Source organism: Medicago truncatula, chromosome 2 (assembly GCF_003473485.1).
Source record: "Medicago truncatula cultivar Jemalong A17 chromosome 2, MtrunA17r5.0-ANR, whole genome shotgun sequence".
Taxonomy (NCBI): domain Eukaryota; kingdom Viridiplantae; phylum Streptophyta; class Magnoliopsida; order Fabales; family Fabaceae; genus Medicago; species Medicago truncatula.
In genome coordinates this window covers 51,421,581-51,561,109 of record NC_053043.1, presented here as the reverse complement: position 1 = coordinate 51,561,109, position 139,529 = coordinate 51,421,581, and the positions used below count along the sequence as shown (strand labels likewise).

Here is a 139,529-nt window from a genome sequence, read left to right as displayed (position 1 = left end):
GTCGATGTCCGACACAAGCACATGTGACAAGATTCAAAATGAATTCATTCTTTTTCAAAATTTTACCAATGTTAGTGTCGTAGCTAATAAATGACCACATCAACTCTAAAAATCAAAGACAAATTAAGCAAATGAAAGGACCAACTAAGGTCAATGGTCATATTAACAATTAAGCAAGTAGCACAACTTGAGGGGAAGAAGCCCCGGCTGCGGAATGTACAAATCAATACTTGCATGTGTGTGAGACTGAGTTTATATATGTATGTGTTTGTACTAATCAATATATGTTTGTTAGTGTATGTGAATTTGTACAAATGTATATATATGCATTTGACAATTCTTCTAGTTCTCATGTTCTAATCATAATGAATTTGAAATAATGACCATAGCCAGTTTTGCCCGTAATATTATATATGTATAGGAATAGGACAAGACCAGGACCAGAGCCAGGTCTCCTAGAGGTATTTTTTAATCTTCTCTTCCATTCTCTTTTCTATGCTTTTGGTTAATAAAAGTATCATGAAAGGAGTCTTATGGTCAACTAAGTACATCAAGGTAACATAACAAAACAATGCTGAATTAGTTTAACAGTATTGAGTTGAACGACTCTGGATTGAGGTGCTTTATACTTTCTACACCTACTTGTAGGAAAAATCTGTGTTATTATAATATTTTAGTTAGATATTCTAGACAAATCTGATCAGTTTGGTCTATGAAAATAGGCAAACAACAACAATTCTGAAGATGTTGGATCAAGTATAATGGAGTCTAAGGGGCGATAAAATTAAAAGAACTAAATGTGTTTTGAATAGTAAAATTGATTTGGTTACAAATAAGTTGAAGTTCTTGGACGGTATTTCTCTCAAGACTCAAACAAATAATATAACACAGGCTTTTTTTTTTCCCGGATACATAACATAAAAGTTAAACGTCTGGTTATTGAGAAGTCTTATAATTGATGAGATATGGTTTAAACATGTTTTTAATGGTTGACACTTGACGGTCGTCACCTTACAAGTCGTTTTTTTAGGATATCTCAAAACCTATCTAAGATCCATTTGCAAAATTACCACCAAAATCCTGCATATTCACTAAAATTGCATTTGACAGGAGATTAAATCAAGGTTAATACTCTCTATTCTGAAACTAAACATACAATCTATGTGACTATTATATTAGATATTTTGTTGCACTCTAGACAACCAATCAAGGATGGAACTTGAAATATTGAACTTGCTTCTTTCCTGGGAATCTCAAGATTACTTGAAAGTTTTTCATTGGGGGTTTTGTTAAATTTTGCTAAACACACTGTAAATGTTCTTAGGAAACTATTATACCTAATTTGTTATCGCGGAAGATTGATCTAGTTTTTTCGACAATCAACTTGTCTTATAAAAATTATGTATGTATGTATGTAGAGTTAGGATCTGCACGATTATAAAACTAAACATGACTTTGAAATTAACTTTTATTATAGGGTAGATCGGCTACCCGAAATATCTTAGGATTGCAAGATTATTGATATATAGTAGGATCATTTGATTTATATTTCATTATTTATGATACTTAGATTAATGAAGAATATAGTTATAAAGCTAAAATAACTCATATGGAAGAAGTTTTGTTGCTTTGTTTAGAAATTTTGGAAGAGCTTAGTTCAGAAATTTGAATTGACCTATCCAAGCTAGTTCTTTTCTTTGCTTGATGAAGAAGATATAAAAAACTGAGCGAGCCTGATTTGCAAAAACATAAACAATTGGACATGCTATTCCTTTCCTACTTAATGAATCAAAATGAGGAATATTCCTACTTTCTCTATGTTGTATTTACATATATAGAGATCCTATGCCATGTTTTAAAAATGATCCTTTATATATAGAACACTTGACTTGAACTAATTCTGGTGTAACATTTTTCCTGATATAGCAGCAGCAAGTGCTGCTCTGAAGTTAAGATCCTTGGTCAATGAAGTAGCCATCTGTTCCACCAAAATCTGTGGTACTTCCATTTTGGGATTATTTATCATCATATTCTTAGAAGGTGCAGAAGAAGGTGCTTTCTTTGTCCAATCAAGTGTAACTGTACTTGGTGCAGAAGAAGAAGGTGCTACTGGACTAATTTGGTTCCTACAACGATTGTTTGTTGGCTCGGTTTGCGAAGGATGAGGATGGTTATGCTCTCCTTCATATGTTGCAACCACAACTGATGGATCATCAACACTTCTTTGCACTTTCTTCTTCACTGTGCAGCTTGGAGCAAATGAGCATTTGAAGTATGCTCTTGGAGATGGATTATCCCTTGTCACCTTTTGTCCATATTTTCTCCACTGATATCCATCTTTCACAATCTGAAAATTAATTAACACAAAAAATGTCAAACAAAAATCACTTATATTGTTGGCTTTGCAAATTAATGAAGAGGAATGAATATTCTTACAAGGCTTGAATCAGATGATTCTGTCTTGAAATAAACTCTTGAAACTTTAGCCTTAATGCAAGTTTCTACTATTTGCCTTGGTTTCTTGCATGATTGATCTTCATCACTTGAACTGCTCTCAGAGTTGTTTCCAGTAACTCCTCCTCCCATTAGATTGTTACTGCTGCTTATTTCATCAGATTTTCTTTTCTCCTTATGATCAGGATTCTTTCTCATATATTCCATCAAATTGTTTCTCAATGTGTTGTAATTCTCACACATCTCTGTCAACATTCCTGTCAACTTCTTGTTTTCTGCACTCACTCGTTTCAGCTCCTCCACCAAGGCAACACTTGACTGAAATATCAATATTCATGCAACTTTAATTAGTAAAAAACAAAAACTTCATATATCTAGTATTCATAATGAACTGATTAATAAAGTAACCAAACTAACTTACCTCTTCTTTTGCAGAAGATATACTCATCATCCCTAATGAGAAAAAATTGTTTTCCACCTCATATTTCTTGAAACTTACAGGAGCAGCTTGTTGATGAACCCTAGTGCGTGGATTAATGTTGAGATCCAAGGAAGTGTTAATCCATGATGATGAAAAATCCATATGTCAAATAAATTCAAATTGAAAGTAAATAAGTATGACTTTCTTGTTGAAGATGAAGATGAAGATGAAGTCTTTGTGAAGTGAAGAGAGTGAGAGAAGTATGTATATATATATATACTCTTTAGTTAGAAGAGGCTGCATAGACTAGGTAGCAGGCAGTTGGGTGCTAAGAAGAACACAAGTTGAACTAGGAAGCTGTGTGGGAAAGAGACTTTGGAAAAAGACACATGGAAATTATGTTATATGTCTCTTTGCATATTATATTGTTTATTCATTATTGTGTAGTAGCAGTGTTTGACTAGTGTTCTAGACCAAAGACAGATAAGAGGAACGTGTCTATATATTATATGCTTTTATATATATATATATATATATATATATATATATATATATATATATATATATATATATTAGTTTTTCTAAGTTTCATGATCACTACTCAAGGTGTAAAAGATAAATTATTCCTTCAATGGGTTACTTCAACGATACGAAATAAACTAGAAACCTCTATAAGGGGTGACAATTTTTTTATAAGAGGCAAAGTTAGGAACTACAAAGAAAGTTTTATGGCCATTAAACCTATTCAACCAAAATTTAGCAAAAACATATGTAACTTTGTTGGTCTCACGATATGGATGTTGAAATTTGTGACTCATAAGTTAAACAAACAAACCAACCAAATATGAGAAACTACACGACAACAAATGTGTGTCCTCTACTACAAACTTTTAGCTCAATTGGTTCTTGTGAATCTCATCATTTGATAACATATTGACATCCTTAATGTGTACACTCATTTATATCATTCTAAAAAATTTAAGTAATCAAATATATGATATGTGTGACCACATTTTTTTAGTTATGTGATCAATATTTTTTTAGAATTTATTCGGTTAACTAAGTGGAAAAATAGTGGTCACGCACATTTTAGTTGCGTGGCCACATTTTTCAGCTTTTAAATGTGGTCACGCAACTGAAAAAATATGGTCATACAGACTATATATTTGATTAACTGAAATTTTTTAGAGTGGTACAAAGGAGTGTACATATTAAGGGTGTAAATCTATCTTTATTCATTTGATAATTATTCTCTTAAAACAATTAAGTAAGTGTTGTGATTAAGGAAAAAACGAAAAATGAAAGTCGCACTTGGGTTACGAAGAACTCGACCACACGGCCACGTAATCAGTAAGTGCAGCATCATTATGGATTTGAGAAAGTCTTAGTTGGTCATAAATACAACAAATAAAAAATATTTGAGCACACCCACATAGATAATAAAAATTAAACGATAAAAATAGAAAATAATGTGATTAATTTATTTCTCTTTTAATGTTTTCTAATTGTGTGTGCGCCCAAATATTTTTCATTTAGGGGTGTATCCATAGAAGAGTTGCTCTATGGATTTTGATCCACACCCATCAACATGTGCATTTCACACACTAAATTCAACATTTTCATTTTGTTTATGCAAAGGAAGGCCAACATTTTCATTTTTAAAACCTTAGTAGATGTTTAAAAATATTCGTCAATGTTCACTATTTATAAAAAAAAAAAAAAAAAAACAATACTAAATTCCTCAATATTCACTTTCAATACATAGCTACAATACTAAATTCAAATCGTCAAAAAAAAAATCTAAATTCCTACAGTAATACATCTTATTACTTTGTCATATTCCAACATGTCATATTAGAGCTATAATGACTAACACATTAAGGGGGTTTTTTTTTACAAAGGCATTAAGGGGTTAAAAAGTATAATATATTGTAATTTTTTTTAAGGGACGTTTTATTATGGGCGCAAAAATATGTCTACCAAAAGCACTATTGTTAGTAAAAAAGTAAATTTAATTATAAGACAAAATACATATGCATTTGATCTTAAGTTGTTCTCTCATGTCTGTTATGTAATCCCTGTGATTTTAGCTCAATTCGTAGGAATATTGTATATTATATACAGAAGTTGGGGTTCGAATTTCAAACACTACAGTTCTCCACAATTAAATTATGTGAACTCTAACCAATAAACTACTTGAAAAAAAAAAATATCCGTCTTTGAAATGGAATATACATGTTGGTGAATTCTTAGGACAACAATAGAATGGAATTCAAAGTCAAGCCGCCATGAAAATTCTGTCTGTACAAATACTGCTACTAGCTAGTTAACAACTGGCCAATTGCATTCCAAAGAAAAAACTAAACAAGTTTACAACAACTTTGTGGATTCAGCTATGTCGACGTGTCTATAATTTGAACATTATATATTTATATTAATATGTCTATATATAATATAAGAGATATTAAATTACTAATATTCAGATAATATTACATCTATCAATAGTCAATAACATTTTATTCTACATATATTTACATGAATTTAAAATGTTAAATTATTTCATATATGCTATTGAGATATGTTAAGATTAAGATTAAATTATTTAATACGTGTTAATATTGGTAGATCATTTCATATATATGAAAAAAAAATGTAGAGAATTTGACCCAACATTCAGTTTTGTAAAATGAGTATCAATTAATAAATTATTCAAGGATATAATTTTAATGAAGTGTTACACAAGTACAATTTTATCAACCATATTTATATATATTATATATATAATATGCCTACTTTTTTTTTTTGTTGCAATATAATATACCTACTTTGATCTCTAATATATGTTACAGGCCATATATATTATTTATTTGATGAAATTAAAAAATGTAAAAAAATTTATAATTGAGATTGTAAAAAGTATATGTGTGTGTGTATACACATGTATGTATGTGTGTGTGTCTATATATATATATATATATATATATATATATATATATATATATATATATATATATATATATATATATGTATAACCTAGTTCATCTTCCATGTTACCTTATTTTGATTTTTTTCAGTCGGACTTTTGGTTCGCTGAAGCGAATAAATTTTCCTAAAAATTGTTCTAACTCATGGATTAAACTTAAATATATCTTAGAATCTTGCTAACGAATGCTCCTAGAACATTGATTAAAGAATTCAAATAGAAATTTTATCTTAAAAATATAGAGTGTTACTTTTGATTAAATATTGATTACATCATTTTTGTATGAAAACTTTTTTGTTTTAAATGCTTAACCAATGCCTCTAGAGCATGGTTTATTATTCCATGTATCTTAAGGTTCTATCTTAAATGGCTTTATTTTCTTAAAAATTATCCATCTTATTTTAATTATCACTTTTATACTTGTCTTTTGTTTAAAAAAAAAAAATTCTATCGTTTTAAAATTTGGGAAATATAAACGAGTGGTTCCGAGACCTTCTTTAAGGACCATAAATAGTAAGTATTTATGAAAATGCATGTAATCAATGTCTTTAAAATAAAAATATTTTACTATTAAAAAAATTGCTCATTTTAAAATGCTTAAAGAGTATCTAAATATATTAGTTAACAAGACTCTTAAAATATTAATACACCGTTTATTTTATTTTTCACGAATATACTCTTTAAAATGCGATTGAGAGAGTAAATTATAAATAGATACTCTCTTTAGAAAAGAAAAAAGAGACCTACACACATTAGCATTATGGATGAAAAGTCAAAATAGATAATAGAAGAAAGTACATAAAATGAGACCCACAGGTTGACCATGACCAAAATAATCAAGCACTAACAATTGGCACCCACTATTAGCAAATTGGTCAATCCATTGAATTAAGAACTCGAACTTTCATACGCATGTTCACATTCATGAACTGCCTTATTTTTCCTCCCATGCATGTCCTTTTCCGATTAATTATATAATGGCACCTCTTTCTGGAAAATTATTATCACTCATTGAAATTCAAATATCGTGGTCTCACATCCCTGCACGTCTGAGAAATTTATCGCCTAAGTATTTTACTGTTATAGTGATGGATTACACGTTCAAATTTCAAAAAATAGCTATGTTTTTTTATATATAAAAAATTGAGTTCTCAATATCAAGATTGTTGAACTCAAATTTTTACATTAACCCATTTTGTTTATAACCGTATCTACTTGTAAACTCGACTCGTAAATCTTCACGAATTTATCTAATGTTAAAATTATCATATAAACGACGTACATCCTCATATAAAACTATAGATAAGATATATCCGTAATTCAAGATTTTAACTTGATTAATATAGCAAATCGCCATAAAATATCATGTTTATAACACCGATAGAAAGCGATCTATCAAACAAATTTTTAATATGTATTCATGTTTATATGAATACAATGTTTTTAAAATTAACTCTTTTTTTGTTTGTTTTAAATAAATTTAGTAATTTATTAAACTCTTGCTTTTTAGATGGTTTTGTCGGATTTTGTTAAGATTTGTTGGGGGTAAATTTATGTAGTTTGATATGAGTGTAAATTTAGACAACACTTTTTATAAGTTTGGGTTAAGTAGATGAGTTTTTCAATCACGTGTCTTACAAAATTTAAAAATAGTAAGTTTGTATTAGAATTTATGCATTTTATATTAAATATATAATTTTTTAATAAATAATTATTGTTTTTTTAATAAAAACTTATTACTTTTTGTTTCTTTAACATGTGTATTATTGTACATGTTAGACAAATCCTAAATAAATTTATTTAGCCTTAAGATTTTCTTTGTAGTCCTTTAATTTGCTTCTTGTTCTCGTGTTATGTTAGCTAATAAGATCTCCATCACCTCTTATGGGTTTTCTAGTTTTATTTTTTCTTGTTGATCATAATCATTTCTTTTTTTTTATTAAATAATTTAGTGGCTAAAATTTATTTTTTAAAATGAATAAATAAGATATTTATGATTTAAACTCTAACCCCATCATATAACAATGTATTGTCATTATCAACTAAATTATATTCACAAAAGACTGATTTTAACCCTTTCTATTAAAAACAAAAAATACAATACAATCGGAATGGTGTCACCTTTTAATATACTCCATCCGTTTCAAAATGAGTATTATTTTAGGTCTTTACACACATATTAATAAATGCAATAATTAAAAGAAAGAATGGTTATTTTATCAAATTATATTTATCAGCTATTGGTTAGTTTTAAAAGTAATACTTTAAAAGTAGTGTACACAGTATTAATTGATGGGTACAATTGAAAAGAAAAAGTTATTATTGCATTGGAAACTGAAAGTGACATTCATTTTAAAACAATTTCAACGCTCATTTTTTTTTCGTTAAAGCGACGCTCATTTTAAAACGGAGGGAATATTATTTTAGCCACTCTAAAAAAGTATTTTCATCGCTTTTCAATGTCAAAAAGAGTGAGTCACTTGCAAAGTTAGTGATGTCATGCGTGAGATAAGCATTGCTAACGCCATCTTTATTTATTTATGGGTTAATTAAGTATTTATTTAATATATGCAGTTTTCTTTTTAGTCGTATAAAAATAAATCACACTTTTTAGTTCCTACAAAATTTTCCGTTAGTGTTTTTAGTCCCTTTTAAATTAAAATTTGTTTAATTATGCTTAAAATTTTAAATTTTTTAATGATTTTTTACTTACTTGTTTAAAACATTATAAAAGGTTCTGCCACAATAAATTAGCTCAAAATTTTATTTTTAGGTCCAAATTTTCGTTAATCTTATCTTGAATTTTTGGCGTTTTAAAAAAATTATATTTAATTCATTTCATGTTAAAAATTTCTAATTTTTTATAAAAGAGATTATTATAATGTTCTTAACATGTCTGTTAAAAATAATTTAAAAATATAAAAGTTTAAGTATAATTAAACAAATTTCAATTTAATAGGGATCAACACATACTTTTAGTCCTTGTAAAATAAAAAATTTCTCAATTGTGCTTAAACTTTTAAATTTGTAACATATTTTTCACATACTTACTTAGAATATTATACGAAGTTCCTCCGCAAAAAAGTAACTTAAAATTTTATTATTAGGTCCAAATTTTCATTAATATAATCTTGAAAATTTGGCTTTTAGAAAAAAATCATATTTAATTCATTACATGTTAAAAGACTAAAAAAATTTATAAAAGAGTGTCCTATGATGTTATGAACATGTATGTAAAAAATCTTTCAAAAATTTAGAAGTTTAAGCATAATTAAACAAATTTTAATTTAGCAGGGACTAAAAACACTAACAGAAAATTTTGTAGGAACTAAAAAGTGTAATTTATTTTTATAAGGATTAAAAACAAAACTGCAAATATTTATAAGGACCAAAAACTTAATTAACGCTTTATTTATTTTAATAATACCTACGTCATATTTATTGATTGATGCCCCCTACATCCTATATATGCATATTTATCACGATTTTTGTAGGTTTATTTTTTAGTTTTTTTTCTTCATGTTTTTGAATATCTTCATGAGTGAATGTACAGGTTAATCTATCGAGTAAAGCAGTATTATAATAAATGATAAAAGATGAATGCTAGCAAGACACTTCTAACACACTTTTCAATACACTCTTTTTGATTGGTTAAAATTCACATGGATTCCATCAAATTATATGGGTCCCATATAGATTTAGTGGGTCCCATATGTATTTTAACCAATCAAAAGGAGTGTGTTGAAAAATGTGTGTTAGAAGATGTGTTGTTAACATTTCTCATGATAAAATAACAAATTAAGAAAGACATCCCTAAAGTTGGATTCAAACTTAGAATCTCATGTTGAATTAGAATTAGAAAATATTTTTTATCGTCTCATGCTGAATTAGATGTTCGACAAAGTTAAGTTGCAATCATGTTTGTGGTTAAAGGAAAGTTGATTGGTGGCAAAATCACTTAGCTTGCATGAGAATTATTTTGTAATTCTTGTTGTTGGTGTGTTTTTCATGTCGTTGTTTTTAGTAGTGGGTTTTGTGTATTAACTTTGTGTGCCTTACTTTAACACACCTTGTGCGGGGTAGGTCAGTTTTGGGGATTTAATATATAGCTTATTTTGACTTGTTCAAAAATTGAATGTGAATATTTTTTTCAATTAGATTTATCTTTCATTTGTCACTTCGAAGATTAATAATTTAAGTGTGGAAAAGTGAAAAATATGATGTTCAAACTTCGATCCTTGCAGTAATAATATTGTAGTAGCTATCAACCGAACTACACTTACGAGACAAAATAAGATTAACCATTTTGGTAAACTAAACTAGGGAATGCAAGGAATATGGTTTGAAATGTGGATATACGACCAAGTAAAAAATAATGTATTATATCAACAATTGGAAGGGGGAAACAATCTTGATACATGTACCGCCTTAGGTGGCAATATCACTCTTCTAACACCCTTATTTGACAATTTTAATATAAAATAAAATAAAATAAATGCCAGCTAAAAAACAAACAAAAAAAAGAGAACAGACACAACCTCCACAATAACAGACATAGGATCCACCGTTGTCATCGTCGTTCCTCAACCAGACACTGTCGCTAGCCCATTCTGTTTTTGAAGACAACGACGACGATGATCTCCTGTCCTCGCGTTCCAAATCTGACCTACCTCCGTCTTTGCCACTCTGTCTCAGCCGTTGTCTCCTACAACTTCTTCGACGTCATCCTCCTCTCATCTCGCCACCGCTGTCATCACCCCTCTCACCACTACCACAAACACAGATCTGACACACACACACACACACAGAGAAAGAGGGAGTTGTAAAAAACGATTGGATAGAGAGATGTTTGAGGAGGGAACAATAGGTACGGTAGTGAGGGAAGGTAGATGATGTGGTCAGTGGGCAGGGGCGGACCTGAGAAGGGTAGGGTGTGGCTATAGCCACACCAGCTCAGGCCCAATTTTTTTTTATATTATTAACTCAGCCCTTAACTCATTTTTATTACCACGCGTGTTTTCCTTTCCTTCATCTTTTCTTTGGCAAAACGCGATACAAAATCTCACAAACAACACACGACCAATCCACCACCACCACCAATGGGCCGTCTATCAGTTCTCTCCTATCTCAGCCGGTTAGCCCATCTCATCTCCTCTCTCAGTCGGCCGGTCCATGCCCATCTCCTCTCTTCTTCTCTTTTAGGTCAGTTTTGAAATTACTATACTGAAATTGATAGTAGTAGTGAGAGTAATTGAATCATGATATTGAAATTGAAATTGAATTAAGATAGTGAGAGTAGTAGTAGTGATAGTAGTACATAAATTGAAATTGATTTTAACTTTTAGAGTTTGGTTACTAAAATTGGTTTTATATTGTTTGAAGTTGAAATTGAATTAGGATGTATTGTTTTGTTTGTTGATTTTATATTGATAGTGTAGTAATTAGTAATCCTCAAAAGTGGTGATTTATTGCTGTCAATATACTTTCTATGAATTCCTCTTGCATTGTCCTTCTTATTGCATAAGTTGCGTTTGGCCCAGCTTTTTGGAGACTTATCATCTCTTTATAAGGAGAAGTAGGGCTAAACATAATTTAGAGTAAGCTCCTTAACTAAAAAGTTGCTTTTTTGTATAGAAGAAAATAAGAAAAAAGTACTTAAAAAAAAAAAGTTGATGAGAGTTACTTTTACAAAACACGCTCAACTTATTTTTAGAGTTCCCCCCTTCGAATCCCATTGTGGACACAATGTATGTTTTATTTTAATTTTTTTGGCGTTGTTTCTCCTATTGCTAACGTCATATGCTCTACAATTGCTTATGTATTTTTTTTTTTTAGGGGCCAATTGCTTATGACTTATGTATCATTTTTTGATTTTTTTTTACAACATATTTTGGTTAATTGCTATACTGGTTCTTTTTTTTTTATTATTGATAAATGATATACTGGTGCTATGACACTTGATTATGTTCTCTTTAAAAGAAAAAATATGAATTAAATTTAAAGGTTCATTATTTATATATTTAATCAAGAATTATTTATTCAGGCCTCTAAATTTTATTAAATATTAGTTTTAAAAGAATTTTTCTCTCATTATTAAATATTTTAACTGTTAAATCATAACAAGGCATTTTTTTCCAAAACAGAAAAAAAAATCATCAAAAAAGTTATCATTTATTGAATATCATAAAAAATTATTTAATATGATAATGGATGAATTTTTATAAATCTGATTCATTTTTTAAATATTTATAATAAAATATGAGCTTGTTAAAATAAATTGATTTTATTTGAAAATATTATCAAACACTTTAACATAAAAAAATTGAAATAAAAAACAATGTTTACCAAACAACTTTAACTTTATCTTTTAAGCTGTTATTTTTAACTTTAAGTTTAAAGTAGCTTATATGCCTAAAAAAGGCTGGCCAAACCCCTCGTTATTTTCTACTTATCTACCACTTCTAAGGAGAAGTAGGGCCAAACACAATTTTAATAAAGCTCTTTCTAAAATAAGTACCTTATTTATAAAGAAGAAAACTACATAGAAATGACTTTCAAAATAAGGTGTTGAAATGAACTTAAAAACAACTTTGACGACACTTTACATATCAGTTTCACCATTCCATACATACATGGGACATTTTTTTCTTTTCTTTTATTATTTATTGTATTATCTCAGTTCAAATTTTGCTGGTGCCCACGCTCCAAGCATTAAATATTTTAGTTTTAATTTTTTTTAAAATTAATATGGTCCAACAATAGACCATCATATTTTTTATTTTTTGTAAACTTTAATAAAATGTTATTTTTATTTTCAGTTTTTTATTATTATAAAATTTATGCTTTACTATAATTTTTTTTTTAAAAAAACAGCTATAAATTGTAAATGTCCATCTTAGGACAATTTTGTAGAGGTCTACCTATATTAGACAACCATAAAAAGTTTTATTAATTAAGTTGAAAAAAAGCAACATATACCAAACGAATTTAACTTTAACTTTAAAGTTTTAATTTTCAACTTTATTATCAAAGTAATTTTTAGACCTTAAAAAAGTAAAGCCAAACGCGATTGAAATTTTAATATTTCTTTATAGGTTATATATTTTTTATTCTCTATAGTACTATCTTTTTTTTTTGGTACAAATTCTCTCTATACATCTAAAGTTTTATTTTTAGACTTTCTATAAAATTTCATCAAATAATGATCCTGTTAGACTTTTTCGTTTTCATTTCTTGTCATTGCTTTTAGTTCCGTTTATCAGATGCTAGTATGACATTGATAAGTGGCCTTGATACTGACGTAGCAATGGCATTATTAAATCAATAAGTTATTACTTTATTTGTCAAAAAAAAAAAGTTATTACTTTAATTATATAAAAAATAATTTATAATAATAAAAACCCAAAACGTTCTTCACTCTTTCAATTCCTTCACCATCATCAACCTACTATCATCATTAAATGTTTCTTTGTTACTTGGTTAGCAATCCATGCTAGACCACCAACAACTTGTGACATGATGCTTAAAATGGGTAATCAATGCAATCAAGCTTTCATTTTGTGTAAAAAGAAAAATGAAATTTATTTTCATCTATTTTTTACTTGTGAATATGGTGATGTTAAATAGACATAAGCTATGCAATTGATGAATATGAAAATCAATACTAGTAATTGGTAGTCTATTTTGTAGTATGTTTAGTGTCATTGCAACAGAAACAATGAAATGCATCAAGCTCACATAATGGTGTTGAGTGTGGCCCTATATATGATTTGGAAGGGGAGGAATGATAGAACATCTCAAAATTGTTACCAGATTGTTCAGCCGCTCCATAGCCATATCAAAATAATTGTTTACATAAGAGGATTGCAATCTAGGAATGTGCAAAATTTAATGATTCGTTTGTGAGGCTAGTGACTTTTCGTGTTTGTATAGACTCGACTCTTGTATCTTTGTTTCGTATGTTCATGATTCCATGTAGTTCGTAATAATTGTTTTTGGTTAGTAAAAGTCATCTATTAAAATAAAAAAAAAAAACTCACAACCTTCATCATTTCCAAATTTATCACATTGAACTTCATTGTTTCCATCAATTACAAGTTTTATAATACGTGGTTGGACCTAACACAACCCACATAACTGACTTTTGAGGTGAATGTTGTCCCCACTTATAAACATTTGTTCATAACATCTTTCATTCAATATGGTATTCTTTAATACACACCATCTTGACCAACACTTTATGGCTTGATGCGTTGATATAAATGGTGGGTGACTCAATGACGAAAACATGATGGCAGGTGGCCTAACAGATCTTGAAGGAGACTCTAATACCATCTTAAAGATATAAATAATTTGCTATATTAAGGGCACTCTAACACTAGGTCTACATTCCAATTCTTCTTTCATTGATAAACTCGCTACATATACCGATGTTGATTGGGGTGTATGTCCTGACACCAGAAGATCTATGTTTAAATATTATGTCTATTTATGGGGATAATTTAATCTCTAGGTCTGCAAAATGATAACAAACCTTTTTATTGATTCAATGATGAAGTCGATTACCATGGTTCCCGTACAAAGGGACTTCTTAAGGGTCTCTGACCTTAAAAATTCAAAATTTCATTGCTTTTTTAATGGCAAAGATGAATATATAAATAAAAAAGAGGAAAAGAGATACAAAGAGATAAGACTCGAATCCAAGTCATAAGGAAGACAACAAAACATAACACAAGTTGTACTCAAGAGAAAATAAAATCGCCAAAAAGAAAATACAAACAAAGCATAAGTTGAAGGCAAAACACCCAAATACAATCAGTCACCAACTACAAGCAAGACATAAAATCATAAACACCTAAAATACATTGTCGCAGCTTGTTGAGCCCAGGTCAAGCCAGTGAGCCACCACCACCAAAAACACCAAGCTGAGAAGAACCTGACAACCTACAAAAGAAAGAAGGCTGGTCACTCCCCTACAGGATGGGTGACTAGGAAAATGGCCGATTAACAGAGATAGGCCGACCAAGAGGACATGATCTGCTTCCTACTTTTTTGACCCATTTTTTATTTGTTTTTAAATTTTTCATATTATCAAAAAAATCCAAAAAAAAATAGATAAGCTTTATTTGATTTTTAAAAATTTTTTCGTGTTATTTTTATATTTTTTTTATTAATTTGATAAGTTTTGTCATTTTTTTATTTTATTTTTTGCTTGTTTTTAAAAGCAAAATTTACAGTTGTTGAATTGAGAGGTTCTGATTGTTGCTTATATGTAAACATATTTCAGATTATATAATTCAAACCGTATTTTTGTTTGTTCGGATAATATAAAAGAACGGGAGCAAAATTAAAATTTTGAATGACGCGTGAAAAGCAAGTAGGGTGAGAAAAGAAATTAAGTTGACTCATTGTGTAGCAAATTTGTTATTGATCATAAAGACCAAGTTTGGATTAGGGATTTTCCCCTGTGCCAAACCCATGTATTTGCTATGGGAATAACCGATCACCTTGATGAATCCCTCTCTTGGAAGGTAAATAGTCAATTATGTGAGTGTTGATTGTAATAGATAATTTTGTAAAGTGGATGATAATTAAATAATAGGTAACCCTATTTTGAAAAGGAAAATGTTAAGTAGTACCTTCGGGACACTAGTTAAGGATCTTAAATGGCACTCCCTTCGGTTTTATTTTTAAGAAAAATTTAGGTCAACAAAAGTTAAAGTATTTGGTTAAAAAATTAGTCCAATACATTAACTTTTGTTGAATGAAATGTCTCCTGTAAATAGGACCGAATGGAGTAACTTTTAAAAATATAACTATTACTTTTCCCACCCTATCTACTTCTCACGTGTCCTATCAATTTTAAAAAAATGCCCATGAGATTTCATATTATAAAATCCGAAATATGCATATGTATAATCAACAATCAGAATCTCTCCCATTTCAGCAGTTTTAAATTTTATTTATAAAAAGAACCATAAAATAAAGTAAAAAATGATAAAAATCTGTCAAATAAAATCATAAGAACATAAAAATACCACACAAAAATCAAATAAAACTAATGCAAAAAATTTTCGAATTTTCCTGAGAATATGAAAAATATAAAAAAAATGAAAATTGGTTTAAACGATGAAATTTTGGATTTTGAGGGGTGAAGTCCAACAAGAAGTCCCTTCTAGGGGAGTCTTGATCCCTGATTTTATGGGAAAGTTTCAGAGCAATATGATCAAGTAGCCCGAAAACCGGATTTTTGACTAAGAACAACTAGCAATGACCTAAAACAGAAAGATGAGAGTTAGGAAGATTAATATGACCCTTAAACCGGTTATCCATGTTATAATTAGATCAGAATTTGTGCTGATACAGTTCAGATTATATAATTTGAACCCTCTGAAAAAGGGTGATCAGGGGGTGTTCAGATTCTATAATCCGAAAAAAGCAAAAAATGCGCCATATTTTTTTATATTTTCGGATTATAAAATCCGAATTGGAGAAAGAAAAAAAAATCACCCCATAACAAAGAAAAAACTTAGTTCGAATTCTAAAATCTGAAAATCACACGAACACTTTTAAAAAAATATAGCTTCTAAAATATATTGCCAACCGCAAAGACTTCCAAAATCTTAGGAGAAACTTCAATTATATGGAGTCAAAAGCTTTTTTAACATCAATCTTGAGTGTTAGCGAGCCTCCTATACTGTCAATTACTATGTTGGTAGACAAATAAGCAATACCCACACAATAGCTATGTGCACCTCTTACACAAATAAGCGTTGGACCAATAATAGTTAACCTGCCAGCAAAAACTTTGGAGACAAATTTGAAACAGAAATTTGCTAATGTAATTGGACAAAAATAAGTAGCCCAAAGGTAGAAATGTTAGAACCTCAAATTGAGGTTTTTGCTAGCAGAATTATGGAATGGAGTAGGACTGTGGGGAAGGAAGATATATGAGAGAATATTTTCTGGAACACACTTGGAACAACGGTAGAGACAGCTTTCAATGTAATTGAAGGGTCCTGGTAGGGAAAAAATTGGATGGTAATGGGAAGGGTGCAGGGGGTTTTGGTAAAGGAAGAGAGGAGAGTTTTGGTGAAGTAGGTGGGTCATCATTGGCTTGGGTGAAGATTGCTTGTTGCCATTAAATTCGTGTTCCTCCCTAGTAAGGAGTTGAGCCCCCTTTATGCTACATAAGTTTTAGAGAGATTTTCAGTTCCCATCAAAGAGCGAAATTGACATTTTTCTGTCGTCCTCCTTCAACGTGTTGGGATTTTTAGCGACCATGTTTAATATTTCCATGCGATGAAGATGTAGTATAGTCCTTAAAACTATGGTGGCCCCCACCGCAAAACACAAATACTCTGAATGGTGTGAACTTTTTATTTTTACATCAATGCAGTGAGTACTTATTGCAATGTAAAATTTAACTTCCTAATCCTTTGCATCGAAGTAGTGATGTTTGCTACTATTGTTGTTATTTAAGAGTATACTAAATTTGATGGTGCACCCTACGAACACTGCACATAATCCAGCCTGAATACTAGAAAACCTCCTCAAAATCCCGGATCTCCCTGTGCTCTTCGTACGGCCTCCAGCATACGTCATCAAACTGTATACGATCAAGCAGTGACCGATACGTGACCCCCTCTCCGTGACCCTTCTGATTCCACCTCGCCGCAACCAGATAGTTTTCCATGTAGTCGATGTTGGGATCAACACTGTAAAAGCCAAGAAAATGCGCCAAAAACCATGTCTGCACAAACCAAACAAATCACCTTTATAAATTATTACGCACGAAAAAATATAACAAAAAAATAAAAGTTAAGGTTCACATTTATAAGTTTCTTACAGTGATAACCTAAACCTAAACTTTCACATTCAACCACTTTATCAAATAAACACATTGAACCTTAACATTATCATGCACACTATCATTCACATTCAAACGTAAATAATCAAATGCATTATCATATACATTCAACCTAAACAAAACATAAACATTCATCTTCATTGAAAAATCAAAACCACATTCAACCTAATTTAATATACACTTTTTCGAATTACAATCAACATTATATCCATAATCTAAACTAACTAAATAATCAATAAAATTGTCATTGAGCCATTTTATCAAACACTTTGTGTGCAAAGTATCAAACATACTTAAAATGTGTTCTTTTGCCACCATTCAAAACCACATTATACTCTAACATCATTCAATCATCAATTAAAGCAACTACATTCAATTATAAACTACATGCAATCATCAAAAATTCAATTCCTACATCAACCCTAACCACATGAAAACTACCATTTTTAAAAAAAAAATCACCTACACAAACTAACATTATGATTAAAAATGAGTCAAGATACTTGCTTGTGATTAAATTGAGATGATGCATTTGATTTTGCTCAAAAATCGAAATTGGAGAAGTTGGTTCGCTTGTAATTATTCCTTTGTTATGAAGTCAGCATATAAGATGCCATTTTCACTTCTATTTAGTGATAAACCAAATCGTAAACAAGGATCTGATGCAAAGTTTGTAACGGCAGTACCTTCTCTTTTATTGCAGGAACCTTCTCAGCCGATGCAAAATGTGATTCTGTGAGTACTGATCCCAAAAGTAGCACAACTGAAAAGACATCAAATGAAGTCCTAAATAATAGAACTAGTCTGTCCTGCCTGAGATAAAAGCAGAGCAGAGAGCCCGTATGGAAGCAAATAGGTTGAAGGCACTAGAAAGGCGTGCAGCCCAAGCCAGCATACCACAGTCTTCCTAGCTTTGATATTCATTGTAAATGAAAATATTACCATTATCATTCTCTCTACTTGTTTAGTTTACTCTAAATTCCGTGATTTAATAGTTGACCTCTGGTGGTCTGGCAGATATGAGTATTTTATATGATACATTGCGATCTTGAAGATTGGGATGTTTCGAAAGTAAATTGGTTGGTGGTAGTTGATTAGCTTCATTTTCTGAGTTTAAATATGGCTAAATTGATCACTTGTTCGAGCACTTTTATCCCTATTTAGATGGCATGATAGTGAAAGTGTCAACCACTTGAAGTTGAATGAAAACTGAGGGAACTATAAGCCATACTACACCTACATTACACATTAAATAATAATACAAACAGTTGACCCTCCACTTAATGCATCAAAGAACTATAGATCGAGTCTGGTTCTTTAAGTGGTGTTGATTCTGGCAACGTTTTTTTAGATATTTTGTTTAATAATCCTCTAGAAGTGTTCCATGTTTTGGCACTGGAAAAGGACCATACTATACTATATTCCATCTTCATTTCCCATAATTTTCTACCTGAAGCAACCATAAAATGAGAAACAATTTTTTTTGAGAAGTTCACAAACTAATCATATCAATGTGGGCTTCCCCTGTAGGAAAGGGTTAAGTGATGGAGGAGGATGAGCACTTATAACTTCCTGGGCATGCGTGGACTCCACTTCCAAACGGCATATAAGTGTTTGGTTTGGTTTCGGCGCCACCTGCATTGCATTGCACCGGATATATTAAAACAAATCTATATACATGAATGAATGGTTTTTGTCATTGTTCATTCATCATCATTCATATGTTGTGTGGAGATTATATATATAATGTAAACATTTGATTGATAGATAGATATCTAATATAAAACATTTATCCAACATTCAGTTTTGTGGAAAATTATAATGACCACCTCCCTTGAGGTATGTCTAAATACAAGAAACACCCCCTCTATTTTACCAATAATCAATAACCTCCCCTTGTTGTTGCTTTCGTTTTCCCTATCAATATCAATAATATCCATACAAACACAAAACTAAAATTGTTTTCTTTCTTGTCTCTAGATTACTCATTCACTTTTGTTGTTGGGTTGCATCCTTGACCTGTATTCGCTCGCTCGCTGTATCAAGATGTGTTCCCTGTTGTTGCTCTTGCAATCTAGTTTTTATTATCGTCATCATTCTCTTAGTTCTTGATGTGTTCAATTATCATATCTCTTGTATTGCTCGATGGCTAGGGGAGGTGAGTGTAATTTACCCTATAATATACTCACTCTGATCTCAATTGTAAATAACTTTTCATTTTTTCGATTGATTAAATAAATGTTGTATGTTGTCTATGTTACAGGTCAGGTGGCGTTTAACCTGGCACAATTAACTTCTTTTCCACCATAGGAAAATTGCAATTTTACTGCCACGTGTCAGTTAACACAGGTTGCTTCTTTTTATTATTTTTTATCAAGTGTTACAAAAATGTAATATTTAATAGTTTTAATAATTTTAATAATACACCACTTATTTTTGTGAAAACAAATTTTCACCTCCCCCATCTTCTCAAATCAGTGGTGAGTTTTTTACCCTCATCTTCCATGACACCCCCCATTCAACATAATCACAACTCAGCTATCTTCTTTTCCTTCTCTCCAAAGTCCAACCAAAATAAGAGAATCAAAATCAGTTTCACAATAAAAGTGTTAATTCCATCTCCACCAAAATATCAATTGAAACCTAGAATAACCAAAATTCTGTAATTTCAACAAATCCATGCCGAATCTACAACTGCAAGAGTGAAATGTGTCTCTACCAAACCCATCTCAATTGAAATTCATGTGTGGCAAACCCCAATTTTCGCTTCAATCGAAACATATCCATGTCGTTGACGGTTCGGAGCACTTCTATCGTTTTCAGTTGCGGACGATGATGAGTGAAAGATGGCGGGAGGATGGAAAGCATCATGAAATTCTTTTTGTTTTTTGTGAAGCATCATGGAAGGGGTTGTTGATGGTGATGCTCAGGTGGAGGAAGAGGAGAGGCGGAGAAGGTGAGGAGAGTTGGTGTTTAATGAAGGGGTAAAATTGTAAAAGCAACAGTTAATATAAATAATTTAAGTATGATTTAATTACTTAATTTAATTCTTTTAAAGGGTAGTTAATAATTAGTTAAAGCAATTAGAAATTGACCTTTGAATTTACAGAACAGTAATATTTAAACAATGCAATTAATTTAATCTTAAAATTATAATTAACTAAATGGCAATAAACAATTGAAGTTGGGGTATCCTTTTTTTTCTTCATGTGAATTGCCAAAAAGTCACCAACAGGTATCCTATCTTAGATCTGAACCATTGAATTATAAAAATAATATATCTATGGCTGAAAAGCAACTTTCCTATCATGGGAAACTACTTTCCTTTCCCATTTTAAACCTCACCTACAGGTCATATATATTATTTATTCAATAAATTTAAAAAATGAAAAATTGTTTTTTTTTTTTTTGAAAAATTGTTGATAATCGAGATCGGAAAAAGTATATATATAATTTAGTTCATCTTCTATGTTACCTCATCTTGATTTTTTCATTTGATAACCTCTGTCTTTCTGGAAAAAGAGACTGACTAGTCAAGGATTGGTTCTTTGAAGTGAATAAATTTTTCCTGAAAATTGTTTTAACTCATGGATTAAACTTGGATATATTTAAAGGTTCTATCTTAAGTGACATTATTTTCTTAAGAATTGTCTGTCTTATTTTAATTATCACTTTTATATTTATCTTTTTTTTTTTTTTAAATAATTACTTGTAAGGCAACGATGGTTGTGTTGGCCCAAGTTGGGAGTAATTCAAGGACAATTTGTTCAATCTCATGGAGTGAATTTTTTATTGCAGATGGCATAAATGTGGACTGAATGAGTTTCTTGAGCATGGAGTGATAGTCACCTAGGTGATGAAAGAAAACAGCCTCTGGACCTATCATCTTCTCTCTGCTTGAAGGGTATGTTGGCTTGAACAAATGTGCATGTGTCACAAGCACAGTTTTTCTTGCCTCTAGGCTTGAAATCATCACACAGCGCAGATACGCCCGCAATGCATTCATCGTGACCATGGTAGAACTTGTAAGGTATTCCCTTGTGAACAACATTGTTCCACTGTATGGATATCGAGTACATAATCGTTGCGGTCATGGTAGAACTTATGAGGCATTCCCTTGTGAACCATCTTATTCCACCACAAGCACGTTAAGCCTCATCACAAGTATCTAACATTGGAACGAACACGCTCCTCGCACGCCAATAAACCCAAACAAGAGATTATCATCTCTAAGAAGCTCATATAAAAAGTGTCCTCGCTTGTACAAAGTAATCACTCTTTATCAAGAGCAACGACTTGGGGGCTACTGTTCTGAGCCGATCAAACCACTTAGGCCCAATACAAATTCAAGCCCAAATACCACATTTGGCAAAATACTCACAACACTGTGAGAGTTAACTTAAAATCAGAATTCTGGAGAATCGTGCCACGATTGTTGAAGCAAAATTCTGGAGCAATCACTAAAAAAATCGTGCCACGATTGGATCGAATCGTGCCACGATGGTGCGATTGAAGATAAAAATAAAACGTATTTTTATTGAAGATTTGTTTCAGTTTTTTAAGGGATTACTTTCACTATAAATATATACCTTGTATCAGAGCAAACTTTGAGATAGAGGGGGCTGAAACAAGGGTTTAGAAAAAGCAACAACAAAACTAGGGTTTGTATAGAGTTTGTCTCTTTGGAACAAACACTAGGTTTAGAGGGTTGATTCACCTTGGGATACACTATTAGGATTGAGTCTCTTGGTTACGGGAAGAGGCTGGGACTTTGGGTAGAATTAGGCGGGAGACTTATTCTTGTAACCCATTGATTTCTCTTTTGTAACGTTACTCATCATATAGTGGATCGGAGGGCTGCTCTCTCCCCCAGACTAGGTCAATTTGGACCAAACTGGGTCAACAAATTCTTTTGTGTTCTTCTCGCCGTTGTTTTCTACTTTTGGCTTGTATTTAATTGTTCCATACACTTTGTTTTGGTTGCTTGATTATCTCTTGCTCCACACATCAAGTTGTTATTGGTGTGATTTCTCATCGAATTCGCAAGGCATTCCCTTGTGAACCATCTTATTCCACCACAAGCACGTTAAGCCTCATCACAAGTATCTAACATTGGAACGAACACGCTCCTCGCACGCCAATAAACCCAAACAAGAGATTATCATCTCTAAGAAGCTCATATAAAAAGTGTCCTCGCTTGTACAAAGTAATAACTCTTTATCAAGAGCAACGACTTGGGGGGCTACTGTTCTGAGCCGATCAAACCACTTAGGCCCAATACAAATTCAAGCCCAAATAGCACATTTGGCAAAATACTCACAACACATCCCCCTCCCCGCGAGGGGGTGCTCGAAGCAATAAAGACCCGTTCAAATGAACCATAACGGTCACCATCAAGGTTCCCGAGAATCTCTCCCCGACGATTATACTTCCTACGAATTTTTAACTGTCGGGCACACGTGTGCCAGACAATGGCTCTGCATTCACCCAACTTTATATAAAGGGACTCTTGACAGTCCCCATGGTTAGAATCTATTATCTCTCTCTCTAAACCCCCATTCGGATTTTATACTAACTTAAGCGTCAGAGTGTGTGCAGGTACACCCCCTGTTAAAGATCATCTCTGAGGCAAACAACCACCGTACAAAACTACAATGGTAGTCACCTTCTGATCAGGTACGATCACACGCTTCTGGCGCAATTGAGATTCATTGCAATATTAGATTACCCAACATGCACATCTATTTCGATATAAGCTTTTGTACTTGCAGATAAAGTACAATAAGGATCCTAGGGTTAAGAATCGTCTATTAGGGTTTAGACTGAATATTCGATCTCTGAGAGTGTTCTCAAGGGTGGTATTTATAGCCTTCTATGGGCTTGGGTTTTGGTTGCTTAGTCTCCAAGTAATAGGGGTATTTAGGCCTTTTGGGCGGTTTCTAGAAGGTTCTAGAGGTTTAGAGAGGCGGCCTCTGCGCCTTGGGCCTTTGGGCTTTCTTCAAGGGCGCTGAGTCCTTTCTGAGGGTCTAAGAAGCCCTTTTGGAGGTCTTTTAGGTCCTTAGGAATATTATCACGGTCCAGCTTTGATAGCTGATATTTTGTTTGCTTAACTTTGCAAATAAAATTATATTTTGAACTTCTGGTTCACACTAATTTATACAAGGATCAAGATGTTATAATAGTAATTTATTTAAAACGATCCATTTGAACTTCTGGTTCGTATATTCATCTACTTATTCTCTCCCCCTAATATTGGAAAAACTAATTTATCAATTGATCTCTAGTTATTTATTCAAGATATTTTACAATAGACGGGGATTAATATCAATTATAGTTTCTCAATATTCTTTTACGACCCATCTAAGTGCATTATATTGAAGCAATTGAAACATTGACAACACGTCCAAAAATGCTTATATGGAAAATATTAGGTTTATAAACCAAAAATCAAAGTGTGAACTAGCGGATGACTTACACGTGGTAACTTGTTGGCTTGATGCGGATCGATGTCTCCAAAAGAAAGATTTCATATTCCCAAGTAGAAAATTGGAAGATATGATCACATAAGTATTGATCGTACTTTCAACATTAGATGTCACCATAATTGATGCATCAATTGAAATGGTAAAATATATACCTGGTCCACATGATCATTATGTGTGTATTAATTCACAAATATTCCCAAATGTGGGATTTATTTCCTCAAGTTATCAACTTTTTTTGGGAACGAGTAATGCATAAAAATTATTAGATTTGGAGAAAGCATCTGACTCTTCAGTAATACACAAAAGTTATTAGACTTAAAGAAACTTCTGGATCTTCAATACATATAAAAAAAAATCTACTTTTTTTTCTTCGCATCACAATGTATTCAAAATGACCCAACCTGTCTTGCAAAAAAACTTAATATGATTTTGTAAACTTCTGAATTACAATAACATGTGTTTCAATTGAACAAATATCAGGGCCGGCCCTAGGCATAGGCCACGAGTGCGACGGCCTAGGGCCCATGCCGGTAGGGGGCCCTAATTTTTTTTATTGGTGGGGGTGTATATAGTAAGAATTGGTTTTATGGGGGTTTATATAGTAAAATATTGGCAGCCCGAAAATTGACATGAAAAGCTGGGCTGCAGTCTGTTATTGTTTTGGCCTTTTTGATGCAATTTGCTATATATACCCCATAAGAAACAAAGCTTTCTATATACACCCTCCCAAAAAAATTGGCCCTTTGTTTCTAATAATGTGCCAAGAATTTTTTTATATTTTTTGGGGCCCTTTGTTCCTAATAATGTGTCTTACTAATATTAAAAATATATGTGATATTTATTATCCAGAAAATTGGGAGAATTTTCATAACAAAACAAATTATATTTTAGTTGAAAATAGAAATTAATCTTAATCTTTCCTTGAAAGTATTCAAAATAAATTAATTATATCAATATAGTAATATAAACTTGGTACTTATAGCCTATAAAAAGATGAATGATTTATTTGTAGTATAACAAATGAGTTATTGTATCTTAGATTACTCTAAAACATTTAACACTAATTTTGTTTATCAAGTATTATTGTTGTTGTGTGTTTAGCATTGGAGAATTTTGTATCCAAATGTCTAAAATTTAATTAATTACGTGTTGATATACTTTTATTTTTTTGATTTTACTATCATTAGATGTCAAAAATTCAGTGTCTACTATTTAGGTGCTAAAATTTCAGTCTACTTCGGAGAAGCTATTGTTCTCTAATCCTATAGTATTTTGTTTAGTTTTGGTTTCTATGAAGTATTTGATTTATTTGAAGATGTTGTCTAAAAAAGCTTTTATCTTATAGTGAAAAGCGAAGAAAAGAAAAATGTAGCGTTAGTAAAATCATAACAAGAAACTAAAAAAATTTATGATTTATTATGTAAGGGCCCATTTTTTCAAACTATGCCTAAGGCCCCTTAAACGCTAGGAACGGCCCTGACAAATATAAGTGTAGTATAATTCAAAAGAAAAGACATGTTCATTTCTTATACAAATATTCAACACCTCCTTCATTTCTTATTTCGATATGATATCCATTTAGAAGGATATCTTTAAAACATATTAAATTTTTATAAAACATAGAGTAATGTAATGCATTCTCAAAGTGTAATTATATTCTTCCATTTTACAATATATTGGCTCTTCTTGAGCATTTAATGATTTTTATACTGCTAGATGTAATAAAAAATTATTTCTTTGTATCTCATCTAAACATTTTTTTGGTAGTATTTTGTTTAAGAAATCTTTCATTTACAAAAATATTCAACGAAATATATCGCGTTGATAATGTGTTATGAAATAAACTAAATGACAAGATAAAAAATAGTGAAGATGATAAAAGATAGAGAAGATGAGAGCTTTCTCTTTAGAAGTGTATCATTACACTAAAATATGAGTCCTATTTATAGGACACAAATGAGTAAGTGAATGGTCAAAACTATTAAGGACCACTAACCATACATTCACTAACATGGGTTATAGGAAGGTGGAAGATGAGGGATGGACATCCATTAAGTTTGTTATTCGTAACAATATTTTCAATCAATTATCATTATTAGTATTTTATAGAAACCTATAATACCTATTAACTACTGATTATTATATTTATAGCAATAGAAATGACAATCAATTTTTTTATATATTTAATATAAAAAATATCAAATAAATGACATCCAAAAACTAACAAAACAGATCAACATAATGTTTGAAGTTCTGAGGGAACATACAATGGGTTGAATCATCACGTTTGACTAAAAGAAACCAACAAATGATACTGACACCATATCTTCACTCAAAACCTTAACATTAAGTATATTGGTCATCTCACTTACACGTTGTTTAATGTCTACTCTTGCATCAAATGTAGATATTTTATTCACACATGACACATTAATATCTCTTGCCTAAGTGTGAGACTCTCGGTATTTGAGATATGGTGAAATAGCTAACTAAGGTCAGAGACACGACATTTTAATAAAAAGAGAGTAAATTAAAAAAGAAGAAGATGAAAACAATAATTTGAATATGAGAGGAATGATGATGGGAATATAGTGAGTTGTTGGTAGTTTTATGGATTTGTTGAAGATTACTTGGTAATTATGCTACAAAAACATTAGACTCATTAAAAGATGCACTTCAATTTAAAATATTTAATAAGCATGTATTTTACAACTCAACATAACACTTCTACATTTATCCTTTGTGATACCCCAAAAAAAAAAACAAAAGTGAATGAATTTGTAATAATAAAGATTGAATTAAAAAATAGTGCATTGACCAAAACATTTAGCCAACGGACTCGCACTTCGAAAAAATCGTGAAAAGATTCAACCTCTAGGTCACATTTCCGGACTCGCACTTCGAAAAAAATTGCAATTTTGCACGATTCGGTCAAAAAATCAAAATAAATTGAGACTTAGTCTGATTGCTACGAAACTCTGCAGAAACCTCTATAAAATTACATAGAGGATGTGCAAAGTTCCGTAGCATTCCGAATAAGTCTTGATTTTTTTAATTTTTTTCGATCGAAACATGTAAAATCACAATTGATGAACCGAACTTAAGTGCAGGAGCCAACGGTAGTTAACTGCAGCTGAGGTCTAGCCAGCGATAGTTAACTGCAACTGGGAGCCTGTGGTAGTGAACTGTCCCTGAGGGTAAATTCGTAACTTTCATGTGTTATTAGGAAGTTATTGAAGTTAAAAAATCAATTTTCAAGATGTTAATAATAGGTTGTCGATAGGCCTACGCAACCAATTAGGAAGTTGCTATTAACATTTATATTTTTTTGTAATCCACCCCACTCTCATTTTTTAGTTTTTATTATATAAAAATGCCATGAAGATTAACCTTTTTAACATAAAATATTTTGGGGAAGTTAGATATCGTGGCTTACTAGGTCAATATAAACATAAACGTTCAAATAACACTTAAAAATATGCTTATGAATTATTTACAAATGAAATTCTCACATAAAAAATTGGAGTGAATTCTCATTATTATGAGATATGAGATATATGTACCCGAAATAAAAATCTATAAGCGTTTTTTCATTAGGTTGCAGTGACTTCTATATTTCATAAGAGAAATATTGCATTACTTTTACCTTGCTACTATGATATTCACCGATGTTAAATTTAGAGATGAGGCCTGAGGGAAATGTACACCAAAAGGTGTATAATATTATGTTTTATATTTGCTCTAACTTATTCTTACAAAAGATGAATCGGGCTTAGTGCGTAAATATAAATGGTGGGTAACTCTAATCAATAAACGCATACTATATTACATTTTATTTTGAGGGCCAACTCATATATACAAAATCGACTTATATATAGGATGAACAATGTCATTCTTTATAAACTCTATTCAAGCTATATCTTTAATCTATCTGGGACTTGATTTTTCAAATACACAATGACAACAATCAAATACTTACGTTTCATTTTTGAAATCCAGCAAGTTTTTTTTGTTGATTTTATCACAAGATTTCTGGGGGCATAGTTTTTATGTTGTCAAAGAACACAAATCTAGGTGTATACTTTGCTGCTTTTACCCCAACAAAAAGGTTGAGGAATGCTGCTAATACAGCTAACAAAATTGGGCCAACAAAAAATAATCTCAACAGAACTGCTCATTTAAATGGGAGGGACAAAATCACACAATTGACCAACAGTGATGCAAAATGCGTTATGGAAACTCCAAATATCCAAGAAGATGATGGTGCCCCAACATATTTGCATGTCAACTAGATTACAATACAGAGAAAGAAAAAGAAAAAAAAAGGATGGTGATATTGGCGCGATAAGGATGTTCCATAATGCAACTTATTAGTTGATGTGAGGTCCCTCTTCTAGGTACGCAATCACTTCCGAATCCGAAGAGCACTGTCATTTTTTTACAGGATTGTCTTGGATTCTTGGTTGCTTTGCAAGATCTTAGATGCCCGTACGTGGTATGGTTGCTCGTAGAACAATAAAATTTTGGGTTATAAGAACTATCTTATTTTAGAAGTGAGAGGTTTTTAAGAAAGTCCCAAATGGAATAATTTTGACAAAGTCTTTAAGAAACTTGATCGGGTTTTCTATAATATGGATGGATTTTGGTGAAAGTAATATAAATTGTCTTAATGAACTGAAAGTGTATTATATTTTTTAAGTGATCAACTAAAACTTTTGAAAGTAATATAAATAGATAAAAAAAATAAATTAAAGTTTGGTGCAACTTTGTTGAGTTTTTAATATTTAAAAGACTATCCCTAAAAAAATTAAAAGACTAAATTATACAAAAGAAAAAAAAAACTTACCATAAAAATGATTTTTTATTTAATTGTCTTTTTGGTATTTTAAGGGCACGATTCGTCAATTATACCCTTTGTCAATTACTCTTATCTTTTTCAATAAAACTAATTAATGATATCTATTTAGAAAAATAAAGTTTATATTTTTTTTAAACAAAGTTTGTTTCTTGTTATCTTAAAATTTAAACAAAACTTTGTTACAAACAATGGTTCCAAGAAGAGTTAAAATCCTACAAATAAGATGAGCAAAAATTGCTAAAAATTTCAAGTGCAAAGTAAAAGAACATATTTGAGACAAGAAAAATAAAAGATTCCATGAATGTTCAAAAGGAAGAAAAAATGGAAGACTCATTGGAAGTGTTGATGAGATGTAAAGATGGAGCAATAGTTGAAGACTCATTTCACAAGATACAGCAAAAACAAGAACAAGATGACAATGAAGAAGAAGAAGTTTCATCAATATAATTTTTATATTGACTTAAAATAATTTAAAAGATGTGCACAATATTTAGAAAATTGACAATTGTTTGTTATAAGATAGGGAGAGAGAGCGTGCAAAAAAATAGGAATTTGATGGAGAAAAAGATAATAACTGACAATTGCTTGTTACGAGAGAAATATAACATATTAAATTTTTGGATTGATCCGTGGTTGAGAGGTGTTCCGTTTGTGATGTGATTTAGACGCTTGTATGAGTTATGCGTCAATAAATTATGTTCGGTGGGGGACATGTTTGCGTCAGGTTGGGAGGAGGGGGAGCGGCGTGGCCGTGGAGGCAGAGGTTGTGGGAGTGAGAGGAGGAGTTATTAGGAGAGTGTAGGTTGTTGTTGTTTGATGTTACTTTGCAGGTTCAGACCTCTGATCAGTGGAGCTGGCGACATGATACAAGTGGTGTTTACTCCGTCTGCAATGTTTATCATATGCTCACAACAGATGGTAGTCATATTGTGGACGCAATTTCAGATTTGATTTGGCACAAACATGTTTTGGTAAAGGCATCTATTCTTGCTTGGAGACTTCTCCGTAACAGGTTGCCAACCAAGGCGAATCTTATGGCTCGTGGAATTTGTGCGTGACCGGGTGTGGAGAAGTGGAAATGACTCATCATTTATTCTTCTATTGTACCATATTCAGAGAGTATGGAATTTAGTTCGTGATTGGATTGGGGTCTCTGGGACTGATCTGTATGTCAGTTTTGACCATTTTCTCTAGTTTACTTATTTGTCAAGCTGGTCGGCAGCTCGAATATCATTTATGCAACTCATGTGGCTTTTGTGTATTTGAGTTTTGCGGACTGAACATAATAATAGATTGTTTAAAAATACGGTAAATACTCTTCATCAGTTGTTGGAAAAAGTTAAAATCCACTCATATTGGTGGATGAAGACGGCAAATGTCGTTTATGTATTAGAGGTTCATAGTTAGCTAGTGTGCCCTAATGGTTGTTTGGGCATTGGTTAGTCTTGTTTCTTGTGGTTTGGACTCTTTGTGTAACTCTATTCACATTCTTTAGGCACGTCTTGTGCTGAAGATGCGACTTTGTTGTTGTTAATATATATTTCATTTTTGCCTGTCCAACAAAATAATATTAAATTTATTGGAAAGATAAAGTGTGTGCAAAAAATAAAAATGTAATGGTGGATTAAAATGAGGGTATAATAGGAAGAAAATGTACAAAAAATACACATCACTAATTTAGTGTTATTTTCTAAAAACACTTAAAAAGGCGGAGAGAGTATATATAAAGAGAATAAATGAGTTTGTACTAAATTTTTTCTTACCTATTTTACCCTTCGTTTAAATTATTATATCCTTTAACAATATTAACTTAAATTTTAATTGAAAAAAATTAAATATCATTAAAATAAGACTATCCACTAAAATAAGAACAATTTTGTTTGACAAAACTAAAAAACTAAAATAAGAACAATATTATTTGTATTACATACTAGTGGTTGATGGGCACTCCGTGTCTGTCTATATGCTAGTAGGTATCCAATCAAAGAATCGACTAATTTGAGGGGATCAATCTCTCCGCTCACTTGCAGGGGCTTCGTTTAAAGCCAGAGCAAGCTCTGTATGGACTTAGCCCACTGAAATTGGCACCAGAGGGAATCGAACATGAAACCTCTGGAGAAGCAAACTCTAAGATCCCAAGCCAACCCCAAATGGGTTCAAATTTTCATATATTAATGTTATATTATTGACGTTATTAAAAAAGGTGAAAAATTAAATTATATTTGTGAAATTATTGTTGTCATTCAAAAAATTAAACATGCTTTGTTCCAATTTCAAATTTACAAATATTTGTGCTTTTAATTTTAATCTAAATCGGAATTTCATATAAATCAACGTTCATAATTTACACACATTAACACAATAAAAAAAACGGAAAACTTACACTTAAGAATATCTAAAGAAATTATATAAAATTTCAAATACAAAAAATACTTTCATCATCTCATTATAAGTGAGTCAATTATAATATTTTTGTCTCCAATCATTCGTTTTTTTTAATAAAAATTAATCATTCTTTTTGACTACCAATGAAATACTTTTTCGTTATTTTAAGTAAAAAAAGAGACCTCAAATTTTGATCATCATTATAAGAAAATATTAACTATCATTCTATAGGAGGAGTTTGTTACAATAGATTTTTTTTTTTTTTATTCTTTTTTATGAATATATATATTTTAACAATGTGCACTTTTTTCATTAGACAAAAATGCCAATATTTTTACTTTTGAGAAATAGAAAAGAAAGGGACAAAGGTATAATTCTGTTTTAGTCATGAATCGTGACTATTCTATAAACCTTTAGAACCAAAATGAATGCTATCAACATTCACTTTTCAACATTTTCTCTAACACTACTTTTTTATTGGATAAAATTAATGTATGTATCACTATTTTGTGTGAATTCGATTTTGAAAGTGTAAACTCACAATGATTTAAACCAATAAAAATTTAAGTATTAGAAACTGTGTTCAAAATATAGTGTCACTAGCATTACTTGTATAACCAAAATACTATTACATCATGATAAATACTATGAACACTCTCTCAAACGGTCACTCTTTTATTGGATAAAATCTACATGATTATCATACATTTGAAATGGATCCTACATAATGTGAAGAGACTTACATGAATATTGGAAATGAATCCACGTAAAATAGTGAGATCTACATGAATTTCATATGGTGAATGTTAGACAAAGTGCTAGAGAGAGTATTCTTAACATTTTTCATTACATCATTGTTTTAAATAAAAAAAAATCTATAATCATATTTATATTGTGAATGGGAGTTTCGTGGTACGTATAAAAATACAAGTTTCCTTTGTTTATGGAGGTTGTTTGAATTTAGCGATGTCTTTGTTTCTTTCAGATTTCACATGTCTCATCCGCTCCGCTCCAAACCTGCATTCAAAACTTAAAAAAAAAAAATAATAATAATAATAATAATAATAATAATAATAACTACTACGTTAGTATATTAGAGAAAGAAACGGTGTTAGGTTAGGTTAAGATCATCATGAAGATCCAAACAAAACTCACATAAACCACACACTTAGCTGTATTTGACTCACTTCCACGTCACCCTCTCCTCTCCAATCATTAACCTTATCTCTCTCTCTCTCTTGCTTCACCTTTTACAACTTCCATTCATTACTCAGCAAAAATAGATTTATTTAGTCAAAAAATATCTTTTAAAATTTATTGATTTTGACTGGAGATTTATTATACTTACTAAATAACATCATACAAATATTGAAAATTTAATAATTAATATAAAAATAGAAAAAAGTAATCACTAAACTAGAAAAATCAAAGGAAAAATTGTTAGAAGAGGTGAATGAATCTCAATTACTTTTGGGATTAGTCTTGTCTTGACATCCCTTATGAAGTAGTAGTAAATAAAAATTATTTTAAAAAAGAAAAGAAAAGAAAAGAAAGGAAACCGCCATCATAATGATGAATTAAATATGAAAGAAGGTAGTGGTCCTATTTGTTGCTAGACAAGAAGAAATTAGATTATTTTTGTGTGTGAAAGGAAGGAAGGAAGGAAGTAGTAGTCTTAGATTTGGATTATAGAAAAGAAAAACAAAGGCAAATAGCTCAACCAGAAAAACGTTGAATAAAAAAGAGGTTAAGGACCCACATAACTCCACTTGTTCAGCGGAAAAATAGACCAAATTTGGCTTATTTTAGTAATTTCACAGATATTTTAGCCTTATCTCTTCTGCTTTTTCTCAAACAAATCCAATGCTTGGTCATAGCCAGCCACAGCCCATAGCCATCATAAAACCGTGTGTCCTAAACCCTATTTTTATCCTTATTTTTCACACCCCTAAATTTGCTCAGCTCCATAATCAAACCATATAAATCTCAACCCATTCCTTTCAACCCTTCTTCACCTCAAACCCAAAACCAAACCCTTCTTCCTGCCTTTTACATGCACCGCACCAATGAAGATTTTCAACCCTTCTAGTTGCTTTCTACAAAACGTTGTGTGTCCTTTTGACACCATCTTCATTAAAACAATGAAGCTCAACATCCTTGGTGCTTCTCATGTCAAACAATTCCATTACCTTAGCTGTAATTGACAGACAGACAGACAGACAAATATCTATATATCAATTCATTCATTAACCAACCTTAGATCGATCGATCCAACCCCTTCCAATGGAACAACATAGGAAAAGAAACATTCTGTTCAACAAATACGAGATAGGTAAAACTCTAGGGCAAGGAAATTTCGCAAAAGTGTATCATGGAAGAAACATAGCCACAAACGAAAACGTGGCTATCAAAGTTATCAAAAAAGAAAAGCTCAAGAAAGAGAGGCTGATGAAACAAATCAAACGTGAAGTTTCCGTGATGCGTCTCGTTCGTCATCCACATATTGTTGAGCTTAAAGAAGTAATGGCTAACAAGGCTAAAGTCTTCATGGTTGTTGAATACGTCAAAGGAGGTGAACTTTTCGCCAAAGTCGCCAAAGGTAAAATGGAAGAAAATATTGCCAGAAAGTATTTTCAACAATTGATCAGTGCTGTAGATTTCTGTCATAGTCGGGGAGTTACACACCGTGATCTTAAACCCGAGAATCTTCTTTTGGATGAAAATGAAGATCTTAAGGTATCTGATTTTGGTTTATCAGCATTACCTGATCAACGTAGATCCGATGGAATGCTTCTCACACCTTGTGGGACTCCTGCTTATGTTGCACCTGAAGTTTTGAAGAAGATTGGTTATGATGGATCAAAAGCTGATATTTGGTCTTGTGGTGTTATTCTTTTTGCTTTGCTTTGTGGATATTTGCCCTTTCAAGGTGAGAATGTTATGAGGATTTATAGCAAATCTTTTAAAGCTGATTATGTTTTACCAGAATGGATTTCACCGGGTGCTAAGAAATTGATTTCTAATTTGCTTGTTGTTGATCCTGAAAAGAGGTTTTCAATTCCTGATATTATGAAAGATCCTTGGTTTCAAATTGGATTTATGAGACCTATTGCTTTTTCAATGAAAGAATCTGCTGTGGATGATAACATTGATTTCAGTGGAGATGATGAAGGGAATGGTGATGGAAATTCTGTTGAGGTTGTGGGTGTAACTGGAACAAAACATTCTCGTAGACCATCCTACAATGCATTTGAGATAATTTCATCTTTATCACATGGATTTGATCTAAGGAATTTGTTTGAGACGAGGAAGAGATCGCCTTCGATGTTTATATCCAAGTTGTCTGCTTCTGCGGTGGTGGGGAAGCTGGAGAATGTGGCGAAGAAGCTTAATTTGAGGGTAACGGGGAAGAAGGATTTCATGGTGAGAATGCAGGGGACAACAGAGGGGAGGAAGGGGAAATTGGGTATGACGGTGGAGGTGTTTGAGGTCGCACCGGAGGTGGCAGTGGTAGAGTTTTCTAAGTCAGCTGGAGACACACTTGAGTATGTAAAGTTCTGTGAAGATGAAGTTAGACCTTCTCTCAAAGACATTGTGTGGAGCTGGCAGGGTGATACTCAATACTAATGCTGCTTTATCTTCTTTGTATTCATATCATTAATTTTCATTTTTACATGCTAGAAATATCACAGACACAGCGTAGCTGTTTCCATTAGTATTATTCATTTAGATTGTATTACCAGATTGATAACTGTGTGATATTTCAATTTCAATTTGAGTTTGTGAATTATGGATTATTTGCTTGTTTTTGTTTTTTATTACAGTAGTTTTGTTTTGTTATTATGATGATTCATTTGCATTTGATATCATGTTTGGATTTAGGGAAATGATATCATTATTGGTTGTGATCGATATGTACAACGCACCAGATTGAAGATGTTTTCTAGGACAGTACTAGTATGTGTTGGGTTGATTCTTTCTCTAGAAGTGGCGACTTGTAATCGTGGTATGAACTGTATAAATGATTTTGCTTGGATTTGTCAACTTGTGGTAGATACTAGATATGCATATGCTTAATCAATGAATTTGCCTATATATGCAACAACTTGTAGTGGGTATACCCCATACCAGTTAATTTCTTTGATGCATCAACTTGCAGTTGGTGTGTATTAGGCAGTGATTTCACCTCAATGTACTGTCTTGTAGTTATATATGTGTTGAGGTTAAAGTGTGAGCCTTTTATCTCTCTGAGTGCATGATTGTTATTACGGTGACTTAGAGAAAATGACAGTGCCACCATAATTTTATTGAAGCTACAAAGTGTAACTTTGGTCAATTCACCGTGATACCAAACAAGCATCAAGTTAAATGTAGGGTATACAAGAAATATGATCCATACCTGATATTTTTAAATTTTAGGTGAAAATGTGGTGTCGATGTCCCATATGTGCTTGGTTGTTAGCATGTTGTTGCTCATGACACTCTCTTGCTGTCCCACTCATGTTTCAAATATCAAATTGTATGTTTATTTAGCTTATGTTTGACTTCACGGTAGGTATGTCAGAATCATGGCGATCCATTGTGATTTTCATAAAACTACATTTTGCAGCTTCTACAAAATTACGGCGGATCAACGTAATTCTAACATACTCATTGTGATACCAAACATACGATTACAAGGAAATTGGTATTTAAAACATGATTTGGATAAGTGAAAAAGTAGATAATTTGACCAAGGTTAAGCCAATGGGATGAAAAGAATAGCATACCAATTAGGTACTTTGCTGTTTTCATTAAAATTGCTCTTTGTAGATTTGATTAAAACATGGTTTCTAGATGATGATTGTGTACTCAAGGGGAATGATCAGTTACGTCTGGATTGGATTGCAAGGGAGAAGGAGACAAAAGACACGCCATGAGTTAGTAGCAAAACTTGAATACCCCTTTTTTGCAGTTATATCAAAGTTGAGAAAGTAAACTTAATTGGTGCTGTTTTTAGTTGTTCATTTTTACTTTATCCCATCCAACTTATGTTGTGTGTGTGGTTACAAAGTGCCAATCATAATAGTACTAGGCAGAGGGGAGACAATGAGTTTTTAACTTTCCCTTTTAGGTGATAAAAGTGTGTTGTGGACAACAGAATTATGACTCACTTGTTGATAGCATTGAGCTTTTATGCTCAAAAATGCTACTCGGACACAAAATTCAACATCAACACCGTATATACATAGTTTTCGACTTCTATATTATTTTCTCTTCTCAATTCGCAAACAACACACATCCATATTGTAATTTATACTCATGTCATGTGGTTACACACACATTGTTATGTTATGTGGTTATAAAATGGTAATCATAGTACTAGCTAGGTGGTGGGGAGACAATGATATTTTCCATTTCTCTTCTTGGGTGATAAAGTGCGTGTAGGACAACATAGAATTATGACTCCCACAGTCGTTACCAATGAGCTGTATGCATGTCCTATTTTATTAATGCAACTACTATTATTATTATTATATGGTTGTAAATATCATATGGGTCCTCCTCAATCCAGAAGATAACATAAGCTGACTCAGATCATACACATTTTTCCTCAAATGATGAGGCTCCAATTGACGTATGTTGCACACCCCAAATAATCATATGTTTTAAAATGAATAATCAATCATGATTTAAAATCAACTTGTCAACTTGCTTGGGGGGCCAATGGTATACAATATTACGCATCTCTCCTCAATTTTCAACCTCACTTGATATGCTTATCACCTAATAAATTAGTATAGAACATCAATAATTTTATGTTATTTCAAACGATAAGGTGATTTAAAGTCTAGTTGAAACTTGAAAGTGACATGCTTAGGACATTTCTAAATTTTCTACTGTAATACTTATTTTAGGACACTAAAAGTAAATTAAGTATAATTTTTTTGGTACCCTTATCATAAATCAAAAGCCTCCACTAAATAAAATCTATTTTTCCTAAATAAATTGAAGATAGCTGATTTTATGTATGTTTAAATTTATTATTATTTTCAATACATATTTCCAAAACTTAAATGATCAAAGACAAGGATAGTTGTTTTGCATGAGTGGATGAATACAATTTAAGAATCTGTGGTGTAAAAAATAAAACAAAAAACTAGAACGACTGGTTGCTGTCAAACTAACGCATTTAGGAATGTATCCTTTTGTTCTGAAGTTCAACATGTTGAAAAGAAATGAAGAAAAAAAGGGACAGAGTAATCAATAAGAATGGGAATCTTTCCACCATTCAAATAGCTAAAAATGGCTGATTGTGGAATTGCCAAGTTCTTCTTACTCCTTTCAAATAATGTTACTAGTTTAGTTTATGGCAAGCTTAATGCAATAAAAAAATAAAACAATATTATCAATTAAAGAAGAGTAATATATATCATTTTGTGACACCATTGTATTGTATCTTACTAAGCGAACGATAGTTAACTACCGTTGAAGATAAAATGATCAATTTCGGGTGTCTGAAAGCTATTTTGAAAGCTTAAAGAACAATATGCTTTGCACAAATGCAGCTGACATATTCCTACAACTACGTAGGAATATGACACATTCATCTCCACCTATGAACCTTCACCCCCAAGAAATTGACACATTCATCTCCACCTTCTCACAAGTTTTCTGAACCTCAAATTCTACCCCTGCCTAGACCAACAAACCACCATATCCCATTACTTACAAAGATACATTTATTAATTAATGACTTATTATAGTATATCGAACGAAGATTGTTAATAAGACCTTGCAACAATGTTTGCGTTGCTTTGTTCAGAACAAACCCAGAAATTATGGTAACTATTTATTGATTATATATGTGCTCAAGAGATGATAATGAAGAGCTCGTACAACCTTTCCTAATCACCATAAAATAATTCTTGAACCATCCTTTTGTAACAAACTTGTATTTTACCATTTCTACTAGACTTTATGGTTGTCCCATTATTCTCACTATATTTAATGAACAAAAGACATGAATAAAGGCAACCAATAATTTGAGTTAAATCTAATGATACTATAATAACACAAAGTCACGTACCAAGGTAAATTCTACGGTACACCCAACATATTTGAGTGTACCGGTACATCAACCATTTAATTTTATAGGTAAATGAGTTGTTTTAATAACACAGTTGACTCCACTTACTGTGTAATTTTAATTAATTCCGTTTTGCTTTCATTTTATTGCAACTACAAAGCACCTCAGAACGGCATAAAATAGTTATAAATCCACCATTTCAAGTTTAATGGTACTATGGGAAAAACTATGCCATGCGTTGATCCAAAATAAAGAACCCCAAAATCAAGTTGTTTGGGCTCCAGTGGCAAGGAGCTCCTTTCAAAAATTTATCCGGGGAATACCGGGTTCGATTCCCAGAGGGAACAACGCTTGGCCAGTGCGCATGCCTCTACGCACGAGCCGGATTAATCGCTCATCTTTGGTGGGTCGAAAAACAATGCAAAAGCGAAAAAAAAATTAAGAACCCCAAAGTTTAATGATGGTAGGAAAATGATTACTACAATATCATCTTTGAGAAAAATCTGAATTCAAGTTAAAGATGGTATTGTAATACTCATTTAAAACAACTAACTAGTATCCTCAAGGCATTAGTTAATGAAACAAAAAACGTAAGTTTAGTATTGAAAATAACATTTTCTATACTTTTAAGTATTTGATTGCACAATTTTCAAATAATTCTTACTTTACTTGTTTCATTAACTATTGTATCAGGGACAATAATTAACATTTTTCTATTTTTATTCAAATAAAAAATGTACTAGATTGTAATCTAGATCATCTGCTCTCAATCAAACAATTGTCGATGATGTGCTGGTTGTGTGAGTGTGTGTCATCTTTGACCGTAAAAAATTGAATTTCAAACGCTATATTAATAACAATTCATGAATCAACATATACTTTTTTTTTTAACATTTGATCACTATTTTAAGTAAAAATCAGATTTTATTTTCATCGAATAACTGATGTATATCAGATCTATCAATATTCTATGAACCTAAAAGTGTTTCTTTTTTATTTATAATAGTGATGGAATGGAGTACCAATACGATTAATATAGCGGGGGTTGTTAAGACATCAAAAATAGCGAACTTGGAGATAAAAGTGAGAGGTGATAAATAAAAGGGAAAAAGAAATAGTCTACCCAGTAGCCACCATATATATATATATATGTGTAGTAACTCCCTTTTTAAAATATTTAATTTCATATGCTATGAATTTTCTTAATGAAGTTTCACCTTTTCTTCTTAATAAGGATTGTTTTTTTTTTTTCTTTCCCACAAGCCAATTTTGAAATTTTAAGTGTTTAAGTTGAAAACGAAAATTTAAAATAAAATTGTAAGAATTTTTTTTTTTTAACTAAAGTCGTTAGATTTGGGGAATTATACCTTAATACTATGTTTATTTTTAATCTAGCCAATATGGTCTTATTTTTATCTTTTTGACACCAGGGCAATGTCTTAAAATATAGATGCTATACCAATGTCATTATCATTGAAAGAATAGATTAAATCCCTCATTGGTGTGTATCCGACAGTAATCTTACTAGTAGTACTAACATTCAATGCTTATTATTCTTCAGGTTTGGTACATTAATTATGAAAAATGACTAGGGTTTGTGAAAAAAAAGATATAAATCTAAATAAATAGTATAGTACTACTAAGAAGATTGCAAAGAACTTCAAACTGAGAGATCATCCAACTAAGAAATTAGAATTCCTCTCATAACCAAGGACGGTTTTATCATCCGGTGAGTCCGGGCACGTGCGCGGTCTCAATCCATACTTTCCTTATATCACTATAAGAAATTTATATGAAATTTGACTTATAGTAATAGCTAAAATTCGTCATTATAGGGTTAATTTCACTAGGTAAATTCGTCTGTAATTGTTAAATGGTTGTCATTGCATGTTTTTCACCTTTACATACGTCTGTAATTTTAAGGATGCCATTTTAAAAATATTTAAGGATATCTACCTACGGTCGCAGTTGTCACTAAAATTTATCATTGTTTTATGGGTCATGCTAACCGGTGCCCCCGGGACAAAGGTTAAGCATACAAAAAAAAGAAATTATTACCATAAAAGGAAGTTTTGTTGACTTATATATTTATGGTAATTAAACAATTTTCAATGCAATAATTAACATATAATAATTTCCCTTTTTATTATCCTTAACCAGTGCCCTGGGGGGCACCGGTTAGCATTTCCCTTGTTTTATTTAACTCCTAATTTTATTTAGCACACTATTAGAATGTTATGTTTCACCTCTCTTATTTCAAATTATGATTTTATTGACAAAATGATGAGGCTCATTTATTTAGATTTATGACTATTTATATATTATATCACATGTGAATTTGCGGTTAAAATTTTGCTAACTCTATAAAATTCATGACGCATATGCTTTGATCATAGAACATAATCTAAATCTAACAGATTGTATCATAGAACTCAAGTTTCAATTTAATTCAAATTCAACTCATTTTATTCGTGAAACAAATTTAACGAATTAGTTCCGAACTATATTCGAGTTGTCTAGACTCATCGTTAACCCTAATGCCGACCTTCACATGGTAAACGTACAAGTTTTCTCATCCTTATTTCGTTTTGCTTTCTTCTTCCTCTTTTACTGACTTGGTTGGCATAATGCTTGCAGCTAGGGTTGGGAATAGGCCAGCCTATTAGCTTCATAGGCTTTTTTAAATATGCTTAATAGGTCTCAAAGCCTATTTCAGTTTAAGACTTGTCTATCACTACTATAAGGCCTTAAAAGTCTATTTCACTATAAAGCTTTAAAGCCTATTTAAAAAGTCAACTATGAAGCCTAACATGCATAAACAGGCCGGCCTATTAGCTTCATAGGCTTTTTTGATAGCCTAAACTTGACCTATTTACTTAAATAGATTTTTTAAAAAGCCTAAGCCTAGTATTTTTAATAAACAGGCTAGGCCAGGCCAGGCTTAAACAGACCAGGCCATAGACCCCTGTAGACGGCCTGACCTATTTCCAACCCTACTTGCAGCTACCACCCTTACTTTCTGCAAAAAAATTATCCTCTTTCCTTTAACTCTAAACTCTCACAAAAATATCTTCATAAAGTACTGTATTTCACCGGTGTTTTTTGTTTGTTGAATTCTAAACTCTTGTACTAGCCGCTCCTTTTATTTTTTGGGGTTTACTGTAGATTTTGATAAGAAATACTCATTTCTTGGCTCTTGACATTTTCTTTGGTTTTGGTTCAAAAGCAAAGAATCTGCTAAAAATGGATCAGTCTTTAGCCCACAGCCATGGACCATTACAGATTGGTCCATATCCATGCATGTTATGCCCACTTCTATTACATGGCCACAAATTTTGTACAGTGACAAAAAATAAAGATAAAAAAACTTGAAAGTTGCTTAATAGACATCTCAATATCACTTCTAATCGGTTGTAACTCATGATCGACTATTTTAGAGTGTAAAAATTGATTGGATTATAACTCTAAATTTAACCTTTTTTAGCAAAATGAACAATTTTAAGATGTGTATTGAGCAACCATCAAAGAATTTGCGGTGCTGCAATTTAGAATGTGAATTTGAGCCCAATAAAGTTATCGGATAGGAACCGTTCATTGAGTTGGAATAGAGTTGTCCTTTTACAAGATCTAATATTCCATCTCTAATTATATGCATGAAGAATTTATCTTGAAAGACTAAAATTTAAAATTAGACACATTAATATATAAATAGTATTTAGAAAGATATATCTATAAAATGGATATATTAATTTTTCTAACTTTTTTTTAATATAGGGTTAAATAAGTTTTTAGTCCTTATAATTATCTTGAATTTTGTTTTAGTCTTTCTAACAATTTCCAACAAGCTTTGGTTTTTCAAATATTCTTCATCACGACATTTGGTCTATATTTTTAATCAAACTCATGCATACTCTTAACTTTTTCTAATGAATATTTACTGTGATGTTTGTAATATTATAACAATATATGAATTAAATATGAATTTTTATGCGCTAAAATCATAAAAATTCATTAATTTATCCATTGTCAAAAAATTTAAAGTTTTACCAGATATAATTCTGTCTTTTGGTCAAGTAACTAATTGGCTAAAATTCAATTTTTAAGGTGAATATGTAGGACGTTCGAGGTATAAACTTTGTCCCCTGCTATTAACAATGCATTGTCTTTGACACTTGAATTATGTTCACGAGTATTGACCAGAGACAATTTTTTATAATATAGTAAACATAACTGTTAAAAATAATTCAAAATGTTTTAAGCTAGTTAAATGTGAGTTTACTTAAAACCAAAATCCAAAATTCATTAAAAAAAACTTGAAAAACAAAATGTATTGATTTTTTTAAATAAATTAAAAATAAAATTGGACATATTTATGGAGATAAAAGTTTATTTAAACAAAACATATATACCTAGAGAAGGGAGGGAGTAACAAACATGTGTAGGGTAGGACCCGCTCAGAAACCTAGTCAGTGACACACACCGCAGCGTGATACTCTTTTTTTGTCTTATTTTCATTCCTTACGGCATTGCATTTCAACCTAGAAGAAGTAGAACATGTGGTCAACTAGATTCTGGAACAATGTCCTTTAAATTATAGGTCCCAACATTTAGCTTTTTTAATCTTAGGTGGCAACATGCCCACGCATGCTTTTTTTTGCAACGAAATGGTTCTCCTATTTTCTACCTCACCCCACCTTGTGTGGTCCTAATTTCTCTAATTTATCCTTTCCCATACGAAAAATGATATTTGTACATCCATTTTCTAACAATTTTTGTGACAACTTTTTATCTCATACTCACGTTATATTTTTACTCTCTCTATTGCTTTGATTTTTGTACCAACACATACTTTTCTTTGTAAAAATATGTTTGTCAACTAAATTGATGTTTAAATAACATTATACTTCCCATATACAAATAATATATAGTACATTTTTCATATTCATATTTTTTTTGAGAGAGAATTTTTCATACATGTCTATAAGTATTTATTCATTCCACATTCCTCTCAAAAAAAATAAATTCATTCCACATCAAATATGATAACACATCTGTATTATTTTGAGAAAATTATTCTTTCAATTAAAAAATAGTATTATACTAATTACACATAAGTATATGCCAATCTTTCAGAAAGAAAAAAAAAAAAAAAAACTCATACATGAGTTTTATCTTAAATGGAAATCAAGAGTTAACTTTTTCTCATTGATTATATAAATCAAACTGATTTTTTTTTTTAGTCTTTCTCTTTTTCTTCTTCTTTGCACTTTCTCTATACCAAACATAGCTTAGAGAAAATGAAAATATATTTCAAGCTAGCCGTATAATATTAAAAAATGGTTTACATGTAAATAGTAAATAATATACACTTTAAGCTAGCTTGATAGGTTATATAATGCAGAAGTAAATGGTTTAGAGGTAAATAATATCAAGCAAAGATATAATTTGTCATTTTGTGCAAATCAAAATTAAGAGAAAAAATTGAACGACAATTATAAACTTGTTTGTGTAAATTTGATGACAAATATTGTCGCGCTTTTAAGCATTTTCCTTTGCATGTATATTATTTTTTTTCTTTTTACAAAAAGAAAAAAAAACACACGAACATATATAGAAGCTATGTTTTTTTTTGTTCCAATATATAAGCTATGTTTGGTATAGAGAAAGTGCAAAGGAAAAAAAAAAGTGAGAAAGAGTGAAAAATGGAGAAATATAAGAGAAAATAGTAGATCTTAAATATTATTTGATACCTTTTTCATCTAGCCACTGAGGATGGATGAGAGGCAACGGTGATGGAAAATGCTTTGATATGGTGGCGATGAGTCTTCGCGGTGGAACGAAAGATGTCTGCAGGCACGTTAACACTCCAAAGCTCAAGTAAGTAATGAAACTAAGAAAGAATGTGTCGAAAGTGTTGTGAAAAGTGAATCATACCTTGAGGGTGAAGCAAAGTCACCCTTATATAGGTCCTCGTGACGATAACCGTCTCCGAGTTTTGCGGCGTGTGATTAGGGAGCGGTTAGAGGACACATGCAGGGTGATCCTCGCACGGAGGCGTGCTTGGATGTGATGCGGTGCACTAAAGTTTGCATGTTCCTTCAAGCGCGGGGCCTTAAAGTGGTGCAAGCTTAGGGTACATGTCAACGTGAGATTGACCTTCTGACCAACCTAAAACAATTTTTTTTTTCCATAGGCCAATTAATATTAGTAGTTATGTTAATTTTCAAGGATAAAATCTGAGACCTTCTTCTTCAAACTCCTTCAATGTCGTTTAACTCATCAACCATATTACCTACATAGAAAAAAATAAATTATGAAAGCACCATAGAGAATGAAATCTTAGAAATTAAGAAGAACATATTCCAAATATCAAGACACCATGGAGAATTGAATCTTAAGTTTTGTGCACTAATATACAAATAATGATCACCACACTTCTTTTATAATGTTATTTTTGCATCGCCATGAGAATTACAGAATTATTTGCTTATCATTTTCAGTCTTGCCACCCAAACCAGCACAAATATAGATCAAACTTTTAGGGTGTGTTTGGATGGAGGTTTTAGGATGGGAAGGGAGGAGATGGTTTACTTTTCTTTTTTAAATTACGGATATTATAAAATGATTTTTTGAAAATTGAATTAACAATATGATAAATGATCATATAATACTTCAAAAACACTTAATTTATTTTAAGAAAACATTTTACATTGTTCGTAATTTATAAAATAAAAGTGAGTCCTCCCTTCCTTTCCCCTCCTAAACTCTCAATCCAAACACACCCTTAATTTTTATTTTTTTTTGAAGGATCACCCTTAATCTCTTATCACTTTAATGTTTAACTCTTTCATCCTAACTACAAAACTAATTAACTTAATAAAATAATGATTTCAAAATTAATTAACTTACTTAAATCCTCTAAAAAGACTTAAATAAAAAAAAATGTAAATTGGCTTATTTTATGTAACTAACGGAACATGATCCAATTCACACATATGTGAAGAAGAAATTGAATAATTGGATTCAATCTCATCTGACCAGTGGACCTTATGCGAGAATGTAAGTGGGATTTGATAGTGGGTAGGGAGTACCGCATGACAACAAAATCCATATCTGTGGTTAGTCGTCTGAACCAAATCAGATTTAATGGATTTTTCCCGTTTTGACTGGGTGTGGATATGAGTATGAGTTTTCCCCGATTTCAAAACACGGGTATGAGACGGTTAATGGGTATATAAGTACCCACCCCGAACCCATACCTAAACCCGTCCCAAATGTAAAAAATTACTTTATTTTGATATGTCTTGTTATTTTGTTTGATAATTGTCATGTTAATAAAAATTACCATTGATATTTAAAGGATCAACTAAATCATTCCGTCTAACAAATGTTAAAGTGAACGTATTGTTGAATAATGTACTACAACGTTGCTCTTAGGAATGCAAAAAAACTTCTGATTTTTATTAAAAAAATTATTCAATGCGGGGACGGGGATGGGGTGGGGATACCCAAACCCATCGGGGACGGGGATGAGATTCAATTTCTCATCCCCGTTAGATATAGGTAGGGTAACGGATAAATATATGAGAATTGGATATGGGGACGGAGAATGTAAAATCCGTCTCCACCCCGCTCCATTGCCATGCCTAATAGGATGAAATCAATATATATATATATATATATATATATAATATCAAAGAAACCTATTGGCAACAAAAAAAAAAAATCTTATATAAGAATTTTATATCACTCAACGATGCCCTCTTTTAAGCTTACTTTATAAAAAGCTTAGTTGATAAAGTATTTCTACAAACATCTATTTATAATATTTAATTGAATAACATGTAAAAAAAATTTACACTCCATCAAATTAATCTCTATTTATCCTCCCTAAATTTAGCGCAGTTGATAGAAAGAATGTATAATATATGTAAGATCCGAGGTTCAAAGCTCGTACACCATCAAAAAATTAATCTCTATTTTGTACAAAAAAAAAATGGTACTAAAAAAAAGTCAAAAAGAAGTTATATTATGTACAAAAGAGAATATTTGATAAAAAAAAGAGAATATGATTTTTTAGCATACTTTTTCCTTTTTTATTTTAACTTTTATATAAATTATTTTATTTTAAAAAACTTTAATTTTTAAAATATTTTTAAAAAAATTACACAGTCCCTTAATTTAATTTTAAATAACACTTTTGTCCTTTATTTAATTTTTCCAATTTAATCATTTATGTTATAAAATGTTATATTTTTTTTTTTATAAAAAAAAACTCAGAAAAAATTTATAAAAAACTATTCATACTCGTAAAGAGACCTAAATCTTCATCATCCAAGCATAAAAATCCAGATTTCATTAAAAAGTCACATACAAGATGATATAATATTGACATTTTATAACATAAGAGATTAAATTAAAAACAAAAAATTAAAGTATAACATAAAGAATAAATTGTGTTATTTTACCTCTTTTTAATCGGAAATGTTAACGAATGCTCCCAGGTACTCTTTAAGACTTTTAAATGATAACTTTTTTTTAATAGATTGTGTATTTTTTTTAAAGATAAAAATTTGTGTAATCAATGCATTGAAAATTGTAATATTTGATTTTTTTTATAAAATATATATATTTTTTAAACTCTTAAAGAGTTACCCGAGACGCTCGTTAACAATATCATTTTTTTAAGGGTTAATTAAGTTTTTGGTCCCTATAAATATCTGCAGTTTTGGTTTTAGTCCCTATAAAAATAAATCACACTTTTTAGTCCGTACAAAATTTTTCGTTAGTGCTTTTAGTCCCTATAAAATTTTCCGCCGGCATTTTTAGTCCCTATCAAAAATTTCCATCAATATTTTTGGTCCCTAAAATGCTTAAGGAAAATGTCACAGGGACTAAAAAGTGTGATTTTATTTTGTAGGGACTAAAAACAAAACCGTGAATATTTATAGGGACTAAAAACTTAATTAACCCTTTTTTTAATCAACAAAAAACAGTAAACGACACGATACTGCTGACTAAAACACTACTAGTATATAAGAGTGGAAGTACAACTTCAGTTACACTCAGAATCCCAAACAAACAACAAAAGACAAAACAAGAGAGAGTTCACTTATTTTTATCAACAGTTTTTGTTTGGTTAATTAATATCTATTCTCTGACCCTACATCTTTGGTACGCAATCTTTCTTTTCTTTTCTTTTCAGTTTCAGTGATTTCAATTACATCATCTTTTTTCTTTTTTGTTTTTGATTGATACGGTTGGTAATGTTCTACCTCAGATTTGTTACATGTCAATATGATTCTCAACTCAATTCACCAATTTTCATCTTCTTATTACTATTTCTAATCGAGCTACTCAATTTATTTTAGCATGCATGTTGTTCATTCATCATAATCTTAGAAATAGTACATTTTTTTTTTATATAAATCTGCATGTTTGACTTTACTTCACTGAAAGATTTGTTGTTCTTTTTTTTTTTGCTGCAGAAAGAGGAATATCAAGAGAATATGGCTGTCCCATGTTCTTCTAATTCTGGGCAGCCACAATTCATTTCCAGCACCGGAAACAGAAACTTTTCCAATGCTCCGCTTATTGACTCCACAAATACTGATCAAATTGTTGTCCCAGATGTGAGTTTGCCTTAATTGTCATTCAATCCCTTAATTTTTTTGTTTTTTTTGTTTTTCAATATTTATTTTTTTGAAAACTCAGTATTTGGCCCAAAGACTGGCTATTGTGATCAAAATCCCACCGTCCACTAACAGGGCCCAAACTGAGTCCAGAGCTTTGTATGGACGGACTGGCCCAACACAGGAATTGTTGACACCTGGGGGATTTCAACGAGAGGCCTAGATTTGAATTATTTGTTAGCCATGTTAAAAATGATTAGAGTAGAACACTGACAATCATTTGCTTTACCTTGCTACCTTTGTTTAAGATTACTTCCCCTTGTTTGGTATAAGGTTGGGAAAAAATAATTCTAACAATATTTCTAGATATTCTTAATTCCTAGGAGTAAGAACTCAGAACACATTCCCATGTTTTATTTAGCTTCTATTTCCACATATGAGCTTCCTCTTCCCCAGGACATAACAGTGGAAACTTGCTTTCTCACACCATTTCAATTTGAATAACATTTCCACACACATGAATGATTATGATGATCTAACGATTATAATTGATTGACAGTGTAAAAAATGTTTACACACGGTGATATCAATTAAATCTATTATACAATATTTGGATGCAGTATTCTTTGGACTATCATTTCTGGAAATGTGGTTATATATCTCGAAAGAAACCCCTCCAAAGGAATGTTGCAACTTTTTTTCTTGTATTCTCATGTCATTTAGGAGTCTCAGTGCCTCAAAAGAAAAAAAAAACTGTAGGAGTTTCAGTGTAAATGAGTTCAGTCGAGGTTTTGAAATTTACGCTTGAGTTGTTGTGAAAACTATATTTCTCAAGCTTAACTCTTTCAAAACATTTTATTTGGTACAATTCTAACATTTTGTTTTAAGTAGAGTTTAATAATGGTTCAAGAGTTGTTTGTTTGATAACCACCATTCATTTATGTGTGTTTTCTATTTTGCAGAGGACAAGCTGGAAAAATTTATTTGCATACATGGGGCCTGGATTTCTTGTTTCCATTGCATACATAGATCCAGGAAACTGTAAGATAAGATCACACTTTTCATGATTTTCTTCTGTAGCAACTCTAATAAAAGTAAATAATAAATTGACATAATATGCTTATCGCATTCTTATAATCACTTGCAGTTGAGACGGATCTACAATCTGGGGCACAATATAAATATGAGGTGTTATGACATATGATGTATATTATAGTACTTATGATCACGAGGAATGACCTATGCTCAAGACTTCATCTCTTTTTCACATTTTTTTTCAGTTACTATGGATCATATTGGTGGCATCATGTGCTGCTCTTGTAATTCAATCGATGGCTGCCAATCTTGGAGTGGTTACCGGTACTTTATCTGATAATCAGTTTTACTTTTGCTAAATAAATGTGATATGCATGTTTTGGCTGGTAAATTTCCCGATTCAGTCAGTTCTATATGCTGCTTGCAGGAAAGCACTTAGCAGAGCATTGTAGGGCTGAATATTCGCGGGTGTCCAACTTCATTCTTTGGGTAATTGCTGAAATTGCCATAGTGGCCTGTGACATCCCAGAAGGTATTGAGATGAATTTAGCATTTTCAAATGTTTCAAATTTTTATTTATTTTGACAGTCAATAAACACACTACATTTTATAGGGATTTATTTAGTGCTTAGGATTTTGAGGCCAGATTTTTATAAAGCCTTAATAACACAAACCATATTTTTCCATTTTTCTTTCGGATTCTCTTTCACTTTTGTTTATCTCTATATTTCATTTTATTGTACATATATGCAGTGATCGGTACAGCCTTTGCGTTAAATATGCTCTTCAACGTACCTGTTTGGATTGGTGTGCTACTGACCGGACTCAGCACATTGATGCTCTTAGCATTACAGCAATATGGGGTAGTTTACTGTATTCATTCTATGGTTTGATATTATGAAGAGGTTTTTTTCTTGTCATGAAGAGCAATATGAGCCATCTTTGTTTTGTTGTTGATCAGGTTAGGAAACTTGAATTCTTGATTGCCTTTCTTGTGTTTACAATTGCTGCGTGTTTTTGGGCTGAGCTTGGATATGCAAAGCCTGATGCTAAAGAAGTTGTAAAGGGTCTTTTTGTGCCGCAACTAAAAGGGAGTGGTGCTACTGGTCTTGCAATTTCACTCCTTGGTGCTATGGTTATGCCGTTAGTTCTTCATCTCTTCTTTTGCCATTTTTTTTTTCCTTTGCTCTTAAAATGTATTCTCATCCATGATTCTATATGTACTTTCCTCAGCCACAATCTTTTCCTGCACTCGGCATTGGTCCTTTCCAGGAAAATACCACGTTCAGTTCGTGGAATCAAGGTAATCATTTAAACTTTTGTATATACACTTATCCTTTTTCTCTTTCAACATTTATCCGTGATTGTAGTAATGTCATAAGTGTGTAAATTGTGGTAAAGCAGTATCAAATGTCATATTTAACAATTTTCTTTGACAGGAGGCTTGTAGATTTTACATGATAGAAAGTGCCTTTGCTCTTATGGTGGCTTTCCTCATAAATGTTTCTGTTATTTCTGTAAGTGGCGCCGTTTGCAATTCTCCGAATATAAATGAAGAAGATCAAATGAGCTGTCAGGATTTAGATCTCAACAAAGCTTCCTTCCTACTTAGAGTATGTGAAACCTGTTACTTGTGTATATTGTAAACTTTATTTACAATTTACCTAATCAGTAAACTTTATATACAATTATTACTGGTAAGGTAATTATAAAATTTCAGATGATAATTTCTGACATGTGCCATTACTCAGAATGTCTTGGGGAAATGGAGTTCGAAATTGTTTGGAGTTGCTTTGCTTGCATCAGGTCAAAGTTCTACGATAACAGGAACTTATGCAGGGCAGTATGTCATGCAGGTAGACTATTTCATGTATTTTTTTTTTTTAACGTATTTTTTGTGTCCACTTTGAAGCATTGATAACCTTTTGATGTTTCTAATTCTTCCCCTACAATTTTTTCCCTTCTTTTAGGGATTTCTTGATTTACGACTGACACCATGGATTCGGAACATGCTAACTCGTTGCTTAGCCATAGTTCCTAGTTTGATTGTTGCGGTCATTGGTGGTTCTGCCGGGGCTGGGAAGCTCATAATAATTGCATCTGTAAGATATCATTGCCATAGTTTTTTCTCTAGTTGTTTTGGTCCTAAAATATCTTCGAATGCTTTTTTACTTGACAATATGTCTATTACAAACAATATGTTGTTTAATTTGTCTTGTTACGATATCACGATAATTTCTCATATATTTGTAACTGAGCTACATTGTGGTCACAACTACTCATAACTGCACTATTGGCTTCATCTGAGTTCAAAAAGGATTAAGTAGAGGCCGTGCACGTGGTTATATAAAGTTACATAAGCATCGACTTGTTCTTTAACAAAAATATTTGTCAACATGGCATCATTTTTATAATCCCTTTTCTTTGTGTATGCATTCATTTTTGTTTACAACATAACTGATTTCTGCTAAAGCCCTTCTTTGTCTGCTGATCAGATGATCCTATCATTTGAGCTTCCCTTTGCTTTGGTACCTCTCCTCAAGTTCACTAGTAGCAAAACCAAGATGGGGGTACATGTTAACTCTATCATGGTATATTTTCTTTCTTAACACAAATTCGCTAAAGCACTTATTTGTCTTCTTTCTTACAAAAAAAATTAGTTAGTAGACTTCGAAAGAGACTTTTATGCTTCCAAAAAGGTCAGAAATGGGCCTATGACAATGACAGATAGTAGGTCAGACTCGGGCCTTGCAAAACATAGCTTATCTTATTCCCGCCTCTATGACTAATATTTTGGAAGAAAAAGACCTTTGTTCTGTACATTGTCTGACATAGTATTTACTCTATCTCAATTGCAGATATCCGCCATTACTTGGATAATCGGTTCTCTTATTATGGTTATTAATATATACTACTTAATGAATGGTTTCATCAAGCTACTTATTCATAGTGACATAGAAATTGTGGCCAAGGTGTTTCTTGGGATATTAGGATTTTCAGGCATGGCAGTATATTTGGCCGGTATAGCATATCTTGTGCTTCGCAAAAATAAAGAGGGTACACATCTTTTGGCTCTAACAGCACCTGAAAGCCAGCAAATGACAAATGAACAAGTAAATGGATCAATCTATTCTCTTCAAAGAGAAGACATAGTAAACATGCAATTGCCTCAGAGAAGTAGTCCAGCAGATCTTGACTGAAAAAATATATGTCAATAAGATTAGATTAGCAAGATAGATAAATAAATATCATCATTTTGTTAATTTCTAGAGTTTACAATAGATTAGTAGGAAACTGTCTTTTGACATCACTTAGATGAACTTGCCAAGCTTTTGATTTTTCATGTGATGCTTATCATAATGGACTGATTCTAATTATTGGGAACATGTGTGAAAAATACCTGTTTTTTCTCCGCATTAATTCTTCTAATTGACTCTTCAGAACTTGCATATATGTTTGGATTTGTGGAACAAAATAGAGCAAATAAATTTAGGATGCAAATGGAATTGGGTTAAGTATTATATTTTCATTTCTTTCTTTAGTCGCACCGGGACAGACCAAAGTTAAGCATTGTGTGGGCAAGGGCCCTCGTTGGGGAGAAAAATATTAGACTTTCTTTTCCGACCATTCCTCTCTTCTCACGCGCCCTACTGAATTCCGAAAATGTCATTGAGGTTTTCGGATTAAATAATTCAGAAACAGTTTTTCCCTTATTTTTTGGAAAAATGTTTTTTTTTCTTCACCAATTTGGATTATAAATATAAAATCCAAAAAAATAACTACTTCAAATATAATCCGAACATCTCATATACACCCCTCTTGTGCCAAGAATTCAAGAAAAAATACATTTGGATTATGTAATTCAAACTCTATCAACAGAAAGATTGAGTCTGTTTGATATATCAACTTCAAAGTATGGCAGGAAAGGGAAGGCAGCTTATGATACTTCTGATGTAACATATACAGAAGCTGCTGCTACATCTTCTATGTCAACACCAAAACCAGTGGAGCTTTGCTATGATTCTTATTGAACTGATAGATATTTTCTTATTTGATGTGATGCCTTCACATTCACAATGCTACTAACTTCAAACCACCTTGTTCGATTCTTAAATATATATTTGTTTTGGTTGTACCTATAGGCTTCCTCCATATAGAATATGTTGCATGATTTATCTAAGCTTCAATCCCCGTTGTTGGTCTATTGTTTTTGTGAATTTATTGGCTATTTTTTTTTTTTATGTATTGTCCATATCAACTGAGCTAAGCTTCAAAGTGTGGTAGTTGCTGGCAAGACTTTTTATTACCAAATTCAGAGGTAGCATAAGCTTTTGTACACATGATCGGACTTCAAACCAAGGACCAAAAGTGTGGACGAAAAATTTTTAAGAGACTAAAAGTCGAAGAAATATTTTAGGAGACTAGAATGAAAAAGTTTGAATATTTATGGGGAGAAAAAATATATTTAACCCATAATTTATTTATAAATAATAATGAATTACTAATTCTGAATCAAATATAGAGACAAGTTCTGATAAAACAAATTAATATGACTTGATACCAAGAAAGCACCAAGATTTGTATTCAAAGAAAGAACGAACCAAGATTTTCTCAACAACAAAAGAAGTAACCATTCTTCAAACAACCCAACTCAACTCAAACAAACAACAAAGTCTCTATCTTTGTTTCAAAAACAGGTTAGAATTTCTCATCCTTCATATTATCTGTTTTATTATTATAAAGGTTTTATAATTTATACAGTTCAAATATGAATGCATGAATGCATGCACATGTTTGTTTGTGTTTTGTGTTATAGGTGGTTTTCTGTTTTAATGGCTGTGAATTCAAATGCTGATTTATTTGATCATCATGAGAATGAGGTTTTGGGGTTCAACTCTATAATAAGGTCTAATGTTAACGTTGGTCTCTCTTGTTCTGAAATCCTAATCTGTGATGTTGGAAGAACCAGTTGTTCAAGAATGTTTGATGTTTATGATGGAGGGTGTGGTGGGAAAGTAGGGAAATTTTCATGTGGGTTGATGAAGATTGAAGATGAGAAAAGTGTGATTGAACAGGCGTGTCAGAATGTAGGGAAAGTTGCATTGAGTAATGAGGTTCAAGGAGTTGAAGATGATGTGACTGAGCACAAGCACGAGAACGATGTTGCTTTGGCAAATTTTAGTGCAGTTGTGGAGGATGACGGTGTTTTAAAAGCTGCTGATAGTTTTGTTGTTACTAAAGATGATTCTGAAGATTCTCGTGTCTCAGATGTTGCAACCTACCGATTACAGGATGGAATTCGATATGCGGAAGGCATTGATGTCAAAGCAGAAGAGTCTTTGAAACAGTCAAGCTTTCTGTCAGATGCACAACTAAATGTGATTCAAGACCAAACCACAAACATCAGTATTTCTGGAGCAGGTATTCCGAATAATATTCAATATGATTGTCGAGGTTTTGATCTTAATTCAAACAAAAACACACAAGAGGATAGGGTGCCTAGGGAATCAATGTTTTCCGATGTTAATTACCGTGTATCTGATTTAGTCTGGGGAAAGGTTAGGGGACATTCTTGGTGGCCTGGTCAGATATATGTTCCCTCAGTTGCATCAGTGAAGGCGAAGAGGCACTGTAAGGGAAACTGTTACCTGATAGCATATTTTGGTGATCAAACATTTGCTTGGAATGATGTGTCAATGATAAAGCCATTTCATAAACATTTCTCCCAAATGGAGAAACAGAGCGATTTGAAACATTTCCGCCATGCTGTTGATTGTGCTTTAGAAGAGGCCTCCAGGCACGTTGAGTTTGGCCTGTCTTGTCCTTGTATGCCCGGACAAGCGCTTCCTAAGTTAAATGCTAATGATGCGACATCTTTTGAACCGACGGAACTTGTCAATTTTGTTAAATCATTAGCTCAGTCCTAACTTACTGAATTTGATAGACTCGAGTTTGTAAGTGCTCGTGCCCAATTGTCGGCCTTCTATCGCTCAAAAGGCTGTTCTCAACTGCCTGAGTTTGCAATGCTTGATCGGTTGTTTGAGAATGATATGGAAATTCTACCTGAAAGGGAGAAACACCAGTGCGATGATCAAATTAATGGCTAACTTTTGATGAAAACCTATGACGGATTTTCACAGAAGTCCGAACACATCGCTTGGAATACGAAGCAGACCGGAAAAAAGAAGAAACTTTTGCCAAGAAAGAAGGCTGGTGATAATTCCATTTTACAGCATGGCAGGAAACGGAAGGAAGCTCATGATACTACTTATGATATATCAACTTCACAGCGTCGCAGGACAGGGAAGGCAGCTTATGATACTTCTGATGTAACCTCTACAGAAGTTGCTGCTACATCTTCTATGTCAAAACCAACACCAGTGGAGCTTTGCTATGACTCTTATTGGACTGATAGATATTTTCTTATGTGATGCCTTGACAGTTAGTGGTGAGTTTATGTGAATATTCAATCGACAGTCTTAGTTTTAGTACTTTGATGAGTTTTTAATTTTGCTAGCATCCTAATACATAGAATGGAGTAACTTACTTGTTGATGATATATATAGAAATCTTTTGGGAATAGTATCAATTCCATTTAATTTAGTATATATAGAAATCCCAAGGTTTTGATTACTGCATTTCCCTAGTCACATTTTAAAGTTATTCGACACTGTATGAATCATATATCCATTCCTTCATTTTTCATGGATACCAAACCAGACCATATTCTCCACATGTCTTATTTCAAGCACAACATGCAAAGTTCTACTAACTTCAAACCGCGTTGTTGATAGATAGATTAATATCTTTCGTTAGACTCAACCGCCATTTTTGGTCTATTGAAGTGCTTTGTTTGATTCTTAGCTACTCTTTAAAAGAATTTAAGCAAGCGATAACATACAAATATTAAGTTTCCTTTTGCCAAAAAGCAGTTTTAAAGTTTCGATTTGAAAAAATATTAAAAAGTAGGATCGAAGTAAAGGTGCAAATAAAGTTGGGCATCAATGTCAAATAGTATTTCTTCATACTTGGTGATACAAATTGTCTATCATTTTGACAAAGTATTTAGTATTTCTGCTATCTGTCTTAGCAGAGTCTGAAATCATGTACCGATCGAATAGCACAAATATGAGAACTTGAGTAAAATATCTATTCATTTAATTATATGTAATGATGAAGAATCAAAGCACAAATATATTTGAGTTCAAATGACAAAATACACAATGATAAAGAATCAAAGGAACCGTTCAATAAATTCATTTTTGGTCATCCAAGCAAGTTTCTGCAACTTCTTCACTTGATAATGAATGAGCAGTATTGTAACATGAATCTTGTGGTCAAAAAGCATTGTTTGTGGATGGTACTGAAGCTAGGATTTGGGAAACATATACCTGCAGAGTGAAAAGGCAAGACATTTAAAACACAATCAATATACAAAAGAGAAAACATTCTCTAATGAACCATCATTTGAACTATAGCATGGCAAACCCTTCTAAAATTCAAATCATTTGAATTGAATATGATCGTCATTTTGCATCGGCAGTTGAAATTCAAAGCAAGATTGGTCTTTCCAATAATCAGTTGATCACAAATAAATCCTTTTTTCTCTATTCCGGACACCACCGAACTTTGGTTGGAGAGAGTTAGTTGACAAAGATTAGGAGATAAGGAAACAGGGTGAGGAAACTGGCCATGGAAATTAAACCAAGAAAGTCCTCACCAAAACCAATAGACCATAAAAAATGCATTAGAAACAGTGCAACATGTACTACTTACAAAATTCATCTTTGTTGGTAGATTTAATCTTATGAATGAAAAATGCTTAAGCAGGTAGTTAAAGATGCTCTGTAGAGATTCTATTGATTTTATATATTCAGAAAAGTAACAGCAGAGAAAAGTGTGTTACAACAAGAAGTATTCTAAAAGAAGTAAATTCGAAAACAAAAAACATCTTACACTTCAAAGTTCAAACTTAAGTAGAGCAGTTTCAGAATGCTAGCAAACAAGGCATCCTTGACGCGACAAGAGTTCCCGCTCTTGTTGACTGATATGATAAAGAACTGGAACATTTATCTTTTTCAACGATGGCCTTGAAAATACCATCGAGACAATAACATTAGCATGCACTTGAAAGCAGTGCCTCAAATTGATCTCTGTAAGTTGTGTGCAATTTTCTACCACATGTTTCACTCCCTTATCTGTGACATGATAACATTTTTTCAATAATAGTTGCAAAAGCCCACGACAACTCTTTGAGATCACATGGAGTGTTTCATCATCAACCATTGTCTCTGACAAATTCAACACCTCAAGTTTTGGAACTTCAAAGTTTATTCCACGTAATTCCAGTCTTGAACAGCAAACTAAGTTTAAATGCCTAATGTTACAACATCTCCTTAAAACATGACACATTCCTTCTCCAGTTATGCCGTATAAATTATTCAAATCAAGCACTTGCAAATCGGGGAAGCAATCAGCGATGAGCAACAAGTGAGGGATACCAATAAATATCATGTTGTAACAAATGAGAGAGGTCAAATTTCTAATAGTTTGGGAGAAAGCTTGCAACCCATTCGCGGGAATGGTGCTTTGGTCGGAGAGATAGAGTGACGAGATTTTCAATGGTAACTGAGAGATTTGACGAAAATGCTTGTTGAGCTTGTTGATGTTACTTCCAGAGGAGCATTTAAAGTTGAGGGAGGTGAGATTGGTGAATCTTTGGAGGAGGCGAGGGAGGAAAGGAAGTGTTGATTCACAGAAAGTGAGACAATCGGAGATGGTTAGTGATGGAGAGGAACTGCTTCGAGACGACAGATAGGGATTTCAAATAACGACGGTTGTTGTTGCCGTCGTTGAGGAATTTCAAGACACATTCCCAACACTCATCAGGTAAATAGAAATTGGTGGCGGCCATTGTTTTGCATCTAGTTTTTATGGAAGAAGCCATAATTTGTTGTGAAGATTTGAGAGAATTTCTTATCTTCCTTTTCATATTGAGGACTTTTTCCAGTGAGATTTAGGGTTTCATTTAGCGTCATTAAAACCTTTTTATTTTTGAACTTGTTGCGGCCATTGATAATTGTAAATTTGGTAATAATAAATAATAGGTGTTCTCGTTAACTTAACTCAGTTGGTAAAAACAATGCATGGGGTCTATTCATAACAAACACTTTTAACTTGTTGAACTTAGAGACAAATATGGCAAATAATTGAGTTGAATGCTCAAGAAAATACTAATAAGGATGACAATAATATAATGGGCTTATTTTTCAAACATAAAGACAAATAGTAAATTCTAGCATGATACTTTCTTACAACTATCCATCCAATTACGGTCATTTATAGTATCAAATTGCTAGAGCCTAAAGCCTCGCAGGTAGCTAAAAGATGATTCTTTTTGGCCCTGAATTGAACTTGTTAACAAAGGATGGTTGGTTTAGGATTTGACTGCTAGAGAATCTTCTTTGTTTGGAATAGAAAGGTGACCTTGGTCTTGTAGGCTCTTAACGGTTTCATATAAACATTCACTCACTGGTGTAAATTCCAATCCCAAATCCTTCAGTTTTTTATTTGAGAAGATATGTGGTTTCACTCGAGGATTCTTTTCATCTGAACACCTGCATGTGTAAAACATGAACTAGTTAATTTTGAGGCTATGATTAAAGGTGAAAATATTATTACATTTAGACAACATACATGTATGATTAAAGTTTTATTGGCATTAATGATTTAGCATATGCCCATATTCATGAAAGAAGTTGGTGATAAGGAGGACATTGGGGTTGGTAAAGGACTCATACACTCCACGTAGACCACATAAACAAATCAAATTTGGTATAAAAAACTACGACACCTTTCAATTCGTCTCCAAAATAACGAAATAAGAGTGACTTACTTGGTAGGAATTGGGTACTCAGGGAAATACTTAGCAAGAATTTCAACAAGCTCCCCACGATGAAGTGAAGTTTCAGCACATAAGTATCTACCAGAAGCAGAAGGTTTCTCATAAACAAGTATGTGAGCTAATGCAACATCCCTAACATGAACATAAGCTTGTGTTGCATTTGCATAGGTCTTAGCTGAACCAGTTAGGTATTTTAGTATGTGAATTGTGCTTGCATTGATTGTAGGTTGTAGCAATGGTCCAAGAACCAAAACTGGATTCACTACAACCAAATCCACACCTTTCTCTTTTGCTACATCCCATGCTGCTGCTTCTGCCACTGCTTTCCCATAGCAATACCAATTCTACAATATCAACAAAATTTCAAATCAATCAACACTCCTAAATCAACCTCTACATATATAAATGAAGTGAATATTATTATTGACCTTGGTTTTCTTGCAAAACTCCAAATCACTCCAGCAAGACTCATCAACCTCTACATCAACACTCCTATTGGGGTCCATATAGACTGCACCAATTGATGATGTGAAAACCACGCGCCTCACTTTTGCTTCTGCACCAGCTATGATCACATTCTTTGCTCCATTCACTGCTGGCTCCACCATTTCCTCCTGTGTGTAATAACTTTCTTCGTATAAAATCAAATTGGTATTTTGCAATTGAAAATTTTAAAATAATAGAATAATAGTCCCATGAGCATATTATATTATTATTAAGAAGAGCTATGTTATTCAACAATTATTTTTGAGACAAGTTATAAATAATAATATATAAAGAAATATAGTAAGTAATAAGGAGGAGAGTAAGAAAACAATTTGAATATAAAAAAGAGAGTTGTCACAAAATTTATTATCCTAAACAGAAGCAAGCAATCAAGGTTTGGTGGTGAGAATAGGACCTGCCATCAGTTCAAATGTTCACATGACATGATTTTGTGTCTATGCTACTATATATGTTACTTATCATCCACAAATTAAAAAATTATAAACGAAAGAAAAATAACTAAAATTACTCTATTTGTATTTAACTATATTCGCCATTTCTTTTGATAAAATTTACCATATTATTTAGAGGCTATGTAGTCACCACTGTCGATAAAGACAAAGTGTAATATAATATCTTAGATATGATGGAATTAAAAGGAAAATATAATCAATATTATTTATACTAAAAAGAGTAAATGACATTTATTTTGAAATGTACTCTTTACAAATATGACATTCATCCTAAGATAGAGAGTAATAGTGTAATACTATTATTTTTCTTTTTGGATTGGATCCTTTAAAAGAGAGAAGAATGAAAAAATTCAATTAAGGAAGAATCAAAATTGAGGAAATTAATAAAACTTACGGGGTTATCTGTAACGGGAGAAGCAGTGTGAAAGACACCATGACATCCATTAACAGCTTCTTTAACGGAGTTAAGATCAAGGAGATCAACTTTGACCAAAGTTAGCCTTTCTTTTGCTCCTTCCAACTTTTTCAAGTGCCCATTTTTTGGATCATCTGAAAAATTTATTTATATCTAATTTCATTCATGCCCTTTGTCAAAATATAATAACAGCAATTTACCTAATCTTACCAAAAACGTTATTTCAACACAAAAAGATGACACCAGACACACACCACCATATATATATATATATATATATATATATTGTACCACCATCAAGCATGCAACATAGATAAAATTTTAAGAAAATACATAATTTAATTTAATGTAATTACATGTGTGTCGGTGTCATGTGTCAGACAAACACCGGATATACTTTCAATTATATAGGTGTTAAATGGTCTAAACATCATGACTATATATATAATGATCTCAACATGATATTTTCATTATATTATAAAATTAAAACACAATCAAGATATTTATATGAATTAAATTAAGGAATTAAGTAGAATATTTGTTGTACCTGGGTTTCGCAAGGTTCCTCGAACGGTATAGCCTTTCTCCAAGAGGAGCTTAACCATCCAAGAAGCGATGAAGCCACCGGCCCCGGTGACACATATGGTTTCGCCGGAAACTGAGGAAGATTCGGCGGCGGCGGCGGCGGTAGCGGCAGGCATATATTCCTTCTTCTTGTAAAGGGAGGTGAGGTGAGGTGAGGTGAGGTGAATGAATGAATGAGAATGAATGGGATAGAGAAGAAAGGTGGTGATAAAGTTGGTGTGACGTTACTTTGTAATAATAAGTGGGAAATATGACAAAGTGAAATTGCAATGAGAAGCTTTTTATAATCAATAACATACTCACCTAACCCAGCCACAATATTGTATTTTAATATATTATCACAACTTTTTCCAAAAATAAAGTAAGACACCACTACAATTCACATTTATAAATCCAATATACTAATTCCATTAAATTTAACTCAGTTGACAGAGATGTTGCATATTATATGTAGGAGTTGAAGTTCGAATCCCGAATATTTCATTTTTTTATAATTAAATTGTGTGAGATCTACTCATTAATTTATTTGACAAAAAAAATAAATCCAATATAGTATATTTATCTCTTATTCAATAATAAATTGGTTCAAATGATAAGAGATTTAAACCTTTAACATAAATAGTTGATCGGATACTTCGATTTTATAACATGATATCTTTTTTTCTAAGGAAAAATATATGTATTTCTTATTTACCTTTGTTTTCAAATATTAGCTAATTACTTGGTAAAAAAATAATTAAATTTTACATGTAAAAAATATTTACGAAGGTAGATTTTGGTGCCATTTGTAGTGGTGACATGCAAAGAATTAGATATAGTCGAATTCAAGTTGGTAGACAATTGGGCAAAAATGTATTAGTACCGAAATATATCTGGTGAAGTTTTATAATCACTAGTTTTTTCACGAGTCAAAAAAAGAAGTTATTGTCACAATTAGAAATTCTATGTTTAGTCTCGTATTTTTGTGAATGGAAAAGACCATGTGCTCCATCGTTGTCCTTGTTGGTTGGTGAGTTTTTTTTTCTTTTTTTGACTGAATTTTTGGTTGGTGAATGAAGAAATTTAGATCCAATCATTAAGAACGAAGATCCAATTTCAGCCCAAAATTATGAGTTATTGCCCCACCTAAGGGAAAGTTCAGTTTTCTTTGATTTTTCAAAACTACAAAGGTTGGTAAGGCATGATTACAATTTTGCTTTGTGCCTAAATGGTTGGAATGACATCTAGCTGTGAATTTAATTTTAATTGTGATAGTCATGAGATGAGATGGAAGCTAATTTGATGTTATCAAAAAGTTAAAAAAAATTAAAACTAACTAAAAGGAAAACATTTTGGAAAATACCAAAAACAATTTTTTGACATTTTAATTTTTAAAGATATTGTTTTTCTTTTCTTTCGAGCATTTCCGTTTTCTAATGTTTTTTGTTGTCTTAGACGAATTGGAAAGCACCATGTGAAACAAACACATAATTGTGAGGTTTTAAATTCAATTTCATCAAAGGTATCACCTTTAACAAAATTGATATTGTTAGTTGAATTAGATCTTAAGGACTTATAAATGTTGATTTCTATTAATGAATGGACCTAAGTAACTTCTAAACTTAGTAAACATCAACATTGATGCCACTTTTTCATCTAATGATAGTGAGTTTACAAGATGAAAATGGCGAGTTTATTGTTGCAACATCGTGTCGGAAGCCTTGGAGGTTCGAGGTTCGCATAGGAAATGTCATGGGATTGGTTCTTCAATGAGCTGAAAACATGGACCTCAAATCAGTTAACTTTAAAGTTGATGCACAGGTTATAAAGATATTCTAGCAAGGAAATTGCTACATAGGCATCCAAGAAACCGAACGTTCGGGAACAATTTTTAAATTGATGAACCGATTTAAAATGTATTTTCGATTGATAGTTAACTACCATTCGATTATTTTTTTTCCCTAAAAAGCAATCGTCTTTTGACCGATGAACAAAAAGTCAAAAGCTAATATGGCAGCACATTCCCCTGCTAAGGTTACAATATTTCAGTCTTAGTCCCAGCATTTTGTAACAAACTTGTTGTGAAAGTGACTCAAAATTGGAGAAATTGAAGTTTGCTGAAGCTGTCAAAATCGGAGCACGATTTTTCGGAGCAGAATTGGCACTTTCATTCGTAAAAAATCGGAGCACGATTTCACGCAGAAGAATAAAAATAAAACGTATTTTTATGGGCCTGATTTAGTTCCAATTTATGAGGGATGCTTTTACTATAAATATAGACCATTCATCAGATGTAAACCTTGAGAGAGATAGAGGGGGCTGAAACAATGATTTAGAAAGACAAAAACAAAACTAGGGTTTGTATAGACTTTCTCTTTGGCAACAAACACTAGGGTTTGAGGGTTGATTCACCTTGGGAAACACTATTAGGATTGAGTCTCTTGGTTACGGGAAGAGATTGGGGTTTTTGGTAGAATTAAGCGGGATACTTATTCTTGTAACCCATTGATATCTCTTTTGTAAAGTTACTCATCATATAGTGAAACGGAGGGCTGCTCTCTCCCCCAGACTAGGTCAACAAATTTTTTTGTGTTCTCTCTTCTTTTCTCTCGCTGTTTTCTACTTTTGGCTTGTGATTATAACTGTTGATATCCACTTCGATTTTGGTTGCTTGACTATCGCTTGGTCCACACATCAAGTTTATTATTGGTGTGATTTTTCATCGAATTCGCAACAAAACTCAAGTTTTTATAAATTCGTTGATTTGTTCACTGTGGCTGATTTGCATATTCCTACTAGTTGTCGCGTTACCTTAATTATGGTTTACTTTATGGAAAATGCGAAATGTCTTTTCTTCGGTTTGTTGAAGTGATCAACAACTACTCGATAATCGAGCTCGAAAACAACATGGTGCACTGCATACCATAAGCTTATAGATCAAAATAGAAAGCAATATTGCTAAAATCCATTGAGTTGATGGAATCCTTTCACTTCATGATATCTGGTCTCCTCTCCTCACTGCTGTATGGAAGAGATTCCACTCCAAAAGAAAGCACTCAATTTTCCTAAGATTTTACCTTTTATTGAAGCGTTTTCCTTTGGTGTGAATGAAGCTGAGTTAATTTTTGTAGATGAATGAATTGAGAAGAATGGTAAGTCCAAAATAATACCATCCTCTTAGTTATTCAAATGCATATAATGTCATACCATCATCCTTTTATACAACTACTTCATTCAGAAAATAGCTAAAATGATTTATTTTCAATAAATTTCTAATCTAGAAGACTCCTTATAGATTACATTAATTCCGGACATGTTCTCACTTCTCAACTACGTCAACCTCGTCCATATAGACTAACATGATAGTCATATCAGAGTTGGGGGATTTACAAATAAAGAATCAAATTCTGACTTATACAATTTTTAGTTAGATTTAACTTAGCTCTCAATCAACTTTAAATTGTTAGTCACTTTCTCAATCAAACGTATCGACGGAGTATCGGCATATCGGGGCGTATTGAATACAATAGGGTAGCTATTTTGACGTATCCGTGCTTCATAGGAAGACAATATGACATTTTTATTTTTATAGGTTCGTCTAATCATATTCAAACACTATCTGACACCAAATGTGAGCACTTCTTTCAATCAAGATTTGAACTATGATTCACCATGTTGTGAAGTCTACCCTCTCCTAAATCCGGTTGGTAAAAGGGGACGAAACCTCATCTTTGTTATAAAGAAAACATAAGAGTCAATATTGTGATGCATATTTAGATCAAAGTGCATTTTCTAGGTAGATTCTTTCTATAAAATCCAAAATCAGAAAAGGCAGGGGTAGCCAAGTACTAGAATAGTCAAGAAAGGCTTTGGATTTCAATAACTATAATACAACAACAATTTAATGGGCTTTGGATTTCAATAACTATACAACAACCCATTAGGCATTAGCTCTCGTGTTTTGGTTTTTCTTTGTCTTAATTAGCCAACAAAACCAATAAAAACTGCATTTAATTATGTGCTCTCTCCACTCTGAAAGTTCTTCACCAACATTAATTTTCTTATTTTACTCTTTCGTGCTGCTTTCTCTCATATATAGTATTATTAATTTCCTGCACAGGTGTTCTTAGCTAGAATTTGAAACTTCCATTTTTTAAATACAAAAGAAACAAAAAGAGGAAAAAAAAAACCTTACCTCCTTTTGAAATTGAATGAAAGTAATAGCAAATCATTACAAGACTATAGGATTATAATCTAGCTCGACCAATGATCCTCCTTCTTTTTTTTTTTTTTTTTTGTGACAGGAGATCCTCCTACTAAGTTTTGACAAAGATACATAATATATATAAGTTAGAAAGACTTGGTCCAAGAAATGATAAATTTGTCATGCAGCGAAAGTGTAAAGATTTTTTATAGTGCCGGTCAATTATAACTGTTTAATGGTTACAAAAGTTTGGTTTTCAACATATTTAACGCAAAAATCATACAAAATGTTGGTTTCTGATTGATTAACAATGTAAACAATTTCACATTGACAGTGCATTAAAATTATTCTCATTGTTTTATTAGACAATTTAGTATAAACACTACAATGTACATCCGTAAAATTTGCATAGGCGTGTTGGATAATAGTCGAAAGCAATAATAGAGAGTATTGATTGTATTATTATACTAAACAAACATATATCTTTCTATTACAGTGCTGGTATCATTTATAGGAAGATAGAATAGATCAATGATTAATGGGCATCCACCGATAATACTATTCGTAACCCTTTTATTCTTCAATCATCTCTCTTTTTATATGCATTATTATTACTTCTAATAGGCCGAATAATTTTATATGTTTCCTTGTCAAAGATGCAAAACGTGGAGCAATCAGAACCATCACCTTTTCCTCTTAGTCCAAATGAATAAAAAGTAGTCTTACACACATTCACAAACTATAAAACACATAGTTAGTAGGGAGTGACATTGAGGTTTCCTTCAAGAGCAAAACAAGTATAATAAGTGCTCTTGATGGGCCATTTTGACAGATATGATGAAATGTGAAGGATTTTCTATCAGGGTTAACTTTTATAGCACTAAAGACAAGTTAAATGAAATCTCATTTCAAAGGATTTGTGGTTTATAATAATGAACATGTTCCATCATCAAATTTTCATTTACTCATATATTGCACTAGCTGTGTCTACCAATTCTAGTATAAGCAGTCTTTGAGCCAAATCTACTTTTAAATGATCCAATACATTCATTATTGAAGCCATGACAGAAGAGATAAAAGGAACGGTGCGCACTACACAGCCTAGTAAATAACTTGTGATAGAAGTATTCTCTATTTGAAGTTGACCAATTGATGCAGATTGGACAAAGTGGAGGACAATATGATACAAAATGCCAATTCATTTGACCCTTAGTCTCATTATATTGATGGAGCCCCACTTTTCAACCTTATGCATGCATTCTCTTTGATGTTTGAAGTCCTATTCATTTTTATGAGAGGGTCTCTTCTATTCACCTATACTATCTCTTTGATGTTTGAAGTCCTATTCATTTTTATGAGAGGGTCTCTTCTATTCACCTATACTATCTGAGGAGTTAGGGCAGGGAACTATGGGCATCCCTGCGTGTAAAATGTTTTTCACATTTTAGTTGGTGTAACCAGTAAAGTTGTTCTCATGTGACTGAAAGATCACGAGTTCAAGTCCTAGAAACAGTCTCTTCTGTAAAATAATAGGGTAAGGCTACGTGTAATACACAAAATGGTGGGACCCCTTACCAGACCCTACGTATGCAGGAGCTTTAGTGTACCAAGTTGCCCCTTTTTATTCTAGTTGGTGCAACAATAAAGCACAAAGTGCAAGTAACACTAATCCTAGCACTCACTTTTTAATATTCTACTCCTCCGTCTCTAAATAATAGTCGTTTAAGGTTTGTGCACGATTATTAAGGAAATGATTGATTGTGTTGATTTCAATGGTAAAATTAATATCATTTACTAAAACACCCTTATTAATTGTAGTTAATGAAATAGTTAAGTTTGATGAAATTCAATAAATAAGGATATAGTAATGAAAAAAATAATAATAAATGTTGCATTGGTATTATAAAGTGACAATTATTTTGAGATAGAAAAACAAATTTTAAAGAGACAAATATTGTGAGACGAAGGAAACATCTTCTAATTGGTGAAATCCATGCAGGCTCGACTATATTGGGAATAAGTGTCACCTTATAGTCGAATAAGTGTCACCTAAAGTGGTAGGACCTATATGAATTTTTCGAAGACTATTGCTTTTCCCACCCTATGCCTTTCCTCGCATGCCATATTTTTTTTTCCAATTTTATCCCTGGTCCGGATTTCGTTTTCCGGATGGTATTGTTAGAATTTTGCAGATGTTTTCGGATTTGAAAATCCGGAATAATGTTTTACCAGAAGTTTTGCAATTTTAATCTTTAAAATTTGTAAAATAAAATGCAAATAAAATAAAAAACAGAAATAAAAAGACACAAACATAAAAACAACTCATTTTATTAATATATGAACAATACATTACAATAATTTTCAAGCTTTTTAAGCTTATTACATAAGATCCTAAATCTATTTCTAATCTCCTATGAGCCTAATTCTAATCTCCTAAGAGCCTAACCACTGGTATGTGATGGGACATACCAGTAGTTTGCCTATTGGAGGAAAACCGGAGGAGGGAAGAGGAGGGCAGGAAGAAGAAAACAATGACCCTGAGGGAGATGGGGAGTGCTCAAACTTACGCCTAGACAGGCCAAGCTAAGAACCACACTGACTCACATGACCCTCAGATGAACCGCGCTTTGTTGCAGCGTGGTTCCATCCTCATTGACCGTTCATACAAACCCTGAAAGTTTTCAACGAAGCCCTTATCTATGAAAGGCCAACGATGAAAAACCATGGTTGTAGAAGGAAGAAAAGGAGGAGAGGGTGGGAGAGGATGGTGTGAGAAATGGTGGGGTTTGGAAGACTATTTATAGGGGTGTCAAAAAACAGTTGGGAGGCCATAAATGCAGTCAAAAAACGCGTTTTACCACTTTTTTTTACTTGACCACCGACAAAAACGTGTGGTGCAGACCACCAGCCATGATTGATGCATTCCGGAATATATAATCCGGAAAGCACATTTGTTTTCCAGAATTTATTTTCTGGATTAATGCGATAATAGTCATCCAATGTTACTTCATATTCTTAAATTCTTTTCTATTTTGTTTTGTTTCCAATGTTAGCCAAATGAACTGTTGAGTGAGTGCTCAACCAGTTAAATCCAAAAATGGCATTTCAACTTTAAAGATGACACAGTGCAGTAATATTATAGGCATCTTGTGAATTGTGATAATAACTCATCGTGAGAGTGAAAAGGGACATGAAGGAGGAAGAGAACCACAAATGTTCAAATCATTGAGAAGAATTTGTGCCACCTATACCGGCATGCATATTTGGAGGCACTTTTAGGGTTTTCTCCTCTACCCCTATACGATGTGATGCTTCACTAAGTAAAATAAAGTTAAGACTTCAAACATATAATCTCATTGTACATTATCCTAAACTTGAGCAATGGCACAACACAACAATTAATAAAAACCCTGTAAACAATAATTAGTTACTAGTATATGATATTTTTGTTGTTTAATACACTCTCATGATACTTAGGCAATTTTATAATCATGATTAATTAATTGACCATGCTCTTTAAGTGAGTGAAGGAATGAGCTGCTACAAACCTGCAGAAATGAAGGAGGACACAAAAGGAATGACCAAGGAATTGATGAATAGAAAACCGTATATAATTGATGCCTAGTGTAGTGCAGTGCAGTGTGAACCAAGCCTCTTTCCTAAGTTCCAGAGTCTAGTAAGAGTCCCCTCAGAACTGTCCCACCGTCCACTTCCACATGCTGCTACCTTTTTCTCATATATCAGTTTCAGCCACTAATTTGCTTCCTTTCATTTCCATAGTGATGCTAATCATGCTATATAATAAGTCAACTCTACACTCTTGCTTGCTCTAGCTATATATACCCAACATACAATAGCAACAATAATCTTGAGCCCCCCTTATATACTCTAATTTGTAGTAACATTGTCTTGTCTAAATTAAATTTACTATTTACCGGAGAAATGGAGCATATTAATAATGAGGAAATTCCATCAACACCAGCAACACCAGGCACTCCTGGTGTACCTCTTTTCGGTGGGTTTAAGTCTGAGAGAAGTGGGAACGGTAGTAATAAATATAAGAAGTCCCTACTCAAGAACTGTAAATGCTTCGGCGTCCAAGAATGGAACTTAGAAGATGGAGCTCTACCCACAGTCACCTGCTCGTTAATGCCACCCCCTCCTCCTGTCCCTCTCGCAAAAAAGGTATATATCAGCTTAGTTTAATTTATATACACCGATAGTCAGTATAAATATATTACTTATTATTAAATACATACAATACAACTCTGTATTTTATATATGTGTGTATAATCTTTGGTCTAATGCAATCAATGTAGACCATATCATTGAAGTGCTATGTAGTAGTAATTAATTAATCCAAAACTACCTGTGTTACAGATAGGAGCTGAGTTTATAGGGACATTGATTCTGATGTTTGCTGGGGCAGCCACTGCTATTGTGAACCAAAAGACACAAGGCTCGGAGACTCTGATTGGGTGCGCCACGTCTACTGGTCTTGCGGTTATGATCATCATCCTCTCCACCGGCCACATCTCCGGTGCTCATCTCAACCCTGCAGTCACCATTTCATTTGCTGCATTGAAGCACTTCCCGTGGAAGCATGTAACCAAAGCTTTTCCTTAATCCTTCCACCTAATTTCCTAATTAAAGTGGTTGAAAGCAACATGAATTAATTAATCTGTACTGAATTTGCACGTTTAATAAATTATAAGCATGCATATATGTGTGTAAATTTAAGTATAAATTACAATTGCAGGTGCCTATGTATATTGGTGCACAGATTTTGGCATCAATATGTGCTGCATTTTCTCTCAAAGCGGTTTTTCACCCTTTTATGAGTGGTGGAGTCACCGTTCCTTCCGGAGGATATGGTCAAGCTTTTGCTTTAGAATTCATTATCAGCTTTAATCTAATGTTCGTTGTCACGGCAGTGGCCACCGACACAAGAGCTGTGAGTATTTGTTCCTATAGTAACTTTTAGCTAATAAATACACAAACTCATTCAAGTTTGAAAAGAAAAAGAGAAGGAAGATGAAGCTGGCGTAGGGGATAATATCATCCAAATTAAAATTTGAACATATGCTTGGATGATGAATCCCCTACGCGTGAAGAGCAATTAACAGAGTCCCTAATTGATGTTTATGGTTATGTAGGTAGGAGAACTAGCAGGAATTGCGGTGGGAGCAACTGTGATGCTCAATATACTCATAGCAGGGTATGTCTACATCCTAACTCTCACTTCTCACTCTCAATATACTCTCTCCTTCCCACTATCCCCACTTGTCATGAACATATATATGATGGTGCACTGCGTTGCAGGCCAATAACAGGAGCGTCAATGAACCCAGTAAGAACTCTAGGTCCAGCTATAGCTGCAAACAACTACAAAGCCATATGGGTCTATCTATTGGCTCCAATACTTGGAGCTCTCGGTGGGGCAGGAACTTATACTGCAGTCAAGCTTCCCGAAGAAGATGATAACGCAAAGACTAATGCTTCTTCAAACCACCCCAGCTTTAGAAGATGATCAACTTCTTCTGTCCCCATGCTCATCAATCATCATAAAATGACACTAAAGGATGATTATGTTTTGATATATATAAGTTTTGTGTGGAAAAAAAAAAAAGCCAAAACGAAAATCATTTGGCATGTGCACGAATTAGATATACAAAATATAAAAGTATTATAGTGTATGATGTATGTGTCTATTAAATTAAATCCAAGCAAGCAAAATTGAGTGCTCTTTCAGTTTGGTTCATGCAAATACAATATCCTTCTCTCTTTTCTTTCTCCTTACGTGATTAAAGTAAGGCTAAAATGCACTTTTGGCCCCCTATGTTAGGCTCCGTAGCAATTTTGGCCCCCTATTAAAAACAATCACTTTCCAACCCCCTAACTTCACCCCCTTTTGCAACCCATAGGCCCCCTCTGATTTTGACCGGGTCAAAGTTTAAGTGGCCACTCAATGGACGCCACGTGGAATTTTTTTGAATTAAAAATAAAAAAAACACCACATATTTTGATTGAAATTAAATAATTAAATAACTTAAAAAAAAAAAAACCAAAAATCAAAAGAAAAACAAAAAACTCAAAAATTAAAAAATGCAAAATTCATCGTCATCCTTCATCTCCCCTTTTAAAAAACCCCAAAAACACCATGATAGATCTGAAAACTCATCCCTTCACCATCATATTCATCATTGTTCATATTCTTTCAATTTCATATTCATTATCCATCATCATAAAACCACAAAAATTGTTTTCAGATCTGGCTGTATGGTGGAACAATAAAGTCGGAAAAAACATGTTTTGATACAGCTGAGCTAAAAAAAATGCAAAAGCTTTGTTACTCAATACAGATTCCAACTCAGCCTTGTCTTCTTCATTCTTACAAAACCTCTCACCAGCCATCTTTTTCTTCCTCAGTTGTTAAAAATTCAAACTTTATAGAAAAAAAAAACTAAATTCTAAATAGAACCCAGAATTCCAAATTGTGCAGCAATTATTTGAAACTATTTATTCACCAAGAGCTTCAAATCAAGAAATATAAACTCAGAAGCATAGTCTATGAAAAACCTAACAAAGATAAAAAAGATGCTAAATTATTATCAGAAAAAAAAAAAATAGAAAAAGGAAATAACAGGAGCGGGTGAAGATCTTCATCTTCACCACCAACACAAATAAGAACAGCCATAGCTTCGATCCAAGGACAAACGTAACCAAAGTGCGGTTTACCTTTCAACGCAATGGATCTCAGCTCTGGAAACCGTTTAATCACAGTCGCTGGATTCATAGCGTCTTCTTCCTGCACCACCGTTCAATCTTGTACCATGATTTGCATACCAGAAAGATTGAGTTTCGGTATTTGTCGCATTGAATGAAGGAGAATTCATACTCTAGAATTTCTTCTGGTGGTGTTAATTGCAACAACAGCAGCAACAAGATTAGAAGGTTTTGAGGATTGATGAACAGTTTGCTCAAATGGTTGTTGGTGTTAGTGGTATTGAACAGAGGTGGAGGAGGAACGATATAGGGTGGTTCATCGTGGCGGGAGAGAGAAGAGTGTAGATTACGATGGTGGTTGAAGGTTAGTGAGAAACTGAGTTTTTTCATTTAATTTTTGCTTTTTTCGTTTAATTTTTGGGTGTTTTTTTATTTATTTTAATTATATAACTTCAATAAAAAATACGTGGCATTTTTTTATTTTTAATTCAAAAAAATTCCACGTGGCGTCCATTGAGTGACCACTTGAACTTTGACCCGGTCAAAATCAGAGGGGGCCTCTGAGTTGCAAAAGGGGGTGAAGGTAGGGGGGCTGAAAAGTGATTTTTTTTAATAAGGAGCCAAAATTACTACGAAGCCAAACATAGGGAGCCAAAAGTGCATTTTAGCCTTAAAGTAAATGATGAAACTGAAAAGCACTAAGTAAATTATCTTTAATTACATAGGGAATAACCATTAGATCCAGATAAAATATAAAATTACAAAAATTTACAGAAAGTTCAACTCTTGATTAAAAAGAGCTGCCAGTAATCAATGTCAAACATAGCAATGAGTCGTACCCCCACAAAGACGTAAGTTCAACTCCGCCAGCATTGGGACTCGTTGGCGGTGCAATCTGCTATAATCCTTAAGGCCTACCCTGAACTGGTAAGTCCTGGACCACCTAAAGTTTTCTTATTGTAGAAAAAAAATGGCATTTTCTTTCTCGTTTATTAATAATTTCAAAGTAAAGTTAATTGAGGGGCAATCTTCTTTGAGGCTTGATGCCTGTTTGGATTGGTTGATTTGAGCTTATCTACTGGCATAAGTTATGCCACACCGTTTGGGAGAACTTATGAAAAGACCTTATGACATTTTTCATTAGCTTTTTTCAGCTTATTTTCATAAGTTCTCGAAGATAGCTTATGAAAACAATGATAACATATACAAAAACAATTTAACCTCATTTTATCGTTTGCTATAGAAATAGCTTATGTAAACTTATACATAAGCACTTATCATGTACTATAAGCTGCAAATAAGCTATTCATACATATTCACATATAATTACTTAAAATTTGAATGCAGACTCATAATTCTTTTCCAAACAAGAGAGTAGAGACAAGTATTCACATACCTCAATGGTGATGAAATCAAACAAGGGAAATGCCTTGAGGATGAGAGCGATGCCCAGACGTTTTGGATCGGAAAAGAGTAAGAGCGAAGGAAGCGATAACAACACCGACGATATCAGCAATGGCGTCTTTGAAGGAAGCACCGGAAGAGCGGAAATAGCCAAGGTGATCGGCGGCTTCTTTGGCGGCGCCGGCGAGGAGAGAAACGACGGATCCAATGGAAATGGCGTGGCGGCGGAGGAAAGGATGTGAAGTGAAGGAAGCGAGAGCGTAGAAGAGAAGAGTGAGAGTGAAACACATGATGATGTGATAGAATTTGTCTGCGCCTAACCATGGGTCTGTGTCTTCATCTTTCTTCTCCATTCTTTCACACAACTCGATTCTCTTCTTCTTTTACAAATTCCATTTCCATTTGACTAAATAGTCAATATCTCCTCGAAATTGTAACTTTCATTAAAAATCCTCTTGAATTTTGCAAAACGTCAAGAACTCGCCTGAAATTGTCAAGCTTCTCTTGATTACCCCGTCCATTAATTTCCTCCATCTAACATGCTTATGTGATCGTTAACTGTCACGTGTCACGTGGCACTGCCACATGGTCAGAAAAGTCATTCCACGTTAGGGGCTAATTGACTATAATTTATTTTTTTTAAATCTGATTTTTTTTTCTTTTTAAAATTAACATTTTTATCACCCACTAAACTTGCAAATACCCCCTAAAATTTAACATTTATGTGCAAATACTCCCCTCAAAATTTAAAATTTAAGTGCAAATACCCCCTTAAATTTAAAATTTATGTAACAAATATTTTCTTAAATTTATAACTTATATGCAAATATTCTCTCTAAATATAAAACTTATATGCAAATCACACAATAATAAAACTTGGATAATAAAGTAAAATTTATTCTTAATATATATCTTATCCCTATTGCATAAAATAGTGCTGACCCACACGTTCATTTTCATTATATCCCTTCACAATTTCAAGAAAAAAGATTCTTTTCTATATATGTTATGTTTTGTTAATTTCCCTTACTCTCTCAATCCTTATGCAATTCTTAAGCTACATCATCGACAAGAGTTACATGTTCCCTCTCTGAAAAGCCCTTCTTGCTTTTATTGTACTTGAAATATTGTACTTGTTATGAGAAGAAAAAACAATTTATTTATTCAAACTTTGATGCAAACAGGTATATAACACATACCATCCCAACCATTCTTAGAAGAGTAATTAACAGTTGTAGGATGAGATGTGAAGCAAACCAAATCAACTCCATACTTCTTGCTGTTAATTGTCTTCAAACATCTGGTAACAATTAAAAAATCTCATAATTTCATCTTGATGAATAAATATTAGATCAATTGGTAGAGTACAAAAAAATGCTTAGACTCATGGATGAAACAAAACAGGACATAATATATAAGACTGGGAAAATAATGTAATTTTAAAAACTCAACACCACTGATAGTGACATAATAAAACCAAAGAATTTAAAGTTTATAAATTTTTTATGCAAATGAACATAGTAAAACTTATTATCTTAATTTGAAATTGTGATTTTTATGTTTGTTTTATTTTAAAGATGTGATTTTTTTTCTTTTTTTATTGTTATCAGAGATATAGTAAATTATAGATTAAGAATAATTTTTATTTTACTATCAAAGTTTTATGATTGAAGGTGTAATTTGCATATAAGTTTTACATTTGGAGAGAATATTTGCATATAAGTTATAAATTTGAGGGGATATTTGCTACATTAATTTTAAATTTGAGGGGATATTTGCACATAAATGTTAAATTTTAGGGGGGTATTTGCAAGTTCAGTGGGTAGTACAAATGTTAATTTTGAAGGAAAAAAATCATATTTTTTTTCAAAAAAAAAAAAAAAAAATAGTCAATTACCCCCCTATGACGTGGCATGACTTTTATGACCACGTGGCAGTTAACAGCCACATCATCATGTTGGATGGAGGAAATTAACGGAGGGGATAATTGACAGACGCTTGACAATTTCAGGGGGGTTTTGACGTTTTACAAAATTCAAGGGGTTTTTTGACGAAAGTTACAATTTCGGAGGATAATTGACTATTTACTCATTTCCATTTTCATGTTCTAATTTCTTTCTTTTCAATGTGTTTTTGCCTATTTTGCCCCTGTTATTTAGGCTAATTCCTCAACTTAGAGAGTAATTACCTACATTAGTGATGTTAGCATGATCTTACATGATGTGATATTATAGATAGTGGACCAAAAACATCGGTAAGAAAAGTTAGTGTAACTTCCTTACTTATTCTAACTCTATATAAATACCACATTGTTAAAATTATTCAAGATCTTCGTAGCAAATACCTTTGACTTATACAACGTGTGCAAAATCTTCATAGATTGATGGAATTACAACTACACTCTTCATAGATTGGTGGAGTTACAACTTACACAATAAGAAGGGCAATGGATACCTTTGACTTGTAAGTGTGCTCTAATTGAGAAACAAACTCGACATATACACCAAACAATATTTTTGACTTTACGAGGAACCTACAACTGTTTTATATCAGATATATGTAAAAAAAAAAAACTATCAAGTTTTTCATGATAAAATCTTAAAGATGCCATGCTTTATCTCCCCTTCCGGTTATGCAAGCTCAATTGACAATGTTAAAGTTGTTAGAGCATGTATTTTTATATGAATTCGAATCCAAAATCTTGTAGTTGTGTGTGAGTTTATGGTGATGTTCACTATTTTTTTTAAACCTCTTATTGTATGAACAATTATTGCTCTTTCACAATGCTTCTTGGTTCATTAGAAGAGGAAATTGTTGGAAAGGAAAATTGGAAATGGAAAGGGCATGTTGGAAGACAAGTCTTATGAAAACCCAAGTCTTATTGGTTATGGATCTTTTTGATGAGTGAAACAATTATTAGAACAACAATGTTATCTTAGATATGCAAATTTCTTTTCATCATCTAATAATCTTAAATAAATTAATAAGACAACTAAAATAAAAAGTTCAATTGACAAATTATTAGAAACATATGGCTAAAATTAAGAAATCAAAATGATTAAATTTGTATATTTTATTGTTGAATATTTATTTTACCTATGTATCTAATACAATAATGTGTCGTTACGTTAATTAATAAATATAAAAACACATGAATTATCATATTTACTATTTGATGTGATAATATATGATTGGATGAATGTAAAATAGTTATTTATTGACATATGAGAATAACAAAAAATGAAAATAATAAATGTAGATTATTTTAATATTTTTTACACAAGATGGTATTGTGGATTACGAACAAAGCAACATATTTTCTGTTTTTAAATGGAAAAAATAATCGAGAAATGAAAATTGAAAAAGCGGTGTGGTCGTCGTCTGTGGCGTGTGAACAGACGGCGTACTTGATCGCGTAACTAACCTTCTCAATTCTCAATTCTCATTCATCCATGGAGGTTCAAAGTTGGGATTCGCTTCGCAATCAGGTTTCAATTTCTTCTCTCTTTTCTTTCTTTTGTTAAATCACGTTTTTCTTGTGTAAATTTCTAAATTATGATACGGAGGTTTTTCATCTCAAAGTTTAATTTTTTTAATGTTTTATTTGGTTGTCGGTGATGGTTTTTTAGGGTTGAGTTTCTACCCTTTTGTTTTGAGAATTTTCTGGTTTTGTATATAGTGATAGTATAGTTTTGAGTGATGAATTGGAATGACATGATTTTGACATTTTGGATACAATGCATCCTGCTTTGTTCATCTAGGATCAATGATCTATGGATCACATACCAATAATTATTTGAAAAAAATTATTTAATTGAATGTAGTTGACACTTGTTGGATACTTGACACACCTTTGATCAGAAGTGTCGGTTCGGTGCTACACAGTCAATGATTGCCTTGTAGTTTTGAAAACAAGTTTGTAGATTTGAAATGCATGTTTAGATTAGATCATGTGCAGCCAGTATAGAATTCACACTGTTTATCACTTTTAAATCCATTGGCTCTGCAGTGGCTGCTTCGGATAATTTTCAGTCTTTGGTTTGGTGATCTTACATAGCATAGAATGAATATTCTGATGTTTTAGGTGTGGTACCGACGGAAAAATATTTTTCTTCATTCCATTTACTTGAACCACCTCACCTTGTCAAATGAAAGCTAAGTTGCTTAGGTACAGGTACGGTCCCCAGTACAAGAATACGCCAATTTTTTAAAAAGTAAGGTAGGGGTAAGTCAATAAAATCATAAGTTTTTGTTATATAATATAACATGAAAGAGATAAGTTCTTCAATCCTCAACAACAAAATCACAATAAAAGAGAAGGTTAGAGTTGGTTACAGCTACAAAGAAACTCAAATTCACAAACAATACTATATTATCATATTATTAATATATAAGAGAAAGCCACAAATTTCACTCACAATACAATAATGAGCAAAAATGGAGTACCACGAGTACCGTACGTGTACCCGATATGGGTGCCTACCTGATACGGATGTTTTACCGTTTTAGAAGTACCCATGCTTCAGAGAATGGAAGTCTAACATGAGAGGATTCATTCTCATTCAGCGATAAATGAGACAACAATACTCACATGATATTTTTCATTTGTCCTGTGGATAAAAGATTGATTCAAAAGTTAAAGTTTGTTGATTTCTTTGAATAAACTTATAGATAAATTAATATTTGTTCATTTGTTTCCTATTAATATACACCTCTGTGGTGTATATAGTATTATGCATTTCTTGTTACACCTTTTCCCAGGGCATAGGGTCTATGTTCTTTTTGTTATTTTGGGAGTAAGCAGCATAGTAGTTAATAGCGGATAGCGGCGCGTAGCGGCCGACCCTAAAAATGCTATAGCGGGATAGCGCATAGCGCTATGACCGCTATTTCATAAAAACTAAAACAACAAAAATAAGGAAACATAAGAGAGCAGAATAGAGTTTTATATGAACAAAACCGAGGATTGTTTGTACAAACTACAAACAGAAACAGAGAGAGCAGAATGGAGTTTGGAATCAATAATAACAAAGAAAACTAGAACAAAAAAGTAACAGGACAACAGAGTTTTGAGATTGTTAAACAAAAAAATAACAGGGTAACAGAGCAAACACGACAAAGCAGAGGAAGATTTACAACAGAGGTGAAGAAGTTTTACAGAACAGCAGAAAAGCAGAGGAAGATTTACAGAAATACCCTTTTTTTTAAACCAAGGACAATTTTGTATTTTCTCTTAAAATGAAATAGCGGTTCTAAACCACAAAACCGCTGTGAAGCGTTGCGCCGCTATCTCACACTGCAACGCTATGGCTTGTTGCGTAGCGCTCCGGCACCGCACCGCACCGCGCGACCGCTATAGCGGCGCTATTGGCCGCTATTGACTACTATGGTAAGCAGTCAGAAGATAAATATGAAATCTAATGATCAAGTTGATGTTCTATTTCTCACATTTATTCTTGTTATATATCTGATGACTGTATGAGTCATGACTATACTAGATTAATTCACACTTCACTGCATATCAAGATATATTTTGTTAACATCTCGCTGTGTTTTCCCTTTTTCAAAAGCAAATTTGCAGAATCCCTATCACCACTTCTGGCGAATACTTATTTAAAATTATTTGCTATGAGCTTAAAAGATCAAATAATGAAGATGATGGCAGTATTGGTTAATATTTTCATTTTATGCACTAATCATCTTGATTTGAGTTCTGGATATGAAAGCTAAATCATTTGAAATCATATAACCGTAATTCGTCATGATAGAGACAAAAAGACTACTTAAAGTTTATGGAATTTCAGTCATACTAGTTGTTCTGTTTGTAATTATAATACTTAAGCATGTATTGAATCACTTTTTCGTTGCAGCAAACCTGTATAACTTGATTTTTCTGTGCTATTCATGATTAGTCATTATAGTACTAATAACATTATATCAAGTAATTTTGTTGAATTGGATTTTTCTTCTTCTTGAAGGGATGCATAATTCAAGTTAATTTTATTTTTATAGGTTTACCATTTAATATATTTTTTTGTTTTTTAGGCAAATTATTGACAACAGAAATTTGTTTTCTCTTTTTTACCTTTTGCAGGCAAGAAAACTTGAAGCTCAGTTGGATGAGCAAATGGTTTTATATCGTAAATTGGTTTCTACGAAAGCCTCTACAAAAGGTGAGGCAACAGAGAGTGATCTGGAGTCTTGGATTGAACGTTTACTTAACCAACTCAAACAAGTAAACTCACAGATGCAAGCTTGGGTGTCCTCTGGTGGGTCTGAAATGGTTTCTCATACACTGACTAGACACCAAGAAATTTATCAAGATCTCACCCAGGTATTGTATCGTATGAGCGTGAGCTACTACCCCAATCATTATATGTGAGCATATTATTATCATGTAGTTGTGACTTTATTGCATTTTGTGAAAAACTTATTTGCAAACTGTACTCCCTGATGTAAAAGGTTCTTTGCGATAGCTGAGAAGAATTTGAATTTAATATATTAAGCCTTTTCATTTATCATTAAATATCATAATAAGTTTTGCCTAATAAATTTATACTTGACCTTCGGATTCAAAAGAATTCTCTTTTCTACAGATGAGAGTATAACAGAGGGGTAAATTTTATAGTTATGATGTAAAACTTTCCTTTCAGCTTCAGAAAGACTCCTTTTTAAATCACAAATTGCACCTAAAACATTTGTACATTTCGTACGCCCTGTTTTGATTCTACAGTTGAAAGGACATCTCCCTCGATTTCCCCCTGCAATTGAGCCACTTCTCTGTTTTTCAGAGCTAACAAATCTGAATCTCCTTTCCCTTCTACCCCCACTCTTATTTAAACTAAACCACCCAACCTTCTAATCTCTCTGGCCAGTTACCTAATTGTTCTAACTAGCGATTGCTACTTGACTGTAACTGACTTGAACAAACTATCGATGCAATTTGCAAATCTCTACCACCCTTTTATTTCAATTCCAATATCTTTTAGGATGTCAGTGCTAGTTGAAATAGAAGTTCTAACCCTTATAACATAATTTATTATAACTGTTATATACTTTTTGATCTTCTCCATCAGGCCTACTCTCTTGCTTTGTGATGTTCTGCTTTTTATATTGATTGATTAGTTATTTCCTTCATATTTCAAATGCAGGAGTTTGTTATAACTGTTATATACTTTTGTCCTAAGCTTAGATCTGTTAGACACCAACTTGTTAGATGTATTTGAAATGCAGGAGTTTTATCGGCTCCGGTCTAATCTTAGAGCTAAGCAAGAACACGCTTCACTACTTGATGATTTTAAAGAGCTTGATCGAACAAGATTAGATTTGGAAGAGGGTGGAGGTTCTGAACAGCAAAACCTCCTTAAAGAGCGTGCATCTATCAGCCGCAGTACAGGACAGGTTGTTAACATGAAACAATTTTTTGTTTTAAGTTCTGTTCTTTTATCAAGATCGTTCCACTGGAGTGCATCACTTATATTTACTTATATATTGGGATACTCTCCCTATAAAATTATATATAAGCTTTTAATTATTTGATCTATGCCGCTCCAAATACCATCTTTAATATCAGACATTTGCTAAGTTAATGGATTACTTTTTCCTTGAATGTTCATTTTTGAAATTTAAATATACAGATGTCTAATCCACAGCTGGAGTTGTTCTGTTTTAATATACTATGTTTATTCTTGTACTGCAGATGGACACTGTTATTTCACAAGCACAAGCAACACTCGGTGCACTAGTCTTCCAGCGTTCGACTTTTGGTGGGATCAATTCAAAGCTCAGCAACGTGAGCAGTCGCCTCCCAACGGTATGATTGCTGTTGAAGTTTAAATAAATATTGAATAAGGAATGAAGATTAGTTTCTGTGAAATATGATAATAAAATTAATCTTTTATGAGAATGAATAAATTGTTCTAAATATTGCGGTCTTATTTGATTCTGAAGTTTTTTTTGTCTAGGGGAATAACTAATATTTCATTTCTACTACGCAAGTTTTATTTGTCTACGGTGTTGTTTAATGACGGCGTTTAACAATGTTGCAGGTAAATACTATTCTGTCAGCAATAAAGCGAAAAAAGTCGATGGATACCATTATACTTGCCCTTGTAGGGTCCGTATGCGTTTTTCTTATTTTCATCTACTGGCTAACCAAGTAAAGATGATGTTTATTGTGTTGGTAGCTTGGGTTTAATCTATTGTATACTTGTCTAGTATGCGGAGAGGGGTAATGCATTGTTTGATTGCTGGTGGCTCTTCATCTGAATCAAAGCCTAGTAAAGATTAATTTGTGAAATGAATTTTTTTGACATCAATGTATAAAATTATGTGTTACAGATTCCTAGTTCGGATATCATAGCATAAGAATAATGAAAACTAATGTGTTGAATCCCTTTCACTCTACAAATATTTTATCCACCTAAAATAAACGACTCCTTTCTTTCACTCTAAAAATTCTATCCACCTGAATTGTTACATCATATATCTGAATGTAGAAGTTACATCATATATAACCATGTAGGATTTGAAGGTCACTTCCTAAGCATCACTAATTTTTTTTTGCAATTAAGCACAAGTAGTCTATTTCTTTGTAATATAATGAATCAAATATCAAGGGAAGTAGATAAAAACAAAACAAGTTATTTTGGTCCGTAGATGGAGTGACAAATATCATATGAAACTCACACATTTGAACCCGGACACTAAAGAGGATATTCAACCTAATAATTTTGTTATTTGTGAAGTTTAGTTAGGAAAATTAGAACAAGTTCAATTGTACATAAATTACAATTTCATCTCAAACAGAACTAACAAGATTACAGTTCCAAAGTACTTGAGAAAAGAAATCATGTTAATTTCTCTTTAAATAAAGGTGATAATATGAAATTAAAGAATGATGGTGCAATCGTGGCTGAATGAGCGCAGGGAATTGAGTGGAAAACTTTATCTGATACATTGCAATCAGTTGGCCACTTGGTCTAGCACATATATGCACAAAGATTTAAGTTAGGTGTCTGTATAGCTAATAAAGTTTGAATAACTTCAAACCTTTACCCACCAATTTGTCTGATTAACTGGATGATGTCAGCATCCATATGTGTTCAAGAGTAATACACACAGTTTGATGTTGACATATTCAAGATCACTATGTGAGTTTGTAAATTGAATCCCCTACAGCTATTGCACCATATATACAACAATTGTAGAGAATCTGTGTTTGGGAGTTTAATTTGTTACGGTGTATATTAACTAAGTGTATGTTTGGATGAGTGTATCGTAAATGAAGATTACATTTAAAACGATACACTTAGGTTTGTATTAATACGTCAAAATAATGGAGATTACAAATCTATAATCACTTAAGTGTATTGCTATGATATTAACTAAGTGCATGTTTGAATGAGCGGTCATCTCATTTTCGCGTTCTTAGACATGTTCACTGTAGAACCAATCGTTCTAAGTTCGCGGTGTGTTTATCATATATAAGCCTTGATTACAAATATGTGCTAAATTGGAATGAAAACATATGCATTTTGACCTTTTCTAATTCATTGAACATATACAATTTATTCTACTAGGAGCTATACTATAAGATTCTGTATGTAAGAAAAGGTTTGGTATGTTGTATTTCTAACTGGGTGATACCCTTACCTTAATGCTTTTTCCTATCTGAGGGCAGACACAAACATATCCTTTCCTTGTCCTTATCCTTTTTTTGTCAAGGATTTTGAACCCAAGCCAAACTTGAACATGATCTAGGAGGAATAATCAATTTCAAAAAGTTATTACTTGTCCATCAATGTCAGAGAAAATTTATTTCTAGGTACCAAAGTATGTGATTTTCAATGCAAGTCCTTAGGCCTCAGTCGCTTGTGTCCTACATTTTGTATTGGTTGAGGGAAAGTGAAAGTTAAAGTGAGGAAATGGGGGACCTTATTTTGATCTAAACTTGTATTACTACATGATTAGCAAATATGTTTGGCTGCAGTCACTGTTTCATGCAGTTAAAGATCTCGACTGTACGATTTAAATCAATAGTCGAGATTGTTTAAAATTATTTTACTGATTGTATAATCTGAGTGATTGATATTAAATCAATGGCTGAGATTTTATTGCAGGGAATCAAGGTCCTAGAATTTTACTGTTGCCTATGCCAACACTAGTGAAGATGTGTTTGGGAGACAAAAGGTACAATAGTTTAGCTTAGTGGAAACTTAACTAACATTTTCAATTGCATATTCAACTTTTGTTATCTAATCTAGCTAACATATTCTTTATGATTAAATAGTAATTCCACTTGAAAGAGAAACAATATAATTCCACTTGAAAAAGATATAGCTTTGAGTATTTTGGAAATTAAATTGTCTGTAGAATGATGCCGCATGTGGTGTGGGGCAAAAGAAGCATTATGTTGATATAATATTGAAGACATGAATTATAGATAGAGATCTTTTAAGGACAAAAGTTAGGATTAGTTGTCTCTAAATAGGAAATTTTCATTTCATGCTTTTTTACTTGAAAGAAAAGACATGAAACTGTCTTCTGAAATTCCTAGAATAGGCTTCAATTATTAAAGTTCCAAGGCATTAATTTTACACTATCATTCAAGAGAAATATTTTTAGTAAAGAGAAAAAGGATGAAAAAAGAATGGTCCCACACTTAACTATCACATGGTAGAAAAATTTGCACCTCATAATAATACTAATGACCATACCATAGTTTGTGATATCATCTCAAATAAATATGAATCTATAACTTAGGTTGGTTTCATTCTGAAAGTTTACATTAAGGTGACAGATAGCTGTGAGTGATGCTTCAAAAACTTAAAGTCATTCATGTAACTGAACTCTCTCTCTCTCTCTCTCTCTCTCTCTCTCTCTCTCTCTCTCTCTCTCTCTACCACAAGAACCAATGTCTTGATTTTTAGGTCTTGCTATACTAGGACCTTGTAACTATAAAATAGTGACATCTTTTTCTACTCATATATAACACAGCATTTACTGCTACATTACATCATTCACAAACTTCCTCTTTCTTATTGTTAAACCAAACTTTGATCACATATACAGAAAGAAAATCATTGCATATTTTCCTACCATATGGACCTTCTAAGATTAGAGCCATGTTTATCTAATAATTTGAACATCTCATTTTCTGAGAAGAGACAAACAGAAAATGAAGAGAAAAAACATCTTCTACTGGATTTAACTCTTCCTAGTAAAGATTCTTGTGATGATGAGTCAAAACAAGAACTCAATCTCATAAACTGTTTCGATACAGAACCGTCCATGTCGATGAATTCATCATCGGAATCAAATCATGGTAATGAATTAGAGCCAAGGATTTTCTCATGCAACTATTGCCAAAGAAAGTTTTATAGTTCACAGGCACTTGGTGGACACCAAAATGCACACAAAAGAGAAAGAACTATGGCAAAAAGAGGAAACAAATCTGCGGTTTCGCTAGATTTTGAACACAGGTACTCAAGTATGGCTTCTCTACCTTTGCATGGCTCTTATAAAAGATCACCATCATCACTTGGAATTCAGGTGCACTCTTCTATGATTCAAAAACCTTCTTATCAAACACCGTTTTTCGGTTTGTCACGTTACTGTGGTCCAAACCAGTGGCAGAAGCTGCCTATATATTCACAACCAGCATCAAGGAATCTTCATGTTGAGGCAGAAACTGATGGATCATCATCCTTGACTAGTGCCATACCTACAAGATCAGGGAAATTTTCTCCAAGAAAGGTGCAAAATGGATTTGGAGGTTATAATGTTACAAGTTTGAAGAATAAACAAGAGGAGTTGCAGAAGCTTGACTTGTCCCTCAAACTCTAAGTGTTTTTACCATTCATGTCATATTCAATATTGTGTCTTAAATTTTTGTCTGTTCACTAAAAGCTGATATTTTGTTATAATGAATTAATTCTCCTTTGCTGGTTTAATGAAAATTATTAGAAGTTAAAATCCATCACACAATTCAAATTTGCTTTGTACACTTTGGAGGATATGAAATTTCATTGGTTGGTAATTTTTGTTACAACATTAGTTGGTATACTTTGAAACTAAATGCAGCCAAACTTTCTGCATACGCACGGTCCGGAAAGGGAGCCTACCATTTTTGTTGTATTGTATGCAGTCTTACCCTATTTTTACCTTTGCGCCAAGGATCCCCTTAATATCATTTTCTATTAAGGTTCAAAATAAATTCTGCTCTCAGAATTGGTATATCTCATGATTTGTGGATTATTGCAGTTTCTAATTTTCCATTCTGTGTTTTGCTAAGAAAAGATAAAGATATATTCAGTGAGGTTAATTAACTGTGTATGATATAGTAGCTGGTTAGTATATTACTCCCTCCGTTCCAGAATAATGATGTAATTGTATGTGTTGTGTTAATGGATAATTTTGACATTTAATATCATTAGTTACCTGTTAATAAAAATTATAAAAAATTGATATTCTATAAATATTCATGGAAACATACTACCATTTCTTTATATACATACCAAGTAGAAAAACATGATTAAAGTATACACGTACTCAAACAAGGTCGAGCATTTTGGGAGTACACTTATTGTCAACCTAGGACTGAGTTTGGATCTGGTTATGTCTGTCTCACGTTTTGGGTGACAGTGGACCATACTGCGTAGAAAATTGAATGCTAGCAAAGTTAGTAAGTGACAGTCATTGTTTTTCAATATCTATACAAAGATTGGTCCACTCACCAAATCATGTACTCAAAGTTAATAATGGTAAATTGTAGTGATACCTAGTCACAGTGACTCCATCTTTGACCCACTTGCAGTTGGAGTAATTGACCTTCTCAATTGGGATGAAACAAGTTGGTGAGGTAAGCCATGTTAACAAAAGTAGCAACCCACAACTCTCAAGCATAAATAGTGATATTGCCAACCATTACTACGTACTTGCTAGAAATTAATCCTTCAAATCGATATTTTTAAAGTTGGATTCAAATCTAAATTTTTTGATTAAATAAAAAGAGATCTCTTACTATCTCATCTAATCGCTCTTGAATTAAATTAATGTTTTTTTGAATAAAATAAAATATACATCACTTAAATATAATGAGCAAAATATCAAATAACCAAATGGTTATACTTTAGAAAAAGTCAAATTAATTGAAAATACAACTATAATTTATCGAGGTCCATTTATCTGAATAAGAGAGTTAAGACAAAAAAAATAGAAGGATAAATTATAATTGCAATCTGAGCATAAAGTCTACTACAGTATTACTTTGTTTCATTTCACTAATAACTTATCTTTGTTTTGCGTGATAATTCAAAAGATTAAGTATTTATATACAAATGTGTGATATAAACGTAAAAACTAGTAGGAGAGAACCCCCTCTAATACACAAGTCTAAAATTTACAACAAGGACATGGTCTAAATTTATACACTTTTATATAATTTGTCGTATTTTGAGTTCTTCTTTCACATCATTTTAAAAGAAATATTTAATTATGAAGGGGAATCTTGATTGCCTTGATTTCTTACCAACACAAGATATCTTAAGAAGGACCCATAATTAAATTTGTAGGTCCATATCTACCTGATGTTTACAACCTAATCTCATGCATATTAAATCATGAAAAACGTTTGTATGATAGAAATAAGACACAATAAAGTAACTGAAAATCATGTTAATGATAATGATAATGGTAATCTAACATTAACAACACTAAGAGTTGAAGTGACATGAGTAGGAACTAGGAATATGGGTGATGTGGATTTTGGTACTATCTTCTTTGCCATGTATTGGGTTGGACTGTCTATTTTGCTTGTGGTGGTAAATCTGCGTCAGTCTTCTTCAACGCACCATTTTTTCCCATTAAACTAAAATAAAATAATGAATGAACCATTAACTTTGTTAAGTTAATAAGTTGTCTCTCTTCGTCATCCCGTACACCTCATTTATTCACAATGTGAATTCTAGCCACTAAGTTATTTGACTAAAAAAAAAATTGTCTCCCTTCGTCCCAATTTGTAAATTGCGTTGATTATTTCGTATTTAAAAATATAATTAATTATATTATACCAATAGAAATATAATTTATTTTTTACCCAAAAAAAAATATAAATTATTTCATATAAGAGAAAAATTATGGATTGTTTTATAAATTATCTTTAATCAATGGTCTGAGAAAGATAAGTTAAAAAATTGAAAGAAAAAAACTAACAGAGAAATATGAGGTAATTGGCGCATCCTAAGTATCCTAACAGATATGATACGATGCAGCGAAAAATTGGCGTATCCATACATCACAAATAGTCCTAAAGTATATTTCTTGAGGTTACTACTCCCTCTGTCCTTATATTTACGCACTCATTTGACTTTATTTTCTTCTCTAAATGTATATCCCATTTCAAATTACTAGATACATTTATTATTTTTTTCTTAAACATACCCCTAATTAATACTACTAATTTATCTTAAAATATGAAAAGTTAAATTTAATACACATACAAACAAAGGGCAATTTGAAAATATTAACACACAAAACAGACACATTAATTACACTGACAACTTTTCTTAAGAAATGTGAAAAATGCAAAGGGGGCTTACATATCGGGACGGAGGGAGTAGAATGCATGGGATTAGGGTATGTCGTGCCTATAAATTGAGATCACCACTTCATTGTAAACACTAACAAATCTCTTGTAATTTCTTCTTACATTTTAATAAAGTTTTCTTTCTTATCTTTTTTTTTTTTTTTTTTTTTTTCTTGTTATATTTTTAGTTAAGCTCACCACGATGATGAGTGAGTATATTTCTCTTTGTCTTGGTGTCCTTTTCCTCCCTTTATAACTGAAGCTTTTAGGGCTTTTCTTCTTCATACTTTTTTTCTTTCTCACCATATTTGGCTTTCTTTCATGTTGTGAGAGTAAATGTTGATCATTGGTTAGTCATATTGACCATATAATCTTTGTTGGTGACAATAAAAAAAAATGTTGATCAATAGTGAACTTTGGTGTTCTATAAACAATTTGTTTTTTCACAAGGGACAATATGCTTGACCAAAGGTGGGAGTCATTTTTGATATCGCTCTCAACCACAGATGGAGATGTCGTTCCTTTCCCATATATTTATCATATCGATTTTGTTTTCCCAATGTTGAAGAGCATGATAGTGATCGAAGTTCCTCCAATATGTTCAATATTAACGCATCAAAAAGAGATATGATAGTTGTCCTCTAACTCACCTTCGCACAACACTTGTTCATGAACATTTTACAAACGCCAAATAATTTATATTTTTTTACTTTAGGCAAAACGTTTTCCTTCCACATTCCTTGCCACAAACCTCAGCTGGTGCAAGTGGGATAACACTTGTGTGACATAGAGTTGGGTGACATTGATGACATTGACCAATCACAAAGTGTTGTATGCACTACTTTTGACGAAAAAGACACCATTTTTCACACGTTTCAAAATCAACCTATCGTCGTGTACTAAATTGAACAACGAGGTGTTTAGACTAGAATGCTAATAACATCGGCAAATTATTATTATTAATAAAAAAGGTGGATCGTGTTTAAGTCATGTTGGTAAGAGTTTTTTAATTTGTCTTTTATATTTTTATATATTGGTAATTTAAGTTTTTTTTATTAGGAGTGGTAATTGAAGATGTTATTAACATTATAGTTTTGAATCGTGAATTATTAAAACTGAATTGAATATAGAAATTCTGAAGTTGCACAGATTGCGGTCAAATAGAATAATTATCAAAACTGTAAATGTGTGAATTAAACAAGACTTATGCTAACCGGTGCCTCCAGAACACTGGTTAAGCATACAAAAAAAAAAAAAAAATTATTGATTTATTTATGAATTAATAATTACACAATTTTCAACGTAATAATTACTATATAATTTACTTTTTAGTATGTTAACTAATATTCCGAGACATCGGTTAGCATTTCCCATTAAACAAATTGCCAATATAATGTTTTGAACTAGGAGCACCTTGCAATCCATATACGGCAGTAATTAACTAACATGGAAAAGAATTAAATGGCTGCACGAAATAGGTAAAGAAAATATACGGTTAATTAATAAGAAAATAAATTAACCTACACTTATTAAGAAAAGCAATACCCCTTCTTTCAAAAAAAGAAACAAATTAATAGCCCTTAAAAAAATAGTTGTCTTTATGGATTATTTATATTTATTATAAATATTAACGTGTTTCCTAAGTTATTCTTTATGGATTATTTTCATATGTGATTAACTATTTATTATAATCCTTTTTTTTTTTTTATCAAAACAATGAAAATAAAATGCAATCTGGATTAAGGCCCGAACACAAAAGAGAGAAAGGAAGCCAAATGATATCCTATAGCAACAAAAATAAAGAGTAACCTGCCATGAAAAGCAAAGGGCCGTGCATACCTTTAAAAAATTCTAATCAGGCATAGCATCTGTTATGCAAAATATATGAGTATCAAACCTTCCTAATCCTCTAATCACAATAATTTATAAGATTCTTGAGAGTATTATAATGTTATCCGAATATCTTTTTTTAAAATAATTTGGAATAAAATTCTCATCTTTACATTTCAAAGAATGTAATTCCTAAAAATAAATTTGATAAATTTAAAACAAAAGGTTTTAGAATTAAAAAAAAAAAATTACATAACATGATTATTCCACCAAAAAGTTTTCTATTAGTTCAAAATGATCAATATGTAAAATCACCAAGACTTTGGATGTTATTTGACGCACAATAATTTTGATATGTCTATTATGGATGTGTACTTCCCGACTTGTATTTCTAATTTAAGAAATAGTAACAATATTAGTTTTAAGCAATTTAAAGAAAAATAAAATGTTACATGGCCGCCAAATCAATATGAGAGTTATATTCACATCACTCAAGTTACGACCATATCATCAAAATTGTGACAAAAGGAAGATGTGGATCAAATGTCTAAATTTTTAAAAATAAATGGACTAAAATTGCAGGAAAAAATCAGAGGACTATAATTTGGATTTACTTAAATTGGGGACTGAAACTGCGTTTAATTCTAATAAATAAGAAAATAAATCACTTTACACTTATGAAGAAAATTAATTGTCCTTATTTATTATAGTAATATTTATCAAAATAATAATAATTGTGTTTCCTAAATTATATTTAATTAATGTATTATTGAAAATCAAAATATTTGATTTTTTTATAAAATAATTTATCTTTTTAGAATCCTTAAACAAATGTCTTGGTCACTCGTTAACAAAACAAGACCCATGAAAAAAATGAGATTTTAATCAACGTTTCACCAAAATAAAAATTATTACAGTCTAAAATAGTAACCTAAACATTTATTTTTCTTGCATGTATGTATAGAACAGAACATTCTTAGTATCCCGCGTATCTCTCTCTAACATTCTCAGTCTAAATTATTTATTTGTTTGTTTTTCTCACAACTCAGATTCACCTGGAAATTTCACAAACATTTCTGCCCTACTCTCCGCTTTCACATATAACCCTATTCTTCTACTGTTTTCTCACCAACAAACAAAATGTTTTTCTTCCCTTTCCTTAATCACTGTCCATGCATGCTTATGTTCCTCTTGTTTACTTTGTTTTTCACTTCAACAGGTTTTTTCTTCTTCTATTTTTTCCTTGTGCATGTTCCTCTTGTTTACGTTGTTTGAGATTGATGTGAATTTGTATATATGGCCGGTAGTTATCTTGTTTCGTCTGTATCGAAGTAGGTTTTATGATTTAATTTTTTGAGCCTGGTTTTGGCCGTTTTCGGTTTAGTTGATTGCCACAGTTTGATGCCGTTTTCTGTTATGATAGTTTTTTCACTTGACCATATATATATTTTTTTATATATATCTCCATGACCCGAAGGCCGGGTTTTAAATAGCAGTCTCATATCAATCTTTGATATTTAAGGAGAATCACACTCAAATATGACCTAATCATGGTCAAAATTTCGGCAACATAAAAAACTGTTATGTTGCTATCCATCACGGTACTTTATTTAAAACGCTGCCTTAGATCACCATGATTGGAGTTGTATCAACAATTTACATGTGGTTCTATGTAATATCAAGGATCACGAACTGACTATATCGCGACATCAACTTCCTTTTATTAATTAGCTTCTTGACGGAAGCTTTTGGTGTTGATTCATTTACATATGCTTCCTTCGTTTTGTACTTTTTACTTGCTTGTTTACAACATTTTGGTAGTGAAATTAATAATTATTAAAAATTACTTCATTTTTTGGTTGTTCTTTCAGAAGCTTATGATCCACTTGATCCAAACGGGAATATCACAATAACATGGGACGTTGTAAGCTTGACATCTGACGGTTATGTTGTGAGTGCATTCTTACTTTATCACCTATTAATGTTCACAATTAAAAAGTTGTAAAATAATTGAATAAACTCTTACAAGTACAAGAGCTTATTGTAAAGTTTTAATAACCATACTAGCATAATTAGTATAGTGTGAGTAACCTTTATTTATATACAAATGAAGCTCTATTCTAGCTTATTGTGCATGTAGTCACATAGGATCACTTAAACTAACTACTTAGCAAGGTAACTTGTTGTCTAAGCAATCTAGTTCTAACTAGTCTCACATTGGACCAATGACATGAAAAAGTGTTCACAAGTGGAAGACATCCTCTTCCATACAAGCTGATTTTGAAGGGTTGAGTTAGGCATAAGGTTTTATTAAACTCTTATTTGTAATAGCCGCAACGGTCATTTAGAATGAATTGAGTTTATATTGTGATGTCTAAGAAACAATTGAAACTGGACAGGCGGTAGTTACAATAAACAACTTTCAACAATATCGTCATATAACAGCACCCGGATGGTTCGTAGGATGGAGTTGGGTAGAGAAAGAGATCATATGGGCTGTGGTGGGAGGGGAAGCAACTGATCAAGGAGATTGCTCAGAGTTTACGGAAACCTTCCCACATTGTTGTAAGAAGGATCCAACAATTATAGACTTGCACCCTGGAACGCCCTATAATAAACAATTTGCAAATTGCTGCAAAGGTGGTGTACTAAGAACATGGGCACAAGATCCGCCAAATGCAGTTGCAGCGTTTCAAGTCAGTGTCGGTAGAGCTGGCAATAACAAAACTGCCATCATAGCGCCGCAGAATTTCACTTTGAAAACACCAGGACCAGGTTATACATGCAACCAACCAAAAATTGCGGAACTTACTGAATTCACATCACCGAACGAAAGGAGAGTGACTGAAGCAATTTGTAAGTATATTTTGTAAACCTACGACTACCAATTCTCCTAAGTTGTCGTATAATTATCAGCTCTGTTTGAATAAATAACTTAATTTAGCACTTATAGCATAGACTATTTCTATGACAACACATATTATGATTTACTTATACCTTAATTAACATTACTCTGATTTGTTGCAGTGACATGGAAGGTGACATGCACATATTCACAATTTCTAGTTCAGAAACCTCCAAATTGCTGCGTTTCCCTCTCATCTTTCTATAGCGAGAATATTGTACCCTGCCCGAACTGTTCATGCGCCTGCCAAGACAACTCATTTCAATCAGGAAGTTGTATAGAGTAAGATTTCATTACTTTTTTGACACTGTGATTTCCTTCTAAATTGTAATTAATTGTGATTTCCTTCTAAATTGTAATTAATAGAGTAAATAAATGTGTTAGTCTTTGACACCGCGATTTCTCACTTTAGTCCTTGAAATTGTAAAGGGACTGAAATTAATATTATACACTCACATGTTTCCTTTTCATGTGTGGTTACAGTTCAAGTAATTCATCGAATTTGGCCTCGATTGTTAACAGCCCTGGAGAGAAAGGTGTTGAGCCTTTAGTTGAATGTACTAGGCATATGTGTCCGATTAAAGTTCACTGGCACATTAAGTATAACTACTATGAGTATTGGCGCGTGAAGATTACCGTTTTTAATTTCAATTACAGAAAGAATTACTCAGACTGGAACGTGGTTGTTCAACATCCAAATTTTGATAAATTGACACAAATTTTCAGTTACAACTACAAATCATTAGCTCCATATGGATCAACAAGTAAGTTTGTGTTTGTTCATTATATTCAAAGGTTTTGCTATCTTATCAATATAAAAATCAATGATGTACTAATGAAAAACTGGTCTTAACAGATGATACTGTAATGCTTTGGGGAGTTAAATTTTTCAATGATGTACTCATGCAAGCTGGTCCTAATGGTAACGTACAGTCGGAGCTACTTTTTCGAAAGAATAAATCAAGTTTTAGTTTCCGTAGCGGCTGGGGTTTTCCGGAGAAGATTTATTTCAACGGTGATGAATGTAGTATGCCACCACCCGACGCTTACCCACGGTTACCTAATGGCTGTTCCACACAAGAGGTTTCTCTCCTTGCTTTGATGATGACCTCGTTCATATTGTTGCTACTTTGCACATATGCTTAGGGTCTATTTGGCAGAGGGGTTTTGTAGGGTTTCCACACACACATTATTTGATAAATACTCATTATTCAACTCTTTCCTCTTTCCATCTTTTTAACTTTATATTCTAAATTTTACAACTATGAAAACTAAAATTTAGGCGGTCTATCATGAACATGTACAAAAGCATAACATTGTAGTACAATCTATCTATTTACTATATATTAAATATTAATCCCTATAATTTCACCATTTTTGTAATTTACTAATTGGTGGGGTTTTGTTGGTGCCACCTCATCATTTTTATGACATATTTCCCATTTTGCCCCCATCAATATTTTAATTTATTTTTTTAAATTTTTTTAATAACTTTTAACCATTTTTCAATTTTTAGTTTTTTTTAACTATTTTTCAATTTTTTCACTCAAATTCAGTTGCTTCTACATTGCCGTTGTGGGAGATTAATGTATCGTTTGGCCCGAATTTTTTCCAACTTCTCTACATTTTTAAGGAGAAGTTAGGTCAAACATAATATCAATTATTTTAATTTCAATATTGTTTAATCATCATAACCTACCAAATATTTTTATTTCCTTTCTTCAACCTCGCAAATATTTACACACACATTAATGTTTAGAGTAATATTTTATGTCCATCAGTCTGTGTTTTTGTTACGTTGATGCATATAATTTTTTTTAGTGTTGCTTGGTTGAGTGCTACCTCACCGATGTTTTTTTTTTTTTTTAACTATTTTCCAATTTTTATAAACTTTTAACTATTTTCCAATTTTTTCTCCAAAATTCAGTTGTTTCTACACTGCCATTGTGGGAGATTAAGATACCTTTGACCCGGTTTTTTTTCTTCTACTTCTCTACATTTCTAAGGAGAAGTTAGGTCAAACACAATATTCATTAAGTACTTACTAGAAAGGGAACTTTTTTTAATGCATAAAATTGAATGGAATGAGCTTTGGCCAAAAGTTGTTTAATGCTACTTTAAAAAACTACTTTTCGACATTATATTTCACAAGCACCTCTTTTGAACTCACGTTGGGAACCTTTTCTTTTATTTTTTAAAATTATATTTCAATATGTTTTTTTTTTCCATTTAACTTTATTTTATTTTATTTTTTTGAACCGTTCCATTTAATTTTTTAAGGAGGTCCCATTTAATTTTATTATCTTTTTTTCAAAGGAATTTTATTATCATTTTATCACTTATATATTTAATTTCAATATTGTTTAATCATTACAACCTCAGTAATATTTTTATTCACGTTGTCATTTAATGATAACAAATATTTTTATTTTCTTTCTTCAAACTCGCGAATATATACACACATATATTAACGTTTAGAGTAATATTTTATGTTCGTCTGTCTGTTTTTTGTTACGCTAATGCATATAATTTTTTTTTAGTATTGTTTGGTTGAGTTCTACCTCACCGATTTTTTTGAACTATTTTCCAACTTTTATATTTTTAAAAACTTTTGACTATTTTCCAATTTTTTTATTTTTAACTATTTTTTTATTTTTTTTCTCCCAAATTCAATTGGTTCTACACTGCTGTTGTGAAAGATTAAGATACGGTTTGACCCACTTTTTTTCAACTTCTCTAAATTTTTAAGGAGAAGTTAGACCAAATACGATATCAATTAAGTACTTACTAACAAAGGTACTTTTTTAATGCATAAAATTGAATGGAATGAGTTTTGGCCAAAAGTTGTTGAATGCTACTTCAAAAAACTACTTCTCGACAATTTATTTCACAAGCATCTCTCTTCAATTCACGTTGGGAACATTTTCTTTTATTTTCTAATATTATATTTCAATATGTTTTTTTCTTCCATTTAATTTTTTTTAACCATTCCATTTAATTTTTTTTAAGGAGGTTCCATTTAATTTTATTACCTTTTTTTCAAAGGAATTTTATTATCTTTTTATGACTTATATATTTAATTTAAATATCGTTTAATCATAACAACCTCACAAATATTTTTATTCACGCTATCATTTAATGATACCAAATATTTTTATTTTCTTTCTTCAACCTCGCAAATACACACACACACACACACACATATTAGCGTTTAGAGTAATACTTTATGTGTGTCTATTTTTTGTTACGCTAATGCGTATAATTTTTTTTGGCGTTGCATAATGCGAATGATTATTTTTATAAAATTTTGATTTGAATTAAAAGTAAAATTGTAGATGTCTTTTCTTCAAAATTATATATATATATATATATATATATATATATATATATTGTAACAGCATATCTTTTTCTTATTCAAAAAAACTAAACATTGCTAAATAGAAAAGGTATTATTTTCTATTTTGTCAGCATCAGATGATAGGATTTTATATAAGTTTAATAATGACCCGAAAGATGTTTTTCCTTATGTAGTGGGAATATAGTTGATGTAACACTATGGGAAAAATACTCCGTAGCTTTATCATTTACCATCTATTTACCTTGAGTTCTTTGCTTCCATTTTGTAGTTAATGACAGCCCAAATATATGTAACAATTGGTTAAGTTCGAGGCTGCTCATCAACCTACATCATCCAGTTGTTGATAAGTTTAAGACTTAGTAAGTTTGCATTATGATTTCACAATACAGTGTTAGAGTAACTTATTATTTCACAATCCAATTTGATTGTTTTTTGACCATGTTTATTTAACTGTTGTCGTGACCTTAACACTTCTCAAGCTCAGAGTCAAAACTTCAGATAGAACTTAAGTCAGAGTTCGACTTCTTCTCAACGTACTTTCGTACAACAATTTTTCCAAACTGTCTCAGGTTAGGCAAATAATGCAATAATACATATTGCATTATTCTTTATTTCATGTGCATAATTTGTGTTAGGGTACATACTGCATCACTATTTGGAAAAACAACTAAATTCAATCCTAACCAGTTTGGATTGTATTTTGAGAGTTGCACCAAATATTCGAAGACATCAAGGTCAAATTGTGCAAGCTATATATGCCCATGCGGAAGTGATGCTTAATTTCTATTTGTTTCAAAAATGTTAATTGGTCAACGAGGTACATATAATGTAGATGCATGCATTTATCTAGACTTTATATTAAGATAATAGGAAGATAAATTAGAAGTCATGGTGCATTTTCTTTAACTTAAAATCAGTTATGCTACCTTTATTTTATAAATTAAATTATATGTAACTATATTCGCATACATCTTATCCATGTTAATATGCATTAGACTAATATTGTAGTTATTTCCCTGTTTAGCATTTCCCAAACGAGGTGTAAAGAACAATTCTGAAAGGAAAACGCAAAACAATCACTCTCATTGATGACCAGACACAGAGACAGTATAACTATCGCCACATTACAGCCGATCGAGCAAGCTATGAAAAATACTTGGGTGAGCAGTGGTTCAATTTCTGCAGAGAACGAGTGATGGAAGAAGGTGGTAAGTTCATCTTTGATCTCAAAAAGTCACAGAAGAACTTGCGCGTTCGAGTTGTTCCAAAGTAGATCTTTGTTGTTAAACTATTTGAACTTCTACTATTTTGACGTATCGCTTTGGACTATAGTCGTAAACTATCTTGACTTTGGGATGCCATTTGTTCTTTTCATTTTGTCTGATGTAAATATTGACAAAAATCCCTTTTTGGTTAGTCTATGACACTTGCAGTCTCTTTTATAAACCTAATTATTATGTAACGTTGATCTGCACATTATTGGTTCCTTCATTGGTTCCAATTAGTATCATGTTAATTATAACGTTGTTTTCATAATCTCTTGAACAAAATAAAACAAGCTCTTTTCCTACAACAAATCTTTATGATGCTTTGATAAATGTTTTAGAAATGTACATATATATAACATCTAATTAACACTGCAATTTGTTTTGTACCTAACACTTCCCAAATGATATATCAAAGACATTTCTAAAAGGAACACGGAAAACAATCACACTCATCGACAAACAAGCTCAAAAAAGGTATAAGTGTCGCTTGATAAGGACAAAAAGAGCAAGTTACAAAAAATACTTAGGCGGCCAATAGTTCAAATTTTGCCGAGAAATATGTTAGAGGGAGGTGGCAAGTTAATTTTTGATCTAGAGAAGCCACCTAAAAATATGCACGATCAAGTCGTTCCCAAATAAAGATTTGGTGTTCATGATCCGCACTTTCAACATATCACCTTATCTCTAATCCTAGACTGGATTATCTCCACTCACTGATGTTACTTCTTTGCTTGATTTCATTTGATGTAAATATGGGTATCAATCCTTTTTTGGTAATTCTATGACAAAAACACTTTATTTTTTATTTTTTTGTAATTTTGGATAATATGTAATCATAATTCACACATCATTGGTTCCTTTATTAGTTCCAATTGTTTTCATTTTAAATATTATGTCAATTCGTAATCTCAGAAACTGATTAGATGCTTTCTTAATCAGCCCATACATATTTTATGATGAATCACAATGTTCTGTCGTTTTAACATCTCTTCTTTCAAAGAATTTTTTTATCAAATATGTTATTGAACCCGTGCGAAGCACGAGTTTGTAACTAGTTTTATATTAACAGAAAAAAAAAAAATCATAAAGCCCTTGGTTTTACTTATTTTCTTGAGAAATTAACATACTTGAATCACTTAGCAAGTTACATATAATGCTCAAAATTATATGAAATCAAATCATGCTAGTTCTAACATATGTTGCAATGATTGACTTCTAATAACAACCAAAACCATCATTAAAAGTTACATGGTTGTTTGTAGAAAGATATAAAAAATTTGTAGTTGAATGTAATTTTTACCTTTACTTACATGTGGTAGATTATGTCAAGAAATCATTTTTATTTCTTTTTATAAATCAACAAACTGAATATAAAAGTATAGCGCCTTCCAAAAACAAATGCGTAGGTATGTATTCATACCAGTACTTCCATAGTTTAAAAAGTCCGATACATAATTTATTCCATATTTTAAAAAGTCCGATACATAATTTATTTTTGAAAAAACTCACACGTGCTCTAGATATTTGGTGGAGTTATGTAGCAAATGATAAAAAAACATGGTTAAATATTGATCGGTCCGGTGACGATCGAGGAAATGGAACTGTTTTTTACGGTGCTCTGGTGTGGCGATGGTTGAGTCTTCACGGTGGAGGAGAAGGGTGTCTGCTGACACATTAACACTTCAACGCTCAAGTCAGTATCCGAAAAGGTTGTTATGTGCAAAAGTGATGAAAAGTGAAGTGTACCTTGATGGTGACGCTGAGTCACTCTTATATAGGCGCAAAGAGCACTAACGGTTCTCATGAAGTTGCGGCGTTATCTTAGGGGATTGTTGGAGATGACGTGCACGGTGATGATGGAGTCAAGAAGTACTCTAGTGCAGTGACCCGCACAAGGCTTCGTGTGCTCTGTCACCGTGTTTTGCTTGATTTGTCTTGGGCTTTGGTTTAATGGGCCCTGCTTTTGTGGGCTTCTAGCTGGTCTGGAACAAAAAAAAATTCACTATTTCTTTTTTCACCCTATGAGTTTCTCACGCGTCCTATGCCGTTCGAATTTTAGAATCCGAACTACATAAAAATCCCATAAAACCTCGAAAAACACATTGAAATATTTCGGATTTTAGAATCCGAATAGGGCGTCCGAGAACCTCACATTGTGAGAAAAGTAATGGCCTTTTTTTTTTTTTTTAAATGGTTAAATATATTTTTGGTCCATACAAAATGGAGACCTTTTTAAGTTTAATCTTTTATTATTTATTAGTCTTTTACTTTTATGCACCAATTTTAGTCTATTCTTAAATCAAATTTGTTTAATTATCTTTAAATTTTTAAATTTTTAATCTCTTACGCTGACATGTTTAGAACGCCATAAAAAGTTTATTTATTAAAATTTAGAATTTAATAAATTAAATATGAGTTTTTTACAAAAAAAAACATACGTATTGTATCCTACTTTTGCGAGTAGTATTGACAATTAAGATAAAAGAAAATAATTTAAATATAACATTTATATAGATAAAAGAGAGGGAAAACAAGAGAGAAGAAGCGAGAGGTCAGGTATAAATATTAAATAGTCATACTGAAAGTTTTGTTTTTTGAAAGATCCGGTAAAAAAACTTAAATTCCAAAAGTTTTAAAAAGAAAAAAGTGTGGACAGAAGTTTGGTGGAGTCATGGAATGAAAAAATAATCTGAAATGCTCGAAAAAATGGTGATTTTTCAAAAATATTGGAGGCGAAATTAGATTATTATTAAACTTCTCATATAAAGTGATGAGATCTAACCATATGAATTTTAATTTCGTCTAATAAAAAAGTGAGCGTTAGAAAGCGTTAAAGAGGTAGTTCTTCTAACATTTTTAAATAATGTAACTGAACAGTGTATGTATCTCATCCTATCAATTGTACCTTTGAAAATGGTATGAACACTCTTTTTAACACTTTCTTTAACGTTCTCTCTTATTGGAGAGAAGTCATATGAGTCTCACAATTTTACATGAAATTCATTTTCAAATGTTAGACTCAAATAAGTTTCATCTAATAAAAGAATGAATATCAAAAAGAGCGTTAGAAATAGAATTTCATCATCACTAAATGGCTCAAACGCCAAGTGTACACCAAGATCTTGTGTTTAAATGTCACATTGAGTTGTTTAGAATTTGAGAAATGATATTTGTACAACCATTTTTTTACAACTTTCTCTCTCATATTCACATTATCTTCTTATTCTCTCTCTTCCTTTTTCTCTCTCCATTGTTTTTGATCAATGAAAAGAGAGCACAACAAGGTTGTCCCAAAAGTTGTAGCAAAAAAGTTGTTCAAATATCATTACTCTTAGAATTTAGAGAGAAAAGTCTAGAAGTCCTAACTCAATTGGCAAATGTCGAAATTGTAAGGTCGGTCGTCGTGATCCGAGTTCGAACTCGGAACCTCACAGTTGTGTGTGAGTTTCAGTGGTTTGCCACTTCATCTAAAAAAAAAAAAAAAGAAATAGAGAGAAAAATTATAAAAACTAATAATAAAAAATAATTGATTTGTTTTGGTTCAATTTTTGTTGTGATGTGTCAAAAAAAATAATTAGAGAGCTTACCAAAACTCATACACGAAGTACAATTGTTTGATTTTTTTTTTTCTTTTTTTGTTAAGTAGTCTAGCAGCTAGAAAAATTCACCTTAAAAGTGAATAAGTGAGCTAAAATATACATTATCCCTTATCAAATGAGCTAAACTCACGAGGATAATTGTCTGATTTTTTAATTTGGTTTATAAATAAACTCGAGGATCATCTAAAACTTAAACACTCAACCACAACCACAAGTACGAGATTCTAGATTGAAAAAAAGTGTCTGGTTTAACAATACGGTCATTATCACAATTGAGCTAGGTAAGTGCATAAATTTGTACAAAATGAAGAAAATTAATTGGGCAACATCTCTACAAAATGTTTATATCACGAATTTATAGCTTATGGCCACGAGTATGGTTGTTAGTCTTAATATGTGTCAATTACCTATTACAATGCACGTTGTTTTTTTCAAATGTAGTGTAGTTAGATCTAAGGACAATGAATTGCCACATGCATGAAACAATTTAATGGCATGAACAAAGTCAAAACAAAACCCACAAGTCTCGCTGCTTCACTACTATAATTTGATTTTATTATTTAAAAAATTAATTAATTACATATTTGAATTGGTTATTATTGGTTAAATATAACCCAAAAAAAAAATTAAAAAATGTAAGAAAGAGAATAGACCAAGTTTGTTAGTGAATGAGTGACAAGGAGTGATTTTAGAGTTAGATTTGAAAGGAGAAACTCACTCACACCATTGATTGATGAATGAATGAATGATCACTTGTGTGTATTACTTACTATTCTTTTCCTTATATATATACACATTTACACATCTGCTTTAACAACTTGGTATTTCTTAAACAACAAACTAACTCTCTTTCTAATTATTAAGGAACAACAATATGACAACCCTCGAGGATATTAAGAAGGAGGCTGTTGACCTCGTAAGTTTTTCTACTTTGTGAATGTTTTGATTGACGGTGAAGCGTAGCTTTAGAATCACGATGAGTCATTGTGATTTTGGTAAAAGCCATACTTAGCTTCAACAAAATCATAATGTCACTGTGATTTTGAAAAACTCACCGTTTGTTACATTTTATTTGTTACAATCTATGAATAACAGACATTGACATGTCGACAACAATAATCATTTGTCGGTGTGGTGTTGATGTCCGACACTGAGATGTGTTGGACACCATACATACATTCGATCAGAAGTGTCGATGCTACAAATGTTATAAGTTATATTCATTCATTTTTGTTGTTATTAAAAAGCAATGTGGTTGATTTGCAGGAGAGAATCCCTGTTGATGAAGTGTTTCGAGAATTGAATTGTACTAAAGAAGGTCTCACTAATGATGAAGGCCAAAAGAGATTGGAAGTTTTTGGACCAAACAAATTGGAAGAAAAGAAGGTAATCATCAATCCATCATGCAACTAATCTATAATTGCATTTTTACAAAATTTCTTAATTCATAACAATGACTAATCTTAATTAATTTGCACTCAAACAGGAAAGCAAATTCCTGAAATTCTTGGGCTTTATGTGGAATCCCCTCTCATGGGTCATGGAAGCTGCTGCTATCATGGCTATTGCATTGGCAAATGGAGGGGTACGTTCTTCATATGATTAGGCTATTACATGGCTATTGTTATATTTGATTTGCTTATGTTTTTTTGCTTGTTTTTTACTGTCTCGTCACTTGTAACATACAGGGGGAACCACCAGATTGGCAGGATTTTGTTGGAATTATGGCCTTGCTTATCATTAACTCAACCATTAGTTTTATAGAAGAAAACAATGCTGGAAATGCTGCTGCAGCACTTATGGCTGGTCTTGCTCCCAAAACCAAGGTATAATATTAGTCGCATAGGCCATTATTTAGGATAAGGTCTTGCTAGTTCACAAGAATGATTAGATTATTTATTTTATCTGAATGGTGTGTGTGTGACATGTTGCTCTATTTGGATGGTAATTGACAGGTTCTGAGAGATGGAAGGTGGACTGAGCAAGAGGCTGCTATATTGGTACCAGGAGATATAATCAGCATCAAATTAGGAGACATCGTTCCAGCCGACGCTCGTCTTTTGGACGGAGATCCTCTTAAGATTGATCAATCTGCACTCACTGGTGAGTCCTTGCCAACAACCAAGAACCCTGGTGATGAAGTCTTCTCTGGCTCTACTGTAAAGCAAGGAGAACTCGAGGCGATTGTAATTGCTACTGGTGTGCACACCTTCTTTGGTAAGGCTGCTCATTTGGTCGACAGCACTAACCAAGTTGGTCATTTCCAAAAGGTACTTAACTCTTAATTTTCTGACTTCAATAATGCTGCAAAATTTGTTCATTAATATATGCTGATCACTACTAGAAAAGGTTGAATTAATGACGAAAAATCAGTACTGAAGTGTATTTTCTTAATATAACGAGAAAGTTGGATGGACGGCAAAATGTGATTCTAATGTTTCCTTAATATGATTTTGCTTTTGCTTACTTTTGTTTCACTTTTAGCACTAAAATGCAATTTTATGTCTATGGCTATGATGATCAGGTGTTGACAGCCATCGGTAACTTCTGCATTTGCTCAATTGCTGTGGGAATGGTCATCGAGATTGTTGTCATGTATCCGATTCAGCGCCGCAAGTATAGGAGTGGAATTGACAATCTATTGGTGCTTCTCATTGGAGGGATTCCTATTGCAATGCCAACAGTGTTGTCAGTGACAATGGCTATTGGTTCACATAGGTTGTCTCAACAAGGTGCTATCACAAAGAGAATGACAGCCATTGAGGAAATGGCTGGGATGGATGTTTTATGTAGTGACAAGACTGGAACTCTAACATTGAACAAACTTACCGTGGACAAGAATTTGGTTGAGGTAAGCACGAGAAAGATAAATCACTACTTAAATGATTTAATATTCACTTTGATGTATATGTTTTTTGTAACACAAATTTAATGTTTAATTAATAACTTGCATTGTTTTATGATGGTCATTTGTTTAGAATCATTTCATATATTTTTTGTCCATATTTGAAGGTATTTTCAAGAGATACCGACAAGGACATGGTAATTTTGCTTGGAGCTAGAGCCTCTAGGGTGGAGAACCAAGATGCTATTGATGCTTGCATTGTAGGAATGTTGAGTGATCCAAAAGAGGTTTGTAACTTCTAGCTGAGCATTCGAACTTTAGCATTGTGAAATCTACTAGCTAGGGTGGTTCTTGAGACATGCATGAAAAACTATTGATTGTGATGAATAACCATAAGAAGTTTGGTAGATTATTTTATAGATAAAATGACTGTGAAAAACTTATTATGCTGCTTTGTGCAGGCTAGAGAAGGTCTTACAGAGGTGCATTTCCTTCCCTTTAATCCAGTCGACAAGCGTACCGCCATAACATACATAGACACTGACGGTAATTGGCACCGAGTAAGCAAAGGGGCACCGGAGCAGGTAAACAAATAGACCTTTCACCAGTCATATTTGACATCTATCGTTTCACATGACAATACATTTTTGAATTTCCTTTTAGATTATTGATCTGTGCAACCTTAGAGAAGATGTAAAGAGGAAAGCTATTTCCATTATTGATAAATTTGCTGAACGCGGTCTCCGTTCCCTTGCTGTTGGCAAACAAGTAAGCTTTTATTACTTCTTATTAATGATGACTTTTGATTGAATGAATCAAAATAAGTTTTTATGAGGAATTATGCATACTTTTTAGGAAGTGCCAGAAAAAAGCAAGGAGAGTTCAGGAGGACCGTGGACGTTTGTCGGTCTATTGCCTCTCTTTGATCCTCCAAGGCATGACAGTGCAGAAACCATTAGACGGGCCCTCAATCTCGGAGTAAACGTTAAAATGATTACTGGTGATCAGCTAGCTATTGGCAAGGAAACCGGTCGTAGGCTGGGCATGGGAAGTAACATGTATCCTTCATCCTCCCTCCTTGGCGAGCACAAGGATGCATCAATTGCTTCGCTTCCGGTCGATGAGCTTATTGAGAAGGCTGATGGATTTGCTGGTGTCTTCCCTGGTAATATATACATAAAATTTGTATTATCAGTTTACTCTGGACTCATAAATAAGTAAAAATGTACGTGTATCTGGTCCCAAAAAAAAATACATGTCTACATGCACTTTTTTGCTTATATTCAAGTCCAGAGGGAAAGTGAGACAAGAGTGCTAATGTATTTGAGTTTGAATAATGCGAATTCATTTGAAATGCAGAACATAAATATGAGATTGTAAAGAGACTCCAGGATAGGAAACACATAGTTGGGATGACAGGAGATGGCGTGAATGATGCTCCTGCATTGAAAAGAGCAGATATTGGAATTGCAGTGGCTGATGCAACTGATGCAGCTCGAGGTGCATCTGACATAGTCCTCACAGAGCCTGGATTGAGTGTTATTGTGAGTGCAGTCCTCACAAGCAGGGCTATTTTTCAAAGAATGAAGAACTACACAATATACGCAGTTTCCATAACAATCCGAATTGTGCTTGGCTTTATGCTCCTTGCTCTAATTTGGAAATTTGATTTCTCTCCTTTTATGGTTTTGATCATTGCCATACTTAATGATGGTACTATCATGACCATTTCGAAGGATAGAGTAAAGCCATCTCCTATGCCAGATTCATGGAAGTTGAAGGAAATTTTTGCCACAGGCATAGTGCTTGGTGCTTACCTTGCTGTTATGACTGTTGTCTTCTTTTGGGCTGCTCATGCATCTGATTTTTTCACGGTAAGACTGTCAGATTTTATATGATTTTCCAAAATGTTGTAAAATTATCATTTCATTATTTTCAGCCTTCATGCTTAATCTATAAAGTGAAAAACTATTTGCAGGAAAAATTTGGAGTGCATTCTATCAGGGAGAACCACGAAGAACTCACAGCTGCTGTTTACCTTCAAGTGAGTACTGTAAGTCAAGCTCTCATCTTTGTTACACGCTCAAGGAGCTGGTCTTTCGTCGAACGTCCAGGCATCCTTCTTATGGTTGCCTTTCTCATAGCACAGCTGGTGAGTATTCTTTTTGTTGGTAATCTAAAGTTTGAAATAATTGAATATTGTTAATTATTTTTTCGTCTCTTTGTTATGGTATTAATTTCATTTTATGTTTTTTATTAGATTGCCACACTGATAGCTGTGTATGCAAATTGGGAGTTTGCAAGTATGAAAGGAATTGGATGGGGTTGGGCAGGTGTCATTTGGCTCTACAGCATTATTTTCTATATCCCATTGGATGTCCTTAAGTTCGTCATTCGATATGCCTTGAGTGGCAAGGCATGGAACAATATTACTGAGAATAGGGTAAACTCTCAATATCAATGTTATATGAGTTAAAGGGGCATGCATATATTACACATTTTACACTGACAAAAGATAAAAACTCATCACTTTGTCAATCTACTTAAAGGACTTGGATGACATGACATAGTAGTTGACTATTATTGAATGTCAGTGTAAAACTATGTCCTTTAAACTCATATTCTATAACAGTATTAACATTATATTATGATTAATTTCTAATTTGTGTTTCTATCTGACCATGTTTTTTTGTACTATGTAATGTAATGCAGACTGCCTTCACCTCAAAGAAGGATTATGGAAAAGGAGAGAGAGAAGCACAATGGGCCGCAGCTCAACGCACACTACATGGCTTGAATCCTCCGGAAACAGATCAAGTGTTGAATGAATCTAACAACTACAGAGAATTATCTGAACTTGCAGATCAAGCAAAGAAACGTGCTGAAATTGCAAGGTTAAGGGAGCTTCACACACTGAAAGGACATGTTGAGTCTGTTGTAAAACTCAAGGGACTTGACATTGAGACAATCCAACAACACTACACTGTTTGAGTGATGAGAAGAATTAGATAGATCCTTTGAAGAGAAAATAGATAAACAGACAATTCAATATATTGCCCTTGGAATAATCTTAAATTCCTCCTATTTGGAATTTAGAAGAATATACAAGGGCTAGCTTTTGAAATAATCCAACACTTGGAAACATGTACCAAGGTTGAGGTGTATACACATACACCAGATGTTTTTTTGCCGATGTTATTTCAATTTAATAAAGCATTCCTTTCTTTTCTTTTTGCATTGCTATGTATCCTGCTATATATTCTGAATTATTCAAGTTTTTTTTCTTTCTTTAAGGGAATTCAAGTATGTTATTTCTCAACAGAAAATAAGTATAACGACAACAAGGGTAAATTAAATATGATGTTTTATGAATAAATATGACTCTAGAGTGCATTCCTATATAAAGCAATGGTCTAAATATAAACTGGTTTTTGCAAATATATGGTGACTAAAGGTGATTTAAGCAAACCCATAATCATACCAAACATGCATGTTTATCCTCCATATATTTGCAAAAGATTCATGCATGTTTGGTATAATTTAGACAAACCCATAGTCATACCAAACATGCATGAATTTATGGAGGATAAACATGCATGAATTTATGGAGGATAAATTTACATATTTCAATTATGTGTCAGAATAAGTTTATATTTGCAAATATATGGAGGATAAACCAATATAATGTGTCATCAATAAAAGATTCTTTAGTGTCCACTTTTGATACAAGTCTTTCACGGTTTTATGCTTTGTAGACATTTCATTGGATTGAGGAGTGTAGATGTTATTTATAAACTACTATCGACTTTTATTCTTAAATAATACGAGACTTTAAGATGTACCAACATAATAGTTTAAAGGGTTAATTAAGTTTTTAGTCCCTATAAATATTCACAGTTTTATAGAGGATAAACCAATATAATGTGTCACCAATAAAAGATTCTTTAGTGTCCACTTTTGATACAAGTCTTTCACGGTTTTATGCTTTGTAGACATTTCATTGGATTGAGGAGTGTAGATGTTATTTATAAACTACTATCGACTTTTATTCTTAAATAATACGAGACTTTAAGGTGTACCAACATAATAGTTTAAAGGGTTAATTAAGATTTTAGTCCCTATAAATATTCACAGTTTTGTTTTTAGTCCCTACAAAATAAAATCACACTTTTTAGTCCCTGTGACATTTTCCTTAAGCATTTTAGGGACTAAAAATGCTGATGGAAAAATTTTATAGGGACTAAAAATGCTTATGAAAAATTTTATAAGGACTAAAAATGTTGATGGAAAATTTTATAAGGATTAAAAAGTGTGATTTTATTTTATAGGGACTAAAAACAAAATTCTGAATATTTATAGGGACTAAAAACTTAATTAACCCTAATTTAAAAGTAGTCCATTTTTACTTCTAATAGCGACTAAAATTTGTATTTTTTTTAGGATAAATATATTTTTAGTCCTTAAAAAATCACCGGCTTTTAAATTTATGAATAAGATTTGAACTTGTATTTGTGACTAAAATTCAAATTGTTTTTTGAGGACAGCAAGTCCCAACAGTTTTCTTATAAAAATAAAAAATAAAAATCCCGGCAGTCATCTTTTACCGAGTATCGAAGGATTTGAACTAAAATTTTCATATAGATAGGATATGATATTCGTATATCTGACACATAATTGAAATATGTAAATTTATCCTCAAAAAAGAGAAAAATGGAATGAATTGATCTCAAATTTTTATAAGATTTTGATCGTCGTCCCATCAAAAACAGATTTAATTTTTAATTTATGACTTCAAATATATTGAGATTAATTCAAAACCGTCCGATTTTGATCAGACGGCCACTGATGTTTGATTGTGTAACTACATGAACTTAGGACTACAGCAAATTCAAGTACGAAATTAAAGAAGTCGTTCTCCTATTAACATGTGATAATGACTTATATTTAATGTGAGTATCTGTCCTTATAAATGAACATTGTGCAATCTCTTTAAATTAATATGCATCATCCTTAGGCAAATTACTCATAGTCAGTTTGTTCAAAAAATAATGTTTCACAATTTAAAGGTTGATGGTATAAACAGGTAGTGTGTTCATAAAATCGTAGAAAGAGTTTCACAATTCAAGAACTGATTGTCAGGTATACATTTAGAATCGTATTTGATTTAATATAGTTTAAACACCCTAATTTTATGTTGATGTAAATGTTTCTTTCAAAAAAAAAAAATATTGTTGTAAATGTCAGAAAATTGACAAATAATTGTTGACATGCCAAAAGAATTCTTTCACATGCATACTGACTTATCAATTCTATATAGAAAGAAACATCTTTTTTGACAAATATAAAAAGAAACATGTTATTATGGTAAAATGATTTTGACATTTACATGATCAAGACAAAGAACTGTTTACTTTGTAAAAGTATTTCCAAATAAACTTTTAAAGTGAATAATTTTGATAGTGGAAATAAAATGTTAATTAGCAACATAATTTGACATATAAGTGGTAGATACTATAAGAGTAACTATAAGAGTAATTGTATTTCAGGTTTGAATGAATATTATTGATAAGTGTTGACCACATATATACAATACACTGATCCTATACTTAAGGAAGGAATGATCAATTCCTTAATGACTATCAATAGAAATAATGGTCATGACTCATATACAATTGACCTCTGTAGTGTTGACTGTTGGCAATGATGGCTAAGATTACATTGCTATCTAAATACTAAATACAATAAGATATACAAAATAATTATCCTCTAATATACCCCCTCAAAATAAAGTTACCATCAGTAACTCAAAATAAAGTTACCATCAGTAACTTTTATCTTGGATGAAATATCGTTGAATTTGGTAGCTGCAAGGGGTCTGGTGAGAATGTCAGCAAGTTGATCTTTGGTTGAAACATGAGAGACATTTAGATTATTTTCTTGTACTTGCTCACGCACAAAATGGTAGTCCATTGATATGTGTTTCATCCGAGAGTGAAGGACAGGGTTTGCACATAGATATGTAGCTCCAATGTTATCACAAAGAATTTTTGGTGGATTGGTCATGGGAACCCGAAGTTCACTAAGAAGATTGTGAAGCCACATGATTTCAGAGGTTGCAGTAGCAACATCATGATATTCGGCTTCTGTGGATGAACGAGCTACCGTACGTTGCTTTTTGGAAAGCCAAGAGATCGGGTTTGAATCTAGGAATATGATATAGGCTGAAGTGGAGGTATGATCATCAGTGTTCCCGCCCCAATCAGCATCTGAATAGGCAATGAGATTGTGTGTGGTTGTGGGATGTAGAAGAATGCCATGATTTATTGTGGTTTTGAGATATCGTAGGATTCTTTTGAGATGTTGGAGATGAAGGGTGGTGGGTTTGTGCATGAATTGTGCAAGATTGTTTATCAAGAAGGATATGTAAGGCCTGGTGAGATTGAGATATTGAAGAGCTCCAATAATACTTCTATATTCGATGGCATCAGTTGATGGAGTTCCATCATGAAGTTGAAGTGTGGCTGTTGCCGAAAGTGGTGTAGGTGAAGGCTTGACACCCTCCATATCAAACCGTTGAAGGATGTATCTAATATGTTTATGTTAAGAAAGAAGTATGCCTGAAGTGGTGGGAATGATTTCTATACCAAGAAAATAGTGGGGAGCTCCCATATTCTTCAATGAGAATTTTTGAGATATGCTGGAGATGAATTCTTGCATGAAGTGGTTGTTGTTTCCTGTCAGAAGTAAGTCATCAACATATACAAGGAAATAAGAGAGAATACCTCTAGTGGCATAAATAAAGAGAGATGGATCACTCTTGCTACATGAGAACCTGCATGACACTGTGAAGTTCTTCAAAGCATCATGCCATGCCCGGGGGGGCTTGACGAAGGCCATATATGATTTTGTGTAGTTTGCATACATAGTGTGGGTGTTGAGAATCCTTGAGTCCAGGTGGTTGATGAAGTCGATAAAATAGTCACAAGGAAGGGGGGTTTGAATTGTGACCCTTTAAAAATTAAACCTGTAACTTAAAATTGATTCTCAAGTTGAAACTTGGAATGGTTAAGTTAAAATAGACTTCAGAACGTTCTGATGTCTGATTGCAAAAACAGTTTAATAAAGTAAATGTGTTTGTGTGTGTTGTGTATGCAGTAAGTAAAGAGTATAGGGAAGAGAGAATCAACACACAGAGAATTTATAGTGGTTCACCCAATGTGGGTTAGTCCACTCCTCACAATCTTGTGAGAGTTTCCACTATGATGCTTGAGATAACCTCTCAAATCCTGCACCTTACAATCCTTGTTCACCTGAACAATTACAACAACTGTATTCTCTAAGCCTCAGCAGGCTTGCACCCTGTTGCTAAGTTAACCACTTAGACTTTTACAACCTTTGCTCAACCTAACACTTTAGGACCTCTAAAAGCTAGATGAGACTTTGTTACAATTTGTATGGAAGTTGGGTGTTTGTAAAACAAACAGTGGAAGAAGAAGAAGAGGTTATCCTACAGATAACAAGAGTATTGATTTGCACTAAGTTGATGAAAGACTTAGAGATTGATCAATTTCAATTTGCAAGAGCTTCAAACAATCAAGTTGTTTTCTTGTATGCTTTGCAATTTGTTGTGGAGTTTGAATGTTTGAGAATCAAACAGAGGAGGAGGAGGAAGAAAGTTATCTTTGCATGAGATAACAAAGAGTATTGATGTGCACTAAGGAAACAAGAGCCTTAGAGATTGATCAATTTCAATTGCAAGAGCTTCAAACAAAATCAAGTTGTTTTCTTGTATGCTTTGCAATGGTGCAAGTTTTGCTAATGCCTTGATCTCTATTTATAGAGTCTTTGGGCTCATATAGCCGTTGTAGGATGTCCAATGGTGTTATGTCATGTGTCCTGGGTCCCACAAGCTTTAACTTGAAATTCTGGGCAAACATTCTGATCTCTGATGAACATCAGAATGTTGTTGTGTTCATGATGTTCTTCATTTGGGTTCATCATGTATGAATGAACACATGAAGTTCTGGGCTATGCATATGCTTTTCATATGAATTTCTGGACAATAACCAATGTATGGACTTTTCTTCATACATCAGAATGTTCATTTCCCAGATTTTGTCTTGGAACCGGTGCAGGAGGATTTAGTGGGATTCTGCATCTTCATGCCCATGCTTTGAGAGATTGTGTTGTCCTTGTTCAGTACCAACTCTCAGACGTGTCTATCTCTTGTTGAAGATGACAGATTTGCTTTGCTTTTGCTTTTTGCTTTTCACCTACTGTACTGTTCATAAAGTAAGCATGTGCAGAGCTTTGAACATTCTGATCATCAGAATGTTTGATATTCATGATGTTCTTCATCTGGGTTCATCAAGGATGAATGTCAGATGAGTTTCTGGATCCATTCCATACGTGACATGAGATTTGTTCAAGTGTTATCCTTCAAAAGTTACTTCTCCATATGCATCAAAAGTTGCTTGAAAAAGTAGAATAAAGTTGAATCAAATCTATCTTGGATTTGGTGCAGGAAAGAGAGGATACTGGATCTGCAATCTTCAGGCCCATGCTTCAAGGAGATTTGCTTGATTCATCTTAGAGTACACGTTATCTCTGATGCAAGATCTCCTTTTGCTAGCTTTTCCATCTTTCCACCAACTACACTGTTCATGGCTGGAAGCATATGCAGAAGTGAACATTCTGATCTCATAATGTTCCATTTGTTCTTACTTTAGGTTGATTTATAAGACTTAACTTTTAATGTAATCAAACCTAATAGTAAGATACAACTGAAGTGCAGTGAATGCATCATCTAGGACAATATTCTCTTTGGAATATTCCTAGTACTTTAATGTTCATAGTCTTGGATGAACATTAAAGATCCTTTTGACATAGATCCTTGTTCATGCCTTTATTTGTTGATAGATCCATGCAGATGTACTTTTCTGGACCTTTTATTCATGTCAAGTGTACTTGCATGCTCTTCACGTTCTTGATGAATCTGGGTAGCTTCTGAACAACCTTCTGAACTGGGTTGCTTCTGAACTCTCATCAGAACGTTCTGATCAACATTCTGAACTAACTTTCTGAACTTCAGAATTAGTTCATGGATTCAATGTCTTTTGATTTTATGCATCTTGGTATGATTCAAACCTTGTTCCTGTCTTAGTGAAAACACTCAAGAGCACAAGTTAAATACCAAGGAATTAATCAAAGTCCATTTAATCCTTAATCATTAAAGTTTATTATCTTTAAAATTAATTAAGGATTTTGCCTCAACAGTTGACTCATGTAAACTTGTTCTGTGAGAGATCCTTGAAGGAAAGCATTGTTAACATCAAGTTGGTACATATGTCATTTGTGTTCTAGAGCAAGATTAAGGATGATTTTGATTGTTTGAGGTCTAACCACCGAAGCAAAAGTTTCATGAAAGTCTACTCCATGACATTGAGTAAAGCCTTTTGCAACAAGGCGAGCTTTATAGCGAGCAAGAGAGTCGTCGGCATGCCTTTTGATGCGAAACAACCATTTGCATCCCACAATGCTGGTGTCTTTTGGAGGTGGGACAAGGGACCATGTTCCATTTCTTAGTAAAGCTTCAAACTCTGCATAGATGACTTTCCTCCAATATTCATGTTTCATGGCTTCTTTGACATTGGAGGGTTTAACATTTTCTGCCAAGGGGTACTTCGTAACTTGAAAAACTTTTTTTGGCTTGAAAATGTTGTTTTTTGATCGAGTCACAGGCCGACTTGTAGGTAATGGAGCTGCATGGTGATTAGTTTGCAGAGGTATTTGAACAGGAGGTGAAATATTTTGATCATTACCTGATGAAGAACTCAAAGTAGAGGGACCCTTTTCATTGATCATCAGACAAGGGATTGGTTGATTGGTTATGGTTGGCAAGTGCTCAATAAGAGTAGGTGTCGATGGGTGTTGAGTGGATGGTGTTGATTTAGTAGAGTGGGAGGTTTCATGTTGTAGAGTGTTTGTTGGATGGGCTTGGGTTGATATAGGAATGAACGTGTGCAGAGGTTGTTGTGGAATGTTAGGTAAGTTTGGTGAGGAATTATTGGGTGGTTGGCATGTGTTGTAAGGGAAGATGTTGTCATAGAATTTTACGTGTCTGGAGGTGTATATTTTATTTGTGTTTGGGTCTAGACAATGGTAAGCGTATTGAGTATAGGCACAGCCGATAAAGATACAAGAGTGGGATCGTGGTTGGAGTTTGTTTGAGGTGTAGGGTCTTAGCCATGGGAAGCATAGGCATCCGAAGGAATGAAGGTGTAAGGGATTGGGTTCAGTTTTGTGAAGCAATTGGAATGGTGATTTCATTTGAAGGACCGGTGTTGGGAGTCTATTGATGAGGTAAACAGCTGTGCAAAAAGCATGGCTCCAAAAATATAATGGTAGATTAGCGGTATGTAAGAGAGCCTTGCCGGTTTCGACAATGTGTCGATGCCGACATTCAGCTATGGCATTGTGTTTAGGTGTATGAGGTGGGGTGGTGTAATGAGATATGCCATGAGTAGTAAGTAATGTTTTGAGTTCTATAAATTCATCCCCATTATCTGAGTGTAAACTTACAATGGGTAAATTATAATATTTTTCAACAAGACTTTTGAAGGCTGGAAAAATAATAGACACATCAGATTTATTTTTCAATGGGTAAAACCAAATGTATTTTGTGAAGTGATTTACAATAATCAAATAATAAACACAACCATTTTTTGATTTTGTGGGGGAAGGTCCCCATGCATCTGTATACAATAGTTCAAGAGGCTTTTTACTAGAGATACTAGATGTAAAAAACGATAACTTATGACTCTTAACTATGTTACACGAGATGCATGTTTGTTGATCATTTTGTTTTATTTGCTTGAAGAAAGGAAATTGACTCAAAATACGATCTGATGGATGACCAAGGATGTGATGCCATGAGAGGTTGGTGGAGGTGGCGTGTAGTGTTGTAGGGGCGGTTGTTGGTTGTGGTAGGATGTAAAGACCTTACTTATGGTGACCTTTGATTAGAGTGACCCTTGTCTTCAAATCCTTCACTAGAAAATAATCATAAAAAAATTCCACAAAAATAGGGTTAGTTTGACAGGTGATGGGTAAGCCTATTCCGTCGCCAACTAGTAACTCGTCTCTGCCATGATAAGGATGGTTCAAGTGAAGATTATCCAAAGCATTGGTGATATGGTGGGTTGCACCCGAATCCATGATCCAATCTTGAGAAGCTGCATGAGGCATTGTACGAGCATGATGAGCCATGGGACCATTGGTGCGCTTCGGGTAACCATGTAATTTGTAGCAGACCTTTGCCGTGTGATTTGGTTTGTCACAATATTGACAAATCACTCGGTGTGACTAACCAGAGGACGGGGATCCACTGTTGTTGGGAAATGAAGCATTGTGAGTGTTGCTACGTTTCAGCTGAGATGGTTTTCCTTTGAAAGCAGCATTGGCAGTGGTAATTGATGGCAGAGATGCATTGTCTCTAGAGATTTCATCCCTTTTGAGGTTGGTTTCAAAATCTGTGAGCAAATCATGAAGATTTTCAAAACTGGTTGGATTTTCTCGAGCTCGAATCGCGGTTGTTATCTCACGATATTCAGTTCCAAGACCATTCAATGTGTGAATGACAAGATCGATATCATCAAGAGGGGAATTGATAATAGCCAACTCATCTGCAATTGCTTTGACATTAGTGAGGTATTGAGTGATAGGGCTGGCTCCTTTGGTAAATTAGGTGAATCTTTCTTTGAGGTGCATAATACGTGCACGAGTTTTGCTGGCAAACATTTTTTGGAGGACATCCCATGCTTGCTGGGATATTTGAACATTGCCTAAGGTAGTGATAATGCTAGGATCAACTGAAGTGATAATAGCATGCAAGATAAGTTGATCTTGCCTGATCCAATAGTTGAAATTTGGATCTGTTTTGACGGAACACACCTTTGTGCCATCAATGAAGTCGGTAAGGTCATATCCAATGAACAAAGCATTCATCTGAACACGCCAGGCTGGATAATTGGTGCTCGTGAGTTTGAGCGAGTGATGTGTGTTGAGGACAACCACCGTATTGGTGCCAACAACAAAGGTGTTGTTGCTGGAAGCAGATGATGTGCTCATGATGATGATGAGAAGGGAAAGAAAAAAAAAGGTATATAGGTTGTTAGATCGTGATTGCTGTTAAGCTTAGAAGGCTGATGTTATACCCTGTTTTTGGACCTAAAAATACTGGGCCCAATTTCATTTCAAACTTTGTCAATTATCAAATTTCAACTGCACAGTTCAAATTGTCTCTGCCTCGCAGTATTTTCAATCACAATTTTACCTATGTTTTTCTTGCATAAAACCTTTCGAAATGTCTTTACTTGTCTTGTAAGTCATTCAAAAGTGTCTCTGAATCATTACATTGCTTTTTCTACAGTTTATTTCAAAATTTGCAAAAAAAGTCATACAGAAGGGTATTTTGGTCATTTCCTGCAGTGGGACCCATTTTCATCCTTGTGACTGTCTCTGAGTCTTTTCAGATTGTTTTTTTTACATTTCATCAGTAAACCTTGTTAAGTTCATTTCAAACTTGCGTCTGAGTCAGTGTCGAGTCAATTTGAATCTGTTTAGGTCATTTTTAGCCCTAGGGGCATTTTGGTCATTTCACACGAAATTTTGACATAGGGAGGTTACTTTGAAGTACCTCATTTAGGCCATTGGTTCGTTTTAGTCCGTTTTGTCAGTTTTATTTTTGTTTCGCTTTACGTTTAGTTAAATTACATATTTTAATTCATTTTTATTTTTACTTTGCATTTTAAATCCTTCAACTTTTTAAAATTGCATTTAAGTCCAAACTGTCCAATCTTTATGTTCTTTTTAGTTCTATTTTTAAAAATTGCAGTCCAGTCCCATATTTTACAAAATTGCAGGGAGGTCCTCAAAGTCCAAAACTGCAAGGCCGTGCCTTTTTTTCCAGATCCAGGTGTCCTGTTCTCATTGGTTCAGATGCACACTTGTCAGCTATAAAAGCAACACAGTGGCAATGAATTTCACACGTTTTCCATTCATCAAGTGCCAACTCATAAACACAGAATCACACCTTCATTTTTTACAAATAGTCTCTAAAAATAAAGCGTAGAAATAAACTTAGGAGAGCGGTTCTTATGGAATACCATAATCGCTCCGGGTGCCTCACACCTTCCCGTAGCGAAAACGACCCCCGAATTCGGAAACTCAAGGGTTTTTCTCCTTTTACCCTTCCCAAGAAAAAAGAGGGATATCAACGGTCGAAAGGTACAAGTCCAATTAATGGCTTGGCACCCAAAAACCATGATAACAGAAATGGCGACTTCACTGGGGATTCTTTTTAGCGGGTCGCGCCTAGTTTTCCTTAGTTTATATTTACGCTTTATTTTATTGCTTACATATGTGAATATTTGTTTACTTTCATTCAACGTGTGGGGTGAGAATATCAAAAGTCCTAACCCGGGCTGAGTGAACTTATGTTTAGGTAGAGATATAATCGACAATTCGATCCGGGGGTTGCCTCGTGTATTGGATTATGCGATCAATCTCACATAGCTGAGGCATTTTGAAGGTGATATTGTCGGCGTGTGTTGTCATGCTTAGGCACTTCACTTTCAATTGTTCGACGAAGCTATGAACCGTAGTTACCAAACCCATCCTAGCCTTTTTAGGACGTAGTGCGGTGGCTAAATTGAGTGTTGTCTCAAACTTTAGTCGTCACGCGATACTACACTCAAACTAGACCTTCTCACAAATAATCATGGAACGGGTGTCGTCCTGTACTACCATGATATATGTGAGAGAGGTTGCAGTTTGGGAACTGTGTTAGAACCTTGGTTACTACTATCCAAAGCCTTAGTTCACCGGACGCCGTGTCCATCCGTGGCCCCGTTACTTTGAACCTCAACCCACATTGTAACTAAACAACGCAATCATGCATACATGCATTCATGCATAAACATTTTTTCATGCATTCATCGAAGGGTTTAAAACAAATGGAAATTTTTGTAAATAATCACAGGTATGAAGAAGACTAAGTGCTACAAGTTCAAGGAAGTGGATTTGGTTAGTTTGAGAGAGTTGGCACTCAAGGTCAAGAGTCAAACAGGGTTCCGACTCCGATATGGGGGATTGCTTACTTTGCTCCGAACCGATGTAGATGAGAAGCTAGTGCACACTCTGGTGCAATTTTATGATCCGAGCTTCCGTTGCTTCACTTTCCCGGACTTCCAGTTGGTTCCTACTCTCGAGGCTTACTCCAATCTAGTGGGTTTACCTATAGCCGAGAAGACGCCTTTCACCGGTCCCGGGGCTTCTCTTACTCCTCTGGTTATTGCTAAGGATCTCTACCTCAAGACTTCCGACGTCTCCAACCATCTTATTACCAAGTCTCACATCCGGGGGTTCACTTCGAAGTATCTTCTTGATCAGGCTAATCTCGGTACTACTCGTCAGGATACACTCGAGGCTATTCTTGCTTTGCTTATCTACGGGCTCATTCTCTTCCCAAACCTCGACGACTTCGTGGACATGAATGCTATCGAGATCTTTCATTCCAAGAACCCGGTTCCTACTTTGCTAGCGGATACTTACCACGCCATCCATGACAGGACTCTCAAGGGCCGTGGGTATATTCTTTGCTGCATATCTCTCTTGTATAGGTGGTTTATTTCGCACCTTCCGAGTTCCTTCCATGACAACTCGGAAAATTGGTCCTACTCGCAGCGGATTATGGCCCTCACTCCTAATGAGGTCGTCTGGCTCACTCCGGCCGCTCAGGTGAAGGAAATCATTATGGGTTGTGGAGACTTTCTCAATGTACCTCTTCTTGGTACCCGTGGAGGAATCAACTACAACCCCGAGCTTGCTATGAGACAGTTTGGTTTCCCTATGAAGTCGAAGCCCATCAATCTTGCTACATCTCCAGAGTTCTTCTTCTACACGAATGCTCCTACCGGACAAAGGAAAGCTTTCGTGGATGCTTGGTCCAAGGTTCGAAGGAAAAGTGTGAAGCATCTAGGTGTGAGATCCGGTGTCGCTCATGAGGCCTATACTCAGTGGGTGATAGATCGAGCTGAGGAGATTGGTATGCCTTATCCAGCTATGAGATACGTGTCTTCATCCACTCCGTCTATGCCTCTACCTCTACTTCCCGCGACTCAGGATATGTATCAGGAGCATCTAGCTATGGAGAGTCGTGAGAAGCAAGTGTGGAAAGCTCGGTACAATCAAGCCGAGAAACTAATCATGACTTTGGATGGTAGAGATGAGCAGAAGACTCATGAGAATCTAATGTTGAAGAAAGAGCTAGCTAAGGCCCGGAGGGAATTGGAAGAGAAAGACGAGCTGCTTATGAGGGATTCCAAGAGAGCCAGAAGACGACGAGACTTCTTTGCCAGATACTGTGATTCAGATTCCGAGTCCGATGATCTTCCGACTACTTCCTATGCTTGAGGGCTTCATGTGTTTATTTCAAAGTCTCTCTGTTGAGAATACTATGTAGTTTTGTTTATTTGCAAGATTTCTAATTTGTTTAAAAATCCTTCGATGAAAAAACAAGTCTTTTGCATTTGCACATCATGCATCATATGCATCATGCATTGGTCACAAAGGCTTCCAAGTGCTCACTAGCTCCTGGTTTCTCTGCCGCAGTGTGAAAAGTGGCTCGTGCTCAGAGAGTTTACGAACCTGATAGAACCGATCGAACCAGAGAATACAGAAGAAAGAAAAGGGCTATGGAAGAAGAGAACACGCAGCTTCGTACTGAATTGGCATCTTTAAGGGAGGAATTGGCCAAAGCTCATGATGCTATGACTGCTCAGGAACAACCAGTTCCTGTAGTTTCTACAGCTGCAAATGTGACTCCTACCGTGACAACTGATCCCCGCTCTATCATGCCATCCGGGTATCCTTACGGGCTTCCGCTGTACTATACTGCTAACACAGGGGCAGGGACCTCTGGTACTACCAACAATGGCCCAATCCCAGGGGCAAACTTAACTCCTGTTAGTACCGCCTTGACTCAAGCTGCAACAACTGTTACCGAACCTATTGTGAATGCGGTGCCTCTATTTGTTCATGCTAATGCGCACCACGGGAGTATTGCCACAACCGGAACTATGGAAGAGAGAATGGCAGAGCTTGCCAAAGAGCTCCGACGGGAAATTAAGGCCAACAGGGGAAATGGAGACTCCATTAAAACCCAGGATCTCTGCTTAGTATCGAAGGTAGATGTTCCAAAAAAGTTCAAAGTCCCGGAGTTCGACAAATATAACGGGCTGACTTGTCCTCAAAATCATATTGTCAAATACGTCCGGAAGATGGGCAACTACAAGGACAATGATCCCCTTATGATCCATCACTTTCAAGACAGTCTGATGGAGGATGCTGCAGAGTGGTATACTAGTCTGAGCAAGAATGACATCCATACCTTTGATGAATTAGCCGCTGCTTTCAAGAGCCACTACGGGTTTAACACTCGTTTAAAGCCGAATAGGGAGTTCCTCAGGTCCCTATCTCAGAAAAAGGAGGAAAGTTTCCGTGAATATGCGCAAAGGTGGAGAGGGGCAGCTGCCCGTATCACTCCTGCTTTAGATGAAGAAGAAATGACCCAGACGTTCTTAAAGACGTTGAAGAAAGATTACGTTGAGAGGATGATCATCGCTGCCCCGAACAACTTTTCGGAGATGGTCACTATGGGAACCCGTCTTGAGGAAGCAGTCAGGGATGGAATCATTGTGTTTGAGAAAGCTGAATCTTCTACGAGTGCATCGAAGAGGTATGGTAATGGACACCACAAGAAGAAAGAAACGGAAGTGGGGATGGTGTCAGCTGGAGCCGGTCAATCAATGGCTACTGTTGCTCCTATCAATGCAGCTCAAATGCCTCCGTCATACCCATACATGCCGTACTCTCAGCATCCGTTCTTCCCACCGTTTTACCATCAGTACCCCCTGCCGCCGGGTCAACCTCAAGTGCCCGTCAATGCAATTGCCCAACAGATGAAACAACAGTTGCCGGTTCAACAACAACAACAACAACAACAGCAGCAGCAATATACCAGACCAACTTTTCCTCCTATACCAATGTTGTATGCAGAACTTCTTCCGACTCTACTTCTCAAAGGGCACTGCACAACCAGACAGGGCAAGCCTCCACCTGATCCATCGCCTCCCAAGTTCCGTTCGGACCTCAAGTGTGATTTCCATCAAGGTGCTATGGGTCATGATGTCGAAGGATGCTACGCGTTGAGGTACATTGTAAAAAAACTCATAGACCAAGGAAAATTGACCTTTGAGAATAACGTCCCTCATGTCGTCGACAATCCTCTTCCGAATCACGCTGCTGTAAACATGATTGAGGTATATGAGGAAGCTCCCAGATCGGACGTTTGTAACGTTGCAACTCCTCTGGTGCCACTACACATCGAGTTATGCCAAGCCTCTCTGTTTGACCATGATCATGCCAGTTGCCCAGAATGCTTCCATAATCCTTGGGGTTGCTACGTTGTTCAGAATGACATCCAGAAACTGATGAACGACAATTATCTGACTGTCAATGACATCCAAGAAGGACAAGCTGCTGGCTGGGGCAAGTTAATACAACTCCTTGATAATAAGCATAAAGAGGGTCTCGGATATTCCCCAACTTCAGGAGTCTCCACATGAATCTTCTACAGTGCTGAGTTTATCAATGCAATTACTGAAGAGGCGACTGGATGTAGTCCTAGGCCTATGTTTGTTATACCAGGAGGCATTGCGAGAAATTGTGATGCCATCAACATTCATTCAATCATGCATGTTTCCGAATAATGTGTCTTGTTGCTTAAGTGTTTTGTTTTTCAAAATAACCATCCTCTCGCTCTGCCCGAAGCGAAAGTGATATTTCTGGAAGGGCGTGTTTGTTTCGGCATCGCCGTTATTAACAAAAATCGTCGTTTCTTTCACGACTTTTATTTTTTAGTGATTTTTTTTTTCTTTTTTTCTTGGAAATAATGGTAATACCAGAAAAAACCAAAACATCTTTATTTTTCTTATCAATTTCAAAGAACTGCATAAAAGAAAAAAAAAAAAAAACCCTTTTCTAAAATCATTCAACCATTCTATGCAGTTTGAACCATAATAAACCCGTTGAACACAGTAATCCTACGGTTCCTTCAAATTTTGAATTCCCTGTGTATAAAGCCGAAGATGAAGAGGATGATGATATACCATATGAGATCACTCGACTGCTTGAGCAAGAATCAGCCTATTGTATGGAACGATGAATGCCAGGAAGCTTTTGATAGCATCAAGAATTACCTGCTGGAACCACCTATCCTTGTCCCTCCCGTGGAAGGAAGGCCTTTGATTTTGTATTTGTCAGTGTTTGATGAATCTGTGGGATGCGTGCTTGGTCAACAAGATGAGACTGGAAAGAAAGAACATGCTATCTACTATCTGAGCAAGAAGTTCACCGATTGTGAAACTCGGTATACAATGCTTGAGAAGACTTGTTGTGCTCTAGCTTGGGCTGCCAAACGCCTGCGTCATTATTTGGTGAATCATACAACTTGGTTGATATCCAGAATGGATCCGATCAAGTATATCTTTGAGAAAGCTGCTGTTACTGGAAAGATTGCACGCTGGCAGATGCTTTTGTCTGAATATGATATTGTGTTCAAAACTCAAAAGGCAATCAAAGGTAGCATTCTTGCCGATCATCTTGCTTACCAACCTCTTGATGATTATCAACCAATTGAGTTCGATTTCCCCGATGAAGAGATCATGTATTTGAAATCAAAAGACTGCGAAGAACCGTTGATTGGTGAAGGTCCAGATCCCAATAGCAAGTGGGGTTTAGTCTTTGATGGTGCTGTCAATGCTTATGGTAAAGGAATTGGGGCAGTCATTGTATCCCCACAGGGGCATCACATTCCTTTTACCGCCAGAATTCTGTTCGAATGTACCAACAACGTGGCTGAGTATGAAGCATGTATCTTTGGGATCGAGGAAGCAATTGACATGAGAACCAAACACCTCGACATCTATGGAGATTCTGCGCTCGTCATCAATCAGATAAAGGGTGAGTGGGAGACCCACCATGCTAAGTTGATTCCTTATCGTGATTATGCGAGACGTTTGCTGACATATTTTACAAAGGTTGAGCTGCACCATATTCCTCGTGATGAGAACCAAATGGCTGATGCTCTTGCTACTCTATCTTCCATGTTTCGAGTAAACCATTGGAATGACGTGCCATTAATCAAAGTGCAACGCCTTGAAAGACCTTCGCATGTGTTTGCTATTGGGGATGTGATCGATCAGGCTGGTGAATATGTGGTTGACTATAAACCCTGGTATTACGACATTAAACAGTTCTTGCTGAGCCGTGAGTATCCGCCGGGTGCTTCCAAACAAGACAAGAAGACCCTGAGAAGATTGGCCAGCAGATTTCTGTTAGATGGAGATATTATGTACAAGAGAAACTATGACATGGTGTTGTTAAGATGTGTTGATGAGCATGAAGCGGAGCAGTTAATGCATGATGTACATGACGGTACCTTCGGGACCCATGCTACAGGGCATACTATGTCAAGGAAGTTGTTACGAGCAGGTTACTACTGGATGGCCATGGAGCATGATTGCTACCAGTACGCCAGAAAGTGCCACAAATGTCAAATCTATGCTGATAAGATTCATGTGCCTCCGCACGCTCTCAATGTTATGTCATCCCCATGGCCGTTCTCAATGTGGGGCATCGACATGATTGGAAGAATTGAACCGAAAGCTTCAAATGGTCATCTTTTCATCTTAGTGGCAATTGACTACTTTACCAAATGGGTTGAAGCAGCATCTTATACCAATGTGACCAAGCAAGTGGTAGCTAAGTTCATCAAGAACAACATCATCTGTCGATATGGTGTTCCCAGCAAGATTATTACCGACAATGGTACCAACCTGAACAACAATGTGGTGCAAGCTCTTTGTGAAGAATTCAAAATTGAGCATCATAACTCTTCTCCCTATAGACCTCAGATGAATGGTGCAGTTGAGGCCGCCAACAAGAATATCAAGAGAATTGTCCAGAAGATGGTAACCACTTACAAGGACTGGCATGAGATGTTACCCTATGCTCTGCATGGCTACCGTACTACCGTGCGCAGTTCAACCGGGGCAACCCCTTTCTCTCTTGTATATGGTATGGAAGCAGTTCTTCCTTTGGAAGTGGAGATCCCGTCTCTCCGTGTGATCATGGAAGCAAAGTTATCTGAGGCTGAATGGTGCCAAAGCCGGTATGATCAGTTAAATTTGATTGAAGAAAAACGCATGGATGCCATGGCTCGTGGACAGTCGTATCAAGCAAGAATGAAGACTGCTTTTGACAAGAAAGTCCATCCTCGAGAATTCAAGGTAGGGGAACTTGTATTGAAAAGGAGGATAGGCCAGCAACCCGACCCAAGGGGCAAGTGGACGCCTAACTATGAAGGTCCTTATGTTGTCAAGAAGGCCTTCTTCGGTGGTGCTTTAATCCTTACACACATGGATGGTGTAGAACTTCCAAATCCAGTGAATGCCGATATAGTCAAGAAATACTTTGCCTAGAAATGTGAAAAGAACAGCGTGGTAGGTCGAAAACCCGAAAGGGCGGCCTAGGCAAAAATGCGCTTCCCGGTGGATCGAAAACCCGAAAGGGCGGTCCAGGCAAAAATAAGGGACAAAAAGAAACAAATATGAAAAGCTCGCTGAGATTGTACACAACTCAGGCAAGAATGAGCGTCTCGATGAGCCGAAAACCCGGAAGGGCGGTTCATGCAAAAATGAGATTGAAACAAAAGGCAAGTAACTATATCTAGTCAACCACCGTCTCCCTTGGGGCATCTGCAGCTGTTAATGACCATCTTCATCTGAAGTTTCTGTACTTGTGAATTCAAAGTTTTTTGGGAAATGTAATGATTACTGTGTTCAATGTACCACCAACCAATAAAATTACCATTTTCCAAGCTTTGTGAATCCGTGGAGTCACGCCTTCGGCTGACCACCACTCTTATACATCAAATTGAGCCTGTGCTTTTGTTTAAAACTCTATTTTCTTCTATTTTCAAAGCTATATACAAATCATTTTCCTTCTATTTTGATAATGACAATGCTTGAAACAAACATTTTGAAAATTGAAAACCTTTTGTCTATTTTGAAAAGCAAACCTGAGCAACAGGGTACATTCAAACGAAACATGCATAAGCGAGAGTATGTCGATGTCTATTTCAATATATGTTACAAGCAGGTTCTCCTCCAAGATAATCTGTGGTCAATGGCAAGAATGAAAAAACAGAACGAAAATGCATGAAAATGAATGAGCTCGCTAAGTTGAAAACCCGAAAGGGCGACTTAGGCAAAAATGAGCACCCCGCTGGATTGACAACCCGAAAGGGCAGTTCAGGCAAAAATGGGGCATTGAAAAGAATTTATTGCCCCGGTGGATCGAAAACCCGAAAGGGCGATCCAGGCAAAAATGGGATGCAAAAAATGATGAATGAAAATTGAGAATATAACATGCAAAAAGCATTGACCACAGATGCAATGTCTACAACGTACCCAGCACTGAAATGCCCAGCACAACGGCGTTTTCCCCAGTAAAGTCTTCCAAGATTCTATCTCCAGCAAGTTGCATACCTGCCTGCCCTCAGCATTGGCTCCGATACGTCTCCCAACGACGTCATCTCCAAAGAGGATTTCCAAGAATGTGTAATATAGCACGAGCCACTACGTGCCCAATACTCTGATGTCTTGTCTTCCCCGTGAAGTCGTGCCTACAAACTGCCAACAGTCATGCATTACAAGCATTCATACATGCATAATCATGCATATTACGTACCCATGCATATTAATGAATCTGTTATATCATCCATACATATTGCATTTCCAATGTCAACATCAGTCTCAATTCAATACTCATGTCAGGTTCTCTGTCAAAACCTTGTGAGCCAATAATATCGGTCAATTTCTACCTTTCAAATCAAATCGACGTCAAGTCAATCTCAATCTATATTTTGTCAAACAAACTAATCCCCAGTGAATATGTTTCTGTTCGGTCAAGTGGCTAGTTCAAGTCCAAGAACAGCTTGTACCTATCAATTTGCTTATGTTGTCGGTCGAGTGCCCAGCTCAATCCAAGAGCAGCTTGTACCTATCTATCTGTTTGTCTCCGGTGGAGTAACCAGTTCGCATCCAAGAACAAGCTCGCACCTGTCTATTTGCCTTGCTTTCAGTCGAGTAACCAGTTCGAATCCTTAAGAACAACTCGTACTTGCCAATTTTCTCTTTTTCCCAGTCGGGTCACCAGTTCGAATCCATAAGAACAACTCGCACTTTCCAATATCCCCAAGTGAGTTACCAGTTCGAATCCATAAGAACAACTCATGTTTGTCCAGTAACCTCTATCCCCTGTGAAGTGACCAGTTCGAATCCATAAGAACAACTCGCAGTTGTCTGTTTGTTTCATTCCCGGTCAAGTGGCTAGTTCGAATCCAAGAACAGCTTGTACCTATCCAACTTGTTTCTAGTTTCCCGTTACTCTGCTATTCACTATCTTTGTCAATGTCTACCAATCCCGCAATGGATACGACATATTTTGTTAATTCCAATCTCCATGAGGTCTTGCATTTATAATCCAAATGATGCATAGCATGCATATTATTTGAAAATGGGTAGGCGTATTTTTACGTCCAAACACAGTGCAAATGTTAATATTTAAGTATCTTCGTCCTGTCAAGCCAAAGACTCCGTCTCTTGACTCTCCAGACAAAGAAACTTAAGTAGGGGCAGCTGTTATACCCTGTTTTTGGACCTAAAAATACTGGGCCCAATTTCATTTCAAACTTTGTCAATTATCAAATTTCAACTGCACAGTTCAAATTGTCTCTGCCTCGCAGTATTTTCAATCACAATTTTACCTATGTTTTTCTTGCATAAAACCTTTCGAAATGTCTTTACTTGTCTTGTAAGTCATTCAAAAGTGTCTCTGAATCATTACATTGCTTTTTCTACAGTTTATTTCAAAATTTGCAAAAAAAGTCATACAGAAGGGTATTTTGGTCATTTCCTGCAGTGGGACCCATTTTCATCCTTGTGACTGTCTCTGAGTCTTTTCAGATTGTTTTTTTTACATTTCATCAGTAAACCTTGTTAAGTTCATTTCAAACTTGCGTCTGAGTCAGTGTCGAGTCAATTTGAATCTGTTTAGGTCATTTTTAGCCCTAGGGGCATTTTGGTCATTTCACACGAAATTTTGACATAGGGAGGTTACTTTGAAGTACCTCATTTAGGCCATTGGTTCGTTTTAGTCCGTTTTGTCAGTTTTATTTTTGTTTCGCTTTACGTTTAGTTAAATTACATATTTTAATTCATTTTTATTTTTACTTTGCATTTTAAATCCTTCAACTTTTTAAAATTGCATTTAAGTCCAAACTGTCCAATCTTTATGTTCTTTTTAGTTCTATTTTTAAAAATTGCAGTCCAGTCCCATATTTTACAAAATTGCAGGGAGGTCCTCAAAGTCCAAAACTGCAAGGCCGTGCCTTTTTTTCCAGATCCAGGTGTCCTGTTCTCATTGGTTCAGATGCACACTTGTCAGCTATAAAAGCAACACAGTGGCAATGAATTTCACACGTTTTCCATTCATCAAGTGCCAACTCATAAACACAGAATCACACCTTCATTTTTTACAAATAGTCTCTAAAAATAAAGCGTAGAAATAAACTTAGGAGAGCGGTTCTTATGGAATACCATAATCGCTCCGGGTGCCTCACACCTTCCCGTAGCGAAAACGACCCCCGAATTCGGAAACTCAAGGGTTTTTCTCCTTTTACCCTTCCCAAGAAAAAAGAGGGATATCAACGGTCGAAAGGTACAAGTCCAATTAATGGCTTGGCACCCAAAAACCATGATAACAGCTGATAGCATATAAGAGTAACTATAAGAGTAATTGTATTTCAGGTTTGAATGAATATTATTGATAAGTGTTGACCACATATATTGTTCAAAAAAAAGTGTTGACCACATATGTACAATACACTATCCTATACTTAAGGAAGGAATGATCAATTCCTTAATGACTATCAATAGGAATAATGGTCATGACTCATTATAATTGATCTCTGTAGTGTTGACTGTTGGCAATGATGGCTAAGATTACATTGCTATCTAAATAATAAATACAATAAGATATACAAAATAATTATCCTCTAATAGATCTTTGAGTTACTTAACCATTTAATCTAGAATTCGATCTCTAACCGGTGTGTATGACAAAATATTTATTAGGATAGATCAGCTCTTTAAATTGATTTCAACTACATTAAGGGGATTAATCTCTACTGCATGCGGATGATTCTTCAGTTTACCAAGAAAATATCAAATATTAACACATCTTAAAAGATGACAAAATTAACTCTTTTGACATTTTTATTATTTAGAGAAATACAAGATAGTGTTCATTTTAACAATAACAATTTTGTTAATTATCCATCTTGAGGATAAATTTTTACATTTTTTTGCTACAAATTTAAAAAACAAAAATCAGATGGTAAGTGAAGGAAATAAACTCACATTTAATATACAGATGCAATTTCTATTTATGAGAAAGATTGTACATAAAGTTAATATTGGTATGACCCATTTCCAAAACTATCTTACCAAATGGTACAAGTAATCTCCCATTTATGTAATTTCTCAATTACTTTTTAAAAAGAAAATGGAGATAATTTATCTTTACTGTGTACAAACCAGAAGATTCCCTAATGTGAATAAAAAGACAAGAGATATCTTAATTAAGGAAAAGACTAAAAACACCCTTGAATGAATGATAGTGTAAATTTAGGTACTGCATGAAATTTCTAACTACTATTTCATTCTGTTATTTGCACAGCTGAAGTCTGTTTACATACAACATCATACACAATACAAAACATGGACAAGAGCAATAATTCTTCTCACTCCACCTTCAAGGTAATAATTTTTTTTCTTCATCTTTTTTAATTAAAATAAACAATTGGGTATATGAAAAATTGTTTTTTTTTTTTTTTTAAATTGGTTGAAATTGAAATTCTTATCTTTTGCAGAGTAAACCAAAAAAATCAAGAACAAAAGTTTATGCTGCAAAAATGGTGAAACCCAACATCAATAATCAAATGAAAATGGTTGAAACTGTTGAAAGCATTGTTCAAAATCCAGTCTTGAAAAACATTGATGATGTTCTTGAAAAAATCCAATCTTCCAAAGAGAGTGTCATTTTAGGGAAGACAACAACTTCAGATGAAGGTAAAATACCATTAATTATTACATGTTTTCCAAAAAATTTCATTTTTTTTTTTTTGTATCTTTCTTGTAAAAATATTTGTTTTTCAAGAAATGAGAAAAATGAGTATTTTGGTATTATTGTTTGTTAGGTATGAAGAAAGGGTGTGGTAGATCAAAGCTGTATGAGACATGTGCTGTAAATCATTGGAAGCCTCCTGTGTTTGAGTGTTTTAAAGAGGAAGGACCATGTCATTGCATAATGTAAGTCTTTTTGTATACGAATGCTTTTATTTATGGAAAAAAAACTATGGTTATGATGATTGAAATGAAATTTTCCATAAGTGGCATATTTTTTGTGTTGGTAGCTGCAAGTTTATATAAATCAGAATCAATATAGCAAATAAGTGACATTTTCTATTTTGATTTATTTTTTTCGGGGTGCCAGAGTATCGAACTTAATTAGGTCACCGAGATTGAAGAGCAAATTTTCAACCAAGTGATTCTAGGGAAACCGGCTTTTATGTTAATTTCTCAGCTGTAGATTTTAAATCAGGATTTTGTATATAAACATCTTACAACTTAGGTGCATAAGTTCTTAGAAGAGGCATAGATTAGTGGCCTATTGCCCACACAGACACGAAGAGGGGGAAGGGTGGAAACCTAGGATCAAACCCAGACACCCGCATAAAACGTCCTCACTGCGAAACACTAGGCTCTAACATCTTGTAGATTTATTTCTGTTAATTCTTGTTCACAAGATTTTTTCGTTGCATGTTGGTATCCAGCTAAATCTGCTGCAATATTAGTCTTAATATAACCATTTATTGCTATGAAAGTTGTTTAATTTTTTATCCGGATATCGACCAATATTTGTCTTATTGCATGACATTACTATTATACTTCGCTGCCCTTTTTTGCAATTCATGATGAAACTTAAGGAAATACAGTCATTTCTCTTCAAAAAAAGAAGGAAATACAGTCATAACTTTTTTCTTGTTGTTCTCGGTCACCAATTGATGTTTTTCACAGGTTCACATTCAAAGTTATTGTTGAGATGGAGACAGGTAAAGCATCTAAAAACATAGAGACAAGTGAAGTAACCAAAACCACTGTAGAGGTTTATGGTGCTCCTCATAAAAAAAAGAAAATGGCAGCAGACAACGCAGCCGAGGGTGCGTTGTGGTACTTAAAGCATATAGATTTTGTTTTGAAGAACAAATAAATAAAGTACAAATTATTGTATTATTGTATATCATCAACAGCCAAGGCCTCTACTGCCACAGTTATTTCACTCCTCAGTGATGCTATCTAGACTTGGTTGCCAATAATCAGAAGACCATGCTCTCTTAGGAGAGCTTCTTTTTCCTGCCAAATCTGTCTTCCTCTTCCTGTTTGCTGTATTGCTATCACGAAGGTCAGTGCTGCTCGATGATGTTCTTGTTTCCTTTGTTGCATTACTGACATTTGCTTTAGTCACACCTCCGTTAAATAGGCGCACAAAAATTTTATCATAAGATAAACTGCCATTTGTTTCATTTACATCTACACTCTGATTTCTAACATCCGATCTGGTTTCTGATTTCTTGCTCTCGTTTTTTGAACGTTGCTTGTAGTTGTTAGCTTTCTTCGCAATATGTTTCTTCCTAAAGATACAGCAAGTAGAGATCATACCATCATCTTCCTTCACTGTGCGGGATTGTGTGTTTCTAGTCTCATCGAGTAAAGAACCGATTGTCATTTCACGAGCAGGAGAAGGAGAGTTCCTTGGAGAAAGACCTTGAAGCTTTCGTATTGTGCTTATTGGTACTACATAGAACTTTTGTCCAAGCATGAGCACCGTGTCTGGTTCAACAACTGCCCATGGTTGCTGAAATACAAACGGATGTGCAACACAGCATCTCGGGTTGCGGCACATAATCTCAGCTGCAGTCACAGGTCTGTCATGAACCTCAACACGACCACCGGGATGGACAATCCGAAGAAGCATGGTCTTTGTATTATTAGTACAAATCCAGCTTGAAGATGGCATGGTTTCTGTCACTGGGGAGGAGGAAGAGGATAGAGTGGGAGAAAGCTTCTGTAACCTTTTTGGGAAGGTTTGGAGAGTATAAGTAGGTCATCAAGGTCAACGGAATAAAACAAAATTACAAGATTTATGGTTTACCTTGTCATCATAAAAAAATACTCTTCTTGGTCTTTGGCTGTTACTGATATCAATCATTGATACTATCGTTACATTTGTTTCACCATCCTTACATAGTAGATTTATTTTGTATGTATGTTTTTCTCTTGTTTAAATTTACTGTAGTGCATTTGTATCCTACTAAGCATTTCTTTTTTCACCGTGGAACTAAAAAAGTTTCATAGTAGATGCTCCTTTGTTCAAAACATAAGCATTATCTTAAAATATAAATAATGAGATTATGAAAGATGTGAAATAGGCATTATGTCACAATGCATCATGTTATTTTGTCAAATTAATTGATTTCAAATTTTGTCAAACTAATTGATTTCATAGATGCACTTAATGATAGAGGTGACTCAAATCTGATTTTCATCACCAATGTAGATAATCCTAATTACTCCCTTCGTCTCATTTTAGATGTTTCATTTAAGCTTTGCATACTTTTTAAGAAAATAATTAATTGTGTTGATTTCAACCATAAAAAAATTTTCATAGACTAAAACACCCCTTAGTTATAGTAGTTAATGGAGCAATTACTAGGTCAATTGAAATACAATAAATAAGTGGGAATGAATTTCATGCAGTGACATTACCCTACAGTGGAATCCCAGACAATCAAAAAAATTAGTTAGAGGATGAAAAAAGAGAGAGATGGGATTTCGTCCTGATTAAAATTAAAATTGGAGGGTGTCCAATGAAAAGTTCACGGGAGGGAATCCTTTCCTTAAATAAGGGTATATTAGTCAAAAAATTAAGAAATGTTACGTTGATATTAAATGACAAATAACTTGACACATAGAAATATTGCCAAAGAAACACTTATAATAAGACAGATAGAGGTTTTTGGCTTTGTTTGCGAGTTGGGTTTTGGAGGGGAGGGGAGGGGAAGGGAAGGGAAGGGAAGGCTTATGGAGTGGTAAACCTTGTTTGCGAGTTTTGAATGGCTTCATTTGTTCAATTTTAAAGTTCCCCCAAATTAGGGGGGTTTGGAGAGTTAAACCTACAAATTGACAATTTTGCCCTTATAATAATTCAAAATTCCAATTTTAGACATTACTGAATTATTACAATCTTTTTCAAAAACAACTCATTCAAAACAACTTATTTATACAAAACAGCTTATTACGACCTCATTTTCAAAAACAGCTTATTTATGCAAAATAGCTTAATACGATCTCTTTTTCAATAACAACTTATTTATCCAAAACTGATTGTTACGGCCTCTTTTCAAAGAAGAGTTTATTCAAAATAGCTTATTTATGCAAAACAGCTTAATACGATCTCTTTTTCAAAAACAACTTATTCAAAACAACTTATTTATGAAAATCAGCTTAATACGACCTCTTTTCAAAAAAAAAAAAACAGCTTATTCAAAACAGCTTATGTATGCAAAACAGCTTATTACGACCTCTTTTCACAAAACAACTTATTTATGCAAAACAACTTATTAGGATCTCGTTTTCAAAAATAACTTATTCAAAACAGCTTATTTATGCAAAACAGCTTATTACAACCTCTTTTCAAAAATAGCTTATTCAAAATAGCTTATGTATGCAAAACAACTTATTACGACCTCTTTTCAAAAAACAGCTTATTCAAAACAACTTATTAGGATCTCTTTTTCAAAAACCGCTTATGCAAAACAACTTATTTATGCAAAACAGCTTATTATGATCTCTTTTTCAAAAACCGCTTATACAAACAGCAATTTATGATCTCATTTTCAAAAACCGTTTTTTCATAAATAAGTTGTTTTGAATAAGCTGTTTTTGTAAAAGAGATCGTAGTAAGTTGTTTTGGAGAAATAAGTTGTTTTTGAAAAAAATATCGTATTAAGTTGTTTTGCAGAAATAAGTTTTTTTGAATAAGTTGTTTTTGAAAAAGATGTCGAATTAAGCTGTTTTGCATAGATAAATTGTTTTGAATAAGTTGTTTTTGAGAAAGAGATTATAATAAGTTGTTTTGTATAAATAAGCTGTTTTCAATAAGCTATTTTTTCAAAAGAGGTCGTAATAAGCTTTTTTGCATACATAAGTTCTTATGAATAAGTTGTTTTTGAAAAGGAGATCGTATTAAGTTGTTTTACATAAATATGTTGTTTTGAATAAGTTTTTTGAAAAATGGTCGTAATAAGCTGTTTTGCATAAATGAGTTGTTTTGAATAAGCTGGTTTTTGAAAAGAGGTCGTATTAAGCTGTTTTGCATAAATAAGTTGTTTTGAATAAGCTGTTTTTGAAAAAGAAATCGTAATAAGTTGTTTTGTATAAATAAGCTGTTTTGAATAAGCTGTTTTTTGAAAAGAAGTCGTAATAAGCTATTTTGTATACATAAGTTGTTTTGAATAAGTTGTTTTTTAAAAAGAGATCGTAATACGATCTATTTTTCAAAAACAGCTTATCTTATGAAAAACAAATTATTATGAGGTCGTAATAAGTTGTTTTGTAAAAATAAGTTGTTTTGAATAAGCGGTTTTTGAAAATGAGGTTGTAATAAGCTGTTTTGTATAAATAAGTTGTTTTGAATAAGTTGTTTTTAAAAAAGATTGTAATAATTTTAGTAATGTCTAAAATTGGAATTTTGAATTATTAAGAGGGCAAAATTGTCAATTTGTATGTTTATCCTCCCAAAACCCCCAATTTGGGGAACTTTAAAATTGGACAAATGAAACCCTTCAAAACCCCCAAAACCTTTCCTTTGTTTTTTTAAAACTCGCAAATAAGGGTTTACCACTCCATAAGCCTTTCATTCCCTTCCTCTCCCCTCCAAAACCCAACTCGCAAACAAAGCTTTAGAGAATATGCTTAACTTAAGTAATAAATTATACTTTGGGAGGTGACTAAATTTCCTTGAAGTTAATGACCATATAAAACATGAGACACTTGACAAGGTTTTCGGAGGAATTTCCCATCCTATGTTTGTTTGCATCCATGGAAACTAAACTACAGTAAGTCAAACATTCCAAATCGTGAACCTCAAGAAATTCTGCCGATACTTGAAAAAGCAAAGTGTGGATAATATTCCTTTGTTTTCTAACCCGTTCTTGTTGTTTCCCCATAGTTTAACTTCAAAACAAATTTTAAATTTACATGACCTGTCCAAAACGAAATGGAATAAATACATGCTTTGTTACATTACATAAAAGGAACAAGATGGCTACTATTAGATATTCCTCTTTGAATAAATAAAAAAATGATTTAAAAAAGTTCCCAAATCCATGAAGCACGGACACAGATACTATGCGCGACACCGATAATAATAATTTTAGCAAATGACATAGTTCAATGTAACCATATGTGTCGGTGTTGGGCATCGATATGTGTCCGATGCTGGGACAACGCCTAATCCAAGGAGTGTCTGTGCTTCATTGGCTCAAATACTACCATATAAAACACTTTTTTTTTTAAATCATTGAAGATTTTCTGAGCCGATTGGTTCTGTAACTCTGAGTGACCCTCCAAGCTCTAAGGGTACCAAAGGGATGAGAGAGTGTAGAACATCTGTTATAAGTGGCCTATAACTTGGTTCAGCTTGCACACATAGCACAGCCACTGCAGCTACCTGTAGAGTAGAATGTTGAGATGAATTAAGAAGTACTAGCATTTAACACTCAGCATTAAAACATGTGATTACAGTACTTCTATTCAATGAACCTGATATAAATGCTTCAAATCCATTGTATTTTGGATAACAGGATCTAGAATACTTGGAAGCTTTGATCTGTCGGTTAGCTGAGGCATGGCCTACATATTGAATTTGAAAGTCTTAAACCATAAAGTACAGCAAAACTTAAATTTTCATCCATATTCTCCATTATGTAATAATAATACATACCCATGTAACCAGAGATTGATATTGATCTGAGGACATATTATGCATTGGTTTTCTTCCAGTAAGTAATTCTAGAAGGACAACTCCGAAAGCATAGACATCGCTCTTATCAGTTAGTTTACCTGAAAAAAGTTACCATTGTTAAATTTTGTTGAGTAAAAAGAACAAAACATCAAGTTCCATAGTCCGAGTCAAAGCTTAATTATAATCTCATGCACCTAATCAGTATTTATTTAGCATAATCATAATTGAAAAACTAATAATATATACCATGTGATATGTACTCGGGTGCCACATATCCTAAAGTTCCCGACATCTTCATGTTCTTGTGTTGCACGCCAGATGCTACAGCAAGTCCAAAATCTGATAGCTGAATCACAAAATTCAGTATAAATGTAAATATAGGTTTTACTATTAGTTGACAACATGTAAGCATAATATGTCAAAGTATAATCTAACCTTGGCATTAAAATCAGAATCCAGAAGAACATTGGAAGATTTCAAGTCTCTATGAACCACAGGAGGATTGGAATGCTCGTGGAGATATTCTAATGCTCTAGCAGAAGAAATATGTATCAGTCATCATAGATAAAACAAATGGTATTCTACTATTAACTAGTTTTTACTTTAGCACTATACGATTCACAGACTCACCTAGCAACATCAATCGCAATTCTTAACCGGATATACCAAGTTAAAGACGATCCACGAGTAGGCCCTACAATTGTTAATACCAATGAAAAAATTATATAGTGGTTAAATTCCCCCAAAATGGGATATATTTTCCTCTTTTCTAAATCAACATTAGTAAAAATCTACCGTGCAATTGAGATTCCAGAGAACCACTCTCCATGTACTCATAAACAAGAAACCTCGATTCACCTTGAATACAGTAGCCTAGGATTTTTATGATATTCTGATGCCGAATCTTGCTCAACAAACTCACTTCATTCTGCAAATTCAGTGTAATAACTAAAGGCAAATTCAGTATGCAAGGAAATAGTACACATTGAAATCTTATTGTAAAGGATCATCACCTCAAATTCTCTATCAGCATTACTGTCTGCTTTCTTGACAGCAGCCTGGAAATGTTCATCGAAACGAGCTCTGTAAACAATTATAGAACCAGTCTCTCCCATGATATTATCTTGGGAAAAGCTGTTTGTTGCAGACTCTAACAACTGAAAGTCGAAAATAGCAATTGAACTCTTCTTATCAGCCATTCTTGAGTAGTTAAGTTTAGCACTAACAGCGCTTAAGGTTTCCTTTTCCCCTTTTGCAGCCTCTACAAGTTCAAAAAATATATGAATGAATGACATAACAGGAATTTTCTGTGCCTGCATCACCTCAGCTCGGTGAAAAAAACAAAGTGAATCATACATTTAGTCTTTAAATTATAGGTGTAAGGCACTCAACTAAAATTCAAAATAATCGCAGAAATTCAAATTCTTCTATTACAATAAACTTTTACGGACTAAATTGGCCGACAGAAAAAGACCAATGTAATCAACGATTTTTTATTTCAGGAATCATTTTAAAATTTCGTTAATTTTTAGGGACTAAATTGACTACACCCTGATAAGTGATTCACCAAAAAAATAAGACAGAAATAAAATTTCACAAGTGAAAACAGACATCATACCTATTATTCCATTACTTTTACCAGTGGAGCTTGTTAAGTTTTTATGCCGACGAAAGAAGATATACAATACGAACACGAAGATTCCAGCAAGAAGAGCAGAACAAGCAATTAGTCCTACTAGAATTCTCTTATTCAAATTCCGGTGGTGCACTATTCTAACATCCTGATTTCCTGTATCATTAATTATAAGACAATTCAACAGATCATTAAGCACCATATTCTAAATCAATGTATAGATAAATTCACATAAAATAAGAGCCCGTTTGGATTGAGTTATTTTTTAGCTTATGCAAACAAATAAGCTTTTATTAAACTATTCATAAGCTTGTGAATGTAATTTATAAAAAAACAACTTAGGAAGATACAATATTTATTTGTGGGAACTTATGAATTGACATGAAAGCTTATTTATCTGCATAAGCTATTTTTCATATGCTCAAAAGTAAGTCAATCGAAACGGGCCTAAAATGATGATGGGTTTTACAAGCCATGAAATTGACGGTTTATTCAAATTGCACATAAGAATACATAAGTTGGGAGATCTTGAAAGTAAAAAACAAGCTTGTTTGATATGAAAGTAAGACTACTTATGATTTTCCATAGACTCAACCAAAATTGTACAATTTAACATCCTTCAATTGCAAGAAAGAATACATTTTTCAGAAAACAAACTTGTGAGTTGTACATGTCAACAAAAAAATTGTCACATCCACCACAATGAAGGAAAATTGATCATATCATCGTAACAAAAAAAAATATAGTAAAAAACTGATTTTTTTTTTTTTTTTTTCTAGTTCAGGGTTTCAACTTTCAAGTTCAGAACTTATTAGCATTTTAGTATTATATGAAGTACGAATAAATAAATTTGTCCCCGTTGTTACAACCTAGTAGTTCGACCATAAAAAATATTTTATTTGGAATCTCGGGCTCAAACCCGGGTTACCACATTCCTCCTTGCCTATAAAGAAATAAAAATAAAAATTTAGAATAAGTTACCTGGAGATTGAGCTTGAGCATTTGCATGAAGAATTGTTGAGGAAATAAAAATGAGAAGAAGAAGAAGATTCATTTTGTTGGAATAACTTGTTGTGTACAGAACCTTCTTTTCTGTTGTTATTTCAATTTTTGAATCATCATGATTCTCTTTGCACAAATGGACAAAGCCTTTCTTTCATAGAAACCGATAAAGCACTTTTTTTTTTTTAATAATAATCCTTTTTTTTTTATTTCATGAATGAATGAAATATGATATACTAAGTTGGTTCACTCATTAATAAGAGAGAGAGAGAGAGAGAGAGAGAGAGAGAGAGAGAGAGAGAGAGAGAGAGAGAGAGAGAGAGAGAGAGAGAGAGAGAGAGAGAGAGAGAGAGAGAGAGAGAGAGAGAGAGAGAAATAAAGGCGCAACATGGAACATAATGACACGTGGCAGTTATTTAAAGGTGAAGGAGAGTTTCAAAAGTTATTGAGAGGAAAGGGTTTTGTGAGGGACCTGATTGCAATGCAATGCAAACCATGTTGATGTGGGTCAGAATCATTCATACTACACCAACAACTTTAATGTGCTTTGCCCTTTTCTTTTTCCAACTCTATTGAAAATGAAATATTGAGTAAGAGGCCTTTGGATCTTTACCTCCTCTTCTTTTTCAAATAGACAATAGAGACTTATCAATCTCACTCATTCACGGTCCCCTTGCTTGTCAAATTGGTAGTTGATAAATCATACCTTTTAGACTTTGCCATTTGACATTTGATACCTTCACTTTTTGGGTTTTATTAAATTCTCAATACATATTGTTCTGGGGTAGAACTTTAGTGACCTTTACCATCATAGATCTCGCACATCATTAAGGTCATCTAGTTAGGTTAGGCTCCACCCCTTCTAAACCTAATATCGCACTAGGGTCATGTTCGAGTCATGCATCCTTGGGCGTGGTCAAATACCAAATAGAATTATTCGAGTTTGGAAAGTGTTGTGGCAATTGCGAGTTAGAAATTTTATATTTGATGAAAAGATGGGTGTTGAACAATATATAAGTGGAAGGGACGATAAATTCAATGTCTTACAATTTTAGGTAGAGATGTAATGCCAAATTCTCTTTATATATTTGTTCTTGATCTAATGTGGATAATTTTTTGAACTCCGATCATGACTCAACGGTTCCTCCTCAAGTGAAACCCTGCACAACTGAGAGATGAACCGATTAGGATATGAATGGTTCAAATACTTTTAGTTTTATTTGTCTATGCTAAGTAAAGATATGGATTGCTCAAATTTAATTTTAAAGAAAGAGTGGAACTTCTAGCTAGTATTCCTTCCCAACCACTATTTGTACTTAATTTTTTTCGATGGAGTACAACAAATATACTAAGATTTGAACCTAGTGACTTATTATTATGACTTAAAACAAATATGAAAATCGAAACCATGCTAAGAAAATAATTGTTCAAATTATGGCCATTTGATGATTTAAATAACATTATCAAAGAGGTTGGCATGGAGTCCATCTTGGACTGGGTGATCATACATCATTTGTTTACATTAATTAGATTGTCGCAATTTCACATGCAATTTCCACTAAACAATCCAACTCAAGGTACAGATGAAGAAACGAAGGGAAATAAAATAGAACTAGTAGAAAGTGGCTCATAACTATAGTCATGCAATGCATATTGTATGATTTTACTCAAAAAAAAAAAAAAAAAAAAGTTGGATAAACTTTACGGAACGCGTGACAAAAATCACATATGTCACGTGAATTTGTTATACACATACAGTACTCCACAAAATCAAAAGAAGATAAAAATATTTTATCTTCTCTC

The 139,529-nt window shown here is 33.4% G+C and overlaps 14 protein-coding genes across 17 annotated transcripts; 9 read left to right on the top strand and 5 right to left on the bottom strand.

The window, feature by feature from the left end:
- Window positions 1–1,714: 1,714 nt before the first annotated feature.
- Window positions 1,715–3,037, bottom strand: LOC25487980 (probable WRKY transcription factor 40). The gene is made up of 3 exons (XM_013610149.3): window positions 2,876–3,037; window positions 2,437–2,772; window positions 1,715–2,347 (listed from the first exon to the last, which is right to left on the bottom strand). Exons 1-3 carry the CDS (start codon window positions 3,035–3,037, stop codon window positions 1,895–1,897), a joined length of 951 nt encoding a protein of 316 aa, XP_013465603.1. The 3' UTR covers window positions 1,715–1,894.
- Window positions 3,038–33,346: 30,309 nt separating this feature from the next.
- Window positions 33,347–35,301, top strand: LOC25487978 (CBL-interacting serine/threonine-protein kinase 5). The gene has a single exon (XM_024777272.2). It carries the CDS (start codon window positions 33,739–33,741, stop codon window positions 35,080–35,082), a length of 1,344 nt encoding a protein of 447 aa, XP_024633040.1. The 5' UTR covers window positions 33,347–33,738; the 3' UTR covers window positions 35,083–35,301.
- Window positions 35,302–47,590: 12,289 nt separating this feature from the next.
- Window positions 47,591–52,611, top strand: LOC25487976 (metal transporter Nramp6). 3 transcript variants are annotated; one of them, XM_013610144.3, is made up of 14 exons: window positions 47,591–47,698; window positions 48,013–48,156; window positions 49,119–49,197; window positions 49,304–49,344; window positions 49,437–49,515; window positions 49,619–49,723; window positions 49,945–50,054; window positions 50,153–50,334; window positions 50,425–50,494; window positions 50,631–50,804; window positions 50,943–51,047; window positions 51,162–51,293; window positions 51,687–51,782; window positions 52,050–52,611. In XM_013610144.3, the coding sequence occupies exons 2-14, from the start codon at window positions 48,034–48,036 to the stop codon at window positions 52,389–52,391; spliced, it is 1,638 nt and encodes a 545-aa protein (XP_013465598.1). In that variant the 5' UTR covers window positions 47,591–47,698; window positions 48,013–48,033; the 3' UTR covers window positions 52,392–52,611. The 3 variants fall into 3 exon arrangements, with proteins under 3 accessions (XP_013465598.1, XP_024631632.1, XP_024631633.1); XM_024775864.2 differs by lacking the exon at window positions 47,591–47,698 and adding an exon at window positions 47,728–47,787; XM_024775865.2 differs by lacking the exon at window positions 47,591–47,698 and adding an exon at window positions 47,745–47,783.
- Window positions 52,612–54,023: 1,412 nt separating this feature from the next.
- LOC25487975 (uncharacterized) lies at window positions 54,024–55,118 on the top strand. Its single transcript, XM_024777199.2, has one exon. It carries the CDS (start codon window positions 54,024–54,026, stop codon window positions 55,116–55,118), a length of 1,095 nt encoding a protein of 364 aa, XP_024632967.1.
- A 3,207-nt stretch (window positions 55,119–58,325) lies between these two features.
- Window positions 58,326–61,309, bottom strand: LOC25487973 (cinnamoyl-CoA reductase 1). Its single transcript, NM_001425020.1, has 5 exons — window positions 61,017–61,309; window positions 60,449–60,603; window positions 59,524–59,709; window positions 59,087–59,439; window positions 58,326–58,808 (listed from the first exon to the last, which is right to left on the bottom strand). Exons 1-5 carry the CDS (start codon window positions 61,168–61,170, stop codon window positions 58,628–58,630), a joined length of 1,029 nt encoding a protein of 342 aa, NP_001411949.1. The 5' UTR covers window positions 61,171–61,309; the 3' UTR covers window positions 58,326–58,627.
- Window positions 61,310–68,611: 7,302 nt separating this feature from the next.
- Window positions 68,612–73,812, bottom strand: LOC25487970 (uncharacterized). The gene is made up of 3 exons (XM_013610138.3): window positions 73,360–73,812; window positions 69,607–69,880; window positions 68,612–69,402 (listed from the first exon to the last, which is right to left on the bottom strand). The coding sequence occupies exon 1, from the start codon at window positions 73,718–73,720 to the stop codon at window positions 73,376–73,378; it is 345 nt and encodes a 114-aa protein (XP_013465592.1). The 5' UTR covers window positions 73,721–73,812; the 3' UTR covers window positions 68,612–69,402; window positions 69,607–69,880; window positions 73,360–73,375.
- LOC25487971 (aquaporin NIP6-1) lies at window positions 69,124–70,998 on the top strand. Its single transcript, XM_013610139.3, has 5 exons — window positions 69,124–69,422; window positions 69,618–69,842; window positions 69,997–70,191; window positions 70,394–70,455; window positions 70,560–70,998. The coding sequence occupies exons 1-5, from the start codon at window positions 69,180–69,182 to the stop codon at window positions 70,765–70,767; spliced, it is 933 nt and encodes a 310-aa protein (XP_013465593.1). The 5' UTR covers window positions 69,124–69,179; the 3' UTR covers window positions 70,768–70,998.
- A 2,885-nt stretch (window positions 73,813–76,697) lies between the features above and the next one.
- LOC25487969 (Golgi SNAP receptor complex member 1-1) lies at window positions 76,698–81,772 on the top strand. Its single transcript, XM_013610136.3, has 5 exons — window positions 76,698–76,855; window positions 79,462–79,701; window positions 80,601–80,768; window positions 81,067–81,180; window positions 81,416–81,772. Exons 1-5 carry the CDS (start codon window positions 76,820–76,822, stop codon window positions 81,527–81,529), a joined length of 672 nt encoding a protein of 223 aa, XP_013465590.1. The 5' UTR covers window positions 76,698–76,819; the 3' UTR covers window positions 81,530–81,772.
- Window positions 81,773–83,900: 2,128 nt separating this feature from the next.
- On the top strand, window positions 83,901–85,606 carry LOC25487968 (zinc finger protein 1). The gene has a single exon (XM_013610135.3). It carries the CDS (start codon window positions 84,471–84,473, stop codon window positions 85,212–85,214), a length of 744 nt encoding a protein of 247 aa, XP_013465589.1. The 5' UTR covers window positions 83,901–84,470; the 3' UTR covers window positions 85,215–85,606.
- Window positions 85,607–90,924: 5,318 nt separating this feature from the next.
- On the top strand, window positions 90,925–93,835 carry LOC25487967 (COBRA-like protein 2). Its single transcript, XM_013610134.1, has 6 exons — window positions 90,925–91,003; window positions 91,656–91,735; window positions 92,184–92,640; window positions 92,812–92,971; window positions 93,173–93,453; window positions 93,546–93,835. Exons 1-6 carry the CDS (start codon window positions 90,925–90,927, stop codon window positions 93,833–93,835), a joined length of 1,347 nt encoding a protein of 448 aa, XP_013465588.1.
- An 8,339-nt stretch (window positions 93,836–102,174) lies between these two features.
- Window positions 102,175–106,968, top strand: LOC25487966 (plasma membrane ATPase 4). Its single transcript, XM_024776236.2, has 13 exons — window positions 102,175–102,300; window positions 102,401–102,499; window positions 102,603–102,740; window positions 102,870–103,184; window positions 103,439–103,765; window positions 103,927–104,046; window positions 104,221–104,343; window positions 104,423–104,527; window positions 104,615–104,924; window positions 105,119–105,633; window positions 105,738–105,911; window positions 106,020–106,202; window positions 106,472–106,968. Exons 2-13 carry the CDS (start codon window positions 102,431–102,433, stop codon window positions 106,748–106,750), a joined length of 2,658 nt encoding a protein of 885 aa, XP_024632004.1. The 5' UTR covers window positions 102,175–102,300; window positions 102,401–102,430; the 3' UTR covers window positions 106,751–106,968.
- Window positions 106,969–113,107: 6,139 nt separating this feature from the next.
- On the bottom strand, window positions 113,108–113,623 carry LOC112419471 (uncharacterized mitochondrial protein AtMg00820-like). The gene has a single exon (XM_024777198.1). The coding sequence runs from the start codon at window positions 113,621–113,623 to the stop codon at window positions 113,108–113,110; it is 516 nt and encodes a 171-aa protein (XP_024632966.1).
- Window positions 113,624–128,601: 14,978 nt separating this feature from the next.
- LOC25487965 (dicer-like protein 4) lies at window positions 128,602–131,333 on the top strand. Its single transcript, XM_024776113.2, has 5 exons — window positions 128,602–128,763; window positions 128,877–129,075; window positions 129,204–129,315; window positions 130,084–130,468; window positions 130,668–131,333. The coding sequence occupies exons 1-4, from the start codon at window positions 128,725–128,727 to the stop codon at window positions 130,274–130,276; spliced, it is 543 nt and encodes a 180-aa protein (XP_024631881.1). The 5' UTR covers window positions 128,602–128,724; the 3' UTR covers window positions 130,277–130,468; window positions 130,668–131,333.
- Window positions 131,334–134,231: 2,898 nt separating this feature from the next.
- On the bottom strand, window positions 134,232–137,978 carry LOC25487963 (probable receptor-like protein kinase At1g80640). Of its 2 annotated transcripts, none has more exons than XM_013610130.3 (10): window positions 137,706–137,978; window positions 136,710–136,880; window positions 136,105–136,352; window positions 135,887–136,019; window positions 135,722–135,785; window positions 135,527–135,623; window positions 135,338–135,437; window positions 135,071–135,189; window positions 134,890–134,979; window positions 134,232–134,797 (listed from the first exon to the last, which is right to left on the bottom strand). In XM_013610130.3, the coding sequence occupies exons 1-10, from the start codon at window positions 137,776–137,778 to the stop codon at window positions 134,645–134,647; spliced, it is 1,248 nt and encodes a 415-aa protein (XP_013465584.1). In that variant the 5' UTR covers window positions 137,779–137,978; the 3' UTR covers window positions 134,232–134,644. The 2 variants fall into 2 exon arrangements, with proteins under 2 accessions (XP_013465584.1, XP_039686864.1); XM_039830930.1 differs by having other exon boundaries at window positions 135,950–136,019.
- Between the last annotated feature and the right edge of the window lie 1,551 nt (window positions 137,979–139,529).

Excerpts from the sequence above, each read along its gene's own strand:
- LOC25487970 (XM_013610138.3), bottom strand. The coding sequence starts at position 73,720 with ATGGAGAAGAAAGATGAAGACACAGACCCATGGTTAGGCGCAGACAAA.
- LOC25487967 (XM_013610134.1), top strand. The coding sequence starts at position 90,925 with ATGTTTTTCTTCCCTTTCCTTAATCACTGTCCATGCATGCTTATGTTC. Across the intron at positions 91,736-92,183 it reads TGACATCTGACGGTTATGTT|GCGGTAGTTACAATAAACAA; the intron begins GTGAGTGCATTC and ends GAAACTGGACAG. Across the intron at positions 93,454-93,545 it reads AGCTCCATATGGATCAACAA|ATGATACTGTAATGCTTTGG; the intron begins GTAAGTTTGTGT and ends TGGTCTTAACAG.
- LOC25487969 (XM_013610136.3), top strand. The coding sequence starts at position 76,820 with ATGGAGGTTCAAAGTTGGGATTCGCTTCGCAATCAG. Across the intron at positions 79,702-80,600 it reads TTTATCAAGATCTCACCCAG|GAGTTTTATCGGCTCCGGTC; the intron begins GTATTGTATCGT and ends TTTGAAATGCAG. Across the intron at positions 80,769-81,066 it reads TCAGCCGCAGTACAGGACAG|ATGGACACTGTTATTTCACA; the intron begins GTTGTTAACATG and ends CTTGTACTGCAG.
- LOC25487963 (XM_013610130.3), bottom strand. The coding sequence starts at position 137,778 with ATGAATCTTCTTCTTCTTCTCATTTTTATTTCCTCAACAATTCTTCAT. Across the intron at positions 136,020-136,104 it reads ATGCTGATAGAGAATTTGAG|AATGAAGTGAGTTTGTTGAG; the intron begins GTGATGATCCTT and ends CTGAATTTGCAG. Across the intron at positions 135,624-135,721 it reads ATTGCGATTGATGTTGCTAG|AGCATTAGAATATCTCCACG; the intron begins GTGAGTCTGTGA and ends TTCTTCTGCTAG.
- LOC112419471 (XM_024777198.1), bottom strand. The coding sequence starts at position 113,623 with ATGATCAATGAAAAGGGTCCCTCTACTTTGAGTTCTTCATCAGGTAAT.
- LOC25487971 (XM_013610139.3), top strand. The coding sequence starts at position 69,180 with ATGGAGCATATTAATAATGAGGAAATTCCATCAACACCAGCAACACCA. Across the intron at positions 69,423-69,617 it reads CTGTCCCTCTCGCAAAAAAG|ATAGGAGCTGAGTTTATAGG; the intron begins GTATATATCAGC and ends CCTGTGTTACAG. Across the intron at positions 70,192-70,393 it reads TGGCCACCGACACAAGAGCT|GTAGGAGAACTAGCAGGAAT; the intron begins GTGAGTATTTGT and ends ATGGTTATGTAG.
- LOC25487973 (NM_001425020.1), bottom strand. The coding sequence starts at position 61,170 with ATGCCTGCCGCTACCGCCGCCGCCGCCGCCGAATCTTCCTCAGTTTCC. Across the intron at positions 60,604-61,016 it reads AGGAACCTTGCGAAACCCAG|ATGATCCAAAAAATGGGCAC; the intron begins GTACAACAAATA and ends TAAATTTTTCAG. Across the intron at positions 59,440-59,523 it reads AGTTTTGCAAGAAAACCAAG|AATTGGTATTGCTATGGGAA; the intron begins GTCAATAATAAT and ends TTGATATTGTAG.
- LOC25487980 (XM_013610149.3), bottom strand. The coding sequence starts at position 3,037 with ATGGATTTTTCATCATCATGGATTAACACTTCCTTGGATCTCAACATT. Across the intron at positions 2,773-2,875 it reads TATCTTCTGCAAAAGAAGAG|TCAAGTGTTGCCTTGGTGGA; the intron begins GTAAGTTAGTTT and ends TTGATATTTCAG. Across the intron at positions 2,348-2,436 it reads AATCATCTGATTCAAGCCTT|ATTGTGAAAGATGGATATCA; the intron begins GTAAGAATATTC and ends ATTAATTTTCAG.
- LOC25487976 (XM_013610144.3), top strand. The coding sequence starts at position 48,034 with ATGGCTGTCCCATGTTCTTCTAATTCTGGGCAGCCACAATTCATTTCC. Across the intron at positions 49,724-49,944 it reads GGCCTGTGACATCCCAGAAG|TGATCGGTACAGCCTTTGCG; the intron begins GTATTGAGATGA and ends ACATATATGCAG. Across the intron at positions 50,055-50,152 it reads TAGCATTACAGCAATATGGG|GTTAGGAAACTTGAATTCTT; the intron begins GTAGTTTACTGT and ends GTTGTTGATCAG.
- LOC25487965 (XM_024776113.2), top strand. The coding sequence starts at position 128,725 with ATGGACAAGAGCAATAATTCTTCTCACTCCACCTTCAAG. Across the intron at positions 128,764-128,876 it reads CTTCTCACTCCACCTTCAAG|AGTAAACCAAAAAAATCAAG; the intron begins GTAATAATTTTT and ends TATCTTTTGCAG. Across the intron at positions 129,076-129,203 it reads GACAACAACTTCAGATGAAG|GTATGAAGAAAGGGTGTGGT; the intron begins GTAAAATACCAT and ends ATTGTTTGTTAG.
- LOC25487975 (XM_024777199.2), top strand. The coding sequence starts at position 54,024 with ATGGCTGTGAATTCAAATGCTGATTTATTTGATCATCATGAGAATGAG.
- LOC25487966 (XM_024776236.2), top strand. The coding sequence starts at position 102,431 with ATGTGGAATCCCCTCTCATGGGTCATGGAAGCTGCTGCTATCATGGCT. Across the intron at positions 104,925-105,118 it reads ATTTGCTGGTGTCTTCCCTG|AACATAAATATGAGATTGTA; the intron begins GTAATATATACA and ends TTTGAAATGCAG. Across the intron at positions 105,912-106,019 it reads CCTTTCTCATAGCACAGCTG|ATTGCCACACTGATAGCTGT; the intron begins GTGAGTATTCTT and ends GTTTTTTATTAG.
- LOC25487968 (XM_013610135.3), top strand. The coding sequence starts at position 84,471 with ATGGACCTTCTAAGATTAGAGCCATGTTTATCTAATAATTTGAACATC.
- LOC25487978 (XM_024777272.2), top strand. The coding sequence starts at position 33,739 with ATGGAACAACATAGGAAAAGAAACATTCTGTTCAACAAATACGAGATA.